Consider the following 121,896-nt stretch of genomic DNA (forward strand, 5'->3'; position numbering starts at 1 on the left):
ATTCATGATATGCCATGTATGCAATGGACTATTTCAAATACAATCCAATGTTGTGTTTCATAGAGATGATGATGTGATCCTCTTCTTCCACACTATCTTCTCTCTTCACTAACAGGCTGGACTTCATAACTCACTCACTCAGTCACACACACACACACACACACACACACACACACACACACACACACACACACACACACACACACACACACACACACACACACACACACACACACACACACACACACACACAGACTCAGGCAGATATGGTGATCAGGAGTGAGTGGTTTTTCTCCTCTCTTTTTCACAGCACTCTTTGGAACATGGAACACATTGTTTCAGATGTTGGAAGAATCCATTTTGTTTGATCTTCCAAGCTTTTACATTTCCATAGATGTTTCTCAACATTTATTTTGCGAAAGCTGTTGATTACAACCCATATCAAAAACCTCTACAAAAACTATACCCAAATTAACGACCAGTTGCTGAATTTCAGGTAAATGTACTGGATGCAATATCTCAAGGTTATTTTCAGGCCTACTTCTATAGCTACAGTGTACTTGAATGTATGAAGGTGTTAACCTACATTCATATGGTTCCTATGTCTGGCACGGTGGTACAGGGGTCTTTGTGTGAAGGAAGGCCACCACTAGGCAGGCAGACAGTGTGCTGCTTGGCTGTATGTGACCAGTGGGTGATTAATCAGTCTAGTCTGAGAGAAGCCAGAGAGCCACAGCTCCACACACACACCCGTGCACACACACGTACAGACACCACAGAGATACTAGATATCTGAAATCACTGTCTGTGTGGAACCTACAAACTATGACGTATGGCAGGCACACAGGGCGTTCGTGTTAAAATGTTAATGTTATGTTCATTTAGGGGAGCATTTTCATCTTCATCAGAGAGACTTTGAGAATCTTATGAAGACAACTTTAAGAGCCAAAGAATGTTTCATAGGATATTGATATCTAGATAATACTAGCAATATCCTATGAAACATTATTGGGCTTCATAAGCCTTCATAACATTCTTGGGCTTCTTGCCTTCATAAGATTCTCAAAACCACAATATGGTGATCACTAGATGCTGTAACCATGGTGAAGATGCACACACACAGAAAAATGTTTGAAGTGGTTAAAAATAATGGCGTTTGAAAATAGAGGTGAAAATTACATACAGTCGTGACTGTGGTGATTAGATGAGTGCTTTTACCTTCCATTTTGGCATTTGCACAAATGATTATGAATAATCAGGAGAGAGTTGTTAGTGGAGATTGGCACAGCAAAATAACACACTTCTCTCCTCATACAGTATGGTTCAAATGGAGCTCTTCCTGTTCTGTATTATTCCTGAAACAGACATAATAGCAGATGTCACACACACACCAGCCAATGTCATATTGCTGATAATGATGATTTATGACTAGTGCTTATGATTGACTGATGTTATCAGACTGGCTGGTGATCTTGTGAGGGGCAAAACCTTGGGTACGTTAGCCCTGTAGAGTCTCTGTAAGCCCTGGCTGGCTACTTTAATATTATGAATATTATTATTGGCTACCGTCCGTGTTTCAGGGGTAAACACAGTGTAGTGTAAATAATTAATTGTTAAATACTAAATCACTTGCTATGAAAGTATTTTTTTCAACAGGTAATAAGGTGCTATTTATTTTCCATGTTTGAGTGTCTTTATTATCCTTGGTCCTATGCTGTGTGAAAGGAAAGCATCCTACTCCACGATAACAGCAAACGTTCAAGCAAAAGCTATTAACAAACCCCACATCTCTAAAACAAACCTGGAGCCATTCCAACTGCAATCGCTTACAGAGCATTTGACTGTGACCTCAATCTCAGAAACACCACTAAACAAAGAGACACAGTACCAACCTTTCCTACAGCTGTGTACCGTTAGGACGCCATTAGAAGGATGAGTCAGTCCTGCCCCTCACCTTCCCTACTCTAGGTAAAGCTGTATTGTTGTGGTTCAGTGTGTGTGTGTTTGTGTGTGTGTGTGTGTGCGTGCGTGCGTGCGTGCGTGCGTGCGTGCGTGCGTGCGTGCGTGCGTGTGTGTGTGTGAGAGAGCCTGTCTGTGTGCGTAAGTGTGTGTGTGCGTACTTGGCTTGCATGTGCATATGTGTGTGTCCTCTCCGGCTCCAGGTGTGTCAGTACCGTGGTGGTGTTAGATAGCGGTGGCAGGCCGCAGGAGCCTGTGTGTTTTATGGGGTGACAAATTAAGCACTGGGAGGGTTGCGGTGCAGAAGACACTTAAATGTGCAGGCGGTGGTGGTGTGGTGTCACAAGTGTGCAGCAGAACTTGTGGGGGTGGGGGGCAGTGATTACAAGCTCATTGGACTGTTAGTGGGAATGGAGCAGCCATATTTAGAGGCGTATAAACCACGCGGTAGCTGACAGCTTTACTGTGTGTGGTAATGTCTAATGGAATCACTCCATTGCAGACAAGTAATTGCGGAGGCATGGAGGACGGCAGGACGGCACAGTTGCAAGAATCATGATCCACCCTACATTTCCATAAGGGAAAACTAATTCTGCTAAAACGCACGCACCACAAGAGTACTTTCTCTCTCTGTCTCTGTTGCACATATCTCCCTCTCTCTCTCCTTCCTCTCTCCCTTTCCCTTTCCTTCTCCCACTCTCTCTCTCTGAACCGTTCATCTTCCTTAGGGATTATCCTCTGAACATTTGGATCTAACTCGTTAAAACTGAAACACCGAACAAGTCATGGTGTTCAGAGAGAGAGAGAATACAGCACATGTGTCTGTGGGATTTCGCTCCTCCCATGTCCTTGATTGATGAATTAAGGTCACTGAACTCCCCTCACCTGGTTTTCTAGCTCTTAATTGAAAGAAAATCCCAAAAACCAGCGGACACTAGACCCTCCACGGAATGAGTTTGACACCCCTAGGAAGGAGAGAGGGAGCGAGGGAGAGAGGGAGGGGGAGAGAGGGAAGGGGAGAGAGAGAGGGAGGGAGAGAGAGCGAGAGGGAGGGAGGGAGGGAGGGAGGGAGGGAGGGAGGGAGGGAGGGAGGGAGGGAGGGAGGGAGGGGGAGAGAAGGAGCGATGTGTGGAGATGGTAAATGGGGGCTGGAAGGAAATTTAGGCTGTAAAATCTGTCATTTCCTGTTTAGCTTTTCTTCTTAATGACTTGAGTGGAATAGAAAAATGGAGAACATACACATACACAATGGAGAACAATGAGACATTTTAAGAGTTCTAAAAATATTATTCTGTTATGTTTTTCTTCTTCTTCTGCAGGATAGAACCAGCATGGCTTTCTGTTCTGGCTCCCAGCTCTGCTCTGATCTGTACTATACTTGTTTTGGTTTGGTTTGAAATAACCTGCTTGTATTATTCAGTGCTGCTGAGGCAAAGAGACTGTTAATATTAATTATAATTGGTAATGGCTGAAAGTTATTTGCAGTTCACAGCAAATAATGCATGAATATTTCAAGTTTACACGTTTGTAGAGAGAGATACACAAACAATTGATAGGCAGTAATGCATTATTTACCTGAGACAATAAAAAGGAAGTGCATTTGAATTTTGCTCTAAAATGTGGTGAGACAAAATAAACCAAAAATGGGGAGTGAATGTAATAAAACGGTGCTTTTCTGTTATCCACAACCATTCTGGTGGTGTCACCATTTGTCATTGTCAGTTCATATTTTCTCAAACCTAGGAGACCTGACTGTCAGCCTGGAGGGCCTAAATGATTTAGCAACACATATGCTGATTCCTGTATTTACTCCACCTGCATGTCTTTAGTCACAGTAATGTTTTAATGTTCATATAATGTTCCCAGGAGGCTGCCTGAGTGCCTGTGGTGCTGGTAGGCCTGGCTGCTGAAGACTAAATGAGGCAGTGTGACCTGCTGCTGTGGCCCGGTGACGTGTGTGTGTGTGCGTGTGTGTGTGTGTGTGTGTGTGTGTGTGTGTGTGTGTGTGTGTGTGTGTGTGTGTGTGTGTGTGTGTGTGTGTGTGTGTGTGTGTGTGACGTGTTTAAGTATACTTGTGGGGACTTCTGGTCCAGAAGTCCCCACAAGAACAATAAAAAAACACAAATTTGACCAACTGGGGACATTTTGTTGGTCCCCACAAGGTCAAATGCTATTTCTAGGGGGTTTATGGTTAAGGTTAGAATTGCGGTTAGGAGCTAGGCTTAGTTTTAGAGTTAAGAGCTAGGGTTAGTTTTAGAGTTGGGAGCTAGGGTTAGTTTTAGAGTTAGGAGCTAGGGTTAGTTTTAGAGTTAGGAGCTAGGGTTAGTTTTAGAGTTAGGAGCTATGGTTAGTTTTAGAGTTAGGAGCTAGGGTAAGTTTTAGGGTTGGGTTTAGGTTTAAGATGGTTTCTGTTTATTCTGGTATCAAACCATGGGTTGCATGGGCCTATTGCAACTTTCTGCCATGTTTCTATACTGTACATCATACCAGTCTGGAGAGGTTGAGAGAACATGGAAGGCCGAGAGCTCCGAGGGGTCACCCATCACAGTTCAACAACAGTAGGAAGACAATTGTTGATCAAGTGCTGAGGGTAAACAAGTTTCATTTTAAAACAAATTGTATATAATAAATCATAAAGACAAAACCAGATTGAGCAAATAAATACATTATTTTTTATTGAGGTTAGCTGCGCAAGACTCTGTGTATGTGTATGTGTGTGTGTGTGTGTGTGTGTGTGTGTGTGTGTGTGTGTGTGTGTGTGTGTGTGTGTGTGTGTGTGTGTGTGTGTACCAAGGTTATTACAGAAAAATAAACTTACATTTCAACAAAAACGAATCATGAAAAAACTATTTCGTAAACTGAAATAAAACAATTCACAAACCCATTTGACAAACTAAAACTAAACTGAAACTATTATTTGACTCCAAAACGAACTAAAATAAAATAAAAACTATACTTAATTATTATGTTCAGTTGTAGTTTTTCCCCTAAACTTTGGGCAAAAATCAACTGGAGTTTTCAAGCTTTTTTAAAATTTTCATTGGGTTTTCAAGTTTCTGAATCTGGTGGTAAATGTTGCCAGGTGATGGCGATGTTTCAGTTAGGGCATCACTATCACTAGCTATCACTTGCTAACAGGGAACAAATCTGCTATGTAACTAGCCTAACCAAAGGGTGACCAGTGGTCATTCGACAGAGTTTCCTTCCACCATTTTTCTTTCACCGGTCTATGCGCTAATCTTTGAGATTGACTTTATAATTTAAATTGAACCAATGACCTGAACCATCACCTTATGTATTACTGCCCCCCAGTGGCAAGAAATGACACCCAAAAAACACAAAACACATAAATGGTTCCTAGCCTCCCACGAATAGTTGAGGCCTGCACAGGTTTGAATTTAAAGGCCGAGCCCTACCCATGCCCACAGCGTTCAGGCCCTACTCTACCCAGGACAAATAGCTTCTGCCAAATTTAATGCCAGATCCTGCCCGAAATCAGAAATAACTTCCTTCGTTAGTATCCATTAGCTGCTCGTCTTTGTCTTTCCCTCTCTCCATGCGCTTCTTGCACTGCATATGCTCTGCTGCTAGTCTGAGTGTTTGAGTATCCATAGCAACCACTCCACCTTGGGCTGCTCAATGACAAGACTTGAGAGAGCAGTTAGCTGTTAGCTAGCTACTTTTCGGCACTCTAAACTCCAGCAAAACTCAAGGAACGTTATTATTTTCTGTGAAATAATCTTTCCTGTTGGACAATGTTATGGTCTCATATTTGATGAGGTTGAAGCACTTCTGACACCATCTTATGATCTTATTAAGATATGACTGTACCAAGCAGCAGAACACAAGCAAATGGCTCAGCTTCAAAATATTACAGTACGGATCCACTATAACGTGATCATTTGGATAGCAAGCGTGCTAGCTAGTGCTAGGTATCAACAGCCAATCAAGTAGGGGCTGGAAGCTATAGTGAGCTTTGATTGGTCAATCACAAGTATTTGCATAAAGATCAGCTTTCCACAATTTAGGTCTCACCCTGTTCACGCTCCCTTGCCATGCTCGCATCGCCCAACGGTCCACTGGCCCACTTCGCTTCCATCCATTGAAAATGAATGGGGCTCTGGGTCTCGGCTGTTAGTGATGAATTTAGTGATACCCGAGCCCTGCCCATACCCTAGTTATTGATGGAAAACCTGATGTATAGTGTGGGGGCCGTCGGGCTCGGATCGGGTAGCAGAGCTCTAACGCATAGGCTTTTTGTCGCTAACACTAAAACTGAAACTGAATCATCTACAACTAAATAAAAACAAGTTAATCAGGTCTGAAAACTAACTGAAACTAAACTGAATTTCTAATAAAAATAGAAAAACGAATAGAAAAAAACAACAAATAGAAATGACACAAAACTACAAAACATTGGTGCGTCAGAATAAATGATAGTAGACATTGACAGCTTTCTTTCTTAAAGTAACTGTCCAGTGTTTCCAGATTTCTATTAAATGTGACCTATAATTAATTACAATATGAGTGAAATACTTTTCCTTCCAAAAAATCTTAATTATTAAGTATGTTGGAAAAAATAAATCTGTGTTGGAATGGTGTAGGTGTATCCCAACAACAGTCATAAAAATATTAATACGAATATCAATACGAGTAAACCGCTGATTGGCCAGCTCAATGAGGCAGGATGACATTCTCTATGAGGAAATAGCAAGCATTTTTTTGAAGTTTTGAGGTTATTTTTTTTTTAAGTGCTTTTTTTCTCCAATTTATGCTTTGGACACAAATACAAGTATAAGCTGAGTCAACAACATTATTTGGGTATGAGTTAACAGAATATTAACTTTTAATAGTGCGATTTTCAAAGGACAGTTACTTTAACACTGAAAGGGAGGAGGAGTGAGGTCAAAAACAAAGGAGAGAAAGGAGAGCGAAAAACATAAAAGAGAGCGAGAGAAAGAGTGAGAGACAGAGTATGAAAGACTGAATAAACAGGCTTCAGTGAAGAGCACTTGTCTCCTATGACAATCGCTAGCCAGCGGAGTGGAAGGGCATGTCAGGTCGATCAACCTCTCAGGCTGTCTGTCTGTCTATCCAGCAAGACGAGCTGTGCGACGTGTGAAAGCAGATCAGAAGGGTCATAACGGTTGTTAGCCATTAGTGCAGCCTCAGCCTCTCCTCCAGTCTGGGTCTGGGAGGGGTCTAGGAGACAGGGACAGATCAAAGGTGTCTGTCCGACGTGACAGGGAGAGGGGAGTGTGTTGTCGCTTGTGAAATCATCCGGACAGAGGCCGAGGCGCATTGTTGGACCTTGGAAGAGTAGCCCTTCTCCTCTCAGAGTGGAGACAGATGCATGGTCAAGAGAAGAGTAGCCCTTCTCCTCTCAGAGTGGAGACAGATGCATGGTCAAGAGAAGAGTAGCCCTTCTCCTCTCAGAGTGGAGACAGATGCATGGTCAAGAGAAGAGTAGCCCTTCTCCTCTCAGAGTGGAGACAGATGCATGGTCAAGAGAAGAGTAGCCCTTCTCCTCTCAGAGTGGAGACAGATGCATGGTCAAGAGAAGAGTAGCCCTTCTCCTCTCAGAGTGGAGACAGATGCATGGTCAAGAGAAGAGTAGCCCTTCTCCTCTCAGAGTGGAGACAGATGCATGGTCAAGAGAAGAGTAGCCCTTCTCCTCTCAGAGTGGAGACAGATGCATGGTCAAGAGAAGAGTAGCCCTTCTCCTCTCAGAGTGGAGACAGATGCATGGTCAAGAGAAGAGTAGCCCTTCTCCTCTCAGAGTGGAGACAGATGCATGGTCAAGAGAAGAGTAGCCCTTCTCCTCTCAGAGTGGAGACAGATGCATGGTCAAGAGAAGAGTAGCCCTTCTCCTCTCAGAGTGGAGACAGATGCATGGTCAAGAGAAGAGTAGACCTTCTCCTCTCAGAGTGGAGACAGATGCATGGTCAAGAGAAGAGTAGCCCTTCTCCTCTCAGAGTGGAGACAGATGCATGGTCAAGAGAAGGTTGAGTTTTCTATTTCTTAATATTTTAAGTCGTGTCCAGTGAATTTATTTGCTTTTCTGTATGTGTATGCAGTAAATTCATTCAGAAATTTTTATAATTTTCCCATGTGAAATTTGAGATTGGACGCTAAGCTCTGATAGCCTACAGTGGATCCTCTCTTGATGTGTCACTCATTCTGGGTTTGGTTGGGGAGAGGTTGGAGGCGGGTGCACAGGCAAAGCTCTCTATCCGATCCATTTGTTAGGGCGGGTTGGATGGGGTTCCAGTTAAGAGTGAAAGCTCTCCTATCCAATCCACCTATCTCATTTTAGGCTCCACTCCCAGCTTGTTACCTGCACCTATCTGGAGTTGCAAAGAGGAATCAACACACTGACTCTCCTCCCTGAGGACTGTTTGTGTGTGTGTGTGTGTGTGTGTGTGTGTTCCTCACTTTATTTGGACAGACACATTAACCTGGTATTGAGAGAGGACAAAGTCCCCCCCTGGCTGGTTGTGTGTGCTTGCGTGCATCCGGAAGGTCCCAGCCAGACAGGACAGGGCTCAGCACCAGCTCCGCCATGCACCCAGCGCAGCAGAGAGGCAAAAAACACCCTGTTTGTTGGGGGGGGGGACAGGCTCTGATGAATCTATTCATTATCTCACTTATCTGAAGGTGCTCTTGTGTTAATTGACCACAGTAAATCTCAATGCAGCCGACAAGCAAACTGGGTCAATTTATTTATATGGCGACTAGGGGCTGGCTGGCTGTCTGGTGGTGAAAGAAAAGGAAAAAGGCAGATGTTTTGTTCTGGCTGTTTACATGGCTATTGAGCATAAAGTGGAGGCTCTCCCCTTCACTGACCAAGTTAGTATTCTCCCGTCAAACAAATTGATTAGCATAAAACAGCAGATAACAGCTAAATCAGGAATAATAGATTACGAACCTACAGAAGCAGATTGCTTGGGAAGATCTTGACAGTTTTCCGCTCATGAGCAGTGAGTGCATACCTATGGTTGGTTTGATAAATGAGTTCCTCTGAGAGTTGGCCAAAGAAGACACTGAACAGGAAAGAGCTCATTAAATCCATGAATTCTGAACAAAAATTATTGTCATGGTAGGACTGTGGAGAGGTTTGTGGCCTGCAACATTGTAAGTTAGATTCAATTGATAAACTGCTATACAGTTAAACCAGACAAAATCAAATCTGGATCTTGAAGCCAGTTCCACTGCTTATTTCCGTTCTGAAAGGAAAGGTTGCACAATATATATTCCACAAATCTAACAACGTAGATTGGTTATATTCCATCTCAACGGTCTTCATGCAAAAATGTATAAAAGTTAAATAAATTATACACTTCTATTGTTGCAATTTTCACATTTATCAAACACCCATATACCAACAATACATTGCAGCCTTGACATCAAAAAAGGAACAGCCTGCTGGTGGCTTCGGTGATGGAGGTGAATCGGGTAAGTAGGTACTAAAGTCCCCAAAGAGTTTTGTCATGTTATGCTGCTAGCAGATGATAAAAAAAACAAAGGTAGCCAGCTATGTACAGTAAGTGCACCGGACTGGCTCACTCAGATCTTGCATGGTGTTTGGGTATGGAATAAGAAAGCAATCAAGCTGGAAAGCAAGCGACAACTCCAACACTACATGTTTTGCAGAAATGAATGGTCAAATACCAATTGAATTCATTTCATTGTTTATTTCAAGGTATGTCTTTAGATTTGCTGAACTGCCTGATCTTTATTGACCAATATAACTTGCAGAATATTATGGTAGCCAATGTTTGTGTTAGCCATTATACCCGAATGTACTATTACTGCTGCTAGCTAGTAACGTAAGTAACGTTAGCACTCAGGTTAGCATGTGGCTGGCTTTAGCTACCATTGGCCAACAACAGATTTTTTGCCAGTTCGGTCAGAGGCGTTCAATGTTTACTATTATGGTAAAGGTTTATCTTGATTTTGTGTATCAGTATGAGAAATGCTGATGTGCTGAACTGTTATAAGTGATGTGTTTCAAGGCTGCTAGTGGTTAGCTAGTAGGGGTAAGCCAACAGGGGTGTAAAAGGGGCTATGCTAAAAGTCTGTGCGCTGAATAAGTGATAAAAATGTTTTTAGCTGATACAGAATAAAGACTTCACGGGTATATGGTCAGATGATAAGTTGGCTTTATTCAGAGTGCCAAAATATATTTTTTTAAACAATGAGGACTCATCGATATGATGTGGGTCTTTACCATCTTTTGTGGATAGTATATTCTCTCCTGCTGTTTATTCAATCTTGTGTTCTTCTCTTGACGTCACATTCCCGAACACTTTGCCAACTTCGGTCAAATTCTTATAAAATATACAGTACCAGTCAAAACTTTGGACACACCATCTCATTCAAAGGTTTTTCTTTATATTTACTATTTTCTACATTGTAGAATAATAGTGAAGACATCACAACTATGAAATAACACATATGGAATCATGAAGTAAACAAAAAAGTGTTAAACAAATTAAAATATATTTCAGCACTTCTTGGCTGCTTTTCCTTCACTCGGTCCAACTCATCCCAAACCATCTCAATTGGGTTGAGGGATTGTGGAGGCCAAATAGCCCTTGGTCGTGGTCAAATAGCCCTTACACAGCCTGGAGGTGTATTGGGTCATTGTCCAGAATGCTGTGGTAGCCATGCTGGTTAAAACCTCTTGAAGCTAGGGGGCAGAATTTTTATATTTGGAAAAATAACGTTCCCAAGGTAAACAGACTATTTCTCAGGCTCAGATATTAGAATATGCATATAATTGACAGATTAGGATAGAAAACACTCTAAAGTTTCCAAAACTGTCAAAATATTGTCTGTGAGTATAACAGAACTGAATTTTCAGGCGATAACCTGAGGAACTCCAACCCGGAAGTGCTTTTTAAAAAGTAATCCTTGTTACATTGCTTGCCCGTCCTCCATTTAAAGGCGTATCAACCAGATTTCTTTTCCAATGGCTTCCTCAGGCTGTGACCAGGCTTTAGACATAGTTTCAGGCTTTTATTTTGAAAAATGAGCGAGATTTATCAAAACGCGTCAGTGGATGACCAGGTGTCCTTTGATTGGTTCCTGCGCAAGAGGGATTTTGCTCGACATTTTCTATCTCTGTAGAATTGAACAGTTTACCGTCTGGTTGAAATATGATCGATTATGTATGTTAAAAACAACCTGAGGATTGATTATAAAGAACCTTTGACATGTTTCTACGAACATTACGGATACTTTTTGGAATTTTTGTCTGCCCTTCAGTACCAGAACGAGCTTGTGGTTTTCTGAACATAACGCGCAAACCAAATAGCGATTTTTGGTTATAAAGCTAATCTTTATCGAACAAAAATAACATTTATTGTGTAACTGGGAGTCTCGTGAGTACAAACATCCGAAGATTATCAAAGGTAAGCAATTAATTGTATTGCTTTTCTGACTTTCGTGACCAAGCTAATTTAAGGCTAACTGTTCTAGCTATTCTTTGTTCTTTGTCTAGTGAATGATAAACTCACAAACGCTTGGATTGCTTTCGCTGTAAAGCATATTTTCAAAATCTGACACCATAGGTGGATTAACAACAAGCTAAGCTGTGTTTTGGAATATTTCACTTGTGATTCCATGATTATAAATATTTTTTGTATTATTTTTGAGTTTGGCGCGCTGCCAATTCAGCGGTTGTTTACGAAAATGATCCTTTAATCGGGATCTGTGCGCCAAGAAGTTAAGTGTGTCTTAAATTCTAAATAAATCACCGACAGTGTCACCAGCAAAGCACCCCCACACCATCACACCTCCTCCTCCTCCATGCTTCACGGTGGGAACCACACATGCAGAGATCATCTGTTTACCTACTCTGCATCTCACAAAGACACAGCGGTTGGAATCAAAAATTGCAAATTTGTACTCATCAGACCAAAGGACAGATTTCCACTGGTCTAATGTCCATTGCTAGTGTTTCTTGGCTCAAGCAAGTCTATTCTTGCTATTGGTGTCCATTTGACCATGAAGGCCTGATTCATGCAGTCTCCTCTGAACAGCTGATGTTGAGATGTGTCTGTTATTTGAACTCTGTCAAGCATTTGTTTGGGCTGCAATTTCCAAAGCTGGTAACTCGAATGAACTTATCCTCTGCAGCAGAGGTAACTCTGGGTCTTCCTTTCCTGTGGCGGTCCTCATGAGAGCCAGTTTCATCATAGCGCTTGATGGTTTTTGCGACTGTAATTGAAGAAACATTGAACATTTTCCAGATTGACTGACCTTCATGTCTTAAAGTTATGATGGACTGATGTTTCTCTTTGCTTATTTGAGCTGTTCTTACCATAATATGGACTTGGTCTTTTACCAAATAGGGCTATCTTCTGTATACCACCCCTACCTTGTCACAACACAACTGATTGGCTCAAACGCATAAAGAAGGAAAGAAATTCCACAAATTAACTTTTAACAAGGCACACATGTTAATTGAAATGTGTTCCAGGTGACTACCTCATGTAGCTGGCTGAGAGAATGCCAAGAGAGTGCAAAGCTGTCATCAAGGCAAAGGGTGGCTACTTTGAAGAATCTCAAATATAAAATATATTTTGATTTAACACTTTTTTGGTTACTACATGATTCCATATGTGTCATTTCATAGTTTTGATGTCTTCACTATTATTCTACAATGTAGAAAATAGTGAAAATAAAGAAAAACCCTTTAATGAGTAGGTGTGTCCAAACGTTTTACTGGTACTGTATTTTTCCCCCAAAATATAAATGTAAAATGATATGTCGTATTGGATCTTTTAGTTGGAAGGATGAAACCAATCAGAATGTTTAACATCAACCTATGTCACGCCCTGACCTTAGAGTTCCTTATTATCTTCTATGTTTGGTTAGGTCAGGGTGTGACTCGGGTGGGAAAGTCTATGTTTTCTATTTCTTTGTTTTGGGCCGTGTGTTTCCCAGTCAGAGGCAGCTGTCTATCGTTGTCTCTGATTGGGGCTCATATATAAGTTCCCTTTTGGGTTTTGTGGGATCTTGTTTTCTGTTTAGTGTTTCTGCCTGACAGAACTGTGCACTTTCACATTTAAAAAAAAAAAATTGTTTGATTGTTTTTTTGAAAATAAAGAATCATCAACACTTACCACGTTGCGCCTTGGTCCACTCTTCATACCACCAACGAGAGCCGTAACAACCTAATTCTGCAATCTTCCCTTTAAGGACTGAAAAGAAAACCAGCAGTACTCCAGACCCTCTAGGCTTGAGAGTATGGAGTATCAGAATGATATCAACATAAGGTATGTCAGATTCTGCTCCTCCATCTGCAAAACATTTCAACTCATTTCCCCAGTGGTCCTGTATCTGCCAAACTGCAAGTCTGTAAATTCAAACTGTGACAATTTCACTTAAGTGCCACATTGAGGATGTGTTTGGTAGGAAATCATCTTAAATAGCTACTAAACAAACACTCAAGATAAATTTGCTCTTCACCTGAGCACATAATGCAAATCATTCTGTAACCAGATTAATCATACAAGGGTCATTCCACAAAAAGAGTGCCCTTTGATATTTTAAGTAGAAATGTTGCACCAATACTGCATTTTTTAAAAGCCTGTTGTATTAAATTAAGTGCCCTTTAATATAGACCACATGGAAAATTCAATAAATCAAATGTTGTATATGAATAAAGACTTGTCAAAATGCAGAATGTTGTTACTTTAGCATGTCCCTCTGTGCACCCTCTGTTACATCTTAATCCTCAAAGTTCTCCACGTTCTCACCATTGTAAAGCCACAGTTATTTTGCTGCTTTGACAAAGTCATGTCTGAAGATGATTTATTTCATGTGATTAGTGATGCATTTACGTCTGTCCCTCATTTTAAGATCAACCCTGTTATGTGAACTGAACTCTCGTTTTAATATGGTGAAATTATTTTTTCAAAAGAAACATTAAACATCTTTTTATTTCACCTTTATTTAACCAGGTAGGCCAGTTGAGAACAAGTTCTCATTTACAACTGCGACCTGCCCAAGATAAAGCAAAGCAGTGCGACAAAAACAACAACACAGAGTTACACATAAACAAACGTACAGTCAATAACACAATAGAGAATCTATGTACAGTGTGTGCAAATGTAGGGAGGTAAGGCAATAAATAGGCCATGGAGGAGAAATAATTACAATTTAGCATTAACACTGGAGTGATAGATGTGCAAGTAGAGATACTGGAGTGCAAGAGGATAAGTAACAATATGGGGATGAGGTACTGCAGTTGGGTGTGCTATTTACAGATTGGCTGTGTACAGGTACAGTGATCGGTAAGTTGCTCTGACAGCTAATACTTAAAGTTAGAGAGGGAGTCTCCATGCTCAGTGATTAAAAAAATAAAAAAAAAAAAAATTGCAATTCGTTCCAGTCATTGGCAGCAGAACTGGAAGGAAAGGCGGCCAAAGCAAGTGTTGGCTTTCGGGGTGACCAGTGAAATATACCTGCTGGAGCGCGCTACGGGTGGGTGTTGCTATGGTGGCCAGTAAACTGAGATAAGGCGGGGCTTTACCTTGCAAAGACTTATAGATGACCAGGAGCCAGTGGGTTTGGCAACGGATATGTAGTGAGGGCTAGCCAACGAGAGCATACAGGTCGCAGTGGTGGGTAGTATATGGGGCTTTGGTGACAATGGATGGTACTGTGATAGACTACGTCCGGTTTGCTGAGTAGAGTGTTGGAGGTTATTTTGTAAATGACATCGCCGAAGTCAAGGATCGGTAGGATAGTCAGTTTTACGAGGGTATCTTTGGCAGCATGGGTGAAGGCGGCTTTGTTTTGCTGAAATAGTAAGCCGGTTTAATTTTGGATTGGAGATGTTTAATGTGAGTCTGGAAGGAGAGTTTACAGTCTAACCTGACACCTAGAATATGTGGACAACTACAAATACCTAAGTCAGAACTGTCCAGAGTATCGGTTGAAGAGCATGCATTTAGTTTTACTTGCATTTAAGAGCAGTTGGAGGCCACGGAAGGAGAGTTGTATGGCATTGAAGCTCATCTGGGGGTTAGTGAGCAGTGTCCAACGGAGGGCCAGAGGTATACAGAATGATGTAGTCTGCGTAGAGGTGGATCAGAGAATCACCAGAATCAAGAGCGACATCATTGATATATACATCATTGATACAACAGGCCCTCTGATTTGACACACTGAGAAGTAGTTGGTGAACCAGGCAAGGCAGTCATTTGAGAAGCCAAGGCTATTGAGTCTGACGATAATAATGCGGTGATTGACAGTCGAAAGCCTTGGCCAGGTCATTGAAGACGGCTGCACAATACTGTCTTTTATCAATGGCAGTTATGATATCGTGTAAGGCCTTTAGCGTGGCTGAGGTGCACCCATGACAGCTCGGAAACCAGATAATGGAGACGGTAGGATTCAAAATGGTCGGTGATCTGTTGGTTAACTTGGCTTTCGAAGATTTTAGAAAAGCAGGGCAGGATGGATATACAGTTGAAGTCGGAAGTCACTTAAACTAGTTTTTCAACCACTCCACAAATGTATTTTTAACAAACTATAGTTTTGGCAAGTCGGTTAAGGACATCTACTGTGTGAGTGACACGTAATTTTTCCAACAATTGTTTACAGACAGATTATTTCACTTATAATTCACTATCACAATTCCAGTGGGTCAGAAGTTTACATACGCTAAGTTAACTGTGCGGTTAAACAGCTTGGGAAATTCCAGAAAAGTATGTCATGGCTTTAGAAGCTTCTGATAGGCTAATTGACATCATTTGAGTCAAGTGGAGGTGTACCTGTGGATGTATTTCAAGGCCTACCTTCAAACTCAGTGCCTCTTTGCTTGACATCATGGGAAGATACAAAGAAATCAGCCAAGGCCTCAGAAAAATGTTGTATCCCTCCACGTCTGGTTCATCCTTGGGAGCAATTTCCAAATGCCTGAAGGTACCACGTTAATCTGTACAAACAATAGTACGCAAGTATAAACACCATGGGACCACACAGCTGTCATATCACTCAGGAAGTAGATGCGTTCTGTCTCCTAGAATGAACATAATTTGGTGCGGAAAGTGCAAATCGATCCCATAACAACAGCAAAGGATGTTGTGAAGATGCTGGAGAAAACAGGTACAAAAGTGTCTATATCCACAGTAAAACGAGTCCTATATCGACATAACCTGAAAGGCTGCTCAACAAGGAAGAAGCCACTGCTCCAAAACCGCCATAAAGACTACGGTTTGCAATTGCTGGTGGAGAAATGTCCTCTCGTCTGAAGAAACAAATATAGAACTGTTTGACCATAATGACCATCGTTATGTTTGGAGAAAAAAGGGGAATGCTTGCAAGACGAAGAACACCAGCCCAACCGTGAAGCAAGGGGGTGACAGCATGTGGGGGTGCTTTGCTGCAGGAGGGACTGGTGCACTTCACAAAATAGATGGGAAATTATGTGGATATATTGAAGCAAAATCTCAAGACATCAGTCAGGAAGTTAAAGCTTGGTCGCAAATGGGTCTTCCAAATGGACAATGACCCCAAGCGTACTTCCAAAGTTGTGGCAAAAGGGCTTAAGGACAACAAAGTCAAGGTATTGGAGTGGCCATCACAAAGCCCTGACCTCAATCCTATAGAACATTTGTGGGCATAACTGAAAAAGCATGTGTAGTGAGGCCTACAAACCTGACTCAGTTGCAGCAGCTCTGTCAGGTGGAATGGGTCAAAATTCACTCAACTTATTGTGGGAAGCTTGTGGAAAGCTACCTGAAACGTTTGGCCCAAGTTCAACAATTTAAAAGCAATGCTACCACATACTAATTGAGTGTATGTAAACTTCTGACCCACTGGGAATGTGGTGAAAGAAATAAAAGCTCTCTACAGTTCTCTAATATAAAGTTCTCTACTATTATTCTGACATTTCACATTCTTAAAACAGTGGTGATCCTAACTGACCTAAAGACAGGTGATTTTACAAGGATTAAATGTCTGGAATTGTGAAATATTGAGTTTAAATGTATTTGGCTAAGGTGTATGTAAACTTCTGACTTCAACTGTAGGTCTATAACTGTTTTGATCTAGAGTGTCTCCCTCTTTGAAGAGGGGGATGACCACGGCAGCTTTCCAATCTTTGGGGATCTCAGACGATACGAAAGAGGTTGAATAAGCTGGTAATAGGGTTTGCAACAATTTCAGCGGATAATTTTAGAAAGAGGGTCCAGATTGTTTAGCCCAGCTGATTTGTAGGGATCCAGATTTTGCAGCTCTTTCAGAACAAGAAGTGGTGGGGCTTGAAAGTTTCTGCAGGGGTTGCTGAGATGTTGGATATGGTAGGTTTAGCCAGGTGGAAAGCATGGCCAGCTGTAGAAAAATGCTTATTGAAATGATTGATTATCGTAGATTTATCGGTGGTGACAATGTTGCCTATCTTCAGTGCAGTGGGCAGCTGGGAGGAAGTGCTCTTATTCTCCATGGACTTTAGTGTCCCAAAAATTTTGGGAATTAGCGCTACAGGATGCAAATTTCTGTTTGAAAAGGCTAGCCTTAGCTTTCCTAACTGACTGAGTGTATTGGTTCCTGACTTCCCTGAAAAGTTGCATATCACGGGGGCTATTCGATGCTAATGCAGAACGCCACAGGATGTTTTTGTGCTGGTCAAGGGCAGTCAAGTCTGGAGTGAACCAAGGGCTATATCTGTTAATAGTTCTACCTTTTTTTGAATGGGGCATGCTTATTTAAGATGGTGAGGAAAGCACTTTTAAAGAGCAACCAGGCATCCTCTACTGACGGGTCAATATCCTTCGAGGATACCTGGGCCAGGTTGATTAGAAAGGCCTGCTCGCTGAAGTGTTTTATGGAGCGTTTGACAGTGATGAGGGGTGGACGTTTGACTGCAGACCCAATACGCACGCAGGCAATGAGGTAATGATCGCTGAGATCCTGGTTGAAGACAGCAGAGGTGTATTTAGAGGGCAAGTTGGTCAGGATGATATCTAAGAGGGTGCCCATGGTTACAGATTTAGGGTTGTATCTGGTAGGTAACTTCATAATATGTGTGAGATTGAGGGCATCTAGCTTAGATTGTAGGATGGCCAGTGTGTTAACGCTGCCCCCTACCCTAGAAGTTTTCACGTTTGGATGAACGGCATATCCAAATTCAACTGCCAGTTACTCATCCCCAGGAGATAAGATATGCATATTATTAGTAGATTTGGATAGAAAACACTCTGAAGTTTCTAAAACTGTTTGAATCATGTCGGTGAGTATAACAGAACTTATTTAGCAGGCAAAACCCCGAGGACAAACATTCAGATTTTTTATTTTCTTTGAGGTCACCGTCTTTTCAATGAGTTTTCATTGGGAAACCAGATTTCTAAGCGAATTGCTTGCAGTTCCTATGGCTTCCACTAGATGTCAACAGTCCTGAGAAATAGGTTGAGGTTATTCCTTTGTGTAATGAAGAAATACGGCCATCTTGAAGTCGAGGCACTCCAGGTGTCCTGGACATGCGCTTCAATCAAACAGAAGGCATGCTACATATCGTTTTAATCCTGTATTGAACACATATCATCCCGTCTTAAATTTTATTAATGTAAAAAAATACCTAAAGTAGTTTAACATTTTTTGGCAAAGTTTATAGGTAACCTTTTGAGCTATTTTGTCGTCACGTTTGAGCAAGTTGGAACCGGTGTTTTTCTGGATCAAACGCGCCAAATAAATGGACATTTTGGATAAATATATCAACGGAATTAATCAAACAAAAGGACCATTTGTGATGTTTATGGGACATATTGGAGTGCCAACAACAGAAGCTTGTCAAAGGTAAGGCATGAATTATATTTTTATTTCTGCGTTTTGTCGCGCCTGCTGGGTTGAAATGTTTTCTCTCTTTTGTTTACTATAAGTACTATGCTCAGATAATAGCATCGTATGCTTTTGCTGAAAAGCCTATTTGAATTCTGACATGTTGGCTGGATTCACAACCAGTGTAGATTTAATTTGGTATCTTTCATGTGTGATTTAATGAAAGTTTGATTTTATAGTAATTTTCATAGTAATTAATTTTAATTTGGCGCTCTGTATTTTCTCAGGCTTTTTGCCAAGTGATACAGTAGCGTCTTGCCTAAACTCAGATTTTTGGATATAAATATGAACTTTACCGAACAAAAAATACATGTATTGTGTAACATGAAGTCCTATCAGTGTCATCTGATGAAGATTATCAAAGGTTAGTGATTAATTTTATCTCTTTCTGCTTTTTGTTACTGCTCTCTTTAACTGGAAAAATGGCTGTCTTTTTCTGTGACTTGGCTCATACCTAACATAATCGTTTGGTGTGCTTTCGTCGTAAAACCTTTTTGAAATCGGACACTTTGGCTGGATTTACAACAAGTGTAGCTTTAAAATGGTGTAAAATACTTGTATGCTTGAGGAATTTAAATTATGTGATTTCTGTTTTGAATTTGGCGCCCTGCAGTTTCACTGGCTGTTGACGAGGTGGGACGCTACCATCCCACATACCCTAGAGAGGTTAAGCATGTCCCAGTTTAGGTCACCTAACAGTACAAACTCTGAAGATAGATGGGGGGGGGGGGGGCGATCTATTCACATATGGTTTCCAAGGCACAGCTGGGGGCTGAAGGGGGTCTATAACAAGCGGCAATGGTGAGACTTGTTTCTGGAAAGGTGGATTTTTAAAAGTCGAAGCTCGAATTGTTTGGCAACAGAACTGGATAGTATGACAGAACTCTGCAGGCTATCTCTGCAGTAGATTGCAACTCCGCTCCCTTTTGCAGTTCTATCTTGTCAGAAAATGTTATAGTTAGGGATGGGGATTTCAGAATTTTTGGTGGACTTCCTAAGCCAGGATTCAGACACGGCTAGGTCATCCGGGTTGGCGGAGTGTGCTAAAGCAGTGAATAAAACAAACTTAGGGAGGAGGCTTCTAATGTTAACATGCATGAAACCAAGGCTTTTATGATTACAGAAGTCAACAAATGAGAGCGCCTGGGGAATTAGAGTTGAGCTAGGGGCTGCAGGGCCTGGGTTAACCGCTGCATCAACAGAGGAGTAGGGTAAGGCTATTGGCTATAAGAACTGGTCGTCTAGTGCTTTCGGAACAGAGAGTAAAAGGAGCAGATTTCTGTGCGCGGAAGAATAGATTCAAAGCATAATGTACAGACAAGGGTATGGTAGGATGTGAGTACAGTGGAGATAAACCTAGGTGACAATGAGAGGTTTTGTCTCTAGAGGCACCATTTAAGCCAGGTGAGGTCACCGCATGTGTGGGGGGTGGAACAAAGGGGCTATCTAAGGCATATTGAGCAGGGCTGGAGGCTCTACAGTGACATAAGACACTAATCACTAACCAAAACAGCAATAGACAAGGCATATTGACATTAGGTAGAGGCTTGTGGATCCGAGTGATCATACGGTCCAGTGAGTAGCTAGGCAAGTTGGAGACAAGGCGATTCAGACAGCTAGCAGGCCGGGGCTAGCAGATGGGCCTTCGGGGGACGTCGCAACGGAAGAGCCTGTTGAAACCCCCTCGGACGGTTACGTCGGCAGACCAGTTGTGATGGATCGGCGGGGCTCTGTGTCAGAAGTAAAAAGGTCCAGGCCAATTGGCAAAATAGGTATTGTAGCCCAAGAATTGGCGGATGGACCTCTTCAGCTAGCCAGGAGATGGGCCTAGCTCGAGGCTAGCTCCAGGCTAACTGGTGCTCGCTTCGGGACAGATGTTAGCCAGGAGTAGCCACTCGGATAGCAGCCATGCTAGCTGCGATGGTCCGGTGTAAAGGTTCAAAGCTTGCGGTAGGAATCTGGAGATGTGGTAGAGAAAAAGCAGTACGATATGCTCTGAGTTGATATCCCGCTGTGCAGACTGGCAGGAATTGACCGGGCTGAGGCTGGCTGATGTCCGAGTTAACGGTGATGACCGCTAGCAGTGGCTAACTGACTACTAGTTAGTAGCTAGTTAGCTGGCTAGCTTCTGATGGGGGTTCCGGTTCTGAAGTGTAAAAAAAAAAAAAGATCCATACCACATGTGGGTGAGGCGGGTTGCAGCAGAGTATGTTCAGTCCGTAAATGGAAATTAAGATTTAAAAAAATAATACATATATATATACATACATGGGATGGGACGGGACAAGACAAACAGACGTCCGACTGTTACGCCATCTTAGAAACATCCAATAGCCAAATCATAGTGTAACAGTAGGGGAGCTGGTTCTACTCTTTTTGGCCGTTTTGTGGTGGAAAACTGAGCGAGTCAAGCATAACGTCAACCCTGTTACTCATAGATAGGCTAGAAATGTTTAACAATTAAAAAAAAAAATTGCATTAAATTTTCCTGTCACAAGGCACTTAATAGGCACTTACTATAGCAATTTTTTTAAATTATTATTCTGAGATGGAAAACATGTTTTTTATGAAGTAGAACATGACAATGTTAAAATTAGGTGAAATGAAACGTTTAAATGTTACACAACCCAAAAGGTACTCAATTGGCGGAACGACCCACAAAACAAGCAAAATACCTAAACACGCACGCATACGAATGTGTGTGTTTCTGTATGATCCCTGTGCATTCTAATGATGGCAGCCTTATTTGGTTTGTTTGCAGCAACTATGTGCTCCAGAATCCACCGCAGACTGGGTGTGCGTTAGCCTCTTTTAGAATCCAAGAGTGAAATACTTACACACTCGTCTCTAACATGTAGGCTCAGCATTCCCGAACAGTAAAAATAAATGTTGAACAAACTTAATTCCAACTTTCTTTGCCTGTTGTCTGTCAACTTTGTCCCTCTGAGATAATCTGTTTACAAAATATCCACAGGGAAGTTTTATCAACCCAACCTTCAGTACACTGGTCTGTATATCGGTTTGGATTTCCGTTTTTTTTTATTGTCAATACTGATCAAATTCGCTAGTGACAGACACTTCCACAATATGAACGACCCTAAACAAACCACAGACCGAACGACAAACACTTCCAGCTGATTGCGAGGAAACGTGCTTCGGTCGACATTCGGTTATTGTTTACATATTGTGCATCAACTGCAATGAGTCAAGAGATTGAAAATACAAGCGACAGAACCTACCGTTGCCGCAAAAATATATCCTACCACCAAAAGGACCAACAGCATGTACAACCGGTAAAGTAAGTGTAAATACCATTTTTTTTCAACATTCTGGCTTGTAAAGACTCTTTTGTCTTTTTTAGGGCGACTTCGGGCAGACTGAAAATACATGGAGTAACCATAGTAACAGTGTGATGTTTAGGCAATGGGTGTGTGTCTGATCTATACCATTGACTCCCTCACGCTATCTAAATGTGTGTGTATGTGTGTTGGCGATTTAAATGCCAGGTGAGACAGATCAATGGAGGTTTCTGATCAATACCATTGACACCCTGCCTCCCTCTATCCCACAGTATAATTGCATACTGTATAGAGTTGAGCTGAAGCATGACGCTTACTGACAGAAACGTGTGTTGCTGTGGGCCACGCGCACACACACTCACAAAGCAAACCAAAGTAAATGTATGCGCTTCAATACGCCATTAACATCAAAAAGCAACAGACACTAGTGTTAATCAGAGCTAATACAAGTCAACAATTATCATGTTCTCTTAAGTAATTTGTAACACTCAGTGTGCATTGAGGGCTGTTTTTAGAGCCATGGTGTGCTTGAATGACAATTGTATGAGTTTATTATTAATTAGCTTTCAGTCATACCAATACAAATCCTTTAGTGAGATGACTGACAGTTATTTGGTTGCCTCAAATGATCTGAATTGAATGGCTGATGTCTCCCAAAGTGGAGCTGAGTAATGAATAGAGAGCAGCCTGATGAGACAAAACATTGCATGTTTTATCTAATACCCTGCTCACAGTTGAGATGCTGGCTAGGCCAACACTAATGTGGTTTTCCTGTGTTTTACATACATTGAGCATACAAAACATTAGGAACACCATCCTAATATTGAGTTGCACCCCTTTTGCCCTCAGAACAGCCTCAAATTGTGTGGGCATGGACTCCACAAGGTGTATAAAGCGTTCCAAAGGGATGCTGGCCTATGTTGACTCCAATGCTTCCCACAGTTGTGTGAAGTTAGCTAGATGACCTTTGGGTGGTGGACCATTCTTGATACACACAGTAAATTTGTTGAGTGTGAAAAACCCAGCAGCATTGCAGTTCTTGACACACTCAAACCGGTGTGCCTGGCACCTACTAGCATACCCCGTTCAAAGGCACTTAAATATTTTGTCTTGCCCATTCCCCCTCTGAATGGCACACATACGCAATCCATTTCTCAATTGTCTGAAGGTGTAAAAATCCTTCTTTAACCTGTCTCCTCCCCTTCATCTCCACTGACTAAAGTGGATTCAACAGGTGACCTCAATGAGGGATCCTAGCTTTCACCTGGTCAGTCATGTTCCTAATGTTTTGTACACAATGTATATTTCCACATTATGAGGTTGGAAAAGTAAGGGAAAAGTGGTTGTAAAACAGGATATGACCTCAAATACTGATCTGCATTTGCACTATGTACACGTCCGCACAACACTGTATATCCACTGGATATATTTGCCATGGCAGCATCCCTCCCTCTGCTTATATAGATACATCTCCTCTGTAAATGGTATATTCCCACTGCAATCAGTCTATACTCCAGAGTTTGATGTTGAATGTTTACTGTACCGATATTGCATATTCTGTTTAACGTCTATGTGGACTTGTCTGTATTCTGCTTGTATATTGTCTACTGCTGGCAGCACCTACAGTACACACTAAGGCAAGGATATTTGTAAATGTGACCGACCACCTGTAGTCGGTCTTATGTTGCAACATTTTAAATGGTATTTTTATTTACATTGTAAAAAAGTAGAGGATTAGAACTACAAAATGGTATCATAGACTGCAGTTGAGGTACAATGGGAAAGTAATCCTTCTTTGAAAGTTGATCAACTTGTAACACCACTTTTGAAAACGGCCCATGAATATTTTGGTACACCGTCTGGAGAGGTCCTCTTTGTCTACACGTATTCAGCATTGTTCACTCCCTATTATGCCATAGCCCCACCCATCTCTTTAAGGATTCACATGTGAGACCGTATGCTAAACAGAGTGAGTAAGGTAAAGTAGTAAACAACCAAAGATTTCAAGACTAAAAGTAGTAGTCTACAATAAGGAAAAAGTTCAGGTAAAAATACACTATCTAGTCCTTGGCCTATATCAAATGTTATTTGTCACGTGTGCCGAATACAACGGATACCGTGAAATGCTTACTTACAAACCCCTAACCAACAATGCAGTTCAAGAAATAGAGTTAAGAAAATATTTGCTAAATAAACTAAAGTAACACAAGAAAATTACAAAATAACGAGGCTATATACAGGAGGTACCAAGTCAATGTGCGGGGGTACAGGTGTCACGCTCTTCTTTGGGAGAAAGAGAGGAGGACCAAAACATAAAACATACAAGGCAAACTATGGGCAGGGTGTGACAGCCCCCCCCCCCCCCCCCCCAAGGTGCGGACTCCGGCCGCAAAACCCTGAACCTATAGGGGAGGGTCTGGGTGGGCGGGCATCTGTCCGCGGTGGCGGCTCTGGCGCTGGACATGGCCCCCACTCCACCATAGTCAATCCCTGCTTCCGTGGCCTCCTAGGAACGGCGACCCTCCTAAATGACCCCATTGGACTGAGGGGCGCCTCTGGACTGAGGGGCAGCTCCGGCGGCTCCTGACTGGCTGGCGGCTCCTGACTGGCTGGCGGCTCCTGACTGGCGGGCGGCTCTGGCGGCTCCTGACGGACGGCTCTAGCGGCACAGGACAGACGGGCGGCTCAGGACGGGCGGCTCAGGCGGCGCTGGACAGACGGGCGGCTCAGGCTTGCCGAGGCGCACTGTAGGCCTGGTGCGTGGTGCCGGAACTGGTGGTACCGGACTGGGGACACGCACCACTGGGTGAGTGCGGGGAGCAGGAACAGGGCATACTGGACCCTGGAGGCGCACAGTAGGCCTGGTGCCGGAACTGGTGGTACCGGACTGGGGACACGAACCACTGGGCGAGTGCGGGGAGGAGGAACTGGGCTTACAGGGCTCTGGAGACGCACAGGAAGCCTGGTGCGTGGTGTTGGCACTGGTGGTACTGGATAGACCGGACCGTGAAGACTCACTGGAGGTCTCGAGCTAATGGCCTGCACAACCCTTCCTGGCTGGATGGTAACTCTAGCTCGGCACGTGCGGGGCGCAGGCACAGGACGCACTGGGCTGTGCAGACATACGGGAGACACAGTGCGCAACGCTGGCGCAGGATATCCTGGCCCAAGGAGACCCACTGGCTGTCTGGAGAGCAGGGCTGGCACCATCTTCCCTGGCTGGCTCCTCACCCTAGCTCGGCAGATGCGGGGAGCTGGTATGTAGCGCACCGGGCTAAGCACGCGTACTGGAGACACCGTGCGTTCTACCGCATAACACGGTGCCCGACCAGTACGACGCTCTCTCTCTCTCCATAGTAAGCACGGGGAGTTTGGGGCTGCCTCTCGGGCTTCCTACCGCGCCGCCTTGCTCGTTTCGCCAACTCCGTTCTCCTGTATCCCTCCTCGCACTGCTCCAGCGAATCCCAGGCGGGCTCCGGCACTCTCCCTGGGTCGACCGCCCATCTGTCTCTCTTCCCAAGTTGTATAGTCCAGATTCTGCTCCCATGTCCAGAAATCCTGACATCGCTGCCTCTCCTGCTCCTGCCCGTTACCACGCTGCTTGGTCCTTGGTTGGTGGGTTATTCTGTCACGCTCTTCTTTGGGAGAAAGAGAGGAGGACCAAAACATACAAAGCAAACTATGGTCAGGGTGTGACAACAGGTTAGTCGAGGTAATTTGTACATGTAGGCAGGGGTAACGTGACTATGCATAGATAATAAACAGTGAGTAGCAGCAGTGTATAAACAAAGGGGGGGTGTCAATGTAAATTGTCCAGTTAACAATGATTAATTGTTCAGCAGTAATATGGCTTGGGGGTAAAAGCCTTTTGGACCTAGACTTGGCGTTCCAGTACTGCTTGCCATGCGATAGCAGAAAGAAAGAACCGTCTGACTTGGGTGTCTGGAGTCCTTGACAATTTTTTGGGGCCTTCCTCTGACACCGCCTAGTAGGTTCTGGATGGCAGGAAGCTTGGCCACAGTGATGTACTGGGCCGTACGCATTACCCTCTGTAGCGCCTTGCGGTCAGATGCCGAGCAGTTGCCATACCAGGTGGTGATGGAACCGGTCAGGATGCTCTCGATGGTGCAGATATAGAACATTTTGAGGATCTTGGGACCCATGCCAAATCATTTCAGTCTCCTGAGGTGGAAAAAGTGTTGTCGTGCCCTCTTCACAACTGTCTTGGTGTGTTTGGACCATGATAGTTCGTTGGTGATGTGGACACCAAGGAACATACCTTTCGACCCGCTCCACTACAGCCCCGTCGATGTTAATGGGGGGCCTGTTCAGCCCTCCGTTTACTATAGTCCACAATCAGCTCCTTTGTCTTGCTCACATTGAGGGAGAAGTTGTTGTTCTGGCACCAAACTGCCAGGTCTCTGACCTCCTCCAAATAGGCTGTCTCATCATTGTCGACTTATGTCGTCAGCAAACTTAATGATGGTGTTGGAGTCGTGCTTTGGCCTTGCAGTCGTTAGTGAACAGGGAGTACAGGAGGGGACTAAACACGCACCCCTGGACACAGTCGTCCGGACAGCTTGTGTTCTCATGCTTGCTTCAGTGTTGCTTGCCTCAAAATGAGCATAAAAGGCATTTAGCTTGTCTGTTAGGCTCGCGTCACTGGGCAGCTCGCGGCTGGGTTTCCCATTGTTTTCCGTAATAGTTTGCAAGCCCTGCCACATCCGACGAGCAGGTGTAGTAGGATTCAATCTTAGTCCTTTATTGACGCTTTGCGTGTTTGATGGTTCATCTGAGGGCATAGCGGGATTTCTTGTAAGCGTCCGGGATTAGTGTCCCGCTCCTTGAAAGCGGCAGCTCTAGCCTTTAGCTCGGTCCGGATGTTGCCTGTAATCCATGGCTTCTGGTTGGGATGTGTCACTGTGGGGACGACCTCGTCGATGCACTTATTGATGAAGCCAGTGACTGTGGTATACTCCTCAATTCCATTGGCTGAATCCCGGAACATTTTCCAATCTAACAAAACAGTCCTGTAGCATCCACATCATCTGACCACTTCCATATTGAACAAGTCACTGGTACTTCCTGCTATAGTTTTTGCTAGTAAGCAGGAATCAGGAGGATAAAATTATGGTCAGATTTGCCAAATGGAGAGCGAGGGAGAGCTTTGTATGCCTCTGTTTGTGGAGTAAAGGTGGTCTAGAGTTTCTTTCCTCTGGTTGCACATGTGACATGCTGGTAGAAATGAGGTAAAACAGATTTCAGTTTGCCTGCATTAAAGTCCCCAGCTGCTAGGAGCACCATGTCTGGATGAGCATTTTCTTGTTTGCTTATGGCCTTATACAGCGTGTTGAGTGCGGTCTAAGTGCCAGCATCGGTTTGTGGTGGTAAATAGATGGCTACGAATAATATATATAAGAAATCTCTTGGTAGATTTATCTACAGCTTGTCATGAGGTATTCTACCTCAGGCAAGCAATAACTCAAGACTTCTTTAATATAGACACGCCCCGCGTCTTACCAGACGTAGCTGCTATGTCCTGCCAATGCCCGGAAAACCCAGCCAGGTCTGATATCCATGTCATCATTCAGCCACAAATCAGTGAAACATAACATTCGTTTTTAAAGACCCGTTGGTAGGATAGTCTTAATCGTAGATCGTCCAAGTTATTTTCCAATGATTGCACGTTGGCCAATAGTACGGAGGGTAGTGGTGGTTTACCTATTCGCCAACGAATTCTTACAAGGAACCCTTCCCTCACCCTTTTTCTCCATCTTTTCTTCACGCAAATGACAGATTTGGGCCTGGTCTGGAAAGCAGTATATCTTTCACGTCGGACTCATTAAATAAAAAATCTTCTTCCAGTTCAAGGTGAGTAATCGCTGTTCTGATGTCCAGAAGCTCTTTTCGGTCATAAGAGATGGTAGCAGATGTACACTATGTACAAACAATGTGAAAAAACAAACTAAAGAGCAGAGTTTGTTAGGAGCCCAGTTACAGGGAGTCAAACATTTAGTCGGAACAGACAGGAACAGCGTCAGCACACGGGTATACAAGAACATATGACAATCAATGCTGAAGTGGGGAACAGACACAGATAGAGGTGATTGAGTCCAATAATCGCTGATGCACGTGATGGGGGAAGGCATATGTGCGTAATGATGGTGGCAGGAGTGCGTAATGCTGGGGAGCCTGGCATCCTCGAACGCCAGGGGGGTAGATCGGGAGCAGGCGTGACACTGACTTTGGTGCAGGTCATGTCATTCTTCACATTACCATCTCTGGTAAACACACACTATATCAAATAAAATCTAAGTTTATTTGTCACATGCACAGGATACAGAAGGTGGTAATGGTACAGTGAAATGGTTACTTGCATAGTAGCAATATCAAAAATATAAATGTATTGTGTATATACACTGCTCAAAAAAATAAAGGGAACACTAAAATAACACATCCTAGATCTGAATGAATGAAATATTCTTATTAAATACTTTTTTCTTTACATAGTTGATTGTGCTGACAACAAAATCACACAAATTATCAATGGAAATCAAATTTATCAACCCATGGAGGTCTGGATTTGGAGTCACACTCAAATTAAAGTGGAAAACCACACTACAGGCTGATCCAACTTTGATGTACTGTCCTTAAAACAAGTCAAAATGATCCATCCACCAACTCCTGGACAGTCTGTGGTGTGGCGTTGGTGGATGGAGCGAGACATGATGTCCCAGATGTGCTCAATTGGATTCAGGTCTGGGGAATGGGCGGGCCAGTCCATAGCATCAATGCCTTCCTCTTGCAGGAACTGCTGACACACTCCAGCCACATGAGGTCTAGCATTGTCTTGCATTAGGAGGAACCCAGGGCGAACCGCACCAGCATATGGTCTCACAAGGGGTCTGAGGATCTCATCTCGGTACCTAATGGCAGTCAGGCTACCTCTGGCGAGCACATGGAGGGCTGTGCGGCCCCCCCCCAAGGAAATGCCACCCCACACCATGACTGACCCACCGCCAAACCGGTCATGCTGGAGGATGTTGCAGGCAGCAGAACGTTCTCCACGGCGTCTCCAGACTGTCACATGTGCACAGTGTGAACCTGCTTTCATCTGTGAAGAGCACAGGGCGCCAGTGGCGAATTTGCCAATCTTGGTGTTCTCTGGCAAATGCCAAACGTCCTGCACGGTGTTGGGCCCTCATACCACCCTCATGGAGTCTGTTTCTGACCGTTTGAGCAGACACATGCACATCTGTGGCCTGCTGGAGGTCATTTTGCAGGGCTCTGGCAGTGCTCCTCCTTGCACAAAGGCGGAGGTAGCGGTCCTGCTGCTGGGTTGTTGCCCTCCTACGGCCTCCTCCACATCTCCTGATGTACTGGCCTGTCTCCTGGTAGCGCCTCCATGCTCTGGACACTACGCTGACAGACACAGCAAACCTTCTTGCCACAGCTCGCATTGATGTGCCATCCTGGATGAGCTGCACTACCTGAGCCACTTGTGTGGGTTGTAGACTCCGTCTCATGCTACCACTAGAGTGAAAGCACCGCCAGCATTCAAAAGTGACCAAAACATCAGCCAGGAAGCATAGGAACTGAGAAGTGGTCTGTGGTCACCACCTGCAGAACCACTCCTTTATTGGGGTTGTCTTGCTAATTGCCTATAATTTCCACCTGTTGTCTATTCCATTTGCACAACAGCATGTGAAATGTATTGTCAATCAGTGTTGCTTCCTAAGTGGACAGTTTGATTTCACAGAAGTGTGATTGACTTGGAGTTACATTGTGTTTAAGTGTTCCCTTTATTTTTTTGAGCAGTGTATTTTATAATTATTAGATGATGCTTACCCAGACAGATTTGTCTAAATTGATGGGTTATGTGAAAAATGCTTTTACCACCCCCAGCCACATCTAGCTAAGTGGATGGTTCACTATTGTCGAGACATGTACACATGTTTCGTGAAATACAATAGATGGCCATAATCACCCCCTAACACACCTGGCTAACTTGATGGGTCATGTAATCAACTGGCGAAGTGGAGTCTTTTGTTTAGATAGCTAGCTAGCTAAACAATGAATCATAATCCCAACCCATACAGTACTAGCTAGCAATACAAACAGATTGTCATAGCTAGCCTCCATGCATGAAATGCCGTAGTATGAATCTGCAGGTAGCTAAAGCTAACCAACTAGCTTTAATGCTAGCTAACATTAGGCTATAACTGGCAATGCAAATCACTTTGTTATACAAATAATATTACTAGACAGATCATACACGTAACGTTAGCGAGCGAGCCAGCAGGCTAATGTTCGCTAGCTAGCTAACAGTGCGCTTTAACTTGTAATGAAAATTACTTTCTGACTAAATTATAAACATACAATATCTAAAAATGTAGCTAGACTCTTACCCGTTTACTTGGATGAACGCTTCACGGCAGATTAGAACCCCTAAGTAAGACGTCCTGTCATTTCTGTGTTTGTAGCTACAGCTTGTTTGGTCCGATGTGTCAAGTCAGTCCGGTTCACACTGAACGTGTGCAGAAAGTAGTCACAACTTTTTCCCACTGATCTTTGTCGATAGCGCCTGATAAGTTCAGGGCAGCAACGCTTTTGCAGTTCTCCATGGCTAACGTTATCTTTTTAAAAAAGCAGCGGTAGCAAGGATTACCTACACATACTGAGCAGCTAATGTTATAAACAGGAGCATGCTACATGGCAGACCAATGCAATCTCATCTCTCGGAATGTCCAGCCCATCCATTATCTCAGCCAATCATGGCTGACGTGACAACCGCCTGGCTTCTTGAAACGGGTCACCAATGTACTTGGTGAATAATAAAAGTGATTCTGATAGTTGTAACACTCGAAAATATCTCCAATCTAGAATCATGTGACTCGCTGCGCACATGCTCAGTTTAGTCCGCAACCCTCGAAAAAAGCAAGATCCTTCGATAGATACTGCAAATTTTTTTGAGTAATCTGATTTTGAGGTCAAAGTAATTTTTTGAACAAATTTGTTTTTGTGATGGCATCACCTGCATTCACCAGACATATCAGGTTTATAACCACCAGCGTGTGTAGTTATATTTGATGTAAGTTAGCAATACTAAAGTTAACATGTAGCTAAAACTGAAGTTAGCTAATGGCTGAAAGGGTCATGGTTAGTTAGTTGTAACAAGCCTAATGAGGTCTGGGTGCAGTGTTGGGAATGCAAATGATGGGTCCACCAAGTCTGTAACCCGGGACTTTCATACCAGTCACAACTGTGATTCTGATTGAACATGTCCAACAACATTCCCTCATACATACACACACCGCTCTCTCGCTCTTAAACTCTCTGTTAAACACACAGACCACAAACATTCTGTTTTTTAGTTCAGATGTTATGTTGGGACAGTTAATGGAGTGTAAAAATAATAAACATTTTATGATTTGTATTAATATTTTATTTCTGCCACACAATGTTAATCATGGCAGTGTTGTTCTCAAAGGCTTTCAATATTTTGTTGCATTTTATGATTTATGACCAGGGAGGTGGGATAAATTGTAGCATTTGAATCCTTGAGACAGTGACACCTTGTCTGATTTAGAGATAATACCTTTACCAATTTGTAGCTGACAGATGGAAGTTGTTCCTATCACATTTTGAATGTAGTCTGCTCAAACAATCGCTGAGAAAATGACAAATACAGAAAGTGTTCAATTGTGAAAATTATGATAATGCCCTTTTTAGTGTAAGAGCTGTTTGAATTGCCTGCAATGTCAGCCTGTTTTGGTGGGGTGGATTTTTGGCCTGCCTAAGTTAATAGACCAATAAAGAGTTCCAAACCTCTCTGCCAATAACCATTCGTTTTCCCTCCCAATTCAGACCACTCCCAGACAGTCCTAGCAAAATTATAGCTTTTTGAAAATTTTAATTGAAAACAATCATAGTAAGGTACTTAATTGTTAACCAGAACACTTTATTTGGATAGTCCTGATATATGCTCTACAGATGGTCATACTAGCAACAAACTATGTTGATAAGCAACTGTTTGCTAGGTGTAGGGTTAGGGTACAGGTTAGAAGATAGTTGAAATGTAACTGATAGTCTGCAGTAAAGCTCGATAACCAACAACAACGGGGTGCATATTCAGAGAAATGATCCTCCATTTATAACTATCTTGCCCAGATAAACAAAGCAGTAGCAATAGAAGCATTAGATTGGGCATGAAGTGTGTTTGTTTGGCAGAGAGACTGTAATTAAGGCTTGATAAAATACTTCAAATAAAGGGTGTAATTACTCAAAAAAAATTGAAGTGTGAGTACTGCTGTCATTGGGTGGTTTTATGCAGTGAAATTAAGCGTGGGAAAGATGAATGGCAGTTTCCTGCGGTCAAACTGCATTAACTCTGCTGTGTGTGTGTTAGGGAGCAAGGGACAGTGGCGGGTTGGGGGGATTGTCCCGCTGTCTCTCTCTGGGCTTCAGTTCTTTATTACACTTTGTGTTTTACTACAAAATGAAGGCACAAAAATAACAACCCCCCCCCCCCCCCCCCCCCTCTCTCACAACATGTAGTTTGGAAACCCCTTCAAGCAAACAAAGAGAACCCCACCCCCCACCCCACCCTCTCAACGGTGTTCTCAACTGTGGCAAGACATCCAAAAGAGGGCATCCTCTGAGGGAAAATACAGAGGAGAAAAGGGAGAGAGAATACGAGGAGGGAGAGAGAATACGAGGAGGGAGAGAGAATACGAGGAGGGAGAGAGAATACGAGGAGGGAGAGAGAATACGAGGAGGGAGAGAGAATACGAGGAGGGAGAGAGAGAATACGAGGAGGGAGAGAGAGAATACGAGGAGGGAGAGAGAGAATACGAGGAGGGAGAGAGAGAATACGAGGAGGGAGAGAGAGAATACGAGGAGGGAGAGAGAGAATACGAGGAGGGAGAGAGAATACGAGGAGGGAGAGAGAGAATACGAGGAGGGAGAGAGAGAATACGAGGAGGGAGAGAGAGAATACGAGGAGGGAGAGAGAGAATACGAGGAGGGAGAGAGAGAATACGAGGAGGGAGAGAGAGAATACGAGGAGGGAGAGAGAGAATACGAGGAGGGAGAGAGAGAATACGAGGAGGGAGAGAGAGAATACGAGGAGGGAATACGAGGTGAAGAGAGAATACAAGGATGGGGGAGGGAGGGAGAATACTAGGAGGAGAGAATGCAGAGATGAGGGTGGGAGAATACAGGGAGCGAGAGGAGAGAATACAGGGACCGGCATGAGAGAGGAGAGAATACAAGGAGGGATTAGAGAGTACGGGGATTAGAGAGTACGGGGATTAGAAGAGAATACAGGGAGGAGGAGAGAATACAGGGAGGAGAGAATACAGGGAGGAGAGAATACAGGGAGGAGGAGAGAATACAGGGAGGAGAGAATACAGGGAGGGAGAATACAGGAAGAGAATACAGGGAGGAGGAGGAGAGAATACAAGGAGGGATTAGAGAGTACGGGGATTAGAGAGTACGGGGATTAGAAGAGAATACAGGGAGGAGGAGAGAATACAGGGAGGAGGAGAGAATACAGGGAGGAGGAGAGAATACAGGGAGGAGGAGAGAATACAGGGAGGAGGAGAGAATACAGGGAGGAGGAGAGAATACAGGGAGGAGGAGAGAATACAGGGAGGAGAGAATACAGGGAGGGAGAATACAGGAAGAGAATACAGGGAGGAGGAGGAGAGAATACAAGGAGGGATTAGAGAGTACGGTGAGTAGAGAATACAGGGAGGAGAGAGGAGAGAATACAGGGAGGAGGGAGGGAGAATACAGGGAGGTGTGAGGGAGAATACAGGGAGGAGAGAATACAATGTGGAGAGAATACCGGGAGGAGGGAATACAGTGTGGAGGGAGCATATAGGGAGGAGAGAGAGAATGAGAGGAGAGAATACGAGGTGAAGAGAGAATACAAGGATGGGGGAGGGAGGGAGAATACTAGGAGGAGAGAATGCAGAGATGAGGGTGGGAGAATACAGGGAGCGAGAGGAGAGAATACAGGGACCGGCATGAGAGAGGAGAGAATACAAGGAGGGATTAGAGAGTACGGGGATTAGAGAGTACGGGGATTAGAAGAGAATACAGGGAGGAGGAGAGAATACAGGGAGGAGGAGAGAATACAGGGAGGAGGAGAGAATACAGGGAGGAGGAGAGAATACAGGGAGGAGGAGAGAATACAGGGAGGAAGAATACAGGAAGAGAATACAGGGAGGAGGAGGAGAGAATACAAGGAGGGATTAGAGAGTACGGGGATTAGAGAGTACGGGGATTAGAGAGTACGGGGATTAGAAGAGAATACAGGGAGGAGGAGAGAATACAGGGAGGAGGAGAGAATACAGGGAGGAGAGAATACAGGGAGGAGAGAATACAGGGAGGAGAGAATACAGGGAGGAGAGAATACAGGGAGGAGAGAATACAGGAAGAGAATACAGGGAGGAGGAGGAGAGAATACAAGGAGGGATTAGAGAGTACGGTGAGTAGAGAATACAAGGAGGAGAGAGGAGAGAATACAGGGAGGAGGGAGGGAGAATACAGGGAGGTGTGAGGGAGAATACAGGGAGGAGAGAATACAATGTGGAGAGAATACCGGGAGGAGGGAATACAGTGTGGAGGGAGCATATAGGGAGGAGGGAGAGTACAGGGAGGAGGCAGGCAGAGAATACAGGGTGGAGAGAGGGAGAATACAGGGAGGAGAGAGGGAGAATACAGGGAGGAGAGAGGGAGAATACAGGGAGGAGAGAGGGGAGAATACAGGGAGCTGTCAAGCGAGGCAGCAGTCCCAGCCAGAGAGACAGCGGATGAGTTGATCCTTCATGCTTGGTTGACCCTTTACAATACATAAAATACGATTCAAACCTGACACCCAGCCCTGCACCATCACCTGCTGTTCTACCTAGTGTCCCCCACCACCACCACCTCTATAGCGCTGCATGCTGTCCCACCTAGTGGGGCCATGCCCCCCGTTAACTGTGCCATCTATTGGGGTCTTGCCTCCCCGTTTGCTGTTCCACCTTGTAGGAATTCTGCCCCCGTCTGCCTCCCATCACTCTCCCTGCACCTGCCGTACATCACATAGCACACTGCAACCAGCCATCTCTTGCCAGGGGTCAGTGCACTGCACTGACTCACACAAACCCACTCACACACACCTACACACACTTATGTACAGACACACACTCAAACATACACCTACTCTCCCACACGCCTACTCAAACCCCCATGTATTATCTCCCCTCTCCCGCTCCTGACCTTCCACAGCAGGAGGGCGGAAAGAAAAAGATCAAAAGGAGGAGAGCAGGTACATGTAAACTCATCATGTCACTCAGTGACATATGTCAGGGGTGCTTTTACCTCTCTCACACACACACCACACGCCATCTCCCCCTCTCTTTCTCTCCCTCACTCATTCCCTCGTTTTCTCTCTCTCCTTCCCTCTTTCTCTCCCTCTCCACCCTCTCTCTCGCTCTCAATTATTTCTCTGCCCTCTTTCTCTCCCTTTCATTCACAGGTGCCTGCTGCACTGAGTTGGCACTCTCAAACGGCGGCTGTCTGACTTGTCATGCCGATGCTGTGTCTCCAAGCTGAGAAAGTCCTGACTTGAAAGAGAGCATATAAGATCAAGCATTCTGTGGTGTCTCATTTTGCTCTTGGGGGTACAGTAGCTCTAACTTAGTGTGGAGAGAGAGGGAGAGAGAGACATAGAGACACAGCGAGAGATACAGAGAGACATAACCAAGTCATGAGAAAACAAACAGATAATTACTTGACACATTGGAAAGAATTAACAAAAAAACTGAGCAAACTACAGTAGAATGCTATTTGGCCCTTAACCTTTTCTCAATAGGGGGTGCTGTTTGCACTTTGTAATAATTTCGTTCCCAAATTAAACTGCCTTGTACTCAATTCTTGCTCGTACAATATGCATATTATTATTACTATTGGATAGAAAACACTTTCTAGTTTCTAAAATGTTTGAATTATATCTGTGAGTAAAACAGAACTCGAGTTGGAGCAATTTTCCTATGAAGAAGTGAGATCTGAAATCTGCAGGCTGTTCTGAGGTCGGTTTATTAATTTGCATGTCTTCTATTGGTTGAGATGCACTGCATACGCCTTCCCCTGGATGTCAGCAAATAGTGAGAATTGGAATGGAGTTGCTAGGCAGATCTGAGGCCTTATAAATGGGCTGGCAACGTGGGGTCCTCTCTTTCTCTCTTTCGCCATGACGCAAGACAGACCTCAGGATGGCGTTCTAGAAAGCTCCCGTTATAGCCCTTAGATATATCCGGCTCTGATTTTATTCGATATAGGTGTTAAAGACATAATGTTGTTATTTTAAACCGAGTTATATCAGTATATTGCGATTTTCGGGTATTTATTTGTGCTGCGTTCTAGTGAGTTGGGCACGTCTGGCCCACATGGCTAATGTTTACTGCTAATTCCAAAGTTGAAGGCGACAATCTACAACTGAGCAACGATTCTTTTGGAAAAAGGACAACTTGCCCAAGATTCTGATGGGAGCTCATCAAAAAGTAACAACTATTTATGATGTTAATTCGTTGTTCTGTTGAAAAATGTAAAACTCATATTCCGCCATTAATTTCGGTGCGGTCTCGCTTTAACGCACGCTGTATGTCGTAGTAACGTTAATTTTAAAAATCTAACACAGCGATTGCATTAAGAACTAATGTATCTTTCATTTGCTGTCCAACCTGTATTTTTTAGTCAAGTTTAAATTTAGTTACTGATTAGATTAGGTGCCTCTCCCAAGATTTCTCCCGACATATTGTTGGCAGCTTGGCTACTATTCTCATTGTATAACCACGATTTGTGCCGCTAAATATGCACATTTTCGAACAAACTCTATATGTATTGTGTAATATGATGTTATAGGACTGTCATCTGAAGAAGTTTGAGAAGGTTAGTGAAAAAATTAATATCTTTTGCTGGTTTATTCGTTATCGCTATTGTTGGCTTGAATCAATGCTGTTGTGTGGTTGGCTATTGTAGTAAGCTAATATAATGCTATATTGTGTTTTCGCTGTAAAACACTTAAAAAATCTGAAATATTGGCTGGATTCACAAGATCTTTGTCTTTCATTTGCTGTACGCTGTGTATTTTTCATAAATGTTTTATGATGAGTATTTAGGTAATTCACGTTGGTCTCTGTAGTTATTCTAGTTGCTTTGGTGAGAGTTGTGATGGTGGCTGCAATGGTAAACTATGATTTATACCTGAAATATGCACATTTTTCTAACAAAACATATGCTATACAATAAATATGTTATCAGACTGTCATCTGATGAAGTTGTTTCTTGGTTAGTGGCTATTTATATCTTTATTTGGTTGAAATTGTGATAGCTACCTATGCAGGAAAAAAATGGTGGAAAAAAAAGGTTGGGTCTTTTGCTATCGTGGTTAGCTAATAGAAATACATATTGTGTCTTCCCTGTAAAACATTTTAAAAATCAGAAATGATGGCTGGATTCACAAGATGTGTATCTTTCATCTGGTGTCTTGGACTTGTGATTTAATGATATTTAGATGCTAGTATTTACTTGTGACGCTATGCTAGGCTATGCTAGTCAGCTTTTTTACTGATGGGGGTGCTCCCGGGATTGTGATGAAGTAGAAGTTAACAGAGTACATCCTGGCAGAATACCTGTACAGACTCAGTGAGCATAGCCTTGCTATTGAGAGAGGCCGCCGTAGGCAGACCTGGATCTCAAGAGAAGACCGGCTATGTGCACCTGCCCACAAAATGAGGTGGAAACTGAGCTGCACTTCCTAACCTCCTGCCCAATGTATGAACATATTAGAGACACATATTTCCCTCAGATTACACAGACCCACAAAGAATTTGAAAATCAAATTTTGATAAACTCCCATATCTACTGGGTGAAATACCATCACAGCAGCAAGACTTGTGACCGGTTGTCACAAGAAAAGTGCAACCAGTGAAGAACATACACCATTGTAAATACAAACCATATGTGTTCATTTATTTTCCCTTTTGTACTTTAACTAATTACACATAATTATAACACTGCATATAGCCATAATATGACATTTGAAATGTCTTTATTCTATGTTTATTTCACTTGTTTTTTTATCCATTTCCAATTTCAATAAAGCCTGTTGAGAGAGAGAATCAGTATAATAGTCCTACAGATTTACAGTGCCATCTACACACAGTAGATGTCTCATTTACATAAGTATTCACACCCCATGTGAAAACATGTATTTAGACATTTTAGCAAATTTATTGAAAATGAAATACAGAAATATCTCATTTACATAAGCATTCACACCCATGTTAAAATCACATTTGGCAATTACAGGATTTAACAATATTTGCACATTTTCAAAATTCTTCAAGCTCTGTCAAATTGGTTGTTGATCATTGCAAGTATTCCCATAGATATGCAAGCAGATTTAAGTCGAACCTGTAAGTCGGCCACTCAGGAACATTCTCTTCTTGGTAAGCAATTCCAGTGTAGATTTGGCCTTGTGTTTGTCCTTCTGAAAGGTGAATTCATCTCCCAGTGTCTAGTGGAAAGCAGACTGAACCAGGTTTTCCTCTAGGATTTTGCCTATGCTTAGCGCCATTCCATTTCTTTTTTTATCCTGAAAAATTCCCTAGTCCTTAATGATTACAAGCATACCCATAACATGATGCGGCTACCACTATGCTTGAAAATATGGAGGGTGGTCCTCATTAATGTTGTACTGGATTTACCCTAGACTTAACACTTTGTATTCAGCACAAAAAGTGAATTGCTTTGCCACATTTTTTTGCAGTATTACTTTAGTGCTTTGTTGCAAACAGGATATATGTTTTGGAATATATTCTGTACAAGCTTCCTTCTTTTCACTCTATCAATTAGGTTAGTATTGTGGAGTAACTACAATGCTGTTGATCCATCATCAGTTTTCTCCTGTCACATCCATTCAACTCTGTAACTGTTTTAAAGTCACCATTTACCTGATTGTGAAATACCTGAGCGGTTTCCTTCCGCTCCTGCAACTGAGTTAGGAAGGACACCTGTATCTTTGTAGTGACTGGGTGTTCCATCCAAAGTGTAATTAATAACCTCACCATGCTCAAAGGGATATTCAATATCTGCTTTTTTTTACCCATCAACCAATAGGTGCCCATCTTTGCAAGGCACTGGAAAACCTCCCTGGTCTTTGTGGTTGAATCTGTGTTTGAAATTCACTGCTCGACTGAGGGATCTTACAGATAATTGAATATGTCAGGTACAGAGATGAGGTAGTCATTCAAAAATCATGTTAAACACAATTATTGCATACAGTGAGTCCATGCAACTTATTATGTGACTTGTTAATTAATTTTAATTTAAGCATAGGTTTACCTCTGAACTTATTTAAGCTTCCCATAACAAAGGTGGTGAATACTTATTGACTCAAGGCATTTCAGCTTTTTATTAATTTAAAATATATAATTCCACTTTAACATTATGGGGTATCATGTGTAGGACAGTGACGGAACTCAATTTAATCTGTTTAAAATTCAGGCTATAACACATTTTCAAAACGGGATGTGAATACTTTCTGAATGCACAGTACATGAACCTTACAGTGATGACAGTTGATATCATACTGCTGGTTCTCTTTTCTCCCTAGTAGTTCATTGGTAAATATCACCTATTGGCCAGAAAGTCCACTCACCTGGTTTTGCAGTTCTGAGGCAGCCATTGATCAGAGAAGGAAGATGAAAACCAACATTGATGTGGACTGAGATGGCTCAGGCAGTCATCTAACAAAGTGGTGTCTCAGTTTTGTCTGTATTTAACATCTCGACAGGCTACAAACCCCATCCAGGTTGGAGTTGGAAATCAACGCAAACCATATTTATATGGTGTTCGATTTAAACGTCCACAAATGACAACACTGCAAATCCTCACACGCTGGTGTGACAAGCAACGACTTAGATGAATCAGCCATTAAGAAGATAAAGGAGACTCTGACAACTGCATGGAGCTCTATGGTGGCACACTGAGTTTCTTCATGACCTTTAACTGCAGTGTGTGAATATAGATGTGAATCACGATGCTCAGAGAACTTATGAGAAGAGAACTAGAGGCAGAGAGCAGAAGGATATACAGTAGAGGCAGAGAGCAGAAGGATATACAGTAGAGGCAGAGAGCAGAAGGATATACAGTAGAGGCAGAGAGCAGAAGGATATACAGTAGAGGCAGAGAGCAGAAGGATATACAGTAGAGGCAGAGAGCAGAAGGATATACAGTAGAGGCAGAGAGCAGAAGGATATACAGTAGAGAGGCAGAGAGCAGAAGGATATACAGTAGAGAGGCAGAGAGCAGAAGGATATACAGTAGAGAGGCAGAGAGCAGAAGGATATACAGTAGAGAGGCAGAGAGCAGAAGGATATACAGTAGAGAGAAAGACAGGTGGGGAGAGAGAAAGACAGGTGGGGAGAGAGAAAGACAGGTGGGGAGAGAGGTGGAGAGCCAGGGAAAGTGAAGGAGAGAGAGACTGTGTGTTGTGGGTGGGTGTGTGATTGAGTGCATCCTGGTGCAGCTAACTCCCCAAGGTACCATGGGCTGGATCCATTCCTAATAGGATGATGTCACAGTGGACTCTCCAAAGCAGCTCTCAAAAACAACGTCCCTGGACAGCTCTTTAATCATCTCTAGCTCGGCCACCGAATAGACTACCAGCTCTCACAGTCTCACATCAGAATTAGAAGTTCATCCATGTTTCTCAAACGTCAAATTTCGAAGTGTTTAAGGTTAGGTTTAGGTATTAACTCCGAATCATTTTTAAGGTTAGGGTTAAGTTCAGGCATTAACTCAATGTTAAGGTAAGGGTTAAGTTTTTGGATAGGCTTAAAACAAAACTATGAAAAACAACTTTCTATCACTGGATTTGGTCTTACAACATTTGGAATCAGAGGCAGATGCTTATACCCATCTGCCAACCGCACCCTAGCAAAACCAAAACCTACCTGAAGGTAACGACACTCACTGTTGCCCCTGTGGCCGGTTTCCACATCATCTCCTGACATCCTCGGACATGGATGGACGTCAAATACTGACTTGTATAATGGGTGACCTCATTGGAATAGACAGCAGAATCCATTTACTGACTCTGTATGAATAGAAGACTACACACACACTGGCATACACACAAATACATATACACACATGCACGAACACATACACTTTCAGTTATTCTGTATATACATGCATGAACATTCACTTGCTATTCATTCAACAGGTATATAACCATAATGACCTGTGAAATATAAATGCGCTCTGTTTCCTATACTTATGCACGCTCACTGTACGCAGCTCCAGAACTACTAAAATACATTCTTTATTGTTTATCCATAATCCAGTGCAGTATTATCTCCAGTCAGAAATCTCCTCGTTATGGCTCTGTAATTGATTAAGCTGTCTTCATATCTTTATTGGGAGCAAAAGGTTACACTTAAACCCATTACATGTGATTAAAGCAGTCGCTCAATCAAATGGGAGTCAAAAAGCCCCCTTGATGAAAATCGTATTAAGGGAAACAATGGACTGAATATAGCACTTCTTTCGTCTTTTTCTGGCATGATGAAGAAAAGAAGCACTAGTCTCTCCCCGAAAGGCAATCAGTCTGCCTGTCTACCACCACAGCTGGGTGAATCAGACCCTGAGGACACACTCTGGAGAAGAAAGACAGCTCCTCCTCCTCTAAGTAGGCAGCATGAACACAAGAGATTAAAATGGAAGGCAAGAAGAAGGAAGTTTAAAGCATTACTGCGGCATAATTTTTTTTTAAATCCAGGTGGCTAAACTAAACTTGTGGTGGTGCAATGCATGCTGGGATTGGGTGGGGAAACCTGTGGGTTAGAAATAGATTGAAGGTTGAAAGGAAGAATGACAGGAAATATTCAAGCTGCCATGTTGAGAGGTGGATGGAAGGGTTCTCTCTGCATGACGAAGGTAATCGCTCTCCTCCACATTTAAATAAAACAGTAAATGACTGCCAGGCTTGTCAGTTATTAAATCTCTCCTTCACGCTCTCTCAGTGTGCGCCGTAGGCTTATATTTGTTTTGAAGGATTGGTCAGACTTAAGGCAGTGGCACCACTAGACGCTAACTAATTTCCGTCCTTGGCTTTAACTCAACACAGTGTGAGGGGCTGTTCCCCGCTAAACCATTCGTTGTCAAGATAAACGTAAGTTAGTAATGATATTACAACCTCTGTAACTGCCAGATCTTTTGTGTATTGTAGCCAGCAGCATCAAAGACACAACAACACTTGAGGCTGTGCTTCCCCTCCCTATCCCCTGCATCCTAACCTTATTTTCCTCCTGTAGATGGGGGCTTTAGATAGTCTCTTATTCCCAGCCTGTTTGTTATTAGGAACCTCAATATCCCTGCAGGCATGCAGCCAGAGAGATTCCCCACTGTGGAGTAGGTGCTTGATATCCTTGGCATGTACATATGTACATGGGCTCTCTGAAACATCCAGAAAGATTATCCTGTCGCTCAAGGAAAAACAGATTGTTATTGAGCACCCATGGTCTGTATGTCTGGGTGTTTGGTTTGATTGACAAATGTAAAGCTGGCATTTCTCTCCAGTGGGATTGAGGTGTTCCCTGTGGATTTATGGGAGAAAGGTACAGTATGTGTGTATATGAGGGAGGGGTGCGGTTTGATAATTGCAACGTTTATCATTATTCGGCTATGAAAATATATGTTTTGTTTTATTTATTTATAGGGGACAATGCACATTAATCAACATCAATATTACAATAATGCAACATCCAAAAGGGTTAGCCAAAAGATCATTTGCGCCCGTAGTCCCCGGGCAGGTAAGGGCCTTTACACAACCACTATACAATACAAAATACAAATACATTACATCCAATAGTATATCATTCTAACAACAACAACAACACTATCATCCACTGTCGTCTTACATATGAGGAACCACAGATAACTAATGTGTACAGGTTTGGATAGATCTGAGATGTTTTCAATAACTAAATAAAAATACAATCAGTGCAGCTTCTCAAGTCCATGGGCATTGCATTCCAGTATATTGTAGCTCTAACAGAGAAGGCAGATTGGCCGATTTTACTGTGTTGAAAAGGGACAACGATCCCCTCTAGTTACTGCCCTTGTTATCCTGGAGGTGCTTTCCTTGAGCATGATATGCCGGTATAGGGGTGGAGGGCCAAGACCATGCAGGATCTTAAAGACAAGGCTTGCATCTACATACTGCTTAAAGCTATCCAGACTAAATAAATGATGTTTGTAAATTATATGACAATGGTGGTAACTGTTTGGTTTGTTATCAAAAATCTAAAATGTTTGTTTTTAGAGTGATTCGATTGGTTTCAGAATAGTAGCTCCTTCTTGTGACCAGCCTGTGAGGCAATATCTCAGATGTGAGAAGATCATAGCATGCCTATATAGTTTGGTGGCCTCCAGAGGAAGGAAAGGTCCTGTAAACCAAAAGTTGAATAATCCAAACTTAACCTTCTTAACCACCTTCTTCACATGTTTCTTAAATGTCAAGTTGGAGTCCGAAATGACACAGAGATATCTGAAGTTAGACCCAACTCTCAGATTCTCCCCATTAACAAGAACAGCTCGTTGGGAAGAATCAATGGAGAAGTACATACAAACAGTCTTGTCGATATTTAAATGCAGGCAAGAATTAGTCATCCATTTAGAAACATGTACCATAGTTTCAGTTAACTTGTTAACAACTAGTTGTCTATTTTTTTGAGTGTACATACAGAGCTGTATCGTCTGCATGTTAACTTGTGGGCAAGCAAGTGGGAGATCATTTATATAGATGGTAAACAGAAGGGGGCCTAATATTGACCCTTGTGGGACCCCAATGTTATAGTAAAGAGAGTCCGACAGTGTCCCCCAAACTTACCCTTTGACTTCTGTTTGTCAGATAGGAATACATCCAACTAATAGCTTCAGTGGATACATTAAGGGAGGATAGTTTGAATAGAAGGCTGCACTTCAGCCAACAGCTCTGTGAGAGTTCCTTGAAGTGTGTGAGTCTAATGTGGCTATCTCTCTCTCATTTTTATTGTCATTAACAAAGGTACAACAGTAAGACACACTCAAGAAGGATGGAATCATAAATTCAGTCAGAATAGCTCGTAGTTTTCCAGTGTTGCCAAGCTGCACTCGTCCTCTCTGTCATTTTCATCTGCCATTTTCATCTTGTAAAATAGATCAATACATGCAGAAGAAATCACCTTGGCTATTGTAATATGTGGCTGTCGGGCTCATCTCACACAGAAGGACTGGATTGGCAGCTGTCTATAATGATAATTGCATTCTGGCCTCAACTCTCCCTTGTAACTCACCATTCCCTCCACATGAAAACAATAAATCATGATTGCGTAACAGTCTAAGAACACAGGGATGAAATAGTCATTGGTATTAAGGGAAGAACAGGCCTAACACACTAATCAATGCAACAGTACTGTAAATTATATCGATAGAGATGACATGGAGGAAAGAGAGGACAGAGAGGAAAATGAAGGCCATAAAAACTGATTTAAAGTCTCCTCTTGAAATCACCTGTGGACCGTTTCTACAGCAATGTACATGTCTAACACAGTGTTGGCGTTACCATTGGAAGACTTAATACTAAGATGTTCTTGCTTTATGGTATCATATCAATAAACAATAATACTGGATAAGGGTTGAACGCCAGGGATCCACTCAATATTGACCTTTACCATGAAATTCTGACTGTAAATCACTCTGGATAAGAGTGTCTGCTAAAATACTAAAATGTAAATATGCAAGTAAGTACCAGAATTCTCCTTTCAACAACCACCTTCTAATTTCACCAATTCTCATTCCAACGACCACCTTTCCAAACTATCCAAACAAATAAATCCCCATGTATTTGTTCAGCATCATCAGACTTACAACCAATCATTTTTTCACTTTCATATTTGGATATTAATGGATTCACCAGGTTGTGTTCTGACTGAGCCCCCTGTTCCCAATGTACAGCTGGAATTAGACTATTAGAGCCTCCTGCTTTCGACAAGGTAACGCTTCAACTGTAATGAATCCAGTACTAACGGCAGCACTGCAGCCCCAATCCCCTGGACACGATGCTGCCACGTACAAGACAGGGAAACAGTGTTACTAGTCACGAGGATGATTAATGCAACCTGACAGTGTGGCTCAGAAAGGAAGAGTGGCACTGGCAGAGCCAAGGTCATGGGTTCAATTCCCGCAGGGATCACATACACATACTGAATATGCATGCACTCACTGTTCTGTAAGGATACAAGTGGCATATCTCATTATATTAGATAAAGTAGCAGTAGTTGTGGGGGTGGTAAAAGTAGTAAGTGTGTACTAGTAGAAGACATACAAATTCCTATTGATTAACTGAGAAGATCATGTGGTTTGTTGTTGCACACAGGTGTTCATGCCAAAGCTGTGGCCATTTCCAAAGATTACTGTTCTCTCCCTTGTGTCAGATTGCCCTCTGCTCTCTTGTCATCCTTCCTGGCTGGGTGATCCACTTCCCCTTCATCACAACCCTCCCACAGTAGCGGGATCTACTGACGCGTGGGATGAGGAGAAAAAACCACCTGGGTAGAGTGCAGACAGGTGGCACAGTCAGCTCCTTGGCAGTGACCTGACACAGCCAACTTTACTGATCTGATACTAGAGGAAAAGAGAGGTCAGGTGGTGTTCTCTCCTCTGTAAAGGCTAATGCCTAATGGACTTCAATGACTGTCAGACATACCGTACAGGTAACACTTTATTTACTGTACTGAAATGACCAGGTATTTACAAAGAAATTATATTGTAAAATGCTCATTATTTAGTAATAACTTCAATAAGTTTTCAAACATAAAAGAGTTGAAAGAATATATGCCTATTAATTAAGTTATCAGAAAATGTAGGCTGATATTTGCATAGCTCTATACCAAATCTTAGATTGACAATTGAAAAAGATTATCCGGGCTTACATTAGCCTCTGTTCTTATGCCCTTTTTAGTTTTCCTTTAATGAAGAGAAAGCAGATCAAGCGAAATAAGATGCAATAAATGAGGCTGCCGCTGTCATTGATGAATATGAGGCAGTGGAGTAAGTAATATCTACCATGTGCAATGACTTCGTACCCCACATAGAATTAGCAGAGAAAATGTATGTGTCAACCCATCGGCTGGTTAGTGGGGGTGAGAGGAAGGCAGGCAGCTCAACACATAGCCGTTTAGAGATACTGTTTTGATTTACTATGACTTATGTATAAAAGCTTTTGTCTCTAAATCTCTAAAGTATTTTCAGTGTGGAAAAAATGTGTTGATTATATTTTGTGACAAACTGTAACTGAATTTCACAATGCTTTTTTACTGTAAGTATATTTAATTCCGCCTCTGTGGGTTTTCATTTATGAAAAATGTGCTGAAATGTTGAAAAACATCACAATATAACCTCAAGGTTATGTTTTTAGTTTCCATGATTTTATAGTGCCCTTTTTAGCTGAAAACTATTGTATGTTTTTGTTTGTGAAAGTGAATGATAAATACTGAGCATCCATGACCCACTATTTAATCTGTCTGAGAATGTAAATACGAAAAACTGCATTTCCAGTATACAATTTAAACAATGTTCTACAAATAGGCAATCTAACTGTACTATCTTACAGCATATAAGGACTTGATGAAGAAGGAGAGTGGCTCCATTTCCACTGACCCCCAGGGCAGTGGTATTACCCATAACCCATCTCTTTTGATGACTCTAATAAACTGCCAGAGCCCAGCTTCCTCCCATCAAAGATAGATCTCAGCTCGTCCAGCTGTCATTGGCAAGGGCTGTTCAAATCCATGAAACTCTCCAGCTCCTGACTGTACATAGTGGACATCCAAGGACATCCCACATTTAAAAAAATACTACAGTATCTACAGTTAACTATGGTATAAGTACTATAGTATTCACTATAGTGTTTTTGCGGACTTTACTGTAGTATTTACGGTAGTATACTGTAGTAGGTACGTTAAGTATAGTATAAATACTGTAGTAAAATAACTATTGTAAATGCTATAGCAATGAATGTAGTGTTTTTGCGGACTGTTGTATACTGTAGTATTTACTGTAGTGTTGACTATAGTGTTTTTATTTTATTATCTTTGATATAGAAGTGAAGGCTTTCTCCTTGAGGAGACCTACTGGAGAAATATTAAAAGAGCACATTTTCTAAAACCTGTAGGTAGATAGTACTGGGGTCTGAACGGATAGTTCAGAGCTTCTGCTCTTATGTATGACCTGTAGGGAACACAATATATGGTCTATACTTGGCATGTAGGTTTCTCCCTTATTGGTGCACAAATTGTGATATGGGGGAAGGGAATGGCAGGGTATATGACAATGAAATACTGTAGTATTTACTGTAGTTAAAAAAGTGTATTTACTATGGTATTCTACAGTATACTACAACATTCAATAGTAAGTACTAAACAGGATTGAGGGATACTACAGTGTGCAGTACAGTATTCTACAGTTTGCTATATAATTTAAGTTTACTATATAATTATATAGTAAACTGTAGTATTTTTTCATGTGGGATAGTTATGGTAAGAGGACAATGGTGTTGCCCATGCTAAAACAGGATTTGTGGTAAGTGTGCCCTCCATACATTTATACGGAGTGAGAGTAACTAGATTCATGTAAATAATTGAGCTGTTGGGAATATCCAAACGTTTATTAACCCATCTCAGGTGCAGTAGTTTTAATAGGATAACTCTGCCCTCTATTTGAGGGGTTTAGGTATGGGATCCTTAGTAATTGCAGAGTAGGGTGACAGAGGTGAAGAGTTAATGCCAGTGACAAGCACAGTGTCAGTAGGATTCAAGCCTCATACATCTTACATGATCTCTCCAGGTTTCTCCCCTAAAATCTGTGGTTTAGAATGTAAATACTGTAGTCTGGAATACTAGGTCGCTGATTCGCTGCATTAATAGAATCGTAGGAGTAAGACACATAATGACGGGCTGGAGACCAACTGTGAAAGATTGGGAAAGCTGCTAGATAACTGCTACAGTATGTGTCTACTGTCTAGCTACTTCATTGATGATGCATGTATTAAAGATACCCATGCAAATACATAACTAACACAATCCAAAGAAGAGTATATATGCATGTAAAACTAAAGCGCTATTCCAGTGACAGCCAACTACATGAACTATGCTCATTCTCATTCTTGGCACGCTTAGTAAATAGGTGAAACCTTGAGAGAGAGAAATGTTTCAATGCAGAGAAAGACTCTATCCTGAAGGGAACAGCACTGTCCAAGTAGTCTACATTTCTAGAGGCTGACTTGGCAAAGGCTAGTGAAATCCCCATTGCTGCAGGTAATGGGGCTGAAGCTGAGGATGCCAACAGGGGGCTGAGGAAGGTATGCTGTGTCAAAAGCGGTGGTGTAAAGTACTTCAGTAGTGCTTTAAAGTATTTTTACTTAAGTAGTTTTTTGGGGTATCTGTACTTTACTATTTATATTCTTGACAACTTTAACTTTTACTTCCTAAAGAAAATTGTTATTTTTACTCCGTACATTTTCCCTGACACTCAAAAGTACTCTTTACATTTTGAATGTTTAGCAGGACAGAAAACGGTCCAATTCGCACACTTATCAAGAGAACATCCCTGGTCATCCATGCTGCCTCTGATCTGGCGGACTCACTAAACAAATGTTTTGTTTTTAAATTATGTCTGAGTGTTGGAGTGTGACCCTGCCTATCCGTAAATAAACAAAAAACAAGAAAATTGTGCCGTCTGGTTTGCTTAATATGAGGATTTTTTTTATTATTTGTACTTTTACATTTACTTTTGACACTTAAGTATATTTAAAACCAAATACTTTTAATCAAGTAGTATTTTACTGAGTGACTTTCACTTTTACTTGAGTCATTTTCTATTAAGGTATCTTTACTTTTACTCAAGTATGACAATTGAGTACTTTTTTTCCACCACTGGTGAAAAGTGCTCCAAATAGGCTGCCTTGTCCTCTGCCCTCCGCCCCTGTTGGCATCCGGACCACCAGACACAAAAGGGCTGTAAGAAAAACCAGAAGATCCTCTGACGGTCATGAAAAAGTCATTTTCTTTCAAAGATATGAAACAGTGAGACTCTATGCCCTATCAAAGGCACCGATCAAATGAATTTCATTTTACTAGGTGATTCTGCAATACTGTGTTACTATGTTTGACACTAAAGTGTTGAACTACCGGTACAATGAAATAAGAGGCCTCATCACAATGTGATCGGGAATGGAGTGACAATGAAAGGTATAGGACATCCTTTCCCAATTGTTATTCTTCTGTCTGCAACGACTATGCTAACCTTCCCACCAAAGTTATTGTCATTTCACAGGTCTTGCTATGGCTTGCTAAAAGCCTCCTCTGACTGGGGAAATCAGGCATATGGGAGTTATTAGGTATTTCCAGGTAGCTGTGTTGTCTTCTAATAACATTTTATTAGTCACATACACAGTTTACAGCAGGTATAAAAGTTGCAGCGAAGTGGTCATGCGCCAACTCTCACAACATTGCAGTACAATAATCAATATCAATAATAAGGCAAATAAAAAATAACCAGTAATATAATGCATAGTAATTGCCTGATATGTACACAATAGGAGACAGCACATTGATTACCTAGACTAAGTCAAGTATGACTATATTAACAAATATAAAGTGGGTAGTGTCTTGATCGCGCGAGTAGTAGATGTGCCTTTGTGGGGTGAGTGTTCAAGGAACTGACTGACCTTCAGAATGTTGTCTGGCCTTGGAATGCCACTGCAGGCTACTTTAAATAGCTGTGTTCTAGAATGGAAAAATACCAACCAGTGAGTCGTGTATAGATGGCAATTGCTATCTGGGATCATTGGGACGTCCATACCCTAAACACTAACCCTAACCTTCACCCCTGCCCTTACCCTAACTCTAACCTTAACGTAACCATTTAAAATGTCCCTTACCTAACCCTAACCGTAACCTTAACCCTTACAATTACCATTTACAATGTCAACTCCAAAGGGGTAGGGACGTCCCAAGGATCCAAGATAACACATATTGTGTATAGACGGACTATTTGTCCACAGTAACACATCCCCATCTACTGGAGAAATGATTGAGCACAATGTGTTAGTTCCTCATGTCTAATCTGTGTATGACAATGGAGAGGAATATATAAACCAAACCATGACATTTATAGATATCTGTCCCTGTTGCTGACTTGACCTAAATTCTCAGATGATTACATGTTGATAAGAAGCTCTCTGCCCTACATGCATACATACGTATTTTCTCATTCCATACTTTGCTGCAGGACAAGACAGCAGAAGGACAGGTGTGCAAATGTCTTCCAGTTAATTAGTTACTCCCTGATGAGAATATGACAAAGTGCATCTGTCCAGACCAATTCTTCCCCTAGCAGGAGATGGATGACAAGACAATTATGGTGCTAAGATTGATATACACTGATCTCATTCATTACAACTGTCAATTACAGATCTGACATGTAATTATGGAACGACTTGTACTCTATAATGTGCCCTTAAAGAGAGTCTGCTAAGGCAGTGAAGTCTTTGTAAACAAATAACTAATCATTAGAGTCATTTCAAAGAAACAACTACTTGATGGTCCAAAGTTCATTGAAATAATGTGTCTGGAACAAATGCTGTTCATCAACGAGTTTCACCTCAAGTTGTGGTGGTTCAGCTATAGAATGTTCTACTGAAAGACTCAATTAGTAATCAATCATTATTTTTGCAACTATCTTAATGTATTCAAATGACTTTGGGAATATAACTTTTCTGTACATGGCCTTTTATAATGTGTGGATCGATTACATATACGGTGCATTCGGAAAGTATTATGCTCGTTGACATTTTCCACATTTTGTTATGTTACAGCCTAATTCTAACATGGATTACATTGTCGTCGTCGTCCCCCCCCCCCCCCATACTGACAAAGCAAAAACAGGTTAAGACATTTTTGCACATTTATTCAAAATAAAAAACGAAAATATCATATTTACCTAAGTATTCAGGCCCTTTACTCAGTACTTTGTTGAAGCACCTTTGGCAGCGATCACAGCCTTGAGTCTTCTTGGGTATGACGCTACAAGCTTGGCACACCTGTATTTGGGGGAGCTTCTGTCACAGCCGATGGTGAAAGAAGACCAAGGTGCAGCGTAGTGAGCGTACATTTTCCTCTTTATTTAAAATGTCGCCAACAAAACAACAAACGAAAGAAACAACCGTGAAGCTTACAGGGCATTAGTGCCACAAACAAAGTTACCTACCCACACTGAAAGGAGGGAAAAAGGGCTACCTCAGTATGATTCCCAATCAAAGACAACGATAGACAGCTGTCCCTGATTGAGAACCATACCTGGCCAAAACATAGAAACATAGAAAACAAAACATAGAATCCCCACCCCAAATCACACGCTGACCAAACCAAATAGAGACATAAAAAGGATCTCTAAGGTCAGGGTGTGACAGTTTCTCCCATTCTTCTCTGCAGGTCCTCTCAAGCTTTGTCAAGTAGGATGGGGAGCGTCGCTGCACAGCTATTTCCAGGTCTCTCCAGAGATGTTAGATCGGGTTCAAGTCCAAGCTCTGGCTGGGCCACTCAAGGACATTCAGAGACTAGTCCCGAAGCCACACCTGCGTTGTCTTGACTGTGTGTTTAGGGTTGTTGTCTTGTTTTCATCAAGGATCTTTCTGTACTTTTCTCCGTTCATCTTTCCCTCGATCCTGATTAGTCTCCCAGTCACTGCCGCTGAAAAACATCCCCACAGCATGATGCTGCCATCCCCATGCTTCACCGTAGGGATGGTGCCAAGTTTCCTCCATACACTTGGCATTCAGGCCAAAAGGTTAAATCTTGGTTTCATCAGACCAGAGAATCTTGTTCCTTATGGTCTGAGAGTATTTAGGTGCCTCTTGGCAAACTCCAAGCAGACTGTCATGTGCCTTTTACTGAGGAGTGGTTTCCATCTGGCCACTCTTCCATAAAGGCCTGATTGGTAGAGTGCTGCAGGGATTGATGTCCTTCTGGAAGGTTCTCCCATCTCCACAGAGGAACTCTGGAGCTCTGTCTGAGTGACCATCGGGTTCACTCAGACAGAAGGACCAAGGCCCTTCTCCCCCGATTGCTCAGTTTGTCTGTGCGGCCAGCTCTAGGAAGAGTCTTGCTTGTTCCAAAATTCTTCTATTTAATAATGATGGAGGCCACTGTGTTCTTGGGGACCTTCATTTTGTGGTACCCTTCCCCAGATCTGTGCTTCTACTCAATCCTGTCTCTGAGTTTTACGGACAATTCCTTCGACCTCATGGCTCGGTTTTTGCACTGATATGCACTGTCAACGGTGGGACATTATAAAGACAGGTGTGTGCCTTTCCAAATCAATTGAATTTACCACAGGTGGACTCAATCAAGTTGCAGAAACATCTCAAAGATGATCAATGTAAACAGGATGCACCTGAGCTCAATTTCGAGTCACATAGCAAAGGGTCTGTGTACTTAAGTAAACAAGGGTATTTCTGTTTTATATTGTTAATACATTTGCAACAATTTCTAAAAACCTGTTCTGGTTTTGTCATTATGGGGTATTGTGTGTCGATTGGTGACATTTTTTTTTTATTTAGTCCATTTTAGAATAAGGCTGTAACGTGACAAAATGTAGAAAAAGTCAAGGGGTCTGAATACTTTCTGAATGCACTGTACAGAGTTCAGCATCTGCATGTCCTCATTTAAGCATAAGAGTGGGTTGCATAAAAGTTATGACACACAGGAAGCTTATTTCGGTTCCACAGTAGTTTTCATTTGAAATGGCCCTCAAATTAATAGGCTTACAGTGGCTTTATGTTTGGAAATGTCAGCAGCAAATGCAGACCACACTGAACAAACAAGAGTCATTTCCATGTTTCATCAGTCTGGAGGTGTACTTACTTCCCGTATCGTAGAGCATTATTAGGTTTTATCTCTCTCTGGCTTTTGAAAAGATAAATGTGATGCTGTCGCGTCTCACTGCCAGACTCTCATTATGAACAAATGCTAATGCTTTCAAATGATCTCCCAGGTCTCACAAGGTGAAGAGGCACTTGTATTAAGATTTTTTTTAAATATAAGTGCATGTGCCATGGGTATTGAAATACAAAGCTGCGGGAAGTAGGGCTGCTGAGGGTGCTGAGGGCTGGTGAGGGCTGCTGACGGTGCTCAGGGCTGCTGAGGGCTGCTGATTGGTGCTGAGGGCTGCTGGAGGCTGCTGGAGGCTGCTACGGGTGCTGAGGGCTCCTGAGGTTGTTGAGAGTTGCTGAGGGTGCCAAGGGGTGCTGAGAGCTGCTGATAGCTGCTCAGGGCGCTGAGGGTGCCAAGGGGTGCTGAGAGCTGCTCAGGGCGCTGAGGGCTGCTGAGGGTGCTGAGAGCTGCTGATGGCTGCTCAGGGCGCTGAGGGCTGCTGAGGGTGCTGAGAGCTAATGAGGGCGCTGAGGGCTGCTTAGGGCACTGATTGCTGCTGCGGGCTGCTGAGGGTGTTGATGGCTGCTGAGGTTTGCTGAGGGCTCCTGTGGGTGCTGAGGGCTCCTGTGGGTGCTGAGGGCTCCTGTGGGTGCTGAGGGCTCCTGTGGGTGCTGAGGGCTCCTGTGGGTGCTGAGGGCTCCTGTGGGTGCTGAGGGCTCCTGTGGGTGCTGAGGGCTCCTGTGGGCTGATGAGGGGTGCTGAGGGCTGCTGCTGGAGGCTGCTGAGGGCTGCTGCTGGAGGCTGCTGAGGGCTGGTGAGGATGCTGATGGGTGGTGAGGGCTGCTTGGGGCTGCTGATGGGTGCTGACGGCTGCTGAGGGCTGCTGAGGGTACTGACGGCTGCTGACGGCTGCTGAGGGCAGCTGAGGGCTGCTAAGGCTCTTGATGGCTGCTGAGATTTGCTGAGGCTGCTGAGGTTTGCTGAGGTTTGCTGAGGCTGCTGATGGCTGCTGAGGCTGATGATGCTGATGAGGTTACTTAGGGTGCTGATGACTGCTGAGGGCTGCTGAAGCTACTAAGGGTGCTGAGAATGCTGACGGCTGCTAAGGATGCTGGAGGCTGCTGACGGCTGCTGATGGTGTTGAGGCTGCTGCAGCACCCCTGATAATTCGAAATTGACAAAAAAATAAGTGAACTACACCTTTATTACTCCTTTAGGAGTGGAGAAAAATAATCTAGGCTGCGTTTACACAGGAAGCCCAGTTGTGATCTTTTGTCCAGTTATTGGCAAAATATCTGATCGGTCAAAATATAAATAATTGGACACATTGGGCTGTGGATATTTTGTCATAAATTTCTACCCACAAAAGGCTGAAATCAGAGGACAACAGAGAGTAAGTTCAAATGAAATTTTATTCAACATTAGTAATAGACAGGGGACGTACAGTATGTATGTACATGTATTTATCCTTTTTCCACATTTATTTATGTTACAGCCTTATTCTTAAATAGATTACATCTACACACAATACCCCATAATGACAAAGTGAAAACAGGTTTTTAGAAATGTTTGCAAATGTATTAAAAACAGAAATACCTTATTTACATAAGTATTCAGACCCTTTGCTATCAGACTTGAAATTGAGCTCAGGTGCATCCTGTTTCCATCCTAGAGATGTTTATTCAACATGATTGGAGTCCATCTGTGGTAAATTCAATTGATTGGACATGATTTGGAAAGGCACACACCTGTCTATATAAGGTCCCACAGTTGAGAGTGCATGTCAGAGCAAAAACCAAGCCATGAGGTTGAAGGAATTGTCCGTAGAGCTCAGAGACAGGATTGTGTTAAGGTACAGATCTGGGGAAATGTACCCAAAAATGTCTGCAGCATTGATGGTCCCCAAAAACACAGTAGCCTCCATCATTCTTAAATGGAAGAGGTTTGGAACCACCAAGACTCTTCCTAGTATAAGGGCACAGGGCTTGACCCAGATGCAGACACGGGAGGCAGATGGTTCAAGTCTCTGATATTTATCATAATTCCAAGGGGCAGGCAAAGGTCGTGGAGAATGGTCGTGGACAGGCAAAGGATCATAAAGTCAGAGTACAGGAGGTACAGGGTGGCAGGCAGGTTAGGGCAGGCAGTATGGTCAAGCAGGTGGGTTCAGAGTCAAGGCAGGCAAGGGTCAAAACCCGGGAGGACTAGCGAAAACAGAGAAAAGGAACAAACAGGAGCACGTAAAAAACACGCTGGTTGACTTGACAAAACGAACTGGCAACAGACAAACAGGGAACACTTGAATAAGTACCCAGGGACTAATGAGGAAAACAGGTGACACCTGAAGGTGGGTGGAGACAATCACAAAGACAGGTGAAACAGATCAGGGCATGACATCTAGAACTGGCGGCCCAGCCAAACAGAGCAATCGGGGGAGAAGGGCCACTCCACAGTAAAAGGCACATTACAGCCTGCTTGGAGTTTTCCAAAAGGCACTTAAAGGATTCTCAGATCATGAGAAACAAGATTCTCTGGTCTGATGAAACCAAGATTGAACTCTTTGGCCTGAATGCCAAGCACCACGTCTGGAGGAAACCTGGCACCATCCCTACGGCGGAGCATGGCGGTGGCAGCATCATGCTGTGGGAAAGTTTTCAGCGGCAGGGACTGGGGACTAGTCAGGATCGAGGGAAAGATGAACCGAGCAAAGTACAGAGTTCCTTGATGAAAACCTGCTCCAGAGTGCTCAGGACCTCAGACTGGGGTGAAGGTTCACCTTCCAACAGGACAACAATCCTAAGCACACAGCCAAGACAACACAGGAGTGGCTTTGGGACAAATCTCTGAATGTCCTTATTGGCCCAGCCAGATCCTGGACTTGATCCCGATCAAACATCTCTGGAGAAACCTAAAAATAGCTGTGCAGCGACACTCCCCAACCAACCTGACCGAGCTTGAGAGGATCTGCAGAGAAGAATGGGAGAAACTCCCCAAATACAGGTGTGCCACGCTTGTAGCGTCATACCCAAGAAGACTTGAAGCTGTAATCGCTACCAAAGGTGCTTACGCAAAGTACTGAGTAAAGGGTCTGAATACTTACGTAAATGTGATATTTAAGTTTTATTTTTTGAAATGCATTTTTTCATGAAGACATTTTTATAATAATTTTTTTTCAGCATTTTTAGAATAAGGCTGTAATGTCACAATGTGGAAAAAGTGATATATATATCATTGTAACAAGCAGTCTTAAGGAATACTTACCTAACTTTTTTAGAGTGTAAAAGGTAACTTTTTATGTAATACACCACTTTGAAAGTTTGAATATACAAATCTGACTGTGATTTCTGATGGCTTTTCATCATTGTTTCAATCATCAAGGTAAAAGCAAGGACCATATGGTTTTGGTTGTTGATTCAATGTGTTCCCCAAACCAATACAAACATTTAACGCTATTTTGGGGCCATGTCGACCCAACACAAGGGAAGCCATGACCCAAAACTTAAAAAATCTGGCAATTGCATTTTCATCATTGAACTATAGGGTGCGCTACAGGCCGACCCGAGACTTCGCTGAAATAGCACAATATCAGGGTTTTGTTGAAAGCAAAAAATTATACAAGTGTGCCAATTTTCACGCTTCTATACCAAATCGAACAATATGGTCGTTTTGGGGATCTCTCCTGAACTATTTTGGCAACCAGATTTAATACTGCAATCTTCAGTTCACTCCATTTTTCAATTTTAATTGGAATATAATTTTTTGAATGTGATATAATTCTTTCTTCATTGACATGTAGATATAAGTGAATGTATACTGTTGAAATTTGGCCATAGAAACAATGACCAAAAAATTATATATTTTCAACATCCGTAAAAGACCTCTTCTGTAGAAGATTTTTATTTTTTTTCACCTTCATTTAACCAGGTAGGCCAGTTGAGAACAAGTTCTCATTTACAACTGTCACCTGGCCAAGATAAAGCAAAGCAGTGCGACAAAAACAACACAGTTACACATGGGATAAACAAACGTACAGTCAATAACACAATAGAAAAATATACAGTGTGTGCAAATGTAGTAAGATTAGGGAGGTAAGGCAATAAATAGGCAATAGTGGCGAAATAATTACAATTTAGCATTAACACTGGAGTGATAGATGTGCAGATGATGATGTGCAAGTAGAGATACTGGGGTGCAAAAGAGCAAAAATAAATAACAATATGGGTATGAGGTATGAGGTAGTTGGATGGGCTATTTACAGATGGGCTGTGTACAGGTACAGGGATCGGTAAGCTGCTCTGACAGCTGATGCTTAAAGTTAGTGAGGGAGTCTCCAGCTTCAGTGATTTTTGCAATTCGTTCCAGTCATTGGCAGCAGAGAACTGGAAGGAAAGGCGGCCAAAGTAGGAATTGGCTTTGGGGATGACCAGTGAAATATACCTGCTGGAGCGCGTGCTACGGGTGGGTGTTGCTATGGTGACCAGTGAGCTGAGATAAGGCGGGGCTTTACCTAGCAAAGACTTATAGATGACCTGGAGCCAGTGGGTCTGGCGACGAATATGAAGCGAGGACCAGCCAACGAGAGCATACAGGTCGCAGAGGTGGGTAGTATATGGGGCTTTGGTGACAAAACGGATGGCACTGTGATAGACTACATCTAATTTGCTGAGTAGAGTGTTGGAGGCTATTTTGTAAATGACATCGCCGAAGTCAAGGATCGGTAGGATAGTCAGTTTTACGAGGGTATGTTTAGCAGCATGAGTGAAGGAGGCTTTGTTGTGAAATAGGAAGCCAATTCTAGATTTAATTTTGGATTGGAGATCCTTAATGTGAGTCTGGAAGGAGAGTTTAGAGTCTGGAAAATACGTTTTTCAACATCTGGAAAAAAATATTTTAAACATATGGAAAATATGTATTTTCAACTTTAATTCAGAACCGTTTACCTAATTTCAACATCTGGAAGAGATGTCTAATTTTACTCACTGGGAGGTCTCCACCATTTTCAGAGTTTTGACTAGATGGGACACAGATTTTGTCAGATTTGACTTTCGTAGAAGGTTAGGAGAATTTACCCAGCAGGTAAGGAGAATTAAAATAGCAGGTTAGGATAATTAGGTTAAGTTTAGGAAAAGGGTTGGGTTAGGGTTAGCCAAAATACTAAACAAAATCTACTTTTGATCTCAATTTGACAAAAGCTGTACTCCTTCTAGCCAGGACCCATTTGCAGAGCATGATAGGCTTCATGTGCCGATTGAATGTACTTAAATGTTTAAAGGCCTGGTTGTATGTGTTGGGAATTGGTTTAAAATGCAAATTAATCACCATGAATATACATTTATTGATAACTCTGTATGTCCTGGCGACAGCGTCTTCGCCATTGATTTGGTTCTCACAAAACAGCCATCATTTTCCATCAGTTTTCATATGGTCGATTTTTCTTCATTTTGATATGCTTCGCTTGCCTTACTCTGACGTGTTACGTAAGCGACGCTGACAGACCGGATAGCAAGCTATGGTGAGCCAGCAGTTTCTCCAAATCAATATTTCTAGTATTTTAAAGGATTTCATCACTTTTTAACTTAATTTATGACCACATTCTAAACTGTCATTTTGTTTTACGTGTTTGCTGCATTTTAATTCCAATCTGCCATTTGCAGCCAGTGGAAACATGTTAGCTAGCTAGGTAGATTATGGCTAGCAACTTGTTATAGGTTTGAAGTACAGCTAACTTACTGTTACTAGCTAAGTGCTTTTGACTGTATCTTCACTGTGTGTTCGATATGTGATTTATTTGACAAGGGTCAAAGTCAGAGTGGAGGACATGGTCCCGGGGGAGGAAAAAAAGACGACAAGGTAAATAATCCATACTAGTAACGTTAGCTAGCTAGCTAACGTTACTCTGTCTCAAAATCTAGTAACGTTAGCTATCTAATGTTGTTAATAACACTAAAGCCAATCTTGTGAAAACTTGAATATTCATCTAACCAGTTTGCTACACATCGACTCTTTATGTCTGATAACTGGTCACACTGTTCTGTAAACTTTTGCTGGACTGTTCAGGATAAGAAAAAGAAATATGAACCACCAATCCCCACCAGGGTTGGGAAGAGGAAGAAGAAGAGCAAGGGACCTGATGCTGCCAGCAAGCTACCTCTTGGTAAGTTAGTTGGGCTACATTTAACTTGATACTTTTCATTGTCATGGCAGAGATCCTTTCTACTTACTGATGTTGAATTGTAAACCGCGACGGACTGCTGTTTACAATTTTACAACTGCTGCTTTTCCAGACAATTTTACCCGTTCCATACAACTGAATGATCTCTCTCTCTCTCTCTCTCTCAGTAACTCCCCACACGCACTGCAGGCTGAAGCTGCTGAAGCAGGAGCGGATCAAAGACTACCTGCTGATGGAGGAGGAGTTTATCAGGAACCAGGAACAGATGAAGCCCCTTGAGGAGAAACAAGAGGTAGTGTACTAGAAAATCTATTAAAACGTCTTGATCTTTATTGTTCCCGAAGGGCACTTAATGTGCAGGCAGCATATAAAACACAGGCTACATACTGTTCATATGGTCCTATCAGTAAAATATTTATCAGTCGATCTCTTTGCATCCCTATAAAACATAACACTATAAAGCCTTCACACTGCACCTTTTTATCTAAATATTAATGAATTCATCCATCCTCTGTTGTCCTACAGGAGGAGAGGTCTAAGGTAGATGATCTGAGAGGAACCCCCATGTCAGTGGGGAACCTGGAAGAGATCATCGATGACAACCACGCCATCGTTTCTACGTCTGTGGGCTCTGAGCACTATGTCAGCATCCTCTCCTTTGTAGACAAGGACCTGCTGGAGCCGGGCTGTTCCGTCCTTCTCAACCACAAGGTACTGACCGAGTCTGCCATTACTGACGGAGTCTGCCACTAAGCTGTGTTTGGCTGTTGCCCTGACTCTGGCAAAGCATTTATTGAAAGCTGATATTTACTGTACACTGCCATTGAGTGACGTGTGTGTTCACAGGTCCATGCCGTCATTGGGGTCCTAATGGATGACACTGATCCTCTTGTGACAGTGATGAAGGTGGAGAAGGCCCCACAGGAGACGTACGCTGACATTGGTGGACTGGATAACCAGATCCAGGAAATTAAGGTAGAGTAAAGTACAACAGGTCATGTTAATGCTCTACTCAGTCATAGCGTTTCAATGCATGACTCCCAAGATTTTTCCAAACCAAATATTCTGTATGCTTAATGTAAATGGTTACAGCTGGGTCCGTGGAGGCTAGTGTCACTTTAAATTGGAGTACAGAGTCATTGTAATGGCTTATATGGAACGATATCAAACACATGGTAAACATTTTTCCTGATTGACAACTATACTTGTGGCTCCCTGTGTTCCTCTCAGGAGTCTGTGGAGCTCCCTCTGACCCATCCGGAGTACTATGAAGAGATGGGCATCAAACCTCCTAAAGGAGTCATTTTATATGGCGCACCAGGGACAGGTAAAACAACTAAAACAATTGCAGACAATTGCAGACAGTTTTCCTGTGCACAGATTAAAAGGGCAATCTGCAGTTGCTACATTTGATTTCAGAGTTATTCATTAATTATATTTTCCCATTGATTCTTCAAGAATATAACTTATAAATGTCTCATGGACTTAAGTTCAACTGTCATATCCCATCAGAACCCAAAATATGAGCTTTTTCTACTCCAATGTTTGTAAACAAAGTAAATGTAAACAAACACTGTATAGCCTCAACATGGTTAAAGCTATAATTTTGATATCATGGATGGTCAGTCCATAGCTCAGTCTATGAATTTAAGTGGTTACATTTCTCCAGCCCCATCCTTCAGCTTTTTACTGAAACACTTTGTTATAGTTTCAACTGCTGATTGCAACTTTAAGCCTAATCCTGGACTAAAAAGCATTTTAAAAGGGAGATTCTCCATTGAACTTGCTTTGTAGTCCAAAACTACATCTAGAAACCGCCTCTAAAAGTGGCATAGTTTGACACTGTTCTTATGTGTTAGGGAAGACCCTACTGGCCAAGGCGGTGGCTAACCAGACGTCCGCAACTTTCCTGCGTGTGGTGGGCTCTGAGCTGATCCAGAAGTACCTGGGCGACGGGCCTAAGCTGGTCCGAGAGCTGTTCAGGGTGGCCGAGGAACACGCACCCTCCATCGTCTTCATCGATGAGATCGATGCCATCGGGACTAAAAGGCAAGGCTAGCGGACCGTGGTCATTGAGGTTGTGTGCAGAGTATGCGTCTTATGTTGATGAGGAGTTCATCATAATTATAATGAAAAAATACAGTAGGCTCATTTCATGTTCACAAATCTATAGACTACTTTATTGTTACATTATTGCACAGTGGGGGAAAAAGTACAAACAAGCACACACAAACCCACTTTCCTACCGCCATCCCCCTAAATACAACAGTTGTCATTAAGTATTTTACATGATCTTGGGCTGGCCTAGAGCATATCACAATATCAGAAACTTAAAGATTATATAAGGCACACGTCTTCACATGTGATGGTACTGAATAGTTATTGTTTTATAGCAGGGGTCTCCAACAGGTCGATCGCGAGCTACCAGTAGCTTGCATCCCACCCATGAGTAGCTCGTCAAACAATTCCACCTGTCATAAACAATGTGATAACCATCTTGTGGATTGAAAGAAGTACTTTCCCCATAACATTTACATTTAAGTCATTTAGCAGACGCTCTTATCCAGAGCGACTTACAAATTGGAAAGTTCATACATATTCATCCTGGTCCCCCCGTGGGAATTGAACCCGCAACCCTGGCGTTGCAAGCGCCATGCTCTACCAACTGAGCCACACGGGACCATAACCTTCTCAATTAAATGCTAACTGCAAAGTAGGCTTACCTGGCAGAAGTATATCATGAGTAAGTATATTATTTGTATCTATTATTTGTTATTTGCAAACTTTGCCATGAAATTAGCAACAGTACAGAACCATCGCAAAACTGGCACATTAGACGGGACATTTCAGACTCGATAGATGCGCAATTAAAGGGGAATGACACTCAAATCTAAATGTGTATTTTTTTAAATTCTGGGAAACTTTCTTATATGGTGTAAGCGTTAACGTGGATTCAGAACATCCCATTTTGTTGTTTCTCTATGAACAATTGTAATTTTTTCCTAAAACCAGGAAATTAATGAGAACACAATTTGGGGAAATAAGCAAATCAAATTTATACAAATGTATTTATATAGCCCTTCTTACATCAGCTGATATCTCAAAGTGCTGTACAAAAACCCCGCCTAAAACCCCAAACAGCAAGAAATGCAGGTGTAGAAGCACGGTGGCTAGGAAAAACTCCCTAGAAAGGCCAAAACCTAGGAAGAAACCTAGAGGAACCAGGCTATGAGGGGTGGCCAGTCCTCTTCTGGCTGTGCCGGGTGGAGATTATAACAGAACATGGCCAAGATGTTCAAATGTTCATAAATGGCAGAGACAGCAAGGGCGGTTCGTTGCTCCAGAGCCTTTCCGTTCACCTTCACACTCCTGGGCCAGACTACACTCAATCATATGACCCACTGAAGAGATGAGTCTTCAGTAAAGACTTAAAAGTTGAGACCAAGTCTGCGTCTCTCACATGGGTAGGCAGACCATTCCATAAAAATTGAGATCTATAGGAGAAAGCCCTGCCTCCAGCTGTTTGCTTAGAAATTCTAGGGACAATTAGGAGGCCTGCGTCTTGTGACCGTAGCGTACGTGTAGGTATGTACGGCAGGACCAAATCGGAAAGATGGGTAGGAGCAAGCCCATGTAATGCTTTGTAGGTTAGCAGTAAAACCTTGAAATCAGCCCCGGCCTTAACAGGAAGCCAGTGTAGGGAGGCTAGCACTGGAGTAATATGATCAAATGTTTTGGTTCTAGTCAGGATTCTAGCAGCCGTATTTAGCACTAACTGAAGTTTATTTAGTGCTTTATCTGGGTAGCTGGAAAGTAGAGCATTGCAGTAGTCTAACCTAGAAGTAACAAAAGCATGAATTAATTTTTCTGCAACATTTTTGGACAGAAAATTTCTGATTTTTGCAATGTTACGTAGATGGAAAAAAGCTGTCCGTGAAACAGTCTTGATATGTTCGTCAAAAGAGAGATCAGGGTCCAGAGTAATGCCGAGGTCCTTCACAGTTTTATTTGAGACGACTTTACAACCATCAAGATTAATTGTCAGATTCAACAGAATATCTCTTTGTTTCTTGGGACCTAGAACAAGCATCTCTGTTGTGTCCGAGTTTAAAAGTAGAACGTTTTCAGCCATCCACTTCCTTATGTCTGAAACACAGGCTTCTAGCGAGGGCAATTTTGGGGCTTCACCATGTTTCATTGAAATGTACAGCTGTGTGTCGTCCGCATAGCAGTGAAAGTTAACATTAGTTAACATTAAGCAGATTTTTAGGGCCCCCTTAGTTTTTTATTAGCCATTATTTTACCAGGTACATTGACAATTGAAGGGGGGGATAAGAATGTGCCTATTTGAAAGCTAGAAAAAAATAAGTAGTGACAAGTAAATAAAATATATACACTGCTCAAAAAAATAAAGGGAACACTTAAAGAGATGAGATGAGAGAGATGAGATCCTCAGAGCCCTTGTGAGACCATATGCTGACACATGCACATTTGTGGCCTGCTGGAGGTCATTTGTCTTGCTAATTGCCTATAATTTCCACCTTTTGTCTATTCCATTTGCACAACAGCATGTGAAATTTATTGTCAATCAGTGTTGCTTCCTAAGTGGACAGTTTGATTTCACAGAAGTGTGATTGACTTGGAGTTACATTGTGTTGTTTAAGTGTTCCCTTTATTTTTTTGAGCAGTGTATATCACAAATTCACTTACTTAGCTAGCAAATGCAGCTAGCTAGTTTAGCCTTCTCAAACACCCAGCTCAAACAGAGAGGGATGCTATGTTAGCTAGCTGGCTATGACTATCCAACACTGGAACTCTTCCAAGTCAAGGTACGATTTTGGTTTTATTAATTTATTGCCGCCGGGACCCGCTAGTGTAACTGCTAAACTGTTTGCTGCTGACTACTCTGTACAGCATGATTGCAGGATTGTAGCAGGTTTACTAACGCGTTAATTCTAGTAGCTATGACGTTAATATGGTGACAACGATGTAGGCTGTGTGTGGCAGTTAGCAGTTATGATATGAAGGTTTGGCTTAGAAATAATTTTTTGTCTGGTCACAGACAGCTGATGTGTTGTGAACTGAAGTCCACAAGCTTCCACTCTGCTACTGCTCCTAGCAGTACCTGTGCCAGATTTGGGCCTGTGTCACTCTCATAGAGGGAGCGTGTCTGTAGCACCGGACTTCGCATCTCCCACTCCTCTATGGTGTAGTGAGCAGTCAGTCACGTAGCTTTCTGTTACCCTGGAGGTCCACCCGTCTGTGGTGTAAGTCGCTCTGGATAAGAGCGTCTGCTAAATGACTTAAATGTAAATGTAAATGTGTAGTGAGCAGTCAGTCACGTAGCTTTACGTTGCCCTGGAGGTCCACTCCTCTGTGGTGTAGTGAGCAGTCACAGTCACGTAGCTTTCTGTTATCCTGGAGGTCGACTCCTCTGTGGTGTAGTGAGCAGTCACAGTCACGTAGCTTTCTGTTATCCTGGAGGTCCACTCCTCTGTGGTGTAGTGAGCAGTCACAGTCACGTAGCTTTCTGTTGCCCTGGAGGTCCACTCCTCTGTGGTGTAGTGAGCAGTCAGTCACGTAGCTTTACGTTGCCCTGGAGGTCCACTCCTCTGTGGTGTAGTGAGCAGTCAGTCACGTCGCTTTCCGTTGCCCTGGAGGTCCACCAGTTTGTGGTGAGGGCAACAGAGGATGCCTTGGATAATTCGTCGACAGTTTTGATATTTTCCTGTTCATAAAGATCTAGCACGATCTTCATACTGAAGTGGGGGCGAGAGGGAATTTCGTAGCGTGGCTCAAGCACTTCCACCATATTTTTAAACACTTTGTTTTCCACAACAGAGTATGGCCTCATGTCTGCAGCTATAAACATCCCAATAGATTTGGTGATGGCTTCAGCCCGGTCTGATTCTGCAGCAAAGGGCTTAAACGCTGCTGTGAGAAGTTGTCTCTTGGCTGAGTTGGCTCCCGTCACTGACACACCAGGGTGATGAAGCTTTAAATGTGTGGCCACGCTCTATGTATTTCCATGATCATACGGCTTTCTTGTGGCACAATGCCTACACACCGTAATGGTGTTGTTCACCACCCTTCTTCTGTCATCATATTTGACAAGGAAACCAAAATGCTCCCATACATGAGACTTAAATGAAGCAGGAGGCTTTTCCAGTTCTTCAGCTCCTCCGCCAGCCATGGCTGTCACTGCTCTTTTTTCTTCTTTGCTTTTTGCAACGCGAGCATCCAGGATTGATTCGTTGGGATTCAACATGACAAAATAATCAAATCAACCTTCAGGCTTCAGAGTAAAACACAGCACGCATCTGTCTTTATCTTTTCACTGAAACTCTGCATTGAGATTTAGGGAATTATTACTTTATAAAGTAACAGCGGCAGTAAAACTGTATTTCACACTATGATGGTTAAACTTTGTAATTGATCCGAGGTTCACATGCATGCCGAACCGTGTGGGGGGGTGATCCGTACGGATCATGGATCAACTACGGTCCGTTACACCACTAGCACTCACTATTGTAAGTCGCTCTTATCTAGAGTGTCTGCTAAATGACTCAAATGTAAATGCTGTTTGTATGTAGATGCAGGCAAGAGTGTGCAAGGCGGTATTGAACGTGTCACTGCCTCTCACCTTGATTACCCAAACCTCATGATGTGTATAGGGGAAATTAGAGTATCATGTAGTAACCTAAACCTATCGCTGTTACATTGAGCTGGGTGAATGGAATATGAATGACAATCATCCAATATGCTGTAATAGAAATAAGGCCATGCTCCAAAAAAAAATTGTCCTCCCTCATCTTAAACGGCACCGACTGCCACTGGATTACAGTACTATGTTTTGTATACTTCAATGAGCCTCCATGTATAGGAGGTAATCTCTACAATTGTATGGTGTGTCTCAGTGGTTGAGGGTGTGGGCTGAGTACTGTGTCCTCTGCAGGTATGACTCTAACTCAGGAGGAGAGCGGGAGATCCAGAGGACTTTGCTGGAGCTGCTTAACCAGCTGGATGGCTTTGATTCCAGAGGTGATGTCAAGGTCATTATGGCCACCAACAGGATAGAGACCCTGGACCCTGCACTCATCAGACCAGGTACACGATAACATTATTATATGACTATGAATCTTCAATTGAAATTACAATGCCAACCTAAATTAATACTGACTTTGAGCAAGTAATGATTGGAGATGCAGTATCAAATTTATTTGTAAAACCCTTTTTTCATCAGCCGATGTCACAAAGTGCTGTACAGAAACCCAGCCTAAAACCCCAAACAGCAAGCAATGCAGCTCTAGAAGCACGGTGGCTAGGAAAAACTCCCTAGAAAGGCCAGAACCTAGAAAAGGAACCAGGCTCTGAGGGGTGGCCAGTCCTCTTCTGGCTGTGCCTGTTGGAGATTATAACAGTACATGGCCAAGATGTTCAAACGTTCGTAGATGACCAGCAGGGGCGAATAATAACAGTGGTTGTAGAGGGTGCAACAGGTCAGCAGGCCAGGTATTCCCGAGGCATGGTCCTAGGGCTCAGGTCCTCCGAGAGAAGAGAGTTAGGGGGAGCATACTTAAATTCACACAGGACAAGACCGGAGAAATAACAGACTGATCCTAGCACCCCAACACAAACTATTGCAGCATAAATACTGGAGGCTGAGACAGGAGGGGTCGGGAGACCCTGTCCGGCGATACCCCCGAACAGGGCCAACCAGGCAGGATATAACCCCCACCCACTTTGCCAAAGCACAGCCCCCACACCACTAGAGGGATATCTTCAAATCACCAACTTACTACCCTGAGACAAGGCCGAGTATAGCCCATGAAGATCTCCCCCACTGCACGAACCCAACCCAGACAGGAAGATCACGTATCTTATGTGATTGCCCCAAGGAGCATGTCCTCTGATTTGGTATATCTTTTTGTCCCCCACTCCTCAGGCCGTATTGACCGTAAAATAGAGTTCCCCCTGCCGGATGAGAAGACCAAGCGAAGGATCTTCCAGATCCACACCAGCAGGATGACTGTGGCAGACGATGTGACCCTGGACGAACTGATCCTGGCCAAGGATGACCTCTCCGGAGCTGACATCAAGGTGCAGTAACAAGCTGGGAGATAGAAAGACTGTATGCCCTTCTATTTAACTTTTACCTTCTGGTTTTCCTGCCATCCTGTGGCACCTCAAAGAATTTTCACTGAAGTGTTTAACTTATTTCTCTCATTTCAGGCCATTTGTACAGAGGCAGGACTGATGGCTCTGAGAGAGCGCAGGATGAAGGTGACGAACGAGGACTTTAAGAAGTCAAAGGAGAACGTGTTGTATAAGAAACAGGAAGGGACACCAGAGGGACTATACCTCTGACAGGGACGGAACGCACTTCAGAAATGTCCTGTTCTTTCACTTACTGCTTCAAACTGTTATTGACTAGTAAAACCTTTCATACATGTTCATTGTATAGTTTGGACTAGATGTAGCCAGCTGTTTGGTATTCAATTCTGCAGCTATTAAAGAAAGTTGGCTTTCTGAACAAATGAACAATCTTGTATTATGGTCTGTTACCATAACCTAAGTATCACCTCTTGAAGTACAATAATAGTAAATAAACAATTTGAAACAATTCAGATTTTTATTTCAAATAAAGTACATATAGATTTTTTTTTTCATCCATGGTCAATTCTTGTTTAATATTTAATTAAAGCAACAGGTTAAGAAATCAACCAATTACAATATTTCCATAATGTGCAGCTGACTATTGTTTCAGGCAGGGAAAGAGATAATTGGACAACAACTTTGCATATAAATGAACTGAGTGACAACTAAAAAACAAACAAATCTACTATAACCAACAAAGATATTAAAGTATGTCACATAACAAAGTAGGTCATGGTAGCTTCTTGCTGTTCCAGGTGGTTGTCCTGCCCTTGAACCTGCATTTAAAAAGGGAGAGTAAAACACAGGACAATACATTAAGAGTTCAGATTAATGCAGCGATTTGCTGTATCAGACTATACCTCAATGACTTCAAACTGGAATCTCCTCTCCAGCAGAGCTTTCCTTTGTACCACCACCTGACAATAGTGATGGACAAAGAGAGAGAGAAGTTGTGATGTGAGGATGGCAGTGGTATTGTACAATTAGTTTTGCTCTTACTCACAGACACAGAAACACCAATGATAATGGCCAGAGCAATGATGAGGATGAGGGCAGCAAAGCCTGGATTGATGGTCATCATTTCCATGTGTGGGTGGTCATAGTGAAAGAATAGGACCTTGATGGAGTCCCTCGCCACCTCTAGTCTCCGGCCGTCCACCTCAAACCCAAACTTGTTGCTTTTCAACTAGACGGGATGGCAAAACAGTTACATTTCACTGCATAGTTAAAGCAAAATATTAGCACCAGGCATGTCCGATTGAACAGACCTTTATACAAAAAAAGTATTATTTCTTAAAATATGGAGCCCCCATCGACTGTTAGAGATATTCAATGACTTTACAAGCAAACAGCCTTTTTGAAATGTCTGAAAGCAGATACAGCTCTTACAAAATGTCTCACATCTCTCTCAATGTAGTAGGCCACAGTTGCTATGTCCACTGGCTCTTTGTCTGTCCTGTTGTCAGTCAGGCGGATGGACACTACTTGGTATAGTTCCCGCACCTGAGGAGGTGGCCGACCGGCACAAATAACACATTCATAAAGACAGAGCTCACTCACAATCTCAAACGATAATCTGTGAGGAAACATGCCTGCTTACTCACAGTTATGTCTAAGATCTGTGTTTTATCCAGCGTATATTCCCTGTCCAGCTTTAATACCAACTGCCTGAAACAACAATGGTGCCGTGACAACATAACTTTTCAATAAAAATTGTATTTAATAAAAACTGCATATCAATGGGTTACTACAGAGGAAGGACACAAACCTTCGTATCTCATCCATGGTTTTTGCAACAGGTGTGAACGCCACTTTAAATGTGAATTGAATATCAATTACACTACAAATGAAAGAGAGAACATAGTTATTGGTCACCTATCATGTATTTTAGAAACAATATATAATACATATTAATGATAAAATATATAGTTTTCTTCATGATTTCACTCACTGGACTGTGACCAGCCTGTCACATTTGAGGGGGTCATGTGTCTTGTCAGAGACTGGGACTCCAGCCTTGTTAACACACCAGCATAGTTTGGTGTCCTCCTCCTCTCTGCACTGTTTAGGTCTGAACATACCAGCTCCATCACAGTTTGGATGGTACTTTGTCCCTAAACTCCCCCCAGTTAACATGGTTCCTGTCCTGTGCTTGCTCAACATCTCCAGGTGTATTAGACGACACTTGGGAGTCACTGATGAAGAGTTCAATAACATGAGATATTTCCAATTTCATATATCATTCCAAACTTACTCAGATATCAGATAGACATAGCCTACAGAGTAATGTGTGTGGATTTATATAAAGGAAGCAATTGAACCACTTAATTTATGTCCAAGCCTAAATGTCTAAAATCATACTGATATACAAGGCAAATCCCACTGCAGATAAGAGATGTAAGCCACAGAAGATGGTCTTACACTGGGTGCAGTTGACAGTGATGTTGTCATAGCCTCGGAACACAGGTTCACAGGTGCCACAGCGGTTGACATGGCAGGTGACATACTGGTTGTGATGACATACAGCTTCTCCACACACTGTGTCAACTTCACAGTCTTCCCGGACAGGAAATGCATCATCATTACATTCTTTATCTGTGATCAGAATAAAGAACATCATGAATGGAAGTTATTTTCAAATATAGAAAAGGTAAAAGTTCTGTTGATCTGATTTCTGGAAAAAAACGTAAATACAGCTATGAGAAAGCTATGAAGACTACATGATATCCATGGTACCATATATTTCACTAATGAAATTCTACATCACCATAGCACAGCCTGAGTAGTTGGTATCAAGTAGAAATGTAGCATATAGTTAGTAGCATGTAAAGGCAGAGGCCAATCCAGTAAACTCACAGAAGCACATTATAATAGGTTAAAGGTCATCTGAAGTGTCAGACTCACCTGAGACAGCCAGAGTGGATGCTCTACTACTCTGAAGGATAAGCAGTAATGAGACTATATAAAGCTTCTCTACCCTCATGTCTGTGTTTCCTCTCTCCTTCCCTCCTGACTCTAAAGTGTACACTCCGGTGTGCTCCGTTCCACACCATTAAGCTGTGATGTCGTTATCCCGCAGGAAATGCACACAAGCATCCCTCAGGATTCACAATGTGTGAAAGGCTTAGAGCTTATTTTTAAATAAAGGTTGGCAGACCAGTGTTGGGAAACAAAACATTCATTTTCAATTATCGGAGTAATCTATTTTTTTATCATTTTAAACTCAAGTCCTTGACATAAAAATAGATATTAAATCCATCAAAATATGGACATTTTTTGAATTAACACATAATACAGTATATGTGTAAAATCATTTATTCACTGTTTGAAAAGTAAAATGCTATTTTTTCTGAGGACACTGTTCTATTGGTCAGTGCACGACGTCTGAGTGTCCACAGTAGTGTCTGAGGAAGCCAGGGCCCTGTTGCACTGTGGGAAGAGTTTTAGAGCCTCAGTCCTCCAGCAGTATGTCCACCTCCTCCACGGGAACTCTGTCTGAGCTCCTGCTGTCATCAGGTCCAGGAACTCCTGCACGTGCTCAGGAAAGAGCTGCACCGTGTCCATGTATAAACCCTGTGGATAGACACACACAAACACACACGTCAGAAACAGGTTCATATATTCTGACTTGAACACACCAAAGAGCTACTAATTATCACTGTTTCATCATTTCATCTGTCACTGTGCTCACCTTGGCCCATCCTAGAGAGCCCTCTTCCCTTCTCCACTTTCCCTTCTGACACCTATAGTACACAACAAAACACCAGACGTCAGCTTCAGCCATACTTCCAATGCTCCTTCATCATTCGGCTATTGGAACAAACAGAGGTTCTGATAACTGGATAATGATTTAGGGGTATGTTTTAAAGAGGTGTCTTACCAGGAAATTCATGTACATCCTCCACAGCAACGGACCGTGGGACCCCGTGCTCTGTTGCTATGGCGTTCTCAAACAGTGAGCGAATACGGTTGCTTAGGCCGTTCTCTGGAAGGGTGGAGAAGGTGTCGCCATAGCAACCAGACCTGCCAAGAAAGCAATAACAACTTGCGAAAAAACATCCAGTTAGCTAACCAAATGAACTTCAATCTAAATGTGAGCTACTGCAGACTAGTACTATCTATTTGTGTGTGTGTGTTCTGTTATCAACATTATTTGATTAAATTGATACTGATTAAAGTCTTCCATCCCTAGTGTTCCCACGTATGTAGAGTCCACCAGCTGCTTCCTCTGCTGCTCTGCACTGATGGCGAACAGGCGCGGCACGACACTGGCACTAGCCTTGGCCACGCTGTGGAATAAGCGGCGTGCCCTGCCGCCGCTGTGGTAGCGGTTCTCCATCTGCACATAGAGCTGCCACAGGGGGGCACTCGAGGCAGAGCAGGCTAGCACCGAGGTCAGCGCCAGTCTGAGATGGCTGACTGGGTACACGCTGGTGCTGCTGTGGTAGCACAGCAGTGCCGCCTGCTGGACAGCCAGGGCCTCACACTCTGAGGCAGCAGAGCTCTGTGTCTGTGTGTCGCTCGCTGCTAGCTGACCCCTGGGCTGACATACTGGGGTGTTGCTCCAGCCTCTCCCTGGCCAGGCTGACATCTGCAGCATCAGGTAATGGAACAGGGCATAACACCCCACTAGCCCTTTGACCTGCCCGGCAGGGAGCTCACCACCGCCTGCTCATATGCCTTCCTGGGCTTCAGAACGGCCACTGGAGCCACCTGTCCAGTGAAGGGGGCATACGAACTACCCTCTGCTAACTTGGTGAGGATATAGACTGCTGGTGAAGACACGGCGGTAGTGGTATTAGGTTTGTTAGGTTTAGGTTTGTTTTATTAGGATCCCCATTAGCTGTTGCAAAAGCAGCAGCTACTCTTCCTGGCGTCCACACAAAACATGAAACATAATACAGAATGACATAATACAGAACATCAACAGACAAGAACAGCTCAAGGACAGAACTGTATAAAGGCACACATAGCTTACATATCAATGCATACAGACCAACTATCTAGGTTAAATAGGGGAGAGGAGTTGTGCTGTGAGGTGTTGCTTTATTTGTTTTTTGAAACCAGGTTTGCTGTTTCTTTGAGCAATATGAGATGGAAGGAAGTTCCATGCATCAAGGGCTCTATATAATACTGTACGCTTTCTTGAACTTGTTCTGGATTTGGGGACTGTGAAAACACCCCTGGTGGCATGTCTGGTGGGATAAGTGTGTGTGTCAGAGCTGTGTGTAACTTGACTATGCAAACAATTTGGGATTTTCAACAGATGAATGTGATGCAGTCAGTCTCTCCTCAACTCTTAGCCAAGAGAGACTGGCATGCATAGTATTTATATCAGCCCTCTGATTACAATTAAGAGCAAAACGTGGTGCGTTGTTCTGGGCCAGCTGCAGCTTAACTAGGTCTTTCCTTGCAGCACTGGACAACACGACTGGACAATACTCAAGATTAGACAACACTAGAGCCTACTTAACCTAGTGACAGTCTTCCCTGCCACTGCTCCGCCCGTACCCCCTCGCCAGGCCTCCTTCACCTCCAGCCCCCCTGCCACGCCCAGACCCGTGTCGAACACCTTGTGGGCCTCGTCCAGATTCCCTAGCAGCCACTCCAGGTGGGCGTACTCCCTCCACAGGCTCAGCCAGCGCTTGGCCAGGCGCTTGCTCCTCTTCCCCTGGGCTTTCACACGCTTCTTGTTTCTTCCACGCACGTACCTCAGCACCTTCATGTTACATATAGTGCGAAGGAGAAGGGACACAGAGAGACATGAGCATTAGTGGGAGAATCTCAGTGGAGAATGAGAGGGGGAAGGACACATGGTTCGGCATTAAAAAGGACTGAAGACATGTACATTTACAATTACTTTTAATTCCTTCACGATTAGAAAAAGCCATTCAAACCAAAGGAACTGCCCTTGGCTGAGCATATGCTTGCCTGACTCTAAAGCTTGTAGCTAGGGTAACCTGGTGTTACCTTGAGCTTCTCATTCTGGATCCAGTGTAGTGAGAAGACGGCTCTCTCCTGAGCAGAGAACAGAAACTCCTCCCCCTGCTTACACAGCCAAGCCCCCCTCCTGGTGCCCTGCATCGAAGTCATGTGACCCACGGGGCTGACGGGAAGGTCATCAAAGGTGAGTCAGGATCATGAACGTCTCCCAGCAGAGCCAGGTCGTCCAGCAGCAGGCTCCAGGAACTGTAGGCTATAACAGGAAGTGTCAGCAGGATTTAATAAATATTTTCCTCATCAATCTACACACAATACCCCCTAATGACAAAGCCAAAACAGGTTTTTAGAAATTTTTGCAAATGTACTAAAAATTAAAAAATTAAAAAAATTACATAAGTATTCAGACTCTTTGCTATGAGACTCAAAATTGATATCAGGTGCATCCTGTTTCCATTGATCATCCTTCTACAACTTGATTGGAGTCCACCTGTGGTAAATTAAATTTATTGGACATGATTTGGAAAGGCACACACCTGTTTATATAAAGTCCCACAGTTGACAGTGCATGTCAGAGCAAAATCCAAGCCATGAGGTCGAAGAAAAACATTTCACAGCATTGAAGGTCCCCAAGAACAGTGGCCTCCATCATTCTTAAATGAAAGAAGTTTGAAACCACCAAGACTCTTCCTAGAGCTGGCCTCCCGGTCAAACTGAGCAATCGGGAGAGAAGGGCCTTGGTCAGGGAGGTAATCAAGAACCAAATGGTCACTCTGACAGAGCTCCAGAGTTCCTCTGTGGAGATGGCAGAACGTTCCAGAAGGACAACCATCTCAGCAGCACTCCACCAATCAGGCCTTTATGGTAGAGTGGCCAGACGGAAGCCACTCCTCAGTAAAAGGCACATGACAGCCTGCTTGGAGTTTGCCAAGAGGCACCTAAAGGACTCTCAGACCATGACAAACAAGATTCTCTGGTCTGATGAAACCAAGATTAAACCCTTTCGCCTGAATACCAAGCGTCACGTCTGGAGGAAACCTGGCACCATCCCTACGGTGAAGCATGGTGGTGGCATCATCATGCTGTGGGGATGTATTTCAGCGGCAGGGACTGGGAGACTAGTCAAGATCGAGGGAAAGATGAACGGAGAAAAGTACAGAGATCCTTGATTAAAACCTGCTCAGGACTTCAGACGGGGGTTGAAGGTTCACCTTCCAACAGGACAACGACCCTAAGCACACAGCCAAGACAACACAGTAGTGGCTTCTGGTCTCTGAATGTCCGAGCCAGAGCCCGGACTTGAACCCGATCCCCATCCAACCTGACAGAGCTTGAGAGGATCTGCAGAAAAGAATGGGGAGGAACTCCCCAAATCGAGGATGTAATTGCTGCCAAAGGTGCTTCAACAAAGTAGCGAGTAAAGGGTCTGAATACTTATGTAAATATGATATTTCAGTTGTATTTATTTTTATACATTTCTAAAAACCTGTTTTTGCTTTGTCATTATGGGGTATTGTGTGTAGATTAATGAGGGGAAAAAACAATTTAATAAATTTTAGAATAAGGCTGTAACGTAACAAAATGTGGAAAAAGTCAAGGGGTCTGAAAACTTTCCGAATGCACTGTAAATAGCAACACTAGGACCCATTCTTAATGGTAGATATATCCCAGGTTTGGCACCACTATCACCAGTGATTACAGCCAATACCTGTCAGTCCGGGTCCTCACAGTCCTCCACAAATTGGCCTTTGGTTTTGTCTGCCCTCCAAGGCAGTCAATAGATGGCCTTATGTGACGTCGCCACGTCCAACCAGATCCTCCACTTGGGCCAGGTCTTATCCTTCACCTCTGATTCCTCCTGATCTTTATCATCTTCATCATATGTCACACAGAGGTTCTAAAGGTTAAATGGATACCATTTGTATGTCTCTGTGTCCAGTATGAAGGAAGTTAGAAGTCGTTTTGTGAGCCAAGGCTAACTAGCATTAGCAGATACCCATAGACTTCCAGGCATTGTGCTAACTCTAGTTAGCAGATGCACTAAGGCTAGTTAGCAACTTCCTTCAAATCCCATGCAGACATAAAAATGGTATCCACGAGTTCATCCGACTCTGGGGAAGTTGATAAAGGGCCTCATTGCCAAAATCCTGATGTATTCCTTTAACATTACAACACTACGACTTATATTGCCAAAATGTCCTTATACAATGATGTTACTAGTGCAATTAGTGATACAACACAGGAAGGTTAAAGGGACACTTGTGGATACCATTTGTATGCCTCTGTGTCCAGTATGAAGGAAGTTAGAAGTCGTTTTGTGAGCCGACTTCATGTAACGTGTTACCACAGATTTTAGTATAGGCTAGCTATAATGTGACTGACCTTGTTCACTGGGTTGGAGCCAGCCTCCACTCTCCTGCTGCATCATCTAGGCTCTCCACACCTTGACCCCCCTCTCCCTGACACAGGGCTCCCCACTGTCCCAGAAGGGCTCAAAGAACTCCACCTAGGGGACCACAAAGGGCAAAGGTCAATGGTATGGTTTAATACAATACAAAAAAATATATTTATATCAATCAATTCATAAATAACACAGTAATTAACACTAAGCACAATCACAGAGTGGGTGGAGGAGTGGGAATGTCAGTTATTTCAACAATGTAATAATTTCATGGGTTGAGGGCAGTTGTCTCTGTCTGCGCTGAGGTCAGCAGTTCTCCTGACAGGAAGAACATTAAGCTGCACTACAGGATAGCCTGCAGGACAGTAACAGGACCATGGCAGGACAGCATGTGTCTCTCTGCCATCAACATAATGCTGCCAGTGCACGTCTCTGGCTGCCATCAACAGAGTGCTGCGGTGATTAGCAAACCAGACCTCCATGGAGAACAGCAGAAACTCATTAGTGTAGAATTTAAGGTGGTACTGTTTATACTGCTCTAATTTCTGGAGAAATTGCTCAGATCATTTTCTAATAATCAGATGATTAGAGTAAAGCCACAGGGAGTCTCTCTCTTCCTCATTAAAGGGGAACTGCACCCGCTGATTTGGCATAGTTTTTTGGCTCGCTCCTCAAGAAATGCTGGCGGCCATGACAGAAGCCAAACGTGAGTTGATTTGGGGGTGTGGTTTGATGTGGGTGTTTCTTGGGTGTGTCCTTGCCACCACCAACAAAACCCAGAAGCTTGTCAGAACCTTGCCCACAGCTGTTCACCAGTCCCAACGTCAACAGTGAGGAGGCGACTCCGGGATGCTAGCATTCTAGGCAGAGTTGCAAAAAAAAAGCCAAATCTCAGACTGGCCAATAAAAAGAAAAGATTAAGATGGGAAAAAGAACACAGACACTGGGCAGAGGAACTCTGCCTAGAAGGCCAGCATCCCGGAGTCGCCTCTTCACTATTGATGTTGAGACTGGTGTTTTGCGGGTACTATTTAATGAAGCTGCCAGTTGAGGACTTGTGAGGCGTCTGTTTCTCAAACTAGACACTAATGTACTTGTCCTCTTGCTCAGTTGTGCTTCGGGGCCTCCCACTCCTCTTTCTATTCTGGTTAGAGCCAGTTTGCGCTGTTCTGTGAAGGGACTAGTACACAGCGTTGTACTCAACTAGTCTAAAGAAGGCCAGTTTTATTGCTTCTTCAATCAGGACAACAGTTTTTAGCTGTGCTAACATAATTGCAAAAGGGTTTTCTAATGATCAATTAGCCTTTTAAAATTATAAACTTGGATTAGCTAACACAATGTGCCATTGGAACACAGGAGTGATGGTTGCTGATAATGGGCCTCTGAACACCTATGTAGATTTTCCTTTTTTATCTGCCGTTTCCAGTTACAATAGTCATTTACAACATTAACAATGTCTACACTGTATTTCTGATCAATTTGATATTATGTTAATGGACAAAAAATGTGTTTTTCTTTCAAAAACAAGGACATTTCTATGTGACCCCAAACTTTTGAACGGTAGTGTACAGTTGAAGTTGGGGGTTTACATACACTTAGGTTGGAGTCATTAAAACTCGCTTTTTCCACCACTCCACAAATTTCTTGTGAACAAAGTTTAGTTTTGGCAAGTCGGTTAGGACATCTACTTTGTGCATGACACAAGTAATTTTTCCAACAATTGTTTTCAGACAGATTATTTAACTTATAATTCACTGTATCACAATTCCAGTGGGTCAGTTTACATACACTAAGTTGACTGTGCTTTTAAACAGCTTGGAAAATTCCAGAAAATTATGTCATGGCTTTAGAAGCTTCTGGTAGGCTAATTGACATAATTTGAGTCAATTGGAGGTGTACCTGTGGATGTATTTCAAGGCCTACCTTCAAACTCAGTGCCTCTTTGCTTGACATCATGGGAAAATCAAAAGAAATCAGCCATGACCTCAGAAAAAACGATTGTAGACCTCCAACAGTCTGGTTCATCCTTGGGAGCAATTTCCAAACGTTCATCTGTACAAACAATAGTACGCAAGTATAAACACCATGGGACCACGCAGCCGTCATACCGCTCAGGAAGGAGATGCGTTCTGTCTCCTAGAGATGAACGTACTTTGGTGCGAAAAGTGCAAATCAATCCCAGAACAGCAAAGGACCTTGTGAAGATGCTGGAGGAAACAGGTACAAAAGTATCTATATCCACAGTAAAACGAGTCCTATATCGACATAACCTGAAAGGTCGCTCAGCTGCTCCAAAACCGCCATAAAAAAAAGCCAGACTTCGGTTTGCAACTGCACATGGGGACAAAGATCGTACTTTTTAGAGAAATGTCCTCTTGTCTGATGAAACAAAAATAGAACTGTTTGACCATAATGACCATCTTTATGTTTGTAGGAAAAAGGGGGAGGCTTGCAAGCCAAAGAACACCATCCCAACCGCGAAGCACGGGGGTGACAGCATCATGTTGTGTTGGTGCTTTGCTGCAGGAGGGACTGGTGCACTTCACAAAATAGATGGCGTCATGAGTAGTGAAAATTATGTGGATATATTGAAGCAAAATCTCAAGACATCAGTCAGGAAGTTAAAGCTTGGTCGCAAATGGGTCTTCCAAATGGACAATGACCCCAAGCATACTTCCAAAGTTGTGGCAAAATGGCTTAAGGACAACAGAGTTAAGGTATTGGAGTGGCCATCACAAAGCCCTGACCTCAATCCTATAGAAAATGTGTGGGCAGAACTGAAAAAGCGTGTGTGAGGAAGGAGGCCTACAAACCTGACTCAGTTACACCAGCTCTGTCAGGAGGAATAGGCCAAAATTCACCCAACTTATTGTGGGAAGCTTGTGGAAGGCTATCCAAAACGTTTGACCCAAGTTAAACAATTTAAAGGCAATGCTACCAAATACTAATTGAGTGTATGTAAACTTCTGACCCACTGGGAATGTGATGAAAGAAATAAAAGCTGAAATAAATAATTCTCTCTACTATTATTCTGACATTTCACATTCTTAAAATAAAGTGGTGATCCTAACTGACCTAAGACAGGGAATTTTTACTAGGATTAAATGTCAGGAATTGTGAAAAACTGAGTTTAAATGTATATGGCTGAGGTGTATGTAAAATTCGAACTTCAACTGTATGTGTCAACAAATAATGTCAGTTTACATAAATTATGTTGTTACACAATTGGGTTTTCAAATGTATTAAAGTAATGAAGTGGGTTACCTTCTATATTTGTACAAATGATGAGCCTGTGAAAGCTTTTTCTGCTGACAGGTGAAGGTTGCTGGCCAGACATAGTGAGCAGAAGCTTAGCCCCCAGACACATCCTTCGGAGGATCGCAAGCAACATTGTTCATAATTCAGCACGTATAGTAGCTAAGTTATTAAACACTAATTCGTATTCCATGCTTGAATATCCCATGAATATGAAACCTCTCAAAATGTTTTCTATTGTACCTCTCTATTTGGCCAGCTAGTTGTCAGTATAAACTCACAGAGGAAAGGGAGACCTCTCTCTCTCCCAATACTTGATAAAGGTAATATTCCTTCTTCTACCTTTCACTCAGCAGAAAGGGATTTGGATGAGAAAGCCAGGGCTCAGTTGGATAGGAATTAGAATGCACCACTGCTGGTAAAAAGCCTCTATTAAAAGCTGATCGTGCATTTTAAATGCCCCCTTAGCAAAGTTTCCATGTAGAGATTAAAGTAAAGTGACAAGGCCCAGACCATAGCCTGAAGGGCACTTTCTGGATGGGTCCCCAGCACTGCTTTAATGCCTGTGACGGAAAACACACAGCCCTAGTCTAAGGTAAACACATCCCACTGGTGCACTGGCTCTGGATAAACAGCCAATACGGTAACACAGACCCCCAATTCATCATGAGTCTATTCTGGAGAGCAACCAGCTGGATGCATGCGTGTTCTTTGCAGAGGTACATGGGGAATGACTGTGTGTGTGTCTACCTGTTGTCTGGTGGATAGGTCCTTGACAGTGTCTGGCTTGAAGAAGGTGAAGTCCAGCAGGCACTGGAACAGGCGCACAGCCTTTTCTGAGTGGTCTGCATGCCTGAGGAAATGACACTGCTGGAGGAAGATGGCTGCAGAGATAAAGACAGAGACAGAGAGAACATTCAATACCACATCATTAATCAGGCCATCTAATCTAGGCTTGGTTTTCTGTATTGTAATCGTTCCTCTGCCAAACTAACCCTGAATCAAATGTTAGATTATGGAGATGTTATTCTCAGATCGGCAGGTAAGAGTGCACTTGAGCGGCTAGATGTTCTGTACCTTTCTGCCATTGCAAATTGGATGGCAGAATGGTACAGAACATCTAGCCGATCAAGTGCACCCTTACCTACCAATCTGAGAATGACGTCCTTATTGTACTCCTCTGTAAACTGGCCATCTCTTTATACTAGACGCATAATCCACTGGTTGATACTCATTTACAAAGCCCTCTTGGGCCTCACTCCCCCCTACCCGAGGGCTATTGCAACCATCCTCCTCTATATACAGTAACCGATCTGCCACATTCTGTTAAAAGTCTCCAAAGCAAACACATCCCTGGGTCGTTCCTCTTTTCAGTTCGCTGCAGATAGCGACTGGAACGATCTGCAAAAAAGGATAAAGCTGGAAAGTTTTGTCACCGTCTCAGCTTTCAAGGACTCAATGGTGGACATTCTCACTGACAGCTGTAGCTGTTATGCGAGCCAATAACCTATACTGTTGATTGTGGTGTCTGTTTTCTGTCTGTCCGCTTGCGCTGCCATTATTTGTTGGTGCGGTCTGTCTATTTGTCTGCTCAGTAGGGCTATGTTGCTTGTACTGTGGTGTGACAGTCTTTTTCTCTCATGCTGTTGTCTAGCCTTAATGTTGTTTGTGCCATGTATATTTTTGTTGTCATAGGTCTCCCTTCATGTAGTGTGATGTCTCTTGTCGTGAAGTGCTGTTTCCACTTTCTGTCTGCTGAGGCATCTGTGCTGTTGTCAAGTGCAGTCCGTCTGTGTTGTCCGTCTTGTCTTTCTTTTTTTGTATTCCCGCACCCTGCCCCACAGGAGGCCTATTGACTCTTGCCGTGACACAAAGCACCCACTTCAATCCCACTTATTAGAACCAGCACAGGTCCGTTAGTTTAGTACGAGCTATTAAAGATGAATATATCCTCAGACTTTGAGTGAAGAAAAAACTGAGTAGGATGAGGAAAATAAAGTGAGAGATGGCAGGAAAAAAAGTTTGAAAAGTAATAACAGATAGCTAATCTTTCCTGGATGAAAAATTCAGCAGGCCAATTAAAGGTACACATCCCTGAGGTCACATGAAATGGCAGCTTCTCAAAAGCGGTCTTCATTATTCATTAAATCCTTATCAAGTTATAATTAATGCTGCCGTCTCCTGCAGATGTTCCCTACAAGTTGGGGTTTTCATTGCCCTGCCTTGTAGCCTGGTCCCAAATATGTTTGTACTGTCTTGCCCAACACCTATAATCATTGGCATGACAATGACCATATGAGTTGGCAAGACAGCACAAACAGATCTGGTACCAGGCTACCTGCCGTCAGCATTTTCTAAAAGGAAACAAACAGTCAAAGATACTGACAGTCTCCCTCAGCGGAATGCAAGGAGCCCGGTGTAGATATATGACCAGCATTCTTATGTAAGCAGAGGCTATGGTCCAGTTTTAGCACATGCTGCTTATTCCATGCTTAGATCTCCCACACTGTTTGATCTGTCAACGGTGCAGCTGCAGAAACGCTCAAATATGTACTATCCAACCACAAGAGGGAGTCTGTGACCATCATATTATAACAAGAGAATCACTCAAATAAAAGAGCTTTCTGTACCTATCAAGTCGAGTTGAGAATACCAAAGATTCTACAAGTGATTACGTACATGTGTTGAACCTGAAACAGCTAGCCTGTTTTCTGAGTTGCAGCAGGTGATCTATGAACCCAAATAGTTACAGTATGTTAAACAAAATTCCAGGTGATTTGAATAAGCGAGGCATCACTGGATAACATCAAATCTATATCATGTTATTCCACCCTTAGACAACCAGTCATTGTTGTAATAACAGTAAGCTGTGGTAGACAGACAAATTGTTCCAGTAGGCTAATGAATGCCGAGGACTGGCTTCTGTTTGTTTAAATCTTATTATTTAGACAGGGGGAAAAAAGGCTTGAATTGTGCCTGGAGTGCGTCCCATCCTTATCATTGTTCAACAGGCTGAAGCCCTGACAGGATAGTTCCAGGATCAGCCCAGTGGCAGCCCTACCCAGACTGACCGATGGCCAGCCAGTCTAACTAGATAATAGTTTCATTAGACAAATTGAGGGGCAGCTGCCAGAGGGCCAGGAGGCTAAGCCATCGCTGCAGTATTCATATCATGGATCAGCAGCATAGACACTGGATATCCATTATCCTCCCTCTTTCTGCCTCTCCCACTCCCTCTCTCGTCTCTCCTTCTCCCTCCCTCCCTCTCCTTTCGGGTCCTTTTCTCCTGTCAGTGGTCAGAAACATGACACAGCACAAACCTGTTTAGGGGTCTTTTCAGGAAGGTGAAAGATGTTACAGAAAGTTGCAGATATAACTGTCATGTAGAAGGAATCATGTCAGTTCTATTTATGACATCTATCTGCACCATTCCACAACGTTCGCCTGCTGATGAGGCCATGGTACTATGGCTCTGCTACACCCATAGACATCTGGCAATGACATCATGATAGACATAACCACAATAATGCTTTCTTCTTTCTTTTCTTACCTTTATTTAACTAGGCAAGTCAGTTAAGAACAAATTCTTATTTACAATGACGGCCTACACCGGCCAAACCCGGACAACGCATGGGCCAATTGTGCGCCGCCCTATGGGACTCCCAATCACGGCCGGTTGTGATACAACCTGGATTCGAACCAGGGTGTCTGTAGTGACTCCTCAAGCACGGAGATGCAGTGCCTTAGACCGCTGACCCACTCGGGAGCCCAGCTAGCCAGCTATCTCAATTTAGTCTATCACGAGAGATTACAAGCTCATCAAATCCATACCAAAGGCTTCTGAACAGAGTTGAAAGATACATAAACACAAAACACACACACACACACACACACACACACACACACACACACACACACACACACACACACACACACACACACACACACACACACACACACACACACACACACACACACACACACACACACACACGGGTTATCTATTAGCTGACCCCAGTAGAAGAATGACATAGCTCTCAATCACTCCCTCATTGTCTAGACCATCGAAACCATCCCTACAACATGATATTAGACAACGGCACCTTTCTCTTCCACCAAAATGACGACTCATCAACTCTTCTCTTCCACTCTCACGGTAACAGTCCAAACATGCAGAATGAACCACAAACAGTTCAATACAGCACCAGCACATAACATACTGACGAGGAGAAACTTGAACCATAATTCTCGCTCTCTGTGTCAGCCCCTCTACAGGACGGCCCTGTGCGAACGAAGGATGAGAACAAAAAATCAGAACAGGCTTGAATGTACAGTATTATGTCCACAGAGCAGGCAGTGAGTGAGAAATTATGTTGCCACGAGCAGCAACGCAGACATTGAGATGAATAAGATGCAAGACTTCGCTCTTACACAGTATCTGTACGTGCACGGGTTCGCTACGCGCTGTTCACAGTGTGGTAGCTAGAGCACCAAAACAGCGGAGAAATTGAGCGTCACGCGTCAACGCTCTTAGTTGCTGCGGAAATTGCCCCACTATGCCGTTTACTTTCTGCATCGACGCCATATCGCTGAGTCTACCTTAAATAACTTAGAAGTTATTCATGCTAAATTGAATTTAAAACATAATAATATGTAGTGTATATTGCATGTGGCTTGGACAATTACCCAGCATGTGTTCATCAGTGCCCGACAGTGCCCGGTGAGACAACATGCTCCCGTCCTGCACTACCGCCAGCGTGCTCAGACACTTCCCGTACACCGTATTGACCTTTGACACATAGAAGGTGCTGAGTGGCTTTGCACAAACAGCAGGTACTTCCTCCACAGTGGGGGGGCGTTGTTGGGGTGCAGGAACACCAGTTTCTTCCACTCCTTCAACAGAGCAGCTGGCTCCCACAGCTCCCTGCACAGACGCAGTAGCTCCAGCTTCAGCTCCACACAGCTGGGGTTACTGTCCACCGCTCGATCCAAAATGCATGGCCTCACTGACTTCACTGACCTCTTCTGGCGCTCTGTCTCGTTCTCAGAGAAGTCACCAAACACCCCGGGGGCACTCGCCACTTCGTCCTGTAATACAGAATCGGGAAGTTATTATAATTTAAAGGTTATGATAGTAGCTAGTACATAATCATGTGATTTTTTTTGTATCAAGACATTTCCTGTCCTGGTGAAAAGGCCAGCAAAAACTATTTTGAAATCCTAGTGAAATCTAATGTGATGTGATGGCATTGATTGGTGTGGTGTGTAATTGTGGGGTTTTAACGTTGAATACCGTACCTGGAAGTGGACAAACTGCAGCCAGGTGTGTGCCTGTTGTGGTTTCCCTCAGTCTCCTGTTAAAGTCCTAAACCTGTTCAGCCAGCAGGGCGGCAGCATTGTCTCTGGGAGTAGAGGGTTGTTCCTCTGCCCTGCCCTGCTCCGCCTTCCCCTGAAGCCACAGGGAGGTGGAGGAGTCATACACTCCCAGCGGGTTGACCCAGGGGGCCTGGCCCGGGGAAGAACCACCCCCCTCAGCCTCACCTTCCAGGCAAGGGGGCACAGGGATGAAGGGTAGGGTGGTAGTGACCTCTGGTGGTGGTCTAGGCAGCGTGGATTTGACCTCAGCAGCTGGCGGACGGTGAGGGAGAAGTAGCGGTCGGGTCTCTGTCAACTCTCTTCTTCTCTGGGCCGGACTCAGAACAGCTCACGGCCTGAGATCGCGGGTCCAAACCCAGAGAAGAACGGCCTTTCCTCTTGTACCTTGAAAGACATTATAATCATTACAGTAACATGTAGAATCCCTGTAAAGAAAACACAGTAGTGGAATGTCTTGAGAAATGGTTGTTTTGAGAGAGTTGTGAAAGGGGTGCAGCATCACCTGACCTCAACCAAAAGGTAAAACCAAAGTCCCCCTTACAGCAATACACCAAGCACCAGTCCAATCATTGGCTATATTGATCACATTTATCTTAGCTTGGAGTGAGTGAGTGAGTGAGTGAGTGAGTGAGTGAGTGAGTGAGTGAGTGAGTGAGTGAGTGAGTGAGTGAGTGAGTGAGTGAGTGAGTGAGTGAGTGAGTGAGTGTATTAACAGGTATTGATTGCAGGTCTCTTAAGATACAGATGCCACGTCGACAACACATTAAACCAGACATCAACTGGACATGTGCCAGGAGCTCTATTTGTTGCCTTTTAGCAGTTAATAAAAAAAGTGGACATCACATTTACATAAGTATTCAGACCCTTTACTCAGTACTTTGTTGAAGCATCTTGGCAGCGATTACAGCCTCGAGTCTTCTTGGGTATGATGCTATAAGCTTGGCACACCTGTATTTGGGGAGTTTCTCACATTCTTCTCTGCAGATCCTCTCAAGCTCTGTCAGGTTGGATAGGGAGCATCGATGCACAGCTATTTTCACATCTTTCCAGAAACGTTCAATAGGGTTCAAGTCCAGGCTCTGGCTGGGCCACTCAAGTTTTAATCAAGGATCTCTGTACTTTGCTCTGTTCATCTTTCCCTCAATCCTGACTAGCCTCCCAAGTCCTGCCGATGAAAAACATCCCCACAGCATGATTCTGCCACCACCATGTTTCACCGCAGGGATGGTGCCAGGTTTCCTCCAAATGTGACGCTTGGCATTCAGGCCAAAGATTTCAACCTTGGTTTCATCAGACCAAAGAATCTTGTTTCTCACGATCTGAGAGTCCTTTAGGTGCCTTTTGGCAAACCAAGCGGGCTGTCATGTGCCTTTTACTGAGGAGTGGCTTCCGTCTGGCCACTCTACCATAAAGGCCTTATTGGTAGAGTGCTGCAGAGATAGTTGTCCTTCTGGAACGTTCTCCCAACACCACAGAGGAACTTTGGAGCTCTGTCAGAGTGACCATCGGGTTCTTGATCACCTCCCTGACCAGCTCTAGGAAGAGTCTTGGTGGTTCCAAACATTTTACATTTAAGAATGGAGGCCACCGTGTTCTTGGGGACCTTCAATGCTACATAAATGTTTTTGGTACCCTTCCCCAGATCTGTGCCTCGACACAATCCTGTCTTGGAGCTCTACAGACAATTCCTTCAACCTCATGGCTTGGTTTTTGCTCTGACATGCACTGTCAACTGTGGGACCTTACATAGACAGGTGTGTGCCTTTCCAAATCATGTCCAATCAATTGAATTTACCACAGGTGGACTCCAATCAAGTTGTAGAAACATCTCAAGGATGATCAATGGAAACAGGATGCACCGGAGGTCAATTTCGAGTCTCATAGCAAAGGGTCTGAATACTTTTCAGTTTTTATTTTTAATACATTTGTAACAATTTCTAAAAACCTTTTTTCGCTTTGTCATTATGCGGTATTGTGTGTACAGTCATGGCCAAAAGATTTGAGAATGACACAAATATTAATTTTCACAAAATCTGCTGCCTCAGTGTCTTCAGATATTTTTGTCAGATGTTACTATGGTATAAAATACTGTATAATTACAAGGATTTCATAAGTGTCAAAGGCTTTTATTGACAATTACATGAAGTTGATGCAAAGAGTCAATATTTGCAGTGTTGACCCTTCTTTTTCAAGACCTCTGCAATCCGCCCTGGCATGCTGTCAATTAACTTCTGGGCCACATCCTCACTGATGGCAGCCCATTCTTTCATAATCAATGCTTGGAGTTTGTCAGAATTTGTGGGGTTTTGTTTGTCCACCGTACCAATAGATTTTAGATTCTTCAAAGTAACCACCCCTTGCCTTGATGACAGCTTTGCACACTCTTGACATTCTCTCAACCAGCTTCACCTGGAAGGCTTTTCCAACAGTCTTGGGGGTACCCACATATGCTGAGAACTTGTTGGCTGCTTTTCCTTCACTCTGTGGTCGAACTCATCCCAAACCATCTCAATTGGGTTGAGGTTGGGTGATTGTGGAGGTCAGGTCATCTGATGCAGCACTCCATCACTCTCCTTCTTGGTCAAATAGCCCTTACACAGCCTGGAGGTGCGTTGGGTCATTGTCCTGTTGAAAAACAAAATGATAGTCCTACTAAGCGCAAACCAGCTGGGATGGTGTATCGTTGCAGAATGCTGTGGTAGCCATGCTGGTTAAGTGTGCCTTCAATTCTAAATAAATCACAGACAGTGTCACCAGCAAAGCACCCCCACACCATCACACCTCCTCCTCCATGCTTCACGGTGGGAACCAAACATGTGGAGATCATCCGTTCACCTACTCTGCGTCTCACAAAGACACAGCTGTTGGAACCAAAAATCGCAAATTTGGACTCATCAGACCAAATGACAGATTTCCAGTGGTTTAATCCTTTAGTAGTGGTTTCTTTGCAGCAATTTGACCATGAAGGCCTGATTCCCGCAGTCTCCTCTGAACAGTTGATGTTGAGATGTGTCTGTTGCTTGAACTCTGTGAAGCATTTCTTTGGGCTGCAATTTCTGAGGCTGGTAACTCTAATAAACTTATCCTCTGCAGCAGAGGTAACACTGGGTCTTCCTTTCCTGTGGCGGTACTCATGAGAGCCAGTTTCATCATAGCACTTGATGGTTTTTGCGACTGCACTTGAAGAAACTTTCAAAGTTCTTGAAATGTTCCGCGTTGACTGACCTTCATGTCTTAAAGTAATGTCGCTTCACTTTGCTTATTGAGCTGTTCCTGACATAATATGGACTAGGTCTTTTACCAAATAGGGCTATCTTCTGTTTACCAACCCTACCTTGTCACAACACAACTGATTAGCTCAAACTAGGGCTGGGCGATATGGCCAAAATATCATATCATGGTATTTTTCACATTTTTGACAGTATGACGGTATTTGACTGTATTTTATGTTTTTGATTAATAAAAGTTCTAAATTTGCTTTATGAGTAGTGCGTGACCCTAGGGTGGCAACACATATATTCTATGATTTCAATGGGTCCTTCTCCATTCTGATTGTTTAATACTGTTCAATTCAACTTCAACCTAAAATCATTTCCTGCACTCATTTGAGATCATTTCCACACTGCCACGATATGGGCAAAAATACTAGGCCTTATTTTTAACCAAATGTTGCAATTGCGATTTAGATCGAAACACTTGGGTGAACTTTTGGAATCATGGAAATAAAATGTTTAGTATAATTCAATAGTTAGAGTATAAATAATAGTGGGCACTTTGAATACAGTGTTGTTTAACATGACAACGAATGAAAATGCCATGGACAAGTTATTGTGACAGGATAGGAACCAAAGTGATTTTCAGTGTTTCCTCGGGGACCCTACAATCTTTGGCTACATTAAATCTTTATTCATATAGCCAACATATTCATGCTTCGCCTATTCCTCTTTCATTTAGAACAGGAGTGGGGGCCGTATACGGCCTACGAGACCGTTTGATCAGGCCCCCGAGCCAATTCATAAATACATTTTTTTTTGTAAAAAAAAAAGCTCTAGACGTCGTTTTTCCACAATTTTGTATGTCTTTTTTAAATCCTGCATCCCTGATTTAGAAGATACTGTTGCACAAATAACATGCTGATTTAAGCCTCCACCAGTACTGGTATCAGGCTGTATTGGCTAGCTACATTTGCTCTGACTCAGTACTTTATTAGCTAGCCAGCTAACTAATGATTAGCATTAGTGGCTAACACAATTTAGCTTAACTTGCTAAGAAAATACAAACTAGCTGTTTGCAGATGTAAGAAACACAAACTAATATTGTAATTATAGAACGCTTGTGGATTTATATTAAGTTTAAAGTGTAAACAACGTCGTTGTCATCAACATTGTTGCATGTGCTACATTGACCCTGCAGACTGAACGAAAGTGTCTTGTGGTCAAGCAACAACAAATGCGCTCCTTGAGTGACAGGGGGTGGGACTAGATCTGTGTGGAAAGCGGCATGGAGAGAGAGAGAGAGAGAGAGAGAGAGAGAGAGAGGGATGACTCAAGTTCGCTGACCCTCAACACTGGGGCCCCACAAGGGTGTGTGCTCAGCCCTCTCCTGTACTCCCTGTTCACCCACGACTGTGTGGCCATGCACGCCTCCAACTCAATCATCAAGTTTGCAGACAACACAACAGTAGTGGGCTTGATCACCAACAATGACGAGACAGCCTACAGGTAGGAGGTGAGGGCACTCAGAGTGTGGTGTCAGGAAAACAACCTCTCACTCAACGTCAACAAAACAAAGGAGATGATCGTGGACTTCAGGAAACAGCAGAGGGAGCACCCCTCTATCCACATCGAAGGGACAGCAGTGGAAAAGGTGGAAAGTTTTAAGTTCCTGGGCGTACACATCACAGACAAACTGAAATGGTCCACCCACACAGACAACCTCAGGAGGCTGAAGAAATTTGGCTTGTCACCCAAACCCCTGACAAACTTTTACAGATGCACAATCGAGAGCATCCTGTCGGGCTGTATCACAGCCTGGTAAGGCAACTGCACCGCCCTCAACCGCAAGGCTCTCCAGAGGGTGGTGTGGTCTGCACAACGCATCACCGGGGGCAAACTACCTGCCATCCAGAACACCTACAACACCCGATGTCACAGGAAGGCCATAAAGATCATTAAGGACAACAACCACCCGAGCCACTGCCTGTTCACACCGCTATCATCCAGAAGGCGAGGTGCATCAAAGCTGGGACCGAGAGATTGAGAAACAGCTTCTATCTCAAGGCCATCAGACGGCTAAACAGCAATCACTAACTCAGAGAGGCTGCTGCCTACATTGAGACTCAATCACTGGACACTTAAAATGGATCATTGGTCACTTTAAACAATGCCACTCTAAATAATGCCACTTTAATAATGTCTACATATCTTACATTACTCATATCACATGTATATACTGTATTTTATACCATCTACTGCACCTTGCCTATGCCGAACGGCCATCGCTCATCCATATACTTATATGTACATATTCTCATTCACCCCTTTAGATTTGTGTGTATTAGGTCATTGTTGGGAATTGTTAGATTACTTGTTAGATATTACTGCACTGTTGGAACTAGAAGCACAAGCATGTCGCTACACTCGCATTAACATCTGCTAACCATGTGTATGTGACCAATAAAATTTGATTTGATGTAGCGGAGTAAACTATAAAAATGGACGTTACACACGGGGTATCACATTTAACAAACCCAACATTCAAATTCCGTTATAGAAGGTAAAGTAAAAACCCAAACCGGTCCGTGCATAAATACCGGTATATAGTCAAATACGGTATACCGCCCAGCCCTGGCTCAAAAGCATTAAGAAATTCCACAAATTAACTTTTAACCAGGCACACCTGTTAATTGAAATGCATTCCAGGTGACTACCTCATGAAGCTGGTTGAGAGAATGCCAAGATTGTGCAAAGCTGTCATCAAGTCAAAGGGTGGCTACTTTGAAGAATCTTAAATATAAAATAGATTGATTTGTTTAACACTTTATTGGTTACTACATGATTCCATATGTGTTATTTCATAGTTTTGATGTCTTCACTATTATTCTACAATGTAGAAAATAGTACAAATAAAGAAAAACCCTGGAATGAGTAGGTGTGTCCAAACTTTGACTGGTACTGTATGTCAATGTGATATTTCTGTATTTAATTTTTCAAAAACATTTGCAAAAATAAAAACATGGGGTATTGTGTGTAGTGTAGATGGTTCAGAAACAAATCTAGTTCATCTATTTTAATTAAATTCAGGGTGTAACAACATGGAATAAGTCAAGGGAATATTTTCTGAAGGCACTGTATATTTGTATTCTTCTTTCCACTCTGTCATTTAGGTCATTATTGTGGAGTCACTACAATGTTGTTGATCCATCCTCAGTTTTCTACTATCAAAGCCAATGAACTCTGTAGCTATTAAAATCTCCAATGGTCCCATGCTTAAAGATATATTCAATGTCTGATTTGTTATTGTTACCCATCTACCAATCACTGCCCTTCTTTATGAGGCTTTATGAGGAAAAGCTCCCTGGTCTTTGCAGTTGAATTTGTGCTTGAAATTCAATACTTTACTGAGGTACCTTACAGATGTTGAATGTTTAGGGGACAGAAGAAGAGGCAGTCATTCAAAAATTATGTCAACCCCTATTATTTCACACAGAGTCCATATAACTTTAGTGATTTGTTAAGCCAAATTTTACTTCTGAACTAATTTAGGCTTGCCTAAACAGAAGGGGTGAATACTTACAGAATGCAACAATTATATTTTAGTTAATACATTTGTATTAATTTGTAAAGATTTGTATAATTGTCTTTTCACTTTGACATTATGGAGTATTTTGTGTAGCTCAATGACAAGAAATTACAATTAAATCTATTATTTTAATCCCACTTTCTAACGCAACAAAATGTGAAAAAAGTTCAAGGGGGTGTAGACTTTCCATAGGCACTTTCTATATACCCCTCCACAAGCATACATCCTATTATTAAACTCACTAGGGCATAGAGCTTATATCTAAGAAGCGCTCTGACAGGAAGGAAGGAATTTACAGCAGGTGAACGTTTGGATTTCCGCACCCTGACTGTGGGCTGCAGGCAGGCAGAGGGCTGAAGTAGTAAAACCGCCTGTGAGATATGGATTACTGCAGGACTGCAGACCCAAAACTCTCAGTGCAGCATTTATTATCACCCCCCCCCGTGATGATGCGTACTGTAATGAAGGCTATGGCACCTGCAGCTGGAGCTGACTGACTCCCTCTCTGACTGACCTTGAGTTGGGAGCAGAACCAGGCTGCTGGCCAACAGATACCCTTTTCACACTATTGTGCCAACCTGAACCGGACTGTGCTGGCTCAGATATTTTCTATGCCAGGCCAGTGCAGTATAGTTTAGCTTGGCTCAGCTCTGTTCAGCTCACTAGCATGGACAGGGTAGGAGTGGGCAGATGATGGCTGATGAGCGGCTACACAAGAGCTGATATGGCTGTAGTGGTGCAGAGATGAGGGGGGAGTGAAGGGGAGAGGCGGAGAGTGGAAGGTGGTGCAGTGGAAGGGAGGTTACCTACCTAGCGATGTCTTCTCTGTAGAGCAATTTGTACTCCTAGTTGGAGAGTTCTGCTCTTCTGTCCACGCAGAAGGGCCAATCGGTGGGGGTCTAGAGGTCGTCCAGCCACACAAAAGACTCCTCCAGCTGACACTGCACCTCCTCACTGTAGACAGAAAGAACAACACCGTTAGGATCAATGCAGAGTATACACCTCTAAAGAAGGGTTGGGTGACATGTAGCAAGTTAGCGTTTTCATGATTGTATAAAAATACAATACAAATACAATAAGAGTAGAGTACAGAGCTCAAATATAATGGTGTACTTTAAGTCAGAAACATTGATAGTACAGCACAGATTAGTTGTAAAACATTGGTAGTACAGAACAGATCCAAAACATAATCCTAACATTAGGCTAATTTAACTGTAGCTTCAAAGATGAGTTACACAAGTTTCCTGTTTAGGAGTCAGTCCCTGAAAAAGAGGCATAGAGACGTGTGTGTGTGTCATAGTTAGTTCAGAGTCTGTCAAGAAGAGCTCCTTCAACTGGCAATCAGCCTAGACACCCAGAGTAGACCTCCTGTAACGCACTGAGCCACAGACACTGAATCTCACTCCTACCCAGCAACAACTAGTACAGTATTACCAGTCATGGGCAAGTATTTAAAAAGCATCCTAGGGTAGGAGTGCTGGTCTAGGAACAGTTCACCCCTTGTCCAACTCATCCTATATCAGCACTCCTACTCTGAGATGCTTTATACATTTGAGCCCAGTCCTGAAATCCCTACCAGAGCATGTAGACCTGAGTGACTGGGTCTCACTGGGAACAAAGGGAGTGAGGTCATACTAGTGAGGAGTGCTCTCAGCCTTTTTCAGGAGATCACTGGGGTAGATAGTATTTGAATATGAGCCACTGCTTGCTGTAGAAGGTTCTCCGCTCTTCTTCCTGTGCTTCTTCTTTTTATCTTATTGGATGGGACGTCATTCTTATCCTCCCTATCTGTTGTATGTTCAGAAATGTTAGGAGTAAACATTTAAGTACAAATACCACAAGCTATTGACTTTTGGGTGAAACTCTCAACAACGGTCAATGCTCAGATCATATCATCCCACAAAAGAGATAATTTGAGGTCAATTGTGTAATAACAACAAGACTATGCAATAACATTCAAAGCCACTCGATAAAACCTCCAGTGCTTCTCAAAGAGGACAGAATGCCTTATCCTTTCTCCTGTACAATGGAGCATGAAATACTATTCTGTCACAGAGAAAGGGAAATAACTGAATAACGATTAAACAATTTTATGATAATAACACAACATATTGTTTCTGCTGGTTGTGTCGCATTGGCTTTCTCAGTGGCTCGCTGGTGGACAGAAAGAACATCGTCGGTGCAGAAACTTTGATTGCTCAGCCATTCTAGTTCCGAGGAGAGAGAGAGGAGGCATATCTAATCAATCGCATTTAGTTCTCGCACTGTGTCAATGGGTTTAGGGTTTTGCATTTTGGGGGGACGTTAGCTATGTTACGAGCAGACTGTGTTACCGATGGCAAAGACACTTAGCTAGCTATAGTAAAATTGTGTTGGGAGCTATTTAGCTAACAAACTAGAGAAACTATCAAGCTGACTCTGACAGCTCTTTTAATACGTTCTGTCAAAGGCAGAAACGTTGCACTTGCGTTTACTTTCACTAGATCTATCTTTCGAAGTCCCGGGCCGTCACAGAAAGAGGGCTGGCTGGTTCACACATCCACTAAACATAAATAAACATTTTTGGTAATACCTTTAGGTGCATTCTCAGGTTTTGTGTTTGATAATCCTGCAAAAGATGGAAATAGAGCCATGCGTTGTTCTCCTCTGCATGTAAACAGTCGGATAAATATGACGTCATATCGGAAGCGACTGTGGTTTGTTGGAGGGGTAGTAGCTATAATTTTAGGCTAAATCATGTTATCTTGAATGCACATTTTATGATTTAGTTTAGCCTATTCATCTTTGAGCATGAATCAATCAGTCACTTCCATAGACTGATTAAAGCGGGAATATTGTTGGGACTCATCGTTAATTCAATGGTTTGCCAGTCAATCATAATTACTATTAAACAGTTTGTTTAGCCATAGTAAATCTTGATTTTTGTATCCAGTACTGGTCTAATTTACAAAATAGACTTGGAATCAGCACAAGCTTTCTAATATTGTAATTCTCTATTCCTTCATCGAAACCCGTCATTTAAAATCCCGCGACTACATGTTCCGTGTATGTTTGCGGTGACCAATCGCCTATCACCACCACTCCTCCCGAAAAACTCAAATCGAGCCCTTGCCAGGTGAGGAGGAAACATTTTGAGAAACTACAAAGACTGAAAGAAACGTCTTGTCGTAAGCAATTATTACAGTATTGCAAAAATACTCTGTGTTACAATGTAGACTGTCCGGTTACACCGTTTTCCAAAACTACTGAGGTAACATTAGGCGCCATTGCTTGACGCATTGCAGATCCAACGTAGCCAATCTTAGGCGCTCGTACAGTGAACAGAATATTGCAGGTCCACAGTAGCCAATGAGGAACGCCGTCTCAAAAATAACCGCAATTTCTCCAGCGTCAACAAAGAGACAGGCCCGTGTGTTTTAAAGTATTCTTCCGCATAGATAAAACAGTGCGTTGCAAAAAGTAGAGCGCCCGTATTCCAGCTCGAGCTCATCAGGAACCTGTCAATTCAGTGCACAGACAGACATTTGTCGAAGTGAACTACAATCTGTACTGTTTGCCATATGACCAAAGCCGCTGCCACAACCTATTCTCTGCCTATGTCAACAATTGACTGTTTTTTTTGCAACAGTTTTTTTGTAAATATGACATGTGTGTTAGGTGTTAGGTTTTTTATTATCACAAACAGCATGCAGAATTGAGATACACAACCTAGTAATTATTTGCATACACTGATCAAAATACAAATACATCAACTGAATATATGCTTTTCACTTTATTTGAGAATAACAAAGAATAGGCTATAGATATTGAATATGGATCCCCTACTAAGGCATGCTCTCTATAATTTCATTATTAGAAGAAATTACAGATTTAGGATATCATGAAATCTTCTGGAAACAAGTTGGTTCTGAGTTTGCAAAACATTGGAAATAAATATTTTATTTTCACCAGTTGTATTACCAAGGAGTCCAACTATAAAACTCCATTATTGGTACATTTGTCAATGACTGATATTGGGGAATGAATATGAATTCAATATTAATACACTTGCCTACTTCTGTTGCAGAGGTTTAAATGGTTAATTTGCCACGAAAACGTTGAATCACTTTGTGTTTATACTTTCCCAGCTCTATCATCTGTTGAAATAAATCTCTATTATTCTCAGATTATCATTATCACCTTATGCACCAATAACATAATGTAATGCATATGTGTGCCTTTTCCTTTGAAATATAAATCTCTATCTGGTGCTGCTCATCTACAATGCAAAAATAAAGGAATGGCTGGTCAAATGTAGATGTATGAATAGTTGAGTGTGTAAGTAGCCTACTTTCACCATGTAAGTGTCACTGTTGTGCTGTGTGTGGTCAATAGCTTTTTTTAGTGCCAATTAATCTCTGCTAGGCAAGTTGATGCTGAGGAGTGAGGGATCCAGGCTGCCTGTCCTGCAGTGGGAAAATGCGGAAGTGAGTGAGGACGGTTTTCAGCGGCGGAGGAATACACCAAGCTATATAGACACAGATCGCGAGAGATACACAACTTCAGCCCATCATTAGAGGTCCACGGGAGCTGGTCAGTCTCGTAGTCTAGTTTTAGAAAACCAACCCATCCAGCGCCGTCAGACATGGTAAGTATAATATTTTGTGTTGCATTCGAAATATTATCCTTTTTAAGTCAAATATAATGAAAGGCAGGAATGCAACGTTTGCCTGCAGAGGAGGATTCGCGTGAACCGTTGAACGGTTCGAGTGATCATGCGTCGATGCTGGCTTGTCAGATTGTTGGGTGTCATATCTTTGAGTATTGGAGGCTACAATTCATATTGGTCGGATATAAGACGCATGATAACTCTTTAAAAAGTTTATTTTAGGCTGATAATCGAGGCAATGGCTTCATGTCAGCGAGCCAGACCTAACTATACGCGTCCGTGAATCAGGCGCAGTTTGTGATTTTAATGTTTAACAAAATCGGTGTTATAAGCCGGTAATGTTACGTGTTAATTAAGGTCATGTAACAGAAAATATGTGAGCTATCCAATTTTGATCAAACGGAAGCTGTGAAACCCTTGAGATTTCTGTCCTTTGCCACATGCACAGGCAGACGAACGAATGTAGCTATCTGTTGATGCTGTTCGAGGGACCTGTGCATGCTGCTGTGCCTACCGCACAGAAAATCCCCCCCCCCCCCCCAGAAAATCACTATCATTCAGAATTATATAAATGATTAAATATATTTGACACGATGTTTCATTTTTTTATTAGGCGACTTTGATCTGATTCAGCAATGCACTTGATCGTATCATTTGATATATTATCAATCTTTTTCAGGTTCTGTTACTAGTCTGAACGATGTAAATGTGTCGTTTCATGTATCTTTTGGCCTCAGGAGACAGCAGGGGAACCCCATCTATGCTATTATAGGCTACTTTGTGGAATATTAATGGAGTTTGATTCAATCTGCTTATCCCACTTTTCAATGCTTACAAATCATTTATGGACTTGTTATTTTTATCACGGTTTCTGGTCATTTATGGACTCTCTATTTAATCGAAAATGTAATCTGCGCCATTGTTATGTGTGAGATCGAAAGTGATGATATAGCCAACATGGTAATACTTTTAGAATAGCTGCCCTATCTCTGACAGGACATGCAGATGCTTGACTTATGCCTTGGTCATATCACTTTTTATACACGGATGGAGAACAATGTATTGAATATCATGTGGTTTTCCGTTAGTAATTAACTTTGCTGTTGTTACAGGAGGATCAACGTCAATGAGATTTCTCTCGCCTGCCTAAATTGCAGGGCTTAATTGTGTTGTATAAGAAGCCGGAGGACAGCGTGAAAACATTAATCTCTAAGTAAATGATGTTCTTGTGCTCAATGCACGCATTGTTTCTCCGAAAGCATGGAAGGAATGTCTCCACCAAAGTGGTGATAACAAAGCTACTGATTGTAGACTCTGAATCAAGCCTTTCATATGGACACGCACATCAGTGTGCCCACTGGCCTGGGTACATTGGGTCCGCTGTTTTGGCCCTTGATCGGATGTTTGATTGGGTGTGGTGGGCAATCAGAAAATCTTTTTAGATGTGTGTGTTTGTTTGTGTGCTGCTGTGCTGTGAGGGCGTGAACGGAAAGATTGTGGGTCCTCTGTGCTCTCTGCTGTAGTTGTGGAGTCATTGACCCTTACACGGCGTCCTGTTGTGTGCCTGCCATGACCAGGAAATGAATGTGTGTTTCCATGCAGAAATGGCTAAAAGACAGACTCTGAGATTATCTGCTCTATTAGTTAGTATTTTGACACAATGTAGGAAAAATGCCTTGCACTGTGACTGGACTGTTTTTTTGTTCTCGCTTTACTGGCATTGAATGGTCACGGGCTTTGTTAGTATACATGCAGGGTGACTGACTGTCTTAGCAGTGCCTCCCAACTCCGTGTGAGGACAATCAGCTCAAATTATATTATTTATCCAAAGTAGGGTAATTCTAATGCATGAAAAAAGCCTTGGCTATATACCATTCTGTGACGAAAAGTTGCACATTTACCATGTTCATGCCATTTCAACAATAAGCAGCAATAACCAATGTGTTGAATATTTCTGCAAGAGATTGATGAGCAAGGGTGGGTTTGGTGTATGTGATCATATAGCCTAGTGGATTACTATGCCCCATGATATCACTGCACATTATATCACACGCTCATATGATGTGGTAGTGTCTGATTAACTCCATCCCTCTGCTACAGGCCTATGTGATGTGTTCAGGAGGAAAGTGGAGCTCAAGTCATGTGGGCAGAAACACAAACGGGACATAGCAGTGACAAGAAGCCTATCACTCACAAACGTTTTTCTCTGTGGCAGTACACTACCACCACATGGCCCTCGGGGACCACTTGTCAATGTTGTGTGAAAGTGGCAATACCACGCTGATCAGCAGCTATGCTGTTTTTAGTTCTCATATCGAGGCCAGATTCCTGGAGAGGTTGTGTGGCGCTTGTGAATCCAGGTCAGACTCCTGGCAGATGGGTGTGTGGCTGTGCGTATAGTGGTGTGAGTGTGTGTTTTAGGGGTTCTGTTCCCTGCCTGGGGTGCTGGAGGGAAGAAGGGTGTTCCTGGCTGGGGTCCTGTAGGCTGGGGCTGTACTGGGCTAGCCCTGAGGAGCCAGCAGGGGTAAGGAGGAGGACCTCCCCTCTGGGGACACTGCCAAAGAATACTGCTGATGGTTCAGAGAAACAAAGCCAAGGTATAGCTTAGATGAAAGCCAATATATCAGAGAGGGGTTAGTTGACAGCGACTGTACAATAGACCTGACACCTTGACGTGACAGTCAGCCACTGCCAGGCTCTGGGTGTTCTGTGTGTGGGCTGCCAGACAGGGAGCCATCAGCATCTAGCCTCTGACCCTGGATGCTCTCTGTCCAACCCAACCTGGTGGGGGGCCCTAAGCACCACGTGACCGGGCTTTAATCATGGAAATGATCCTTCAGGGCCCCTTGTTGGTTTCTGTAACCATACCACCACGCTGACAGCCCAGATTGCGAGGTGGCGAAAAGCACAACACGATACATCAACCCCAGAGCTTCTGTTGAAACGACCCATGTGGAAGTTAGGATTCCCAAAGATATCCAAATACAGACAGCAGCCCCATGTTTGTTAGGCTGCCACTACAGTGGGAGGTAGCCAGTCAGTCACATCACTGCCACAGTAGCCTGCTTCAGGTCAGGTAAACCCTGCTTCACTATCGGTCAGTCTAGTCCTCCTCTCTATCTGGTGCTAAGTTCAGCCAGCTGAGCCCCACTCCCAGAGACTTGACACCGCTCCCCACGTCTAGGAGCCAGAGACCTGACCAACATAGCTCCAGACAGGCAGGCTGAGGAGACATAAGAGAACCATGTTGCCCAAGAAGGCACCCTGCTACCGGGATGATGACTTGGTTTCTCTGTCCATGGTGTATGAGCTTCTGGACCAGCAGCAGTTCTTCTACAAGGAGCTGATTGAGCAGCAGGAGAGGAACTTCAAGACCTTCTTACAAATGCTGGTGGACTCCATCAACAGTCGCATTGACAACGTGGTCAAAGAGATCCAGGACATGAAGAACGGCCTGCATATTACCAAGACTGAACTGGTGGACGTCAGGCGCCAAGGCAACATAAATGCCAAGCGGGCAGAGTGCCTGGCTGAGGGGCTGGTGATTGTGCGGGAGGCCATGGATGCCCTCTCCTCCAAGGCTGGGGTGTTCGATGGAAAGCCGAAGAAGAGTAATCTATGTCTGGACAGCAAGCCAGACGCGAGGAAGGCGGACACCTGGCAGGACCAGCCTAAGGCAAAGAAGCTGGTGGCTGACCTCACCGACCTGCACTTTGGCGAGTTTCAGGTCCCCAAACTCTACTATGCCCTCTGTATGAATGATAGGGGAGCTGAAACTGGTTGCGTGATGAGGGATGCCTGTGGTGTGTAAGCAGAAACACAGGCTCTAGTCTAGATTAACCAGTTAGCCTACCCTTCTGTTGCTTTCTAATTGTAGGTCATTTTGGTCAGTACACCTGTGTAGTTGCATGAGTGATATCAGATTTTGTGGGAAACATGGCTGGTTTGGCTTGAAGTGTATATGATTCTGTGTAGGTCAGTGTCTTAACTGTACTCCTGCATTGTGTGTATGTAGGCCAGGACTATATTAAATTCAAGTGGGGAATGCCTGGCCTCTCCTCCGTGGCATTAATGTGCAATGTAGCTCAGCAGTCACAGAGTAGAGACAGGCAGCCTGACCAGGATCATTGCCTAGACTATGTAGTATTGTATCTGTTGCTCAGAGGTGGACTGGGAAGGAAAAAGGAAGAAATAGGTCAGTTTTTCTGTAGTGCTGCTTGTGTTCGGTCTTCAGTCACAATACAAAGCCATTGATCTTTTTTTTTATTCCTCTCCCTCCTCCTCCTCTTCCCCCCCCCCCCCCCCCCCCCCCCCCCCCCCCCCCCCGCCTCAGGCCGACCAACTAACAGAGGAGCAGATTGCCGGTAAACAGTTCAACGCACCTGCACGCACACATTTCAGTTTTCAGCTGTGTATAAATATTTCATGTGAGGCATGTCGGCTAGCTAGCTCCGGATGGCTGATTGTAAATCCTGCTCTGGATGTAATGGCAGACCGAGACCTAGCAGACATACCTGTTGTTGACGAGACGTTTTATCCACTCACCTTGACAATAAACAAATGTAATCCTTTCAAGCTGAGGCCATATCATAGCCCATGAGGTCAAACTGAGGTGGGATTTATTATTGCTTGAAAATGTCACTCAATCCAATGAACAAATGTAACCTAGATGAGATGGCCCATACGTAAATTGTATGCACGCATGACTAAGTCGCTTTGGATAAATGTCTGCTAAATGGCATACATTATGAGATAAGTCAGTGACTGTCTAATCAAGTTGTTTTAATGTAGCTGTGATCTTTCCTTATTTTGGACACAACTAACTGTTGCTGTCTTCTCTGCAGAGTTCAAGGAGGCGTTCTCCTTGTTCGATAAAGACGGCGATGGCACCATCACAACCAAAGAGCTGGGCACCGTTATGAGGTCGCTGGGACAGAACCCCACAGAGGCAGAGCTGCAGGACATGATCAACGAGGTCGACGCTGATGGTGAGTTAGTTCCACCTGCTACGGTGTAGGGTGAAGTTGCACCAGAATGTGTATTTTTCTCACTAATAGTTAAGGTTGGAGAAGAGAAAGCTGATCCTAGATATGTACCTATGGGGAAACATCACTGTGGAGTGGATCCTACTAGGGTTGTAAAGTTCCCAGGTTTTCTAGAAATCCCCGTGTGGTGGATTCCTGCAAACTGGAGGGAATAAGCAAGAAGGGAATTTCTGTAAAAGCTGGGAATTTAAGCAAGACCGAAGTACTACTCCATCTCCTTGGGTTATGTTATAATGCAGATGTGGGTGTGTTCAGTCACTTCTCTGCTCTCCCTTCTGGAAGTCAACCCAACAGTGATGAACATTGATTCTTATTGATAGAGTTATTGACAAGTTTATCCACGGCCTAACTTCGTGCTGGGAGTACTTGCATTGATTATAATGACTGACTGTCACTATTTAGGTCAGTCAGACCTAGCGACTGCCTGCAACAAAGCCAGTTGAATAATGGCAGCAGGTAATAATGGCCTAGTGAAATCCATGACATAATCCACTCTGAGCTCTGCTCTGCTGGGATGCACATTCTGAGGGCCCAGGGAAGGAGCTCAGAGCAGCCGTGGTACACCCTGTTTACACACACGGTAGTACCCGTCCATTCACTCAATGGGGAAGTTGAAACACCCAGTCTGTGCGTTATACATGAGGGACTCGGCCCGCCCTGTATATAGAATGCAACAGTAACACACACACACTGGGGAACAGTCAGTCTGTACTATACTGCCCTGTATACGTAATGGAATGATATATACAATTGAAGTCGGAAGTTTACATACACTTAGGTTGGAGTCATTAAAACTACTTTTTCAACCACGCCAAAACTACAGTTTGTTAACAAGAAATTTGTGGAAAGTCGGTTAGGACGTCTACTTTGTGCATGACACAAGTAATTTTTCCAACAATTGTTTAGACATATTTTTTGACTTAATTTACTGTATCACAATTCCAGTAGGTCAGAAGTTTACATACACTAAGTTGACTGCCTTTTAAACAGCTTGGAAAATTCCAGAAAATTATGTCATGGCTTTAGAAGATTCTGATTGGCTAATTGACATAATTTGAGTCAATTGGAGGTGTACCTGTGGATATATTTCAAGGCCTACCTTCAAACTCAGTGCCTCTTTGCAATCTGAAGAACACCATCCCAGCTGTGAAGCACAGGTGTGGCAGCATCATGTTGTGGGGGTGCTTTGCTGCAGGAGGGACTGGTGCACTTCACAAAGTAGATGCCATCATGAGGCCAGAAAATTATGTGGATATATTGACGCAACATCTCAAGACATCAATCAGGAAGTTAAAGCTTGGTCGCAAATGGGTCTTCCAAATGGACAATGACCCCAAGCATACTTCCAAAGTTGTGGCCAAATGGCTTAAGGACAACAAAGTTAAGGTATTGGAGTGGCCATCACAAAGCCCTGACCTCAATCCTATGGAAAATTTGTGGGCAGAACTGAAAAAGCGTGTGTGAGCAAGGAGGCCTACAAACCTGACTCAGTTACACCAGCTCTGTCAGGGGAATGGCCAAAATTCACCCAACTTATTGTGGGAAGCTTGTGGAAGGCTACCTGAAACGTTTGACCCAAGTTCAACAATTTTGAAATGCAATGCTACCAAATACTAATTGAGTGTATGCAAACTTCTGACCCATTGGGAATGTGATGAAATATATATAAAAGCTGAAATAAATAATTCTCTCTACTATTCTGACATTTCACATTCTTAAAATAAAGTGGTAATCCTAACTGACCTAAGACAGGGAATTTTTACTAGGATTAAATGTCAGGCATTGTGAAACTGAGTTTAAATGTATTTGGCTAAGCCTGGGGTGAACTTCCGACTTCAACTGTATATATCATACACACAGACCGAGCGAACGAGGACATGTGGAGAACAGAACAGACATGCATTAATTAACTGGGGAACTGTATGTCAGGAGGGAACAGCTCTGTGCTCAGAGGAATGGTCTTAACCAGGAATCACACACATGATCACATACAAACTCACTCCGCTGTACCTGGAGCCCCCCCTCCCCGTCACACACCCTTGACGAGCCAAGACTAATCCAGGTTAAATGTGATCAGTGTTGGTGTGAGTGTCTGCTCCAAAGGGTTTAGCCAGGCCCCCTGAAGTTCTGATCCAGTGACCTTCACCTCTCTCTGTGATCCTGTCATGGCTCCCTTTTGCTTTGCATTAGAGGCAGCTCAACCCCTTCCAGAGCCTGTTGTAGTGGTACACAGCCCACTCTGGACCACGCATAGCCCACTCTGGACCACGCATGGCCCACTGTGACAGGGGCTTAAATCCCTGATAAGCAACTTTCAATTCTTTCTGTCTAAAGTTAAAAAAATAAAAAATAAAGCTTCTTTCTTCCCCCACAGGCAACGGCACCATTGATTTCCCCGAGTTCCTCACTATGATGGCCAGGAAAATGAAGGACACAGACAGCGAGGAGGAGATTCGCGAGGCGTTCAGGGTATTCGACAAGGTAAGGATAGTGCCAGCCGTGTGGTGTGTGTGTGTGTTAGGGCTGGGCGACATGGCCAAAATATTATATCACATTTGTTTTAAAAAATTGACTTTATTTTTAGTTTTTGAATAATAAACGTTGTACATTTGCTTTATGAGTAGTGAGCGATCCTAGGCTGGCAACATATACATTCTAAGTGATTTCAATGAGTCTTCATTCTGATTTTGTTTTATACTGTTCAATTCAACCAAAACAAATTTCAGCACTTATCATTTCTGCATTTCCTGCACTCCAATTGCAGTGGTGGAAAAAGTACCCAATTGTCATACTTGAGAATAATTTAAAGATAAGTTAATAGAAAATTACTCAAGTAAAATTCACCCAGTAAAATACTAGAGTAAAAGTATTTGGTTTTAAATGTACTTAAGTAGCAAAAGTATAACTCATTTCAAATTCCTTATATTAAGCATACCAGATGGCACCATTTTTCTTTTTATTTACGGATAGCCAGGGGCACACCAACACTCAGACATTTACAAACAAAGCATTTGTGTTAGTGAGTCATCCAGATCAGAGGCAGTAGATGACCAGGAATGTTCTCTTAAAGTGTGTGAATTGGACCATTTTCCTGTCCTGCTAAGCATTCAAAATGTAACAAGTACTTTTAGGTGTCAGGGGAAAATGGATGGAGTTAAAAGTACAGTGTTTTCTTTAGGAATGTAGTGAAGTAAAAGTTATCAAAAATAGTAATGTACAGATACCAAAAAAGTAAAGGGTCTGAATGCTTATGCAAATGTGATATTTCAGGGTGTTTTTTTTTAATAAATAAATTGGCAACCATTTCTACAAGCCTGTTTTTGCTTTCACATTATGGGGTATTGTGTGCAAATTGGGGGGGGGGGGGGCTGCTATTTAATCAATTTAAGAATAAGGCTGTGGGAGAAGTCAATGGGTCTGAATACTTTCCAAATGCACTGTTTTATTATATATATATATATATATATAAATAATTATCCACTCTTTGTCAAGCAGTGTATGATCGGTAGGGCTGTCCCAACTAAATAAAAATCTTGGTCGACCAAGAGTTCTTTCCACCAATCAATTGGTTAAAATGTGTGTTTTTCCATATTGACACATCCTACTTGTTTTTAATCAACTATATGCTCTGCGCTTGTCTGATTCTTTAAGTGAACTGTTTTGAAATAATTAAGACTCACACAAATGCCTAGAGGCGGTCTGACCAGCAATTGATTTGATTGACTTAAACTTTTTTTTTTTTTTTTTTGAAAGCCAGCGAGTTACTGTGTGACTAGCACCCTTTGTTACCAAAATCCCTAATTTGTTAAGGGAAAAACAACATTCTCTATTCCCTCAACCCTTGCTCCCTCTCTGTGATACATGTATGTATCTCATGCATGTCGCCATGAACCGTAACACGTGACAGCAAAATGGACATGAAAAATACATTTGAAAAATGGCAGAATGTTTACTGGTTGCTCAGGAGGTAAAGGGGAAGTCAGATGTGTAATTTGACTAGTTGTGGAAAATACTGGAGGTCAAGAGAAATGAGGTAAGGAGCAAGTGCTGCGTGCATATTATGTGTCCCAAACAGATACTGTATAGGTGACAATATAACTTATGACTGGTTGGAACAATGTAAACAACACTACATAAATTATAAGCTTACCAGAGAGTCTAACGTTTTATTTGTTAAGCCTATTATTAGAGCAAAGACTAAACAATTGAATGCAATTTACGAAATGGAACGGTTTATTGTTTAAGCTTATTATTCCAGGCTCGCTTTATTGTAAAAATAAAATGCTTGATTGCATTTCAAATCATGAATGCTGTGTGAGAACATGTACAAATAAATGATTGATACAGTAGCCTGTATAGGCCTAAGTTACGGTATTTATACTGAACAGGATGCACTCTTAGGCCTACAGCTCAATGGTGGTTATACAAGGCTGCTCTACTAAGCCTAAAGCCAGGCACATTTAACAGTTAGGCTATTGATTATAGTCCTAATACATTTTCTTTGACAATTAAGGCAAGGGCTGTTTTCTCGTCTCTTAACTCTGCTGCCTCCACCACATTGTTCTCAACACCAATATGCTTGTTAACTTTGCTATTATGCACTTAGCAACATTGGCTAGGAAAAGGGGCCAATTCAACAGCGCACTGATGTGCTTCAGAACCGTGGACAGTGGCCCCTATCCAAAGCGGGAGAAAATGCGTTTGTTATAAAATATATATTTTAAAATGTTGCACCATTGTGACTACATAATATATAACCATATACAATGTCTTAGACTGATGAACCGTGCCATCCAAACAGCATCCACAATGGAGCAGTCCACTCAGGCATGCGTCAATCAGACAGATTTTTGCCACTGCTTGACCCAAAGAAATCTCGGACGACCAACGGCCTATTGACCGTCAACTAAATGGGGTTAGCCCTAATCAGTGATATCATGTATGGTTTCTCTTCCTGCATACGCAGTTACAAGGTAGTCCCTTTTTTACAAAGACTATCATGGCTTTGTTCCAATATCCACACTAGTGTACTGTGACACGTAGCATGCATGCCAGTCCTAGAGTGAGCGTACTGCAAGCATACATTAAATTAGTATAGTAAAGTCCCTTTGGAAAAGGCAGGTGTGTTTGCCGTGAGATGTCAGACGCTCACCACCTCTCCCTTGCAGGATGGGAATGGCTACATCAGTGCAGCAGAGCTCCGTCACGTCATGACAAACCTGGGAGAGAAGTTAACAGACGAGGAGGTCGATGAGATGATCAGAGAAGCCGACATTGACGGAGACGGACAGGTCAACTATGAAGGTAAGAAGAGGACAGTGCTTCGTTCTGCTGTGTAGGAGTGTACAGTAGATCTCAGCAGTGTCCCTATGGGGACCTGTAGTCAGTAGAGCTGTCACCCACGAACTCATACTCCCATGATACTGTACAGCCAGTCTTGGTTTTCTGCCGCTCCCCTCATCCCTTTCTACAGCTCCAATTCCTCTCTTTTCTCATCCCTTTCTACAGCTCCAATTCCTCTCTTTTCTCATCCCTTTCTACTACCTGATCCCACTCTACCACTCTCATCCCCCTCTTCTCTCACTTTCTAGCGCCCTGATCCCTTTCTACCATCCCAATTGTTTTATTTCTCCTCATCCCTTTTCTATTGCCCTGATCCTCTTCTAATTTTCTGCTGCCTGATCCCTCTTCACTCTACCACTCTCATCCCCCTCATTATTTTCTACTGCCTGATTGCCCCTCTTCTCTCCTTTTTACCGTCCTGATCCCCCTCTCTTCACTCAACTGCGATCACCCTCTTTTCTCATCCTATTACTGCCCGATCCACCTGTTCTGTCATCCTGATCCCTTTCTTATAGAATTGGTCCATCTCTCTAATAGGATATTTGGCTTACGTAAACAGTCTTCATGATGATTCATTTAAGTGTATTATGATTTGTCTTTGACATTTTTTTTGATTGTCTGGATCTGACATGTGGTTGGTTTTCTTAATTCTCCTAATGTGTTTTTGTTTTGTTCTTTTGTTCACAGAATTTGTACAAATGATGACAGCAAAATGAAGCTCCCCTACCCTTCTCCTGACCTTAGAAGACAAAAAAAATCAGTCAAATGTTTTACTTACCTCTTGCAAAAATATACATTTATTCATACTGTTTCTGTATAGAAAACATAACTGAATGTTGAAAAAATCAGTCCACAAAAGTAAAAATAAATACAAATAAATAAATAAATAAATAATAATAAACATTATCTGCATGTACTGGTTAGTGGTCCTGTCCCCAAAGATGAGTTAGACATCAGTAATAACAGAAATAATACCTGTAAACAAAACCGTCAACAACTAAAGAAAGCACTTGGCGAACTGCTTATTGGTTCCAGTTGCTAATGGTAACGTTTGGGCTGGCCAATCGTCTTCTTTTCTTTTCCTGTTTCTGTTCTTCATGCATGCAGCTTGAGACTGGCGACGCAGTCTAGCCAATGGGCTCACTCTGATTCCACAGCGGTGTCGAGGGTACCGCCGTGGGGTTTTGGTACAGTCTATGTTGAGAGAAAGAGAAGAGCTCGGATGGGATATGGGGGGGCATACTAAACTCGCATAGAGATGAAATGAATGGGACCTTTGCAGTTTGCTTAATTACAAAAATATATTTTTAAGAAAATGATCATTTAAAAAAAATTATCATTTTAGAACTGTTTGGCATGTTGGGAATATTTGGATTTCTGTTTCCTTGTTATGCGTTGAACTTTGGGTATGATTCGAGGGGGTGGGAGGTGAGCTGGAGAGTCTGGTTTTTCCGGACTCTTTTTACCTGCTAGGGGAAGTCTTTTTGGCAAGGAAACGCGGTTGTATCATCAATGTTTTTATCTTCTGTTTCTCGACTCTGGCCATGTTTGAGTGGGTTTTAATCGATCTACAGCGCATCTAGGGTCTTCAGCACCTGAGTCTTTTCTAGACTGTTCATCTTGAGTTCAGTTTAGTTCATTCCAAGTTGTACATGCTAGTCTTTTAATTTTTTTTTCCAATAAAAGACCATGAACTTAACCTTAACTCCTTTCCTTTATGTGTGCGTGCATGATGTGTGCGGATCTGTTTGTTGTGAAGGAATTGTATTACATTTAGAATAGGACCGGTTTGATAACCCAAATATCTCATGCTGTCCTTCAACTTATTAATGCTCACCCTGCTTCTTCACTGACATTAATTATCCATTCTGATAATTGCCTGACCTATGATTTGATGACTGGCATCTAATTTTAGATACAGCCCACGTTTCATTTTATTATATCAGAAACCTGAAGGAGATCACTATCTGGGAAGTTAAGTGGCTGAATGGAATTGGTGCGACCCCCCCCCCCCCCTGTTAATTTGGCAGTACCCCCTCCACCGTATACCAGATGTCGACATGTTAGCTTGAAACGAATGGCTGTCCTAAAAGTCTTGCAACGATCCTGAGCTGAGCCTGCTTCCCTTCCCAGCCAACCAAATCTACCGCTCACTGCTGCCTATACTCTAGGAACCACTTACAGCAGAGAATGAGCTAGACTGGGATCACCATAGCAACACGTATCTTTTTTGGGAGCTGTGTTACTCAATATGATTACGTGTTGTGTTTCATGAGGACTTCACTTTTCCAAGCAGAGCGGTCGGCTGTAGAGAGCGTCTTCCTTCACAGAAAGAGAGCGAGACCGAGGGTTGCCAAGCAACAGCAGCGGAGGGCGCATGCTGGGGTTGGGATGACGGATTTGAAAAGGCACGTGGGAGTTTGGAAAGGGAGAAATGGAGAATATTTATCTGCTGTTGTATAGGGCCCTCGGCACGCAAAGCCACAGAATCAATTGATTTTCCCACCCCTCCCATTGATGTAGGGAAGCATATGTGTTTCCCTGCTTCCAGTGATGTAATCAGACCGGTTTAACGTCCTCCTTTTCAGAAGTGCTGCTGGTAATCTCCCCTACGTACTGCTCAACCCCAGTCATCGTTCCTCAACATGTAGCTGAGAGCGGCAAAGGCTTGAAGACAGCTACATACAGTTGGCCAATTAGGGAAGATGTAGACAACCATGGATGGGCATTTCTCTGCCTTGTGTCAGTGTTCACTTGAGCTGTGCTGTAGCGTGTGTACTGGCTGCTGCTGTGCTGTTCAGTGGTGGGGAACGGAGCGCAGTGACAGGCGCGTAGGGGGGGGGGGGTTCTCAGCGTGGCGTGCCGGCGGCCCACACCTCTTGGCCCCTCTGACAAGCAGCACGTGAACCGCCGTTTGTGTCAACTGATCATTTCAGCTTCCCTGTCTGAGGCATGTTAGCAAACCCAGGGAGAGAATTCAGACCTGTAAAGCAGATATGGTGAGAGGTTATGATTGGCACTAACAATGTCTTCCTCTGAACACACACACACACCCTAATGAGCTCCACCATGGCTGTTTGACAGACTGGAAACATTTATTTTCTGAAAGGTCGAAAGGAGTGTACTAGCCATTCTTTTCCCAGAAAAGCACAAAAATGGGTCCATTAATCTGTTTGGGTCAAGCTGGATCAGATCCTCCTATGGAAGATGACTTGACAAAACTCTCTCACTAGGTTTGGTCCTAACACAAATATAGAGAACGCACATCCGATAACTTGCAGGTGTTGGGTACAAAAAATAAATGAAATTAAGATGGAGACCAATACACTGATGAATGCTCCTGTAGTTTATTGTAAAATGTTTCGAACTAAGCTAAACCTAACATGCTGACCAGACCGGCTCCATCGTGCCCAGATGTGTTCAGGACACGCCGGTTTAAATACGAAAACTGTGAACCAACTGTATTAATTTGGGGACAGGTTGAAACACACAAACATTCATGGGCATTTAGCTTGCTGTTGCTAGCTAATTTGTCCTTGATAATAATATATGTACTCTACCAGTCAAAAGTTTGGTGTAAATTAGAAATGTCCTTGTTTTCCATGAAAACATACATGAAATGAGTTGCAAAATGAATAGAAAATATAGTCTAGATGTTGACAAGGTTATAAATAATGATTTTTGAACTTTGCTTTCGTCAAAGAATCCTCCATTTGCAGCAATTACAGCCTTGCAGAGCTTTGGCATTCTAGTTGTCAATTTGTTTAGGTAATTTGTAGAGATTTCACCCCATGCTTCCTGAAGCACCTCCCCCAAATTGGATTGGCTTGATGGCCACTTCTTACGTACCATACTGTCAAGCTACTCTCACAAAAGCTCAATAGGGTTGGGATCCGATGACTGCTGGCCACTTCATTATAGACAGAATACCAGCTGACTGCTTCTTCCCTAAATAGTTATTGCATCGTTTGGAGCTGTGCTTTGGGTCATTGTCCTGTTGTAGGAGGAAATTTGCTCCAATTAAGCGCCATCAACAGGATATGGCGTTGCGAAATGGAGAGATAGCCTTCCTTCTTCAAGATCCCTTTTACCATGTACAAATCTCCCACTTAACCACCATCAAAGCACCCCCAGACCATCACATTGCCTCCACCATGCTTGACAGATGGCGTCAAGCACTCCTCCAGCATCTTTAAATATTTTCTGCATCTCACGAATGTTCCTCTTTGTGATCCGAACACCTCAAACTTAGATTCGTCTGTCCATAACACTTTTTTCCCAATCTTCCTCTGTCCAGTGTCTGTGTTCTTTGGCCCATCTTAATCTTTTCTTTTTATTGGCCAGTCTGAGATATGCCTTTTTCTTTGCAACTTTGCCTAGAAGGCCAGCATCCTGGAGTCGCCTCTTCACTGTTGAGACTCGTGTTTTGCGGCTACTATTTAATGAAGCTGCCAGTTGAGGACTGTGAGGCGTCTGTTTCTCAAACTAGACACTCTAATGTACTTGTCCTCTTGCTCAGTTGTGCACCAGGGCCTTCATAAAACTCTTTCTATTCTGGTTAGATCCAGTTTGCACTGTTCTATGAAGGGAGTAGTACACAGCGTTGTACGAGATCTTCAGTTTCTTGGCAATTTCTCGCATGGAATAGCCTTCATTTCTCAGAACAAGAATAGACTGATGAGTTTCAGAAGAAAGTTATTTGTTTTTGGCCATTTTGAGCCTGTAATCGAACCCACAAATGCTGATGCTCCAGATACTCAACTAGTCTAAAGAAGGCCAGTTGTATTGTTTCTTTAAAATCAGCACAACAGTTTTCAGCTTGCTAACATAATTGCAAAAGGGTTTTCTAATGATGAATTAGCCTTTTAAAATGATACATTTGGATTAGCTAACACAACGTGCCATTAGAACACAGGAGTGATGGTTGCTGATAATGGGCCTCTGTACACCTATCAGCCGTTTCCAGCTACAATACTAATTTACAACATTAACAATGTCTACACTGTATTTCTGATCAATTTGATGTTATTTTAATGGACAAAAAATGTGCTTTTCTTTCAAAAACAAGGACATTTCTAAGTACCCCAAACGTATGAACGGTAGTGTGTGTATATATACACACACATACAACTACCGGTCAAAGTTGTAGAACACCTACTCATTCAAGGGTTTTTCTTTATTTTTACTATTTTCTACATTGTAGAATAATAATGAAGACCTCAAAACTATGAAACTTTTGAACGGTAGTGTATATATTTTTTTAGGGGGTAGATTAGCTTTAACATTACTGATAGATTGTAGTTTCGATCAATGTAATTGTCTGTATTTCCAATCCCCCATTGTATATTTTTTGTAAATTATATATTCCTTTATTACTTTCACCTAACCCTACCTCCCCTAATTGGAGTAAACTAATAGACAACAACACTTAGGCTTCTACTTCCAGCTTATACATACTATATACATTTTACAGACAGTGTATTTTATAATTGGGTTGTTATTTTACCTGAAATGCATATGCTCCTTTTTTTGTGGTTCTTTGTAGAATTTTGACCCATGTTGAGTCATACAAAATCGTGTGTTCTCTACTCCGACAATTAATACACAAATAAAAAGGGGGAAACCTAGTTTGTTTTTAGTTTGTTTTCTTTCATAAATCTCTCCTCGTTCATCTTCTGTGGATTTTATGGTGGTTGGCAACCAACTTTAAGGTGCATTACCGTCACCAACCGGGCAGGAGTGTGGACCTCATTCCTCTTTCAATCAACCAGTGGTGTGTATTCATGGATGCCAAGGGAAGCCAGGCTTCCCCAAAACATTTACAGAGAAAAAAAGAAAATCTTTTGTCTCTCTGTGTTTCATACATTTCCCTAAATTTGCAAGAAGCTGAATGTATCTCACCGGAGAAAGCGTTCAAGTGAACAAAACAGCACCCCTCTGTCTCAGTATGTGTAGCGTATCTACCTGACACTGTCTGGTCAGAAAGAGTATGACATTGTTGTCGCCCATAGCATTGAAAGCAAGGGAAGCCAGTGAGCATTTGGCCTCCCTTCATTTAAAAAAATTCAATAATAGCCAATCAGCGTTGAGCTAAACTGAGTGAGCTCAGCTGTGAATGGTCCTGGGGCACCCAAAAAAAGTGTCAAGGGAAACCAGTTTGGATTTGGCTTCAGAACAATCACCTCAGAAGCCAAACATCATTGACAGAAAAAAACTTGAATTGTTGCATCTCTTTGTGTTGTTGTCCTCCGGTGGATAGCTGGTTAGCTAAAGTTGTCCCTTTCCTAAATTTTCGATGGATGGAGATAGGGATTTGGACTTTTACTTAATTCTCCGTACTGGCTAATGATTATAAAGGCGATTCTGATCCAACCATAAATTCAGACATTGTGCACCTGGCCTGAGAGGATGGAAGTTCAATATGTAGCTAGATGTAGTATGCTAATGTTAACTAGCTGGCCTGGTGCATCGTTTCCCATGAAAGGCAGTTAGGCTAGCGAGCAAGCATTTTAGACAGCTAGCCTAGGATAACAAAAACTAAAAGCTTGTACTGTATGATAGTCATAGACCATTTAGGCAACATGAAAGAGAAGAAATGGCATTGGCGTTTCTCTACAAGTAGGGTGAGTCAACATGTTTTTCTACTTGCACGCACACACAGAAATCACCACCATGGACAGAGACATCATATTTAGCTTACGTTGATTGACCAAATTGTTTCTGGTATCTTTTAGGTGTCACTGTATTAGAGTAAGCGTAGGTGATTAGATGATGTTGAAGTTGAAATGGTGCTGGAAAGTGGAGGCAGCTCCTGTTTTCTTTGAGACTTGCGGTAACTCTCTGTGGTTCTAAATCAATAGTTTAGTAGTCCGAAAATGTCCGAAACATTACCATGCTTGACCACGCTGTAGGTCATGTAACTGTTTGTTACATGCAATATGCTTTGTGGACTTCACCAGACAGATGTTGCTCTCTGGTTTTGTAATGAATGAAATGTGTAGTTGAGTTTATTATGCCACTGTCTTCTTATTGTCTAGGCCTTAGGCCAATATATCACGGTGTTAAGGCATATGAACTAACAGGTTATAGAGCAAACAATGCAATTATCACAACACATAGGTTGTAATATGTTTTGTTTTTTTGCTTGGCTTCCCCAGTTGTTTTGATCCACGCACTGCTACTGCAATCGCCACCTTGGGCACATGCTCGTAAAAACCAATGAGTAGATGGGAGAGGCAGGACTTGCAGTGTGTCAAGCGTCTAAAATACAACCAAGTTCTATTTTAGCCCCTGGCGACGCAAAGGCCCGTTGACGAGTGAAATTATTGATTAACATGTATGTGTACAGTACATTTATTTTACAACGCTTGCGTACGCAACACGGGCGGTCATGTAAAAGTACCATTCCACAGAGGGGACGTGTCCCACGACCTTAACTGGGGCTAAGAGGGAACCTGTCCCATTTCCTTTACTGGGGGGCAAGATGGAACCTGTTCCATTTCCCGGGACCTACAGGCCTCACTACTATCCTCACACTCAATCCCACACGCTTTAATCCCACAAAACCAGACAGTGTATGATGCTTGGCTGACAGCATGCTCAGAAGACAGCTCAGCCCTGCGCTGGGCCCTGCACTGAGACTGACTGTGATTGCATCAATCGGATGCACCCGATTTGGCATTCAGCGCTGGAGGTTCATGGCCTACTATCTCCTTCATTTGCCTTCCTCCCTCTGCCTACCTCTATTCCCCTCTCTCCTTGTGCATCCATCGCTCACTCCCTCCCTCATATGCCCAGTGCTAACCCAGCCAAGGAAATGAAACAGTAATCCCCAATGACAGAGGCGCTTTGTGAACAAAACACAACAAGTAGGCACCAAAAACACAGTGAAAGATGTAGTCAGGGAAATGAAAGGGTTGAGAGGGTTTACTTCTTGTTCTGGCCTGGGAGACAGAGGTAGTGTAAAGCATACTGTTGACCGGACCTCCCTAGGACCTGGGCAGTGTCTTAAATGGCAACCTAATCCCTATATAGTGCACTACATTTGACCAGAGCCCTGAAAAGTAGTCCACTATATAGGGAATAGGGTTCCATTTGGTATGCAGCTCTGGTCACCCTGGTATGTCACCTCTCTGTGGTTGTGGGTGAATAACTCTGTCACTCAACGTCTCCCTCCCTTTCTAACACCACAGTGCTGAAATATAGCACCTGATACCGCTGGCTCCTGAATGAACTCTGCGCTGTGTGTGTGTGTCTGTGTGTGCACGCACCAGCGTGTGTGTGTGTGCGTGCACAGTGTGCTTCCAGGGCATATTTAATTCAGAAATGATTGAAGGTTGCGAACCCTTAACTCCCCTCTCATATTCGAGCCGCTGGAGCGCACTGGACAATTAAAGCACTCTTTCCCGTCTCTCCTGGATGCGAGGCGCAGGCAGCGGCCCATGCAAAATCATTATTTAAAGATCTCTGTGTGTTGGTGTCCAGTAGAGCAGAAGAGCATGGTGCATGATGGGGGGGAGAAGATGGAATAACAGTCTTTCTGCTGCTTGAAACTCTGCCAATTCCTGTTGAAGAGGCATATACACTGAGTGTACAAAACATTAAGAACACCTTCCTAATATTGAGATGCGCTGAGGTATGACTCAATTCGTTGAGGTATGACTCTACAAGGTGTCGAAAGCATTCCACAGGGATGCTGGTTCATATGGGCGCCAATGCTTCCCACAGTTGTGTCAAATTGGATGGATGTCCTTTAGGTGGTGGACCATTGTTGATCCACATAGGAAACTGTTGAGCGTGAAAAACCCAGCAGCGTTGCAGTCCTTGACACAACATACTACCATACCCCGTTCAAAGGCACTTAAATATTTTGTCTTGCACATTCACCCTCTGAATGGAAAGCATACACAATCCATGTCTCAATTGTCTCAAGGCTTAACAATCCTTCTTACATCTGTTTCCTCCCCTTCATCTACACTGATGGAAGTTGATTTAACAAGTGACATCAATAAAGGATCATTGGATTCACCTGGTCAGTCTATGTCATAGAAAGAGCAGGTGTCCTTAGTGCTTTTGTACACTCAGTGTGCACTAGGCCTATACTATATATATTGTGTGTGTGTGTGCGTGTGCGCGTATGCTTATGGTAGGAAGGTTCATTTTGTCGAAATGGGACCAAACAAGCTAAATGCCTTTTATGCTCGCTTCGTGGCAAGCAACACTGAACCATACATGAGAGCACCAGCTGTTTCGGATGACTGTGTGCTCTCTCTCCCCATAGCCGATGTGAGGAAGACCTTCAAACAGGTTAATATTCACAAGGCCAAGGGGCGGCAGGTAGCCTTGTGGTTAGAGCGTTGGACTAGTAACCGAAAGATTGCAAGATCGAATCCCTGATCTGACAAGGTAAAAAATGATGTCGTTCTGCCCCTGAACAAGGCAGTTAACCCACTGTTCCTAGGCCATCATTGAAAATAAGAATTTGTTCTTAACTAACTTGCCTAGTTAAATAAAGGTAAAATAAAATTACCAGGACGTGTACTCAGAGCAGTCGTGACCAGCTTGCAAGTGCTGACATTTTCAATCGCTCCCTGACCCAGTCTGTAATACTTACATGATTCAAGCAAACTACCATAGTCCCTGTGCCCAAGAACGCCAAGGTAACCTGTCTAAATGACTGTCGGCCCATAGCACTCACATCTGTAGCCTGAAATGCTTTGAAAGGCTGGTATTGGCTCACATCAACACTATCATCCCAGACACCCTGGACCCACTCCAATTCCCACACCGCCCAAACAGATCGACAGATGATGCAATCTCTATTGCACTCCACACCGCCCTCTCCCACTAGGACAAGAGGAACACCTATGTGAGAATGCTCTTCATTGACTACAGCTCAGCATTCAACATCATAGTGCCCTCCAAGCTCATCACTAAGCTCAGAACCCTGGGACTGACCACCAGATGGCCGCCCCCAGATGGTCAGGGTAGGCAAAAACCCATTTGTCACGCTGACCCTCAACATGAGTACTATAAGTACTGTACTCCCTGTTCACCCATGACTACAACACCGTCATTAAGTTTGCTGATGACACGATGGTGGTAGGCCTCATCACTGACGACGATGAGACAGCCTATAGGGAGTTCAGTGACCTGGGAGTGTGGTGCCAGGACCACAACTTCTCCCTCAACGTCAGCAAGACAAAGGAGCTGATAGTGGACTACAGGAAACGGAGGGCCGAGCACACTCCCATCCACATCGATGGGGCTGTAGTGGAGCTGGTCAATAGCTTCAAGTTCCTCTGTTTCCACATCACTAAGTAATTAACATGGTCCACACACACCAACACGGTCGTGAAGAAGGCACGACAACGCCTCTTCACCCTCAAGAGGCTGAATAGATTTAGCATGGGCCCTCAGATCCTCAAAAAGTTATACAACAGCACCACTGAGAGCATCTTGACTGGCTGCATAACTCCTTGGTATGGCATCCGACCGCAAGGTGCTAAAGAGGGTAGTGTGAATGGCCCAGTACATCACTATACCAGGCGTTGTCAGAGGAAGGCCCTAAATATTGTCAAAGACTCTAGCCACCCAAGTCATAGATTGTTTTCTCTGCTACCGCACAGCAAACTGTACCAATGCACCAAGTCTGGAACCAAGAGGATCCTGAACAGCTTCTACCCCAAGCCATAAGACTGCTATATAGTTAACCAACTAGCTGCCCGGACTATCTGCATTGACCCCTTTTGATTAATCACATACACTGCTGCTAATTAATGTTTCATTATCTATCATGTTGCCTAGTCACTTTACCCCTAACTATGTGTACATAACTACCTTATTTCGTACCCCTATACATGGACTCGGTACTGGTACCCCGTGTATATAGCCAAGTTATCATTACTCATTTTTCTCTCTGCATTGTTGGGAAGGGCCCGTAACTAAGCATTTTCACTGTTCGTCTACATCTGTTGTTTAAAAAGCATGATGTCTATTCTTGTGAAATTTACACATTTCCAGCATTTATGAATAAATGTACAGTCATGGCCAAAAGTTTTGAGAATGACACAAATGTTAATTTTCACAAAGTCTGCTGCCTCAGTTTGTATAGTGGCAATTTGCATATACTTCAGAATGTTATGAAGAGTGATCAGATGAATTGCAATTAATTGCAAAGTCCCTCTTTGCCATGCAAAAGAGCTGAATCCCAAATAAACATTTCCACTGCATTTCAGCCCTGCCACAAAAGGACCTGCTGACATCATGTCAGTGATTCTCTCGTTAACACAGGTGTGAGTGTTGATGAGGACAAGGCTGGATATAACACTGTCATGCTGATTGAGTTCGAATAACAGACTGGAAGCTTCAAAAGGAGGGTGGTGCTTGGAATCATTGTTCTTCCTCTGTCAATCATGGTTACCTGCAAGGAAACACGTGCCGTCATCATTGCTTTGCACAAAAAGGGCTTCACAGGCAATGATATTGCTGCCAGTAAGATTGCACCTAAATCAACCATTTATCAGATCATCAAGAACTTCAAGGAGAGCGGTTCAATTGTTGTGAAGAAGGCTTCAGGGTGCCCAAGAAAGTCCAGCAAGCGCCAGGACCGTCTCCTAAAGTTGATTCAGCTACGGGATTGGGGCACCACCAGTACAGGAATGGTGGTACAGTACTCAGGAATGGCAGCAGGCAGGTGTGAGTGCATCTGCATGCACAGTGAGGCGAAGACTTTTGGAGGATGGCCTGGTGTCAAGAAGGGCAGCAAAGAAGCCACTTCCCTCCAGGAAAAACATCAGGGACAGACTGATATTCTGCAAAAGGTACAGGGATTGGACTGCTGAGGACTGGGGTAAAGTAATTTTCTCTGATGAATCCCCTTTCCGATTGTTTGGGGCATCCAGAAAAAAACTTGTCCAGAGAAGACAAGGTGAGCGCTACCATCAGTCCTGTGTCATGCCAACAGTAAAGCATCCTGAGACCATTCATGTGTGGGGTTGCTTCTCAGCCAAGGGAGTGGGCTCACTCACAATTTTGCCTAAGAACATAGCCATGAATAAAGAATGGTACCAACACATCCTCAAAGAGCAACTTCTCCCAACCATCCAGGAACAGTTTGGTGACGAACAATGCCTTTTCCAGCATGATGGAGCACCTTGCCATAAGGCAAAAGTGATAACTAAGTGGCTCGGGGAACAAAACATTGATATTTTGGGTCCATGGCCAGGAAACTCCCCAGACCTTAATCTCATTGAGAACTTGTGGTCAAACCTCAAGAGGCGGGTGGACAAACAAAAACCCACAAATTCTGACAAACTCCAAGCATTGATTATGCAAGAATGAGCTGCCATCAGTCAGGATGTGGCCCAGAAGTTAATTGACAGCATGCCAGGGCGGATTGCAGAGGTCTTGAAAAAGAAGGGTCAAAACTGCAAATATTGACTCTTTGCATCAACTTCATGTAATTGTCAATAAAAGCCTTTGACACTTATGAAATGCTTGTAATTATACTTCAGTATTCCATAGTAACATCTGACAAAAATATCTAAAGACACTGAAGCAGCAAACTTTGTGGAAATTAATATTTGTGTCATTCTCAAAACTTTTGGCTACGACTGTACATAACTCAACAAAATCCACAGTGACATTGTTTAAATTGACACACCTATAGGGTACAGCAGTACCACTAGGCTTAATGTCAGTGAAAGGGAAAACACTCAATCGAAGCATCCAGGTGGTCATACGTACACAACACAAATACATGTTCTTCATTATTGATCACCTTTAATGGACCAAATATTTATCAGCAGTTTACAGTATAGCTGGAAACTACATCCTCTCACAAACCACCTTGATCAATCAGTATCGCCCATATCCTGAGCAAGTCCTCAGAATAGTATAACCATCCTCACGCATACATACGCACACACACGAACGCTCCTCAGTTCCACTATAACCTATAGAAGTCAGGCTGAGTTCAGATTCCTTAAGGAGCATCCTCGCCTTATTTTCCATTGTGGGAGAAACCATCCCTACTGGATTATTCATAGAAACTGGGATAAATATTGTAGGGAGCCAGCCAATTTAAATGTATTTAAAAAAAAATATTTAACCTTTATTTAACTAGCAAGTCAGTTAAGAACAAATTCTTATTTACAATGACGGCCTACCGGAAAACAGTGTGTTAGCTGCCTTGTTCAGGGGCAAAACAGCAGATTCTTACCTTGTCAGACGGGGGATTCGATCCAGCAACCTTTCAGTTACTGGCCCAACACTCTAACTACTAGGCTACCTGCCACCCCACTTAATTCCCACTATATGACCAAGCTGGAAAGCTCAGACCACACACACAATAACACCCAATGTGGGAAGTGGGAAACAATGGTTGTTGTTTACAGCAATGGCCAAGTAATTATAACCGACAGAGACAGAGGCAGAGTATTTACAGATACTCTAATCCAGCTGGCCAGTAACCTGTCCATTTCTTGGTGTTATGTCTAGAGTGAGTCAGTCCGGGAAAGGTTGCTGCTCCGATTCCAGGAGAGGGGAGGTGGGCGGGGTCTGTTGGATGAGTGACAACCCACCTTCCTCCCAGGGTTAAATTAAGCCTGGTGGATAGACATCAATATTTTACATGTAGGGCAGCCGTGCTCAGCACAGTGGGGGCAGTAAGCAGAGATGTGTGTGTGTGTGTGTGTGTGTGTGTGTGTGTGTGTGTGTGTGTGTGTGTATGCATGTAGCGGTGCACAGCAGGGGCAGTATGGGGAGAGGGATTATTCTCATATCACAGCTGCAGGAGATGTTGTAGGAGCTAGAACACACAGCAACATACAGAGCACAGTCAGCAACCAACACCCACACCAAAGACACAAAATGGGAGCTACAATCCCATTGCTAAAATGGTGGTGGCAGGTAGCCTAGCGGTTAGAGTGTTGGGTTGCTAGTTTGAATCCCTGAGTCAACAATGTGAAAAATCTGTTAATGTGCCCTTGAGCAAGGCACTTTAGCCTAATTCCTCCAGGGTCACCGTTGATAATGGCAGGCTGTGGCCCCACTCTCACGGAGAGTTGGGATATGCAAAAAACGAATTTCCAATTCACACAGGTGTATAAATACATACGTGTGAAATAGGACAAGTATAAGCACCCTCAAAATTACTCTTATTAAATGCCAGCTGTCGGCCAAACAGCCGACAGCACACTGCAAACCACAGCAAGCTTTTACTGTAATACAACAAAACACCTGCAGGCTGTTTTATACAAGCCATTTACTACATACACTTGGCCAAAAGTATGTGGACACCTGCTCGTCGAACATCTCATTCCAAAATCATGGACATTAATATGGAGTTGGTCCCCCCCCTTTGTTGCTATAACAGCCTCCACTCTTCTGGTAAAGCTTTTTCACTAGATGTTGGAACATTCCTGCGGGGACTTGCTTCCATTCAGTCACAAAGAGTATTAGTGAGGTCGGGGACTGATGTTGGGAGATTAGGCCTGGCTAGCAGTCGGTGTTCCAATTCATCCCAAAGGTGTTCCATGGGGATGAGGTCAGGGTTCTCTGCAGGCCTGTCAAGTTCTTCTTCCACACTGATCTCGACAGACCATTTCTTTTTTTTTTCTTTTTTTTTTCTTTTTTTTTTACCCCGTTTTCTCCCCAATTTTGTGGTATCAAATTGGTAGTTACAGTCTTGTCTCATCGCTGCAACTCCTGTACGGACTCTGGAGAGGCACAGGTCAAGAGCCGTGCGTCCTCCGAAACACAACCCAACCAAGCCACACTGCTTCTTGATACAATGCCCACTTAACCCGGAAGCCAGCCACACCAATGTGGCAGAGGAAACACCGCACACCTGGCGACCGTGTCATGCTGGGCCTTCCCCAAACTGTTGCCACAAAGAATCATCTAGAATGTCATTGTATGCTGTAGCGTTAAGTTTCCCTTCATTGGAACTAAGGGGCCTAGCCCGATCCATGAAAACAGTCCCAGACCATTATTCCTCCTCCACCCAACTTTACAGTTGGCACTATGCATTCGGGCAGGTAGCGTTCTGCTGGCATCCACCAAACCCAGATTCGTCCATCGGACTGCCAGATGGTGAAGTGTGATTCATCACTCCAGAGGTGTCTCTTCTGCTCTGGAGTCCAATGTCGGCAAGCTTTACACCACTCAAGCCGACACTTGGCATTGCGCATGGCGATCTTAGGCTTGTGTGCAGTTCACGGGTGTGGCTGAAATAGCCGAATCCAACATTTTTTGGCCATGTAGGGTACATGAAGTGGCTAACAACTGCGAGCTATTTTACAGACACAGCATATTGACTATGCAACTTCAGTTCATACATTGGCCATGAGGAAATAACTGCACGCTATCATCAAATGTGGTAGAACAAAACCCCTTAGCCTTACTGTAAATCCCTCAGAGCCATACACCAGGCCTAACTGTATGTATCATACATTATTTACACCATGTAAACTGTGACAAAAAGTGTAAACTCAGTCTTCCTTTTCTAGTTCATCAACTCACTCATACTGTATATCTGATCAACAAATTGCATGTAGCTAGCCTGAGCTGAACTCCTAGGGCACAATGGGTAAATCTCTTTTTCCAGTT

General features: G+C 43.1%; 2 protein-coding genes, 1 long non-coding RNA gene and 1 pseudogene across 3 annotated transcripts; 2 read left to right on the top strand and 2 right to left on the bottom strand.

Annotated features, from left to right (window-relative positions):
- The first annotated feature begins 58,606 nt into the window (after positions 1–58,606).
- Positions 58,607–67,978, top strand: LOC120060407 (26S proteasome regulatory subunit 4). Its single transcript, XM_039009712.1, has 11 exons — positions 58,607–58,658; positions 58,943–58,996; positions 59,204–59,300; positions 59,486–59,610; positions 59,844–60,029; positions 60,165–60,293; positions 60,549–60,645; positions 61,178–61,367; positions 66,274–66,425; positions 67,264–67,418; positions 67,551–67,978. Exons 1-11 carry the CDS (start codon positions 58,656–58,658, stop codon positions 67,683–67,685), a joined length of 1,323 nt encoding a protein of 440 aa, XP_038865640.1. The 5' UTR covers positions 58,607–58,655; the 3' UTR covers positions 67,686–67,978.
- On the bottom strand, positions 67,937–72,599 carry LOC120060410. Its single transcript, XR_005478224.1, has 5 exons — positions 71,356–72,599; positions 71,167–71,218; positions 69,427–71,048; positions 68,336–69,315; positions 67,937–68,251 (listed from the first exon to the last, which is right to left on the bottom strand). It is a non-coding gene; the product is annotated as an uncharacterized LOC120060410 (long non-coding RNA).
- Positions 72,600–75,126: 2,527 nt separating this feature from the next.
- LOC120060037 lies at positions 75,127–92,689 on the bottom strand (annotated as a pseudogene).
- Positions 92,690–95,747: 3,058 nt separating this feature from the next.
- On the top strand, positions 95,748–107,983 carry LOC120060408 (calmodulin-1). The gene is made up of 6 exons (XM_039009713.1): positions 95,748–95,875; positions 100,230–100,260; positions 100,741–100,884; positions 103,316–103,422; positions 106,110–106,245; positions 106,972–107,983. The coding sequence occupies exons 1-6, from the start codon at positions 95,873–95,875 to the stop codon at positions 106,998–107,000; spliced, it is 450 nt and encodes a 149-aa protein (XP_038865641.1). The 5' UTR covers positions 95,748–95,872; the 3' UTR covers positions 107,001–107,983.
- Positions 107,984–121,896: the final 13,913 nt, after the last annotated feature.

Source organism: Salvelinus namaycush, chromosome 15 (genome assembly GCF_016432855.1).
Source record: "Salvelinus namaycush isolate Seneca chromosome 15, SaNama_1.0, whole genome shotgun sequence".
Classification (NCBI taxonomy): domain Eukaryota; kingdom Metazoa; phylum Chordata; class Actinopteri; order Salmoniformes; family Salmonidae; genus Salvelinus; species Salvelinus namaycush.

Coding starts and splice junctions, on each gene's coding strand:
- LOC120060408 (XM_039009713.1), top strand. Junction 100,261..100,740: donor AACAGAGGAGCAGATTGCCG/GTAAACAGTTCA, acceptor TCTTCTCTGCAG/AGTTCAAGGAGGCGTTCTCC. Junction 106,246..106,971: donor CGGACAGGTCAACTATGAAG/GTAAGAAGAGGA, acceptor TTTTGTTCACAG/AATTTGTACAAATGATGACA.
- LOC120060407 (XM_039009712.1), top strand. Junction 59,301..59,485: donor TGCCAGCAAGCTACCTCTTG/GTAAGTTAGTTG, acceptor TCTCTCTCTCAG/TAACTCCCCACACGCACTGC. Junction 67,419..67,550: donor TCTCCGGAGCTGACATCAAG/GTGCAGTAACAA, acceptor CTCTCATTTCAG/GCCATTTGTACAGAGGCAGG.